Below are 144,179 nucleotides of genomic sequence, written 5' to 3' on the forward strand. Positions count from 1 at the left end.
CGAAAAGCCCTGCAGGATGATGTTCTATTTCTCCCTCCATTTCTCAGTGTCACTCAGTCTTTCTCTTTCAGCCTTGGTTCTCATGTTTTGTGCACTTTCACTGTCTCTCAGAGCGACAGTCCAAATGAATGGACTCACTACTTTGTGAAAGTCAAATAGGAAACAATTTATCTTTGCATGCCCAAAAAAAAAAGGTTCAAACATGACCCAGAATCATCTTTGCCAGGAGGTCATTACTTCTCAACACAACATTTTTCTTTTTAAACATGTTCTCATGTCCTAGATTAATAACAACCTAGGCTCATTGGAAAAAATATGTCAACAACAAAACGAAAGTACTCATCTTGCCCTGTCGTCACTCCTCCTTTTATCCTTCCGGATCTCCTTCCGTGAGACTCGAGACCAGTGTGGCGCGCAAGTGACGTTCATTAGCAATCGCGCCATCGGCCTCGCTCCGTTCCCACGGCTCTCGGCCCCGCCCTGCTTGCCATACGTATGGCTTTTCTGACGCTCTAAACTCACCTGGTACAGCATTGTGAAGAGCTCGGATGAAATACGAATCACGATAAAAGAGTTCAATATCGTTTATAATGGGGTAGGGTTTAGTGGAGGTGGTACAGTTTTTTCAAATGCCACTCACCGGATATATAATTTCCAAACTACCGCGATATACAACAACCAATGTAATAAAATGTTGCCAGATTCATGTTCACTTGTTTCTGATAAACCTGAACGTGCTTAGCTCCAATCACAGAACCTTTCACTTTAAATGTTGCAAAACGTCCAAGAAGTAACATAATATCCTTTTCCCCAAAATGTCATAACAGTCATGTTTTTTCGATGAGCATGGTTTGCTTAACATGCAGAAACAACTCGTGTTCTCTTCATCAGTAAGACATTCGAAGCTCTTTTTGGAAATATATAAAGAAAGTAAGCACTTTCATATTCAGTAAAGTAGCTTGAAGTACATGTCCACACTCCCTGCCCCATGCTTCAGTGCCTTTTCTGTGGTGCTTCAGAGCGAAGCCTGCCAAAGCAAAGAAAGCTGAAAGAAAAACTACAGACAGATGCTGCAGATAATCCCCATTCAGACACACATAAACGCAGTTCAAAAATCTAAGCCATCAAAGAGTGAAACACTCTTTCACTCAGGCGGAGCTTGCCACGAGAGGCATTTTTTCTCTCCATTCTATAGAACCCACTCATGTGGCTTCTGAAGAGCATACTATTTAATTTGCCATTGCTTTCAGAGAGCGTGTATAAAGAGAGAAAGAAAGAGATCAGGGCTGCGTTTTTCTGAAACCTTCTTAACGCTACGTCTTTCTTAAGTTACACCTAAAGCTGCCTTGTTGTTAATACGTGTTTCCCGAAACGTTCTTAGTTAAGTATACCTTCTGTAAGTCATACGTTCGGATCGTTGGTCTGGACCACTCTTTACCTTATCATTGTTGTTGCAGGTCTACTAAAATAATTCTAAATTTTTAATACACCCAGACAGTGTTCAATTAGGCTAATTCAAGTGTTTTCATGCAAAGAATAAAATTGTCATTACACTGATTGTTGTTATATTTTTAATTATAATATTATAATTTAATTAATTACGGTATATTATCCAAAGGTACATCAGCTGGAAAACCATTGAAGGCTTAATAGTCTATTTAAAGGGAATGATTGTGGTGGGGAGTTTGCTCAAACTACCGTACGTAAGATGTACACTTTTATTACTGAAATGCTGGAAAGTATTTACAAGAACAATATTTAATCGCAGCTCCACCTCAGCGAACAAAAAATGGGAAAGAGAATAAAGCACGTAAAAAATTGAAATGGTTATTGTGCCAGCAATATAGATACAATTTAAAAATATGTAGGATATAAGCTATTATAGTTTGGATTATTTTTTATAATATCCCACGAGTCCTAATAAATACAATTTCAACTATTTCTGAATTGCTTCCTTTATAAAGAACACATCTTTCTCACATAATGCGAATTAGCCCCTGCATGAGAGAATAATTGATTCTCGAGCCATCGATATATCAACCAATTCAGCACCATCGACACGGACAGCACCGGGTAACGTCGCACCATAAGAGTCTTCGTAGCGCGCTAAGAGACAACGTTATCGGGAAACGCAGCCCAGGACAGGAAGACATCAGGGGGGTTACTCAGCATGTGCAGTTTTTAACAATTTCTGCTCTTCCGTCCGTGTCAGATCTTGAAGCTGTTCACGTTGTAAACACATGCAGTGCCTTTGGGTTCTACGCGCTCTCAGTATTGGCCAGCTCCTACGTCAGCATCACACACATGCGTCATGGTGCTCACTTGAACAGCGTCAGAGACTGACACAGAAGAGAAGAAATTGTTGAATAAAGTTGTTATTTTTGTGTTTTTTTGTGCACAAAAAGTATTTTCGTATATTCACAAACAAAAAACGGAAAGGTTTTTTTCTTTGTTCAGATGGTTATCAAAACGATCCCCGTTGACACGGATCTGCGAAAACAACTAAAAACGCTGTAGGCCTACTATGCATGTCAGGTCAGTAGGCTACGCTAGCCTACGTCAGTCCGCCTGGGCACATACACATTGTATTACAGAGCACTCGCGGCAAACACGCATGCATAAACACATATAACACGTGCATACCGTCACCGTCTTCACATATTCGTGTTTTAGTAGTTTACACAGAGACGATAACAGTATAATTTTCAAAAACTTGCACTTTGAAACCTGTCTTCAAAAGTTTGCGTTTTCAGGGCCCGAAAAACGCTGTTGTCGTGTAAAAGAACGGTCAAAATGCATAAAAAGTTTTAAGATTTTAATTGAAAATAGGCTGTAAACGGCCCTAAAACTAGACAAATGAGAGCCAGATAAGAATGTGACAGTATAAAAATACCACTTGTGAAAGCTTCAGTTTAACATATTTTTGTCCTTACAAACTGTTTCATCAATGCGTATATTTATTTATTTATTAACATATCTTTATTGCGAGGATTAATGAATATTTAGGATATAGGATTAATGAGTATATGAATTATTTGAAAATGAAAATGGCAGAATCTTTTGAAAATAATCTTCTTTATTTTAGGTCATAACTTTGTTTTTATTTTATTGACTTTGTTTTAAATTCTTGTATTTTAGATTAATTCATGAAATAACATGCTCTCTGTGTTGATTCACAGCTATTAGTGTGTGTGATATCTAAATGTACATTTCATCCCTTTCCTTTTGTTTATGTGTTACGTATATAGTCACAGATAGGAAATATTGAAGGGTGTTATTTTTCAGCTCAGTGTGATATTCTTGCTTTCTCCATGTGTCTTGCTGGGCCTAACCTGAGGTGTGACTGTTTTTGGAAGTGTCTGGCAGACATTGGGCTGAGACAGTGTCTGGGACTCATGCGGGGCCGGGTGCTGGTAGGGAAGCTGCATTCAGTCACCCCACAGCGAAGAGAGACAAACAGCCCAGCACAACATACTCATCATTCACACATCCCATAATCCATCACTGCGCTGTGTTTAAGAGGACAAGAGGACTGTGTTTTAGTCCTCTAATACCTGGGTATGCACACACACCGAAGAAACACACACATAAACACACACCCACTCATTCACAATGCAGAGTCAGCAGCAATAGAAAGCAGTAAGCTGAAAAGATATTCAAACTCCACAGTAATTACAGTGAATATACCTGACTGTGGGCTTTTCAAGTAATCTGGGGTTTATTTCTTCTCTTTAACTTTTATAATATTTTCCAAGAAGTGATTATCTTTACTTTTTAGCAGTTTTCTTTTCTCGTAAGTGCAGACTTGTGCGCAAACTGAATATAAACCTGGGTGAAATATTTTGGAGTAATATTTAGTATGTAATGACATCCAAACAGATCAGTTTTGCATATAATACATATTCTGATGCACTGGGACATTTAAAATGCTAATCAAAAACTAATCTATTTTGTATGTTCTACAATAATTAATGTAAATTAGTTGATGTTCATTGACTTCAGAACTCGAGTCATTTGAATTGATGTAAATGTCAAGTCTGTTTTCTTTGTCAAAATAAACCAGTTGTGTTTGTCACAACAAAACAGTGTCTCTCAAGAACATTATGACTGTTTCAAAACTGTTACGACAGGAACATGTAAAAAATAGACCTTTTAATGATTAAAAACCTCAGCACAGATTGCACATGGAGAGAAAATCTGCAGGGAGTCGAGAAGATGAAAAACAATTAAAAGCCAGATGAAGATAAATACTGAACAGAACAGTCTAGAAAACCTCACAGGTATTGAAATATTTGTTTAGCAAGATTCATTATAAGAGGAATTTACACTGTTTTTTTCCCCAAAGCAATTTGATCTAGTTTGTCAATAAGACGTAATAAATTGGTTGAGTGAAGCACAATGAAGGTCAGTCGGTTGAAGGAAACTGGAGGGAAATGAAGAAAAGGCATTGTATTATAACATAGAGGAACCTGAGAGATCACAAACTAACAATTACATTTAATGGGACAGTTAATCCAAAAAAGAACCATTTGTCTTTAAAAAATTCACTTTCATTTTGTTTCAAACCTTTCTGGCAGATTTTTTTCCATTGAAGATTTTTGAAGAACATCCTAGAAACAAACAAGTTCAATGAATGGGTACTGAAGCTTTCAGACTTCAAAAAGACACAATGGCATCATACAACTATTTTAAATATGGTCCTTACGACTTTTAACTATACAAATCTTCTGAAATCATATACTGTAGGTTCGAGTGAGATAGAGACTAAAATTTTTGTCGTTATTCAGTGAAACGGATCTGTTGGACCAGTATGATTCTTATTCAACTCATTATGAACTGAATGAACTTTAAATGACTTAAACCATGATCCCAAAACTTAAATTTAACCCTCATCCGTTTGACCCGAAACTCATTTTTTAAACATTTTAAAAAAATGAGTGTTCATCAGAGGGGTCCAAGACCCTAGGACTTTGGTCGCACTTGAACAATGAATACAAAAAAAGATATACACATAGAAAAACTTAAAAATGCTCAAGATTCAAACTAAAAATGCTAAAACTTTCCCAAAACTTTATTTTATAATGTCTACATGTGTAATTTTTTTAAATAATTTTAGGGTCATAGCTTTGTGTCATTTTGACCCGCGAGGGAAAGATCTGTACAAACTGCGAGGGAAGGATGAGGGTCTGGACATCACAATTATATGATTTTTCAAAGCACATGACTCATGGCTACTTTTATTGTCCTTTAGGCCCTTTTATAGCTTGAAAGTTCCTATTCACTGTGCACAGCAAAACATTAGTCACTTTAGTATTTTTGTCCTGATTTTCAGTAGAAGCATTCTATCATTCTATTCTGTCAAGAAAGCAACGCAAAATGGCATAAGTCTTGTTTTCTGAAACATTTATCAAAAAAAATGTTTTTATCAAAAGAGTATAAACAAATCTGCCAATTCAAGGGGAAAATAAAATGAAGCGGGAAACCAAAGGATGTTGCCCAACAGTGACACCTTCCACCAGCACATGCTCAGCGGCAATTGTCGCCACATAGACTTTAAAAGTGGCTGGTTGGTCCCACTGAAAAACAGCTCTGCAGAAACTCGAGCACTGAAACCACACGGCAGTGAACTGGATCCAACCCATGCTTCATAAACCAACAGACAAATAGTTGCCACTTAAAAGCATACAGCCTCCTCAAAGAGGGAACTCTAGAGCTTAAAATTGTGTCAGTTATCAAAGCAGAAACCGGAACTCATTCTCCGTGCCTCAGCCCCTGGCTCGAGAGTAGATTCACCCCTTGGTTCAGACATTTGGGAGACAGGTGTGCCCGCAATGCGCAAGAATTCGGGTCCACTCCCAGAATCTGCTGTCTCGGCAGCAACATGCTCAGCCCTGGACTCCTCAAGCGATCAAGTACCATGTCCCGATGACTTATCTCTAACTCACATAATTGAGCCACAATTTTTAAATCGTCCAGGTAGTTTAAGATACGCACGCCCTAGAGCTGCAACGGGGCCATAGCCATGTTCATACACTTTGTATGGAGCCACCGCTCGTGTGAACAGAGTAACCCGAAATTGGTAAGCCTTGCCCCTGGAAGCGAAGCTGAGGAACTTATGCATTTGCAAAATACGCTTACGCAAACTTCAACATCAACATCTTGAACCTGCACGTCTTAACATGAGATTCAGACGACATAAGTCCAGAATCAGACGTAAACCTCCATCCTTTTTTGGTACCAGAAACTAACCCCTGTAAAACCCAGACCCGACCTGTGAGGGGGTACTTCTTCTTTAGCCCCTTTCAGAACCTCCCCAAAGAACACTGTCATGGGAAGAACCCCACCAAAACGAGACGGCCCTCATCAAAACTGGATGGTGTACACAGCGAGAGACTTCTGACAGACTTTCCCACACTGCCAAATAATCCAGCAGGGTGTCGCCCACTCTTCGCTTGGACCACAATCTGCGAGACTGTCCCTCAAGCACTTTTCGCCTGGCTCTGCAGGTGCCAAGACAACCTACGACCGCAGAAAGCCAACAGCGTCTGCAGAAGCAGGAAGCACACATGTGTTGAGCTCATAGTCATTACCCCAAGCATCCAGACTCAAGCGAGTGGAGTAAACGGGCATCTGTATACTGTATCCAGTGTAGGCAGCATCAGTATATGGGTTCCATATTATAATGGGTTCAGTTTGCTTTTGATCCAATGCTCGAATCCGTTGTAGGCAAGTGTCAGCCTTTAAGTGACTGAACACCAGTGGGTGGGGCCTATGGTGCGATCATGTATTTGCCTGTGTGATGTCACAAGTCCCCCTGTATCCAAATAAGCTGTTTTTGGAGCTTGATTAAATAAATGCTTTGTTTATTATAAAGAGGACTGAGCTCTGAAACTTGCAGAATGTTTTAAGACCTCTTAAATGTTAAAAGATCAATGCAAATTTGATTACTCATGTCATGACCCCTTTTAATATCGTATTTTTAATATCATATGCTTCTTAAGAAAATGTGTCTTGATTTAATGATGTTTACTTTCGATATTTGTAAGAAAACAAGACGTTTTTGCAGTGCAATTGCATGTAATAGGGCAACCAGTATATTCTCCTAAATGTTTCTATTTCTTTTAAGAAGAAAGAAAGTCATGCCAGTTAGAATGACATGATGAGAGTAAATGATGACACAATTTTCCTTTTTTGTCCGAATGATCCCTTTAACTGTAAATAACATCCACACTAGGGCTCCCAGGGGATTTGTTTATGGTATCAGAAGACCTTTTACTTTGACAGTATTAGTATTTATAGTCCCATTGATCCTCAGGCTCACAGAGTCTCATGTTTGAAGATTCATAATGTTTAAAAAGCCCTGCAACTTGTGACAAAGGACTCTCAGCATGGATTTATGAGGACTGGCCTGTCTCTAAGGGTCTATAGTGATCAGGCAGGACCAGGGCTTGGTCCAGGGCAAGACTGATTTAGTGAGGGAGAAGGAGATGTTGGCCCCAGGCCTCCTGGTCTCTCATGTCCACTGATCCAGGATAACTATGAGGATTTATGTGCACAGCCTCCTGACTAGTGCAACTCAGTGTAATAATGAGATCACCTTCAGGGGCTGCAGCTAGCACTCTTCTCTTTACACACATCTCCCCTTTATGTGTTTGGCTTGAGTAGTCCTCGAAATAGATGCTCTCACAAACTCTTGACAAATTAGCATGTTTATTGCCTAAAGCCAATCCTCTGATATGCACTCACTTCATTCTGTCAGCCAATGCCCTCCAAGTTTATGCATTTTTATGTTTATTTCTCATTTTATCAATAGGAAATGTCATATTGGCTGAGATTCTTACAATTTAATAAGTATGCGCAGCTTTGAGGAAATATAAACTGCAATTTAATAAATTGTGATTTATTGAATTTATTTGGTCCTTGTATAATGATGTTGTAGACGCCTGCAAAGCGGTGGCACTTCCTTAAGTATCTTTATCAATTTTCATTTGTGTACAATAATTGGGGCGCATTGATCCGAGACAGTTAACATAGCTAAGTGTTTTCCAATGTAAACCCTCAGTTTGTCACATCTTGCTGCTTGACGTAGTGAGGTTAGACATTGTAGCCTGAGGAAAAAGTTTTCTTTCCTTGTGCATTTTAATCATGGCAATACAATTGGTGAAAGAAAAAAATCAATGCATTTTTTCTTGGTAAAAATAATATATATATATATAGCTGGTGTTTTTTTGTATAATATACATTTTTCACAGCATCTTACACAGCACTACACCAACACAAATCTATGCATCTCTCTGGAAAAAGCCATGAATTATTGTAAAAATGGCACAAAAAACACCATATGTGCATCATTACTTGATTAAAATGTGTAATTACTATTCAAATGCATGACGTGCAAGTTTCAATAGAAATGACACTATGTTTTAGTTTACCATAAATGCTTGTCAGTATTCAACTGACTTTATTTCAAAGACAACATAGTAATTATGAAATTATATAAGATGTAGGCTACTGTACTGTCCTACTTTAAACTATAATACATTTTAATTTAATTGCAACATTCAATTAAGTTATATATATTATATTATATTCGGTTCACATAAGAATATTCTTTTAAATTAGAGCATAAGTATTCTTATGCTAAAGTGTACTTATTTGATTGGGAGTGCTTGACAGACATGGTCACTATATGAACTGTCCTTATATGGAAAAGCGTGCAGGATTATTCAAAATGTATTGAGTTTCATGGAAACAAAATAACAACATGGTTTACTGAACTTTCATTTTTGGGTGAACTATCCCTTTAAATTGATGTCATGGAGTTCATCTATTCTAAAACACCCAATTATAGTATCAAAGTCTGCCACTCAAAATGACGGCTCACGTTATCTGGGTGACTGGTGGTTGTGACACCCATAACCAGCAATACTAGCACCATGCTTTTGTGATATCTAGCACAGCTGGACCATCTCTCGCTCTGTCAAATTTCTCAACTATACGCTTACAGTGTGCTATCTCTTGTGCCACCTTGCTGGCTCCACATGAAGGGAGACAGATAAAGAGGAAGGTGGGGAGTGAGGAGCGATGTGAATTTAATTTTATGGTTTATTAATAAAGACATATCACTTTCTCTGTGCCCACACACCTCTGTTCAGTAGCTGCACCTCCCTCTTCTGCTATCTGGATCTCTCTTTATTAGGGAGACACAAAGCCCTGCTTGCATGGGATCCAAAGATAGAAGTCTGTGTGACAAGCAGTCAACTCTCATTCTAGAGTACCTTAGAGGCTGGTCATTAGCATATGCTGTATAATTGAATCAGCAAATTAGAAACCGCATTCACTGACGTTCCTTCCAAAGTGCTTTCGATGGTTATCTTGTTATTTTGCAAATGATACATTGAAGGCTTGATTAGCCAAAATTAACAAGCAAACTGCGTGGTATACAAGGTTGCTTTTCATCAGCAAACATGCATATACAATAGAATATGAGAACAGCCGGCATGGTATAATTAAATGAAGTCTAAAGGGAACTTAATCTTTATTTAATCTTAATTATTAGTTGGCTCTATAATGCTCAAAGCCACAGTAGTACTATCAAGTGTAAATACGTGCATACAGCGCGGCTTATTGAGTATGTACGAGAGCGCTGACAGGCTTAAATAAATATGCAGGAGAACAATTCATATTTCTATAAATATTCTTAAAGCCTTCCTTCCTTACTTTGTCTGCCTTTATGGCTGTGAGAATACACTATTATGGCAGAAATGCAAATGTACCCAGAATACAAGACTTAAAAAAATCAAAATGTTAATGTCTTTCTGGCAAATGCAGGGTCCAAGAAATACAGTAATACTTATTTTTTTAATACTCCATAAGGACTTTATTGCCATTATTGGCCATTATTACACAGCTTTACTGAAACATAGCTTATGCCAGATTTCTTATGCCGGAATTTCTTTCTACTTGGGGTAGAACAACTCACCTTTTGAAACCTGGCACTGATAAATTAACCTGTTTTATTTCCCCATTCGTTTAAACTGCCTAGCTACACAAGATCAGGTTTGATGGTCCTTACATTAGGAATTGGTGGAAAACTGTAAACCACTGCAGGAAAACTGACATATACAGTTGCAGATTTGAAGACCTTACCTTTCATTATTTCACATCACACATGTAAATGTGAATCCACAGTGTCTCTGGAACATGATCTCTCTGCATGGCGAGTCCCCTTTGGGGCCCTCACTGAGTTAATCCAATGTTGCCCCCAAGTGTTCATTGAACGCAATGTCATCAGGGGCCTAACCACAGGAGTTGGACTATAATTTATCGCTACCTGCTCGCAGAGAATTGAGTGCAGGTGCGACACACTCTGTTATTGCGTCACATTCAATTTGTGCCGAGCTGACTGCATTAATGGAGTCACAAGGCCGCAAAGACAATCCACTGTGGGTTCACATTCAAGACAAGATCGATTTATGGGTCTTTGGTCTGAATCAGGTAGAAAGAAAAAAGGAATGAGAAATAAAGAAAGACTAATATAAATTCTAATATGTCTATATCAAGAAATACTGCATTTTCCACTCATTTTGTTTTTTTACATTTATTAAATTAATTTATCGACAAAGTATGACAAATAATATCATTTTATTAGATACTTTGTTTGGAAAATGGTGTGAAACAAATCAAATAAATTATGTTTCAAGTTAAATCAAAACATGTGGAATGCTTCAATATAGTTTTTAATATAAATTACATATAGATTTATTACAGATTTTGTTTACATAAATGCAGTTTTGTAGTTGGTTGGAAGTAATTATGTTTCAATGGCCATGATAATTATTCACAGGCCTAATTATTATTAATGGGGAAGTTCCATTTACATAAAATGAGAGGATTTTGTTCACGAAACAGTACTGAAAAAATGTGTTGTATAAATGTAACAATGTAAAATAATATTATTGAATATCATACTGACATGTAGCCTATGTTATTTTATTATTATTCGTATTATGATTATAGGCTTCCTTATGGACCCGTGTTATGTTAAACTTTTTTTAGTAGAACTGAACATATTGCATGTCTTGGCATTGTTTGTGTAAATATGCACAAAATAATAAAACAATATTTTCTTCACCATATTTGCTTCACCATATTCAATACACAGTGTTTGTGTATTGTGTATTGGCAAGCTAATAGGCATAGCCAATAGAAAACTAGTTCTTGACTATAAATATTAGACTATTTAGCTATCATTGATTAGCCTATATTTTCATAACCTGTAATTGTGTTGTAAATCGATAAATAATAAATTACATAATATAAATATTATATATTCAATATATAAAATATTTATTGAATATATGTCTAAGTATATTTTTAACAGACTACTGCTGTCGCATTTTGCTCGGCGTTTCGTAGGACACAAATTGAAAACGCTGTCATTAAGTTTGTCTCCTTCGGCTCTCCGTAGATCGCCGACATATTGTTTGTGAAAAGCAAATTCTGGAAGACAAGGAGAGTGTTAAGATTACAGCGTTGATATTACCAATCATCAAGGCGTATATCAGTTAAGAAAGTACGATGGGTAAGTATTCAAACTATACTGTTTTTTAATGAGTAGGTTCTGTTTGCGGTTTTTAGGGAGCAAATCTGTAGCAGCTAGCTGAAAATCCGAGAGAAGCTACACCATGTCAGTTAAAGCATGAGTGTAAACGGCCAGTTAGCTTAGCACATTGCTGTACTCGACCTATTAGGTTTATCAGTGAATCTGAAAGCAAATATATGAATCTTTAACGCTTTTCAAACTGGCACTTGTGAGATTTATCTAGGGTTGACAGAAGTGGAAGGCAATTTTGAATCTTTGCCGGTGTAAATGCTTGGTCACGTTCAGCATGTTCAGTTCTGTTCAGTCATGTTGTGAAATCGTCTCATGTTTGTCAAATCATCTCCAACATTATACGTTGTAGAATAACCCAGTGAACTGTCATTGTTCACATAAAAATGATGCCTATAAATGCTGTCTAGGTAGGTAGACAGCTGACGGGGTTAAACAGACTAAACGACTGATCTACAATGTCAGCGAGTTCACCAGTCAACTGTAACATGTGACCAGCCCTGATAGCTGATAGTTTCTGTTTTAAATCTGTTTATCAGGTGTTTATTCATAGTTCACATACTTGCATACCATACCATACCATACACCGAATGGAAGTAAATCGGATGTTTCTTGTAGTAACTCCTTGGCTAGGTTGTCAGGACGATAAAACATCACTCATGATGCATGCCTGTTAAATATTATCTGGACCCCAGCTTTAGAGAATACTGTTGCACTGGGGGAAGATGTTGGGACAGGAATGATACAGATAGGATGTCAGAAACTACCTGCTGACTGTTGCTGACTTGCTTTGTCCGGTCTTATAGGCTACTATTTCAGAGAATCATCACATTGGAAATTAATGTGATATTTGGCAGCTTTTCCATGGCAATTTAGATATTTTCACACACTGTGGCATTTCAGTTTGAAATTTGATATGCTGAAACCAGCAGTTCAGTTTATGCTGCACTTTAGCAGATATTTCTTCAAATTGGTTCAAAGTTTTTTATGCCATCCACATGTGAATAAAAGCCTAAACTCAGTCTCTTCATTATATAAAGCGATCGTGTCTCTTCAGAAAATTTGGACTTAACTGTTTATTCATATTGATTAGTTTTACGATCGATTTCATCAAAAAGATTTTCTTTTGTGTTCCGAAGATGAGCAAAATTCTTACGGGATTTGAATGGTGTGAGGGTGAGTAATCAATGACAGAATTTTTATTTTTGGGTGAATATCCCTTTAACCTTTAGATAGTCTATGTCCTGAGCCCGTCTGCTGTGTGTCCCTAGTGCTGCGTCTTTAAGCCATAGCAAACACACTCTTTTAAAATAGTTCTGCGATGGGCCCAGCCCACACTGCTATTTGTGAGGCCCATGTGATGGGCAACTATGTCATGGAGCACTTGAGTCGGGTTGAGCCACAGTCTGCTTGTCATCCCGTCTAAATTTGTTAGTCCAATGTTATGATGTTCTTTCTCTTTTTAAAGGAATAGTTCATCAAAAAAAGAACACCCTACTCATCCTCCTGTTGTTCCAGACCCATATGATCTATTTCCTCATGGGGCAGAAGAATATCCTGCCCACTTTACCCAATATAATGAAAGTGAATGGGGACTGGGGCTGTCAATTTTGTTTTTAAGTGGTCCGTCCATATGATTCGGACGCAAGTGTTTTGACCCTGCATATTAGCCTTTTTTGAGAAACAAACAAACAAGGAGTTATTCAAATCTTGACATTTGCCATTGCTCTCCTTAAGTTAATGAGAGAATTAGTGATTTATTAGTCTGATTTATGAACAAAACGTTCTTTAGTTCTTTTCAGTGATCTGTCCTGAATGATTCATTTGCTAATCTGGCTGATCAGGTTCTTAAGTTTTGCTCATGACTCAATGATCTGGTTATGATTTTGTGTTATCTTGAAAGCTGAAGTACTTAGTCCATTTATTTTAGTTTGATGGGTGGGGAAAGCAACCAGTTACACTACTGTTCAAAAATGTGGGATTACTTTAGTATGATTTTTTTTATTTTTTAATGAATGGATGAAATTAATACTTTTATTCTGCCAAGTACATACATCAAAAGTGACAGACATTTTTTATAAGAACAAATGTCTTTACTATTTCAAATAGGCCTAATTGCTGTTTTTTTTAACTTCCTATTCAAAGAATCCTGAAAAAGATATTTGGGTTTCCACAAAAAAAAAAAAATAAGCAGCACATTCAGCAATTGTTTTCAACATTGATAATAATAAGAAATGTTTCCTGAACACAAAATCAGCATAATTATAATGATTTGTGAAAGATCATGCGATGTTGAAGACATCAAGTAGGCTAATTTTGCTGAAAATTTCGCTTTGCTATCACAGAAATATATTTATAAATACATAAAAAAATATTCAAATAGAAATATAAAGATTTAGCCTATATATTATTATTATTTTTAAATCATTGTAGGCCTATATTCATATTTTTATTTTATTTTATTGAATTCAACCCTAAACTTTTTAACGGTTATGTAGATTATTCAAAAGTTCTTGCTCTCATATGAGTTTGGAACAACAGTGAATGATGACAAATGTCATGTTTGGGAACAGAAAGTATTCTTTTTAAGCTAAACTATGTTTGGGAAAAGAAACTAGCCTATTCTTTTTAAGCCATGGCCTATATTACTCCTGAGGATCTCAATTGAAATGCATCCTTCCATGTGTTGTGAAGAAGGCCTCACCCAAAACCTCACCCATCAGGGAGACTCATTTCTAACAACAGCAGTCAAGCTGATACTTGTGGTAGTTCTCTGTTCCAGAACTGCAGATTTACTGACTGAAGGTTATGGAGGTCTTCATGTGGTGCCAATGCTGATGTTTTGTTATTTTCCTCCTTTGAGACACTGTACAATAAGATCTTACAGAAAGGATGGGAGCAAATCCAAGATCAGCAACTGTACCCTCAGGCACTTTGTTTGTTAGCGCCCTGATGTGCATTCGGTAGCATTAGCCAGTCATCATTCGTAGCCTCCTCTGCTCTCAGTGCCACACAAATGCTGAGACAGGCTGCTTTAGCTGCTTGCTCATGCAAACAGTGTTTAGACACCCTCAATAAAAGTGGTTTTGCTCACTGACTCCGGGTGGCTCTGTTCAAGTGTGTTGTGCTCAGCACAAACAGACTAAAGTGAGTAATGAAGCTGGAGATAGGCTAGCTGCTGAGATTGCTGAACAATTTCTCCTGCAGTCATTGTAATATTTTGAAAGGAAGGGTTTAATAAGCTACGCACTTCCACATCCATTTTAGTCTCGTTATTGACGACATTTGTGCTCTTGCAGATGGCACACTAATTGAAATTGTCATAGCTGTTTTGTTTTTCCCGTCAAAATGCCCAAATACATGCATATCATCTCTGTCCACAGCAGACAGTTTGTGCAGGTCTTGCCTTCATACTTTCCTCATTAGCAAATCATTGACGGATCTAAAAGGTTGCAATTTTTTTCTCATAAAAACAGTGAAGGATTATGAAATATTACTATAGTTTAAAATAACTACTTTAATATATTTAAAAATGTCATCAATTTATTATAATATGCTGGTTTGGTGCTCAATAAATATTTATTACTTTTATCAATGTTACTATTTTTGTGAAAAGAACCACATTTATTTGATTTGGAAATCTTTTGTAACATTGTTTACTTTTACTAGTAAAAGTATTAATTTCTTTTATATTATTATTAATAATCAAATATTATTGACCCCAATGCAAGCTCATATGTGCAATAAAAAATATACTGAATGGCCAAATTATGTGGACAACCACTTCTAATTAAAAGGTTTGTGACGCCAGAAGGTTTGGACTTTATCTGAGTTTTCTTGGCCAAGAGGACATTGATTGACATGTAACGCAACCAATCACAGTTCGTTTTGTTTCCATGTCATGTTTAGGGGCGTGACAATGTAATGTCGATGTCACTACAATAACAGACCGGCGTGCATCTGATAAATTATTAATTCAAGGATGTTGTGCAAGTTTACTGCAACAATGGAGCTGCAAGCACTCATTGTCACTGTTGTAAACACAACTCTTTCTTCTTCCACGAGGGGTTTTGGCATCACGTCATTTGTTTTCAGGACCATTAACGAACACGACGACACACGTCTCCTGGACATCCTGTAGAATTCAACCAATCATATCGCGTCATACTTCAAAACTCCTGAAGTGTTTCCAGAAATGTGTGCCATATGCATCAGACGTTCAGCCTGAGGTCTGAGACTAATTTCAGCTACACTCTTCCTTCATGTGGTCTTGGGAAGCTCCTATATCTGAGCTGTGATGTCACATGTTCAAGTCAGAAACTAAATCCGGTAGAAGCCAAAGACAAATAAACAATTTTCTGTTTTACCAATGGATTATACTGCTTTTGTTTAATAGGTGGGACACTGAGATTTGGAAAGTGCTAATTCTGCTAATCTTGCATATTACTGGATGAATAGTTTCAAAGTCCCTTTCAAGTTTAGTCTTTTCACTTCAGCGGTCATATTAGCAACGCCTCTGGGCAGCTATTTCTGGCATCCAAGACCACTGTCAATTTGAATAGAGGAATCCTAAAATCTCAAAAACTTCCTGCCATACATTTAAATGACATATTTCAAATCAGCAAAAAAAGATCTGATGCCACTGTCCCATAAATGTTGTTTCTTATACGCAATAGCGTTATAAAAAAGCTTAGCCTACGTTTCAGACTGGACCAGCCAATGCACATGTGCAGTCCTAAGCCTGTGTCTCAGTCAGGACACTGACTGTTTCTATGGCAAGTTGGCAATCGGAGCTTCTAAAGGCAGCTGCAGTGACGCAATGACTTTACCAATTAGCCATTGGCTCTTTTATTTAGAAAGCGGGAGGTTGGTTATAATGATCTATCTTTGTTTGAAGCAGACTGTTGGGTTTTCACAAATAAATATGCGAAAAAACAATTATTTTCAACCATCATTCTGGCCCTTTGTGCTTTGTCTGAAATAATCCATTTTTAAGGGGCGGCTCCTATTAGGATTGGCTAACGTCATTGCATAGAAAACCGTATCACCCACTTGCTATTGCACATAAGCATTTTGAAAACATTATGTATGTCGTTTACACACAAAGCATTGACATGATTTGTGACAAAACAAAACTATCTGCAGTCAAATTATCTGAACAACAAATAACCCTCTGGCGCAATCCAGGATGCCATTAAAAATAAACAATCCAATTGTTCCTGGCGCTAGTATCCTGAAGTCTGTACAGAGACTCAAATAAGCCATTTTAAAACAGGACGAGTCAAAGCCTTTTTTTTCGGCACATGTAAAGTGAGCGGGCATATGTGTATCAATATCCAAACGAGCAGTTTTTGGAGCTTGCAGGGTGTTTTAATGGTGCGAAGACCTCTCGTATGTCAAAAGGTCAAGGGAAATTAGATTTCTCATGTCATGTTGTGTCTTTGGAGTTGCCTGTAACCTGTTTCTGACTCGTCTTGCCCTGCAGAGCCTTCAGGAAGTCCTGCGAAGGATAACTTCAGGATGAACCGCTATAAGAACAAAGCACTCAACCTGGATGAGATGCGTCGGAGAAGAGAGGAGGAAGGCATTCAGCTGAGGAAACAGAAACGAGAGCAACAGGTGATCATTCTTTCTTATTATTATCGATTATTGATTTTTCCGATTAGTTGGTGTTTTTTTCCCTCATTGACTATCCTGTTGCTTCCTGAAATGCATCACGTTACAGAATTTAAATGGGTTATGAATGCTGTCTCACGTTAACTTTTAACTGTCACATGAATTGATGCAATTTGCACCATTGATCCTCTCTATTTCTCTTGGCAGCTGTTTAAGAGGAGAAATGTGGAGCTGCTAGGTGAAGAAGGGGGAATGTTTGACAGTCCGCTCATGGATTCCTGTGTCTCCTCCACCACAGCCCCAGTGAGTTCAAACCCAAATGCACAGTTTGCTTTCTCCCATTATATCACTTAAAGGGTGAGGTAACTCTGGGATTGTTGTTAGTAGTGCATTATGACCCCTTAATTCAATAAGCACTATTGATTTAGACTTCTCAGAGGTGCAAGCCTGGACTGAAAACAAATTACCGTCATTGATCTAGACCGAGTTTGTCCTATGTGTTTTTTAGGATGGAGTAATTACAAGAGACATGGTTGAAATGCTCTTCTCAGACGATCCTGAACTACAGCTGGTCACAACACAGAGGTTCAGAAAACTACTTTCCAAAGGTATCTTACACAGTCCAGTCAACAACACATGTCTGGAGTTGGGTAAAAGCGTGCTGGAGGTTTAAAGCAACACTCCACTTTTTTTTTGGGAAATGGGCTCATTTTCCAACTCCCCTAGAGTTAAACAGTTGAGTTTAACCGTTTTCAAATCCATTCAGCCGATCTATTACTCTGTGTAATAATTAAAGGTGCTGTATGTAGTTTTCAGCGGCATCTAGCGGTGATGTTTCAGATTGCAACCAATACGTTTACAAGCGAGTGCTCGTGCGCGTGCTTTCTTTTGTTTTTTATTATTATGTGGAGTTTATGTTGGAGTCTGTGTTGTGCTAGTCGTTTCCTAGTATTAGCAGACTCCATGTCATAAAGTTGCAGTGTCGTCGCTGTTGAGTGCAAAGTCAGTAGACGAGGCGAGAGGCGAGACGCTCGGGAGAGCGCATGCAGGTCTCAGTCACGTCACTGGATTTCGCGGCAAATCCGACCCGGAGACCCGGTAATCGCAAAACCCGCCAAGTGGATCATTTTATTGTGAGATTACAACCCCTTCACACACAGGTAATAAAAAATGGATTCATTTTAGTAGAAAAACTCCATACAGCACCTTTAAGGAACTTTGCTGCCGTACCATTGGTTCCAAGCTTATCTATGCTAAAAGTGCTACCGCCAGACCCGGAGATCGGCTGAATGGATTAGAAAACGGTAAAACTCAACTGTTTAACTCTAGGGGAGTTGGAAAATGTTCCTTTAATAAATCCATCTTTGTGTTTTTCAGAACCAAACCCACCTATCGACGAGGTGATAAACACACAGGGAGTTGTGAATAGATTTGTTGAGTTCCTTCAGAAAAGTACAAATTGCACATTACAGGTGAGATTGAATGAAATATGTTTTTTTATTATTTATTTTTTATTCTAAAATCAGGTCCTTAAATATGTGTGTGTTTTTTTGTTTTTGTTTTCCTCTTAGTTTGAGGCTGCTTGGGCACTGACCAACATCGCATCTGGAACATCTCAGCAAACAAAGTTTGTGATAGAGGCCGGTGCCGTACCTGTCTTTATCGAGCTTCTCAACTCAGAGTTTGAAGACGTACAGGAGCAGGTACGAGTTATAAAGTTGCAATTGATAAGTCACCTTGTTTTGTTTGTGCTAAATGAGTACGAATCCCATGTGTGTAAATTGGTGAATATTTGTGTCACAGGCTGTTTGGGCTTTGGGGAACATTGCGGGAGACAGCGCTGTGTGCAGAGATTACGTGCTAAACTGTAATATCCTTCCACCTCTACTAATGTGAGTGTTAACATGAGATCACAATACTAGTGTTTATCTGTCAAAACAGTGAATTTAATTAACATCCTCTGCAGAAGAAACAAATGTTTGTGCTGAATATGAGGATTGATTGTTTTCTTGATGGTACTACTTTTCCCCAGGCTGCTGACCAAATCAACTCGTCTCACAATGACCAGAAATGCTGTGTGGGCCTTGTCCAACCTCTGCAGAGGCAAAAGTCCACCCCCAGACTTTGAGAAGGTCTGTACTGCTTCTCTGACCCTTTACAACTCTCTTATTTTCCTTGTTTAAGAAGATACTGGACACTTTACAGGCTGATAGAGGTGTCAGAAATACCAGGAAATGAGTACCATGGCAATACTAAAAGAAATTGTCAATACCATTGTTTCTATAGTTTCTTTAATATGTTCTAGAGCCAGGAAGCAACCGAGAACAGTGTCCTGGCAACTACCCAAAACACCTTAACTGACTCATTTTAATTTATACATTTATTTGTTTATACAGTACGGTTCAAATGTTTGGGGGTAAATTTTTTTTTAATTTTTTTTAAAGAAACTAACTTTTATTGAGTGAGGATTGATCAAAAGTGACAGTAAAGTAAAGGTGACAGTAAATATTTTCAAATAAATTGTTCTTTTGAACTTTCTATTCATCAAAGAAACCTGAAAAAAGGATTAGTTTCCACAAAAATATTTTTTCAACATTGATAATAATCAGAAATGTTTCTTGAGCAGCAAATCATTATATTGGAATGATTTCTGAAGGATCGTGTGACACTGAAGACTGGAGTAATGATTAATTGTATATTAAAATAGAAAACAGTTATTTTACTGTAATCTCACAAATACATTTTTACTATTATTTTTTTTTTTACTATTATTTTATACAATATTTACTACAGACCCCAAACTTTTGAATGGTAGTGTTAATTTTTATCTCAAATATTATATATTAAACACACACACACACACACACACACACACACACACACACACACACACACACACACACACACACACACACACTTACTTTAATGTCAGGGTGCATTTTTTCATAATTTCAGAGGCTAACTGGCATGTTTTCTCTTAATCTGTGGATTTCATATTGAAAGCTTTCTTTTGCTCCTGTAGGTGTCTCCATGCCTGCCTGTGCTGTCCCGTCTTTTGTTCAGCAGTGATTCGGATTTGCTGGCTGATGCCTGTTGGGCCCTCTCCTATCTCTCTGATGGGCCCAATGAGAAGATCCAGGCAGTTATTGATTCAGGGGTCTGCAGGAGGCTGGTGGAGCTGCTCATGTGAGTCAGCGGTTATGACTACATTGTCATTTCTAGATCATATTTAAAGTCAACATGAAACTACTACACTTGTAAGTAGGGCTGGGCGATATGACCAAAATCTCATATCACGATATAAGTCATCTCATATCCCGATAACGATATATATCACGATATAGTACCTTTTCTGTAAATTCAATCAATTAATAATTTATATATATAATTACTACATGGAAAATACTTTTAGCATACCGGTATATCAAATAAAAGAAAAGTTGATATATATATTGAGTATATATTAAGTATATCCTAAAAAATGTTTTTTATATATATATATTTTATATTCTCAAAAAAAAAAGGGCAAATGTTTGATTAAGAATGTAGAAATATAAAATATAAACGAAATATAAAACACTTTTCAAAAACAAATGATTACAGGCCCAACATAAAATATTCCTATATAAAATACCAAATGTAAAAATGCAATGGAAGATGTTTAAAATGTAGCAGAAATCAGGGCTCCGAACCTGTTCAATGAACGAAAACAAACAAACGAAATTTTGACAGGAGCATAACCAGAAACGGAAACCAAATTAAATGTAATCGTTCTGAACAGACACGCTTATTTGAAATGGCCATTAACCGGTTAACAACGTTATTTTATCGTTCTGTTAACTATTTTAATTTGCCAGTCAACCAATCATGTATTCAAATAGTACAGACTGAGCAAATGTGATATTGACGCGCATAGCCTATCCAACGTGAGTGAAATGCCCATGCTCAGCTGTCAGTCATCATTGATAAGTCGCAATGGGAAATGCGCTGGCGTTAGTTTTCCATACTGTATGTCACCAACTGTCAAAAAATTAGGCCTACATTTCAGTGAAAATGAATAGCAGGTAATTATGCAACTTTTTGTTTTTTGAAACCAGCGAAATTTGCAGGATAGTGTAGAACATGGATCCACACAACGTCACATCACGCACTTAAAGCGCTTCTGTGAACGGAGAAAACAGAATAAAGCTAAATATATAAAACTAATATATAGGCCTATATGCGAAATATAGGCTATTTACCTTAAATAATTACAGATTAACAAAACGAAAGGAAGCATTTTGCTGAGCTTCGGATCATGCGACAGGGTCCAAAGTTCACAAAAAGGAAACCGAGATGGTAGAAAAGGGAATCGAGCTTGTTTTCTGTATTTTACGGCTTTACAGTTTTGAATCATTTTTTGCTTCTATCCGTATGACCATAATTTACGGAGTAACGGATTCCTGTTCCTGTGATCGCGCCGACGCTTCACGGCGCACACGTTCTTGCATTGCTAACTTGACATAGCAGCATGTTCATTATCAAAATATAATAGTCAACCAAACATATAGAAATTTAACCAAATCATGTTCAGGCTACAGAGGTAGCCCCTCATTTAGGAACGATCGAGCTCCTCGGGTGTCCTGGCTGGTCCTGCTCGGAAACACCCGGTTCTATCACCCTTCACTCGCCATGTTATTCACGTTTCTGCCATTCTCATGGCGGCGTGTAAGATTGCAGTCCTCCAAATGATGAAAAAGTTTTGCCGTAAACAATGTTTTTTGCGACACCACGATATGAACGATAGAGCATAATATGAATCGATAGACTTTTTATATCGTCCATCCGATATATATCGTCATATCGCACAGCCCTACTTGTAAGTTTTATAAGGACATATTTCATAGTGAAACTGAATATTCAGCTGGACATAATGAAGGATGTCGAGTGAGGTCTTTAATAAATCCACTTAATTAGATTGTATAATTTAAAAAAAACAGGATAGTATAACAAAACATCATCTAGAAAAAAGTAGAAAATTGTTTATGCTAATATTTTTCCATACAACAATATCATTTTCACAACCAGTACCAGTCATGCTTGAGGGGGAAATAAACGAGAGAAAAAAGCATCATAAATGCTATATTGCAAGTCCAAAAAATTGGTAAAACAAACTAAGTAAAATCGGTTTTGATTTCACTTTTTTAAAGCTCAGTATTACAATTGCAGAATGTTTATTGGCAGATTTTATTTTTATTTATTTGAGCTTTGCATTAACCACTGGAATCTTTTAAGGAGATGCAGGATAAAAAGTTAAACCTGCAATCCGTAGTTTTTCCTCTTTGTCGCCATCTCTTTTCGAAATCTGCAATTGCAGTTATTCGCGGAATTATCAAATTTACGTGGGTTGAAATTTATGTGAATTATGAAGTTTACAGCACGGATGAATCCAATGATTTGAAAATGTGTCGCTGTCAGTCACCGTGCCGGTGTGGATACTGTCATTCGGAATCACAGATTCTACTTTTTGGAAGTATGACCAACATAAGAATTTTCTCTGGAAAATGTAATCTAAACAAGTAACATCCACTTTTGTTCTGACCAACTAAGGGGGAAAAAAGCATTGCAGTAAATCTCGCTGATTAAATCTAATAGGGGTGTAACGATACCTTCATTTCACGATTCGATATATATCACGATACTGAACTCACGATACGATATTATTGCGATACTCCCAAGACATATGATAAAAGGTTAACAAAAAATTTACTTTTGATTAAAAGGCTAACTTTGATATTACATTGTGGGTTTAAATGAACAGGTTTGGACTTGGTGCTTGTAATTCAAGGATAATGGTGACACCAGAATAAAAATATTCATGATTCTGAAGCTGACCATTGCATTATTATACATTATAATCAACATTATATAGTAGTTTAATGTAGTACTGACACAACTCTGAAAACATGATTTTTTTCTTATACAGTAATTTCTATTTTGGGTGAACTATCCACGATACATATTGTCACTATCCACGATACGTATTGTTGCATTTTTGTATTGCGATATATTGTGGCACGATATATTGTTACACCCCTAAAATCTAATGATCGCTTATCATATCACATTATACTTCGTTCTAAAATTGTTAATGTTAATATCAGCATTTCGTGACTACATTTAATGCCCTTCAGATATTATCCTTGTTTTCGCATGGGCCCATTTGCAGTCTCTTTTTTTCTGTAGCCACTCCGAAGTCCGAAGTCTTTTGCATTTTACAACGGGTGAATCTCCAGTTGTCGTTGTTGATTGTCGTTTGAACCTTTCTGGATCCGCCATCAAATTGATGTTTAATTTTATCAAGTGCTGTGAGAAAAGGCTATAAACCTCCACCTCCAACATCCTCACGCGCAATATAGCCTACTAGCCGAGACACCTTCTTTATGTGTACAGATGTGACGTAATGACGCAAAGACATGCTTGAATTTCCTGCGGAAATCCACCCGTACCGCTGGAATTAAAAACATTATTACAAGCTTACCGTTTTGAATCGAGCTTAGGCAAGCATATAGTTTTGAACACTGGTTGGTTATGTACTTGCTCAAATTTATTTTGGATAATTTTTAGCCCAAAAAAGTTACGGACTGCAGCTTTAAATTAATACTTTGTTTATAATAATAAAAAAAGATAAAATCAAGATGTGAACTCGAAACCATATTTCTTATTAAAGTTTTAATTGGAAAAACAAAGTTCTTGAAACTGCTAAAATCATAAAAGTGGTTCATTTATTTATCAATACTTTTGTCAATACAAAAAAAGTTTGAAAACCTCAGAAATACTGCAAATATCTTATATAAATCAAGGGGCCTTCGAATAAGTTCGAAGGAAGCCCACGAGCCAATAAAGTTGAGAATCACTGGTTTAAGCTGTTTGCTAAATTACCCATTTCCTCTTTTCTTGCAGGCACACCGATTACAAGGTGGCCTCTCCTTCTCTGAGGGCTGTTGGAAACATCGTTACAGGAGATGACATTCAGACGCAGGTGTGTTTGCGTGTGAACAGATGTGTTTATTCATCATCATGTATGATTATCTCTAGTTTCAGACTGGAGATGGATGGTCTCCTCATCCTCTCTTTTTCTCTGCCCTAGGTGGTGTTGAACTGCTCCGCTCTCCCCTGTCTCCTGCACCTGCTCAGTAGCGCCAAGGAATCCATCAGGAAGGAGGCGTGCTGGACCATCTCCAACATCACAGCGGGAAACCGAGCACAGATTCAGGTACACCCTGACCCACACTCCACATCTGCTACCCAGAGGGCTCAGCTTGTTTATCACGTGCGACAGGGTTACGGCTGCACCCTCAAACCTTCAAAGGAGTGAACTTGTTTGTAGTATCGACTTGGGATTTATTTTGGGATTCAAGGATGACTTTAATCCTCTGTTTCCTCTGTTTTTTTCTCTCACCGTCATCTTCGTCTACAGGCTGTAATAGATGCAAACATCTTCCCGGTCTTGATAGAAATCCTTCAGAAAGCAGAATTCCGCACCAGGAAGGAGGCGGCGTGGGCGATCACTAATGCCACGTCAGGTGGCACACCCGAGCAGATCAGGTGAGCTCTGAGTGTCCGCTTTCAAATGGCACGTCTTAAGCGTCTTAAGCATCTTAAGCATTTTGGCATCTGACAAACTTGTCGCCAAGACGGCCATACCATTTGACATCACAGTGTTAGTTTTTGGCGACCGACATGCCAAAACATTCAGATCAGATAGGATGTGATATCAGAAAGGAACACTGCAAACCCTTATGACTATGTCAAAATCAATAAGTCCCTTTAAATATCAGATAATTTGACCTTTTTATGACAAGGTAGAGTTAGTTCAGGTTGTAAAATAATATCATGTGGTGCAACTTCCCAAAAAAAAGTATACTTTTTGCCATGGAAATGTTTTTTTTTTTTAAATATATATATATATATATATATATATATATATATATATATATATATATATATATATATATATATATATATATATATATATATATAATTGAGGTGTACACTCGCATATATTCACTAAATAAAATGTTAACTTTTTCTTTCTTGATAGTTACACCACATGACATTTTAGAGTCATTCAGTTTAAATATTTGTTACACTCTTTGAAGAAAAGGTTCTATATAGAGGTTTTAGGTTTTATAGAGGTCAAATGTTTTCATCGTTGTCTGCAAAGAACAAAAATCGGTTATAGGGTATTGTTAACATGTGCTCTAAAATTATGGGTGTTCCCTTACGAAGCCTTGCATCTTATTACAAGGTGCTGAGGATGGCTCATAAAATAATAGGAGATAGTACACACCCGTTGCATTTGGACTTTGAGTGGACGCCCCTGGGACGACGTCTAAGGGCAATTAAATGTTCTACAAATCGCTATTAATTTACTTTCGTGCCTGAAGCAATACATCTATGTAATAATTTTAGAAGAAAAAAATATATACAGAGAGTCACAGGACCCGAAGGTCTCCCAGGCTGGGATTGAGGTGAGGACAGGGTGGAGATGGAGGGCAGCAGTGGATGTGGCTGAGTCGCGGCTATGGCACAGGGCACTGGTGGGAGCAGTGACTCATGGAAGCGCTGGCCTGGGTAGCGGCACAATATCTCGCTACAACAAGGCGCAGGGGATGGACAGGAGATCATTGGTGCAGCAAGAGGTGCGGGCAGCAGTAGAGGAGGAGTGGGCCAGCAGGATGTTAGAATGTGGCAGCAGGGAACCTGGACAAGATGGGAGCATGCAGTGGACCGCAGAGTCTCATGGGCAGAGCTGTGGAAAGCAGACCCCCATCGAATATGGTTCCTGGTCCAGTCTACGATGTACTACCGAGCCCATCCAACCTGTTCAGCTGGGGATTGGTGGGGTCACCAGCCTGCAACCTCTGCCTGAAGAGGGGGACCCTGGAGCACATCCTCAGCTGCTGTTCGAAGCCCTTGGGTGAGGGGCGCTACCGGTGGTGCCATGACCAAGTCCTAAAGGCCATAGCGAATACCCTCAGCTGTGGAATTGGCCACTTGGCCTCCGCCCAGTGAAGAACACCATTGCTTTTGTCCGGGCTGGGGAGAAGCCGCCACTAGCGGCCAGGGCCACCTCATCTGGCCTGCTAGCAACAGCACCAGACTGGGAATTGAAATTTGACCTGGGGAAGCAACTGAAATTCCCAGAAACTTTTGCCTGCATGCTACTTATCTCAGAGACTTTCTAAGCAGATTGTTCTCTTGGAACTCACCGTACCCTGGCAGGACCGTATCGAGGAGGCCAATGAGAGGAAGAGGGCAAAATAGGTTGAGCTAGTAGAGGAGTGCCGGAGCAATGGGTGGCGAGCACAGTGTGAGCCCATTGAGGTGGGATGCAGATGGTTTGCTGGCCAGTCTCTCTGCAGGACCTATAACATCCTGGGCATCATAGGGGCCAGTAAGCGAAGGGCCATTGCCCCACAGGGATTAATAAAGCTCTTAAAGGGTTCTGTCAGCCACTTCATAAAGAACCCGTTTAAGGGTTATATAGTTTAAATTTATTTATTTTTTATTTAGATTAAATTTTGTAAATACCTCATAAACGTACTTTATCACTAGAATAATTGAAATAACCTGTTAAACATGAACGTAATGTGCAGTCATTTAAGACATGGCATAAAGGATTCTTGAGCCCTAGGGTTCTATATTAAACCCCAGTGAACCTTTTTTCTAAGATTGTATAAATGTTTTTCAAAACCGTATGAGACCAACGTGAATACAGAGTATACAGAACGTGACGTGTTTTATAGTAATTTTTTTTACATTTTTAATTACTTTTCTTTGTTGACACTCTTATTTGTCATTGACCCAATTGCCAGCCTATAATTGGTGACTTTTATATCATATTTACCCTCTTTACTTGTCTGTCAGATATTCTCTTTTTGTGTAAGTGGGCAATTCTTGATCAAGATAAGCCACATTGCGCATATTTGTTGATTACCAGTATGTCTTGCTTTTCAAGACAGTCAAGTCACGTGACGGGTTGACGAGGATCATGCTCCAATCTCATCAATATATAGCTAATGGAGCTGACCTCAGAAATACATTCTCAGGACTCTTTAAGTTTAGAATGGGACCCCATTTTAAAGTGCTCCCACAATCTTCATCTGGCCAAGTTGGGCCTTCTCAGATGGCCATTAACATGGCACAGCGTAAGCGCTAATCTTAGAGAATCACTAGGGAGTATTTGTGATGTGTTTATCCAGATTGAATTGCAGTGTGGTTTTCATGATGTCTGGTGAGATCACATAGTCTGGAAGTAGCCGTGTGCTTAAAGTGTGTATTACTATGCACACTTACAACAAATGATTTCAGTTTGTATCAGACATACACTTAAAGCATTTTTTCCAGAGCCAGTACAGTGCTTCATTGAATATATGACTTACTGAGTGCTTCCTTTAGTATAAGTGTAGCACAAACAACTTACCCCATCCAAGATATCATCTAATCGTATTTATAATGTATGAGTCTTTGTTTTAAACTTCAGTGTTCAATTAGTGTGGTGTTATAACTTATGACTTGTGTCTCCTAAGGTCAGATGATTCCTTCTCAGATTACAGGGCATCAGACTCATAACCTGTTGATCTGTTTCTGTCTCACCTTTGCAAGCTGGAGACTCGGAACTTGTATCTGTTGCTGCATTCCCTGTAACGGTCTGGGGAATCAGTTTGTTGATCTGCTCGTCTCATCTTTGCAGACTGGAATCTGTATGTGTTAATGTCTCTGCTTTAGTAGTTTCTGTTGAAAGGGTACATTTATCTTTTTACGATGAGGAGGAGATTGCAATTTGCCTTGTGCTGTGATTGACTGCTGGCATCATGTTGCCCATCCTTATTTCCCATGTGGAACTCATTTGCATAAAACACAGTTAGAAGTATACAGATACAGAAGTCCAAACAAGATTGGGAAAAGAGTGAACTGTCATGCATGCATTCTTTTGAACATTAACGGCTTAATTTGTTTTAAAGTTTCCAAACATGGTAATGTATGGATTCTTTGTTTTAGCCACTGCTGCGGCATCCAAATGGTCCTTCAGGAATTTTCATGGCTTAAACTTATTAGTTGATTAGTCTCAAGATGGTTGCAGGGCAGTAACTGCCTGTGGAACAATGAGAAGTCCTGTCCTTTCTGCACTTGAGCTGTCTGTCATACTGTGTATGTGTGTATACATGTATATATATATATGCAGAAAAATTATTTAATTTCAACCCTCATTCTGACCCTCTGTCTGAAATAGTTTTTTTCTGTCATTGCATAGGAAAACAGAATATGTATAAAAACATTTATCCTTATAAAACCATTTACAGACAAAGCATAATTATGAAATAATTTACTTACGGTTTGTGGTGCAGCTGCTGTCAGATCTATTTATTTTTGTTGTCCACAGTCACAAGCGCGTGGAGTATGTCAGAATATCTGTATACTGTATCCAGTGTAGACCGTGTCAGTGATATAATGGGTTCTATTTGCTTTCGACACAATGCAACACTCACATCCAGTGTAGGCAAATGTCAGCTGTTAAGCGGCTTAAATATATGTGGACGGGGCCTATGGTGTGATGTATATCTTTATATTTGTTAATGTCTTTCTCTGGAGTCAGTCAAATGCAAATGTATTTGCCCATGTGATCTCACAAATCCCACAATATCCAAATGAGCCTCTTTTTGGAGCTTGATTAAATAAATGCTTGGTTGATAATGAGCCGGACTTTTTAAGCTATGAAACTTACAGGATGTTTTAAAGGTACAAAGACCTTTTATATGACAAAAGATCAAGGCATATTTGATTTCTCGTCATGGACCCTTTAATTCACTGGAGCCAGTCGCAGTCCTAATGTTGTTGTTCACTTGCTGACCTTGGGATGTTTGACTGTGTTTGAAGCATTTCCATCTCGGTTGCAGTGCATCATTGTGCGTCTAAATCTGAAATGCAAACTGTTTCACGCAGTGATTTGATGGGGACGGCTTGCCAAACATAAATTCCCTTTTTGTAATGTCATCTTCAGTTGTTTGTACTAAGGAAAATTAAATGATATTAATTTTATTATGAGAAAACAAGTACTGAAGAACAAATGTTGTCCCAGTTGTACTGGGGCATGTCTAGTTTTACAAATTGATTAATCTCACTAATTACACAAAGCAGCAGAGAGAAAATACATATTATGTGCCAAAAATAAATCAGTTGGATTTTATTTTTTTTATGACTGTGTTCCAAGCAGGAACATATTTAGATTTTACTGTTGTTTCCTATTGATTAGAAAATAAACCTATGGTGACACACATGCAGCTGCTTAATCATTCTCTTTTCTTTTCTATAGGTATCTGGTGAATTTGGGCTGCATTAAACCTCTCTGTGATCTGTTGACTGTGATGGACTCCAAGATAGTGCTGGTGGCTCTGAATGGTCTGGAGAACATTCTCAGACTGGGCGAGCAGGAGGCCAAACAGAACGGCAGCGGCATCAACCCTTACGGCAGTCTCATTGAGGAAGCCTACGGTAACATTACTTCACCAAATTGCCATTTACATCTAAATAATTGCATGTATTTTCAGGGAAATATAAGGCATTTGATGAAAAATAGCAAAGCAGAGTTTGTATAGATGGATATAGATAGACAGATCAATATAGACGTATAGGGCCTGTTTACACCTGGTCACTTCATGTGTTTTTTCTGATCAGATAGCTATTCGAGACCAAGTGTATAAAAGACCAGGGCCCGTATTCATAAAAAAAATCTTAATGCAAAGAGTAGCTCCTAATGACAAAATTCTAAGAAAATTATTTTAAATTTGGGCGTTTACTCTTAAAATTAAATAAAAAATCCTTGTAAAGAAAAAGTAATTCAGAAAGCATCTTAACCCTTAAAAGAGGTCTTACGGTCAAAATTGTTAGGAGTATGGACAAGATGATTTGGCACTGGGAAAATGCAACAATGCAGTGATGATTTGGGTCTGTCACAACCTTCTGTAAGCGGAGTGACGTCGAATTCTCCTACGTATTTTTAAGCTAAATTAGGTGTTTTCTGAGAGGATTCTTCAAATCTTTAAAGGGATACTCTACCGTTTTTTCATATTAAACTATGTTATTCCCTTAACTAAGATGAGTTGATAAATACCTCTCTCGTCTCAGTGCGTGCACTCAATCGCTGTGGCGCGCGGCGAAACTTAGTTCACTCAGTTCATTCAATATGGGCCAAGCAGAGAAGCTACCAAACACCTCCACGTTTTCCCTATTTAAATACAGTTACTCGCGTAGTGTAACTCGACCTAGGACGGTGACACAAAACAAAACGTTGCGCTTTTCTAAGCGTGTAAAATGGATAGCTATATTGTATGGCGGAATACCATAGCAAGTGCTTATGAGCACTTCGACTTGGCGCAGTAATATCTTCACTCGTGAAAAATCCTCTCACCGGCCCCCGCTCCCTCTCCCAGAAGATATTACTGCGCCAAGTCGAAGTGCTCCCAAGCACTTGCTATGGTATTCCGCCATACAATATAGTTATCCATTTTACACGCTTAGAAAGGCGCAACGTTTTGTTTTGCGTCACCGTCCTAGGTCGAGTTACACTACTCGAGTAACTGTATTTAAATATGGAAAACGTGGAGGTGTTTGGTAGCTTCTCTGCTTGGCCCCTATAGCTATTCGAGACCAAGTGTATAAAAGACCAGGCGCAGTATTGAATGAACTGTGCTATCAAAGTGTCGCGACGCGCCAGAGCGATTAAGTGCACGCACTGAGGCGAGAGAGGTATGCATCAACTCGTCTTAGTTAAGGGAATAACATAGTTTAATATGAAAAACCGGTAGAGTATCCCTTTAAGAATAGGGGCCGAGGTGTATAATTACCCTCTGAAACTACTTCAGGAGGTGGTTTGAGATGCAGTCCTAACCAAACTGGCCAAGTTTAAATGCAACTGGTTGTTTAAGCCATATACCTAAATTTTACTCCTCCCAAAATGGTTAAAAAAATATGTTCGGGTTAGAATTATATTTGTTTTGCGGAGACACATTTATGTGGCCAAGTGTAAATTGAACTCTTAGCTATCCGATTTGTAAAAATGCATGAAGTGACCAGATGTAAACAGGCGGATGGATGGATGGATGGATGGATGGATGGGTAGATGGATAGATCTCACCAAGGCTACATGTATTTGATAAATAATACAGTAAAACTGTAATATTGTGAAATATAAACTGTATATCTCTCTACCAGGGTTGGACAAAATCGAGTTCCTACAGAGTCATGAAAATCAGGAGATCTACCAGAAAGCCTTTGACCTCATCGAGCACTACTTTGGAGTAGAGGAAGAGGATGCCAGTCTGGCACCACAGGTGGATGAGAACCAGCAGCAGTTCCTTTTCCCCCAGCAGGAGGCTCCCATGGAGGGCTTCCAGCTATAACCAGCCTCCAGACCCTTCCTGGCCGGCCCCTGACCTTTACACCCCTCCCCGCACCCCATACCCTTACCGAAACGCACGTCGGAAACACTCAGAGCGCAACGATTGACATCTGAGTGAACCAAATTTCGACCTGCGACCCATGACCCAGACTGATTTATTTAGACAGGTGTGTTTTAAGCAGGGGAACCAATCCACCGCCCTGTCACACCCAAGAGAGAGCTGGATTTTAGTTTCTTTCATTTTGTCCCCCTCAATGATGCAGCTAAATAATCATCCCCTCAGGTAGAAATCGTGGCGCTGTGTCTTTTCTTTTTTTTAAGGCAAGGTATGCTTCAGTTTTCCCCTTTCACTGAAAGATGAGAGAATCGTTTACTCGTCTAATGAAAATCTGAAAATCCTGATCTTCATTCTTCTCTTTTTGATCCTGGTTTGATTTTCCTCAAAAGTGTTGCGTTGTAGAATTTCTTTCTTCTGTTCATTGCTCATATTCTGGTCATTTAAAAAAAGCCTGGCTATATTCGATATGACCATGCTTTAGACAAAACACCATAATATCTGCAGATGCGTTTCACGACAACTTAAGCACTCTTCAAAGGGCTTTCCGGAGCCGTTTCAATTTCTTAGTATTAGTATTCATAGACTTTATCATTTCAGACCATGCTGGGTGTGGAAACGACAGGAGTTTATGTAGAGTCTGTTTGACGTGGTGGTGGGTGGTGTTAAAGTAATCTCTGCATTTTAGTAAAGGAGTATCCTAATATAAAAAAGTCATTACTGTTAAAAAACAATGACTGGTGAAGTGCGGCCCAAAGAGCCCATTTAGTGAAGATAATGCCCATTTTTCTTTTTTTCTTTCTTTTTTTTTTTTCCAGTCAGAGGTGAAATATCTAGTTGTAGGGTATTCGTGGTGTGCAGTGTTATGAATAACTCTTCTTTTGATCAAAAGGCTTTAACTATGAAATGTGATCTGGGGTAAATCAGCACACATCTGAGGGCCGGGGGTAATGCACATGATGGAGTCTTAATTCTGCTCTTTTCTCGTTATTAACTGGAGCATAGTAATACTGGGTGGTCCTGATAACTTCAAGGTGTTTTGTTTCGTGCAGCCCTCGGTATGTGCATGTTGGGGTTTTGCATGGTGTTCTGTTGGTACCAACAACCATTTTGTATCCCTTGCCAGATCTTCATTCAACAATCAGCTCACACTCATTAGCTGGAGTTGTTCTGGGTTCTGGTTCTTGCAGGTGATTTGTAGATATGGCAAGGGATACTTATTTATATAAGGAATAATAATGAAATATATGGGCAAAAAATATATATATATATAGATATTGTTCTATTTGCACACACTTTGCACACATGCATACAAGACCAGCATACACTTAAACACGTACACATACAGATTAGCATAAAACCGAGGGGAAAATGACTTCCGTAATCTCCAAACATCTTTTCTTATGTTACCATTTGGCACTTTTTAGGTTGATGATGCACTAAAACACCGGAGTTTGTTGTTAGACTGCTGTGGATTTCAGACTGGAGACATGAAAAGTTGAATATTAACCTCCCGCACTGTACGAAACTAGTCGTTTGTTTACTTTAAAACTGCGAGTAAACATTCATGTCATTTATGGAAGCATTTTCCTCCACCTCCATAATACACTGACAGAAGGGCGCTTCTCTGAGTGAATGCTAGGGGTCGTTTGATTTAGTACGGGCCTGTATCTATGAATACATAGACGTTGACTGACGGATGATGTAGGGAGGGAAGGGATGCACAGTTCATATCAGCATCTGTTCTTAGTGGAGCAGCATCCCGTGTTTGGTGTTTTGGTTGACTAACATCTAGAAGTTATTTCCTTCTGTAAATGTCAATGTCCGATGCGATTCCTGATCAGAACTGATAAGCGAAAGGAGGTTTCCTTACTAATTCTGGTTCAAGAACCTTTTTGAATTTGAGACGCTTGCATTTACCTATTTGAAAATACCTCTTCACAATCTGATGTACTTTAACAGCGGTATCAAGGTGAATTTCAAACTTTGTATTGGTTTATCTTAGTTCTGTGAGACTTTTGCTGCATTTACAGGTCCATCTCCGAGCGAAGATGTTGCAGTCCAGATTTCTTTTTTTTACACAAAATGAGACTGAGATCATATGGGGGAAAGGAAGAAAAAAAACTATGCTTATAAAATATATCTAATGGTCTACAAGACCACTAGGTTGATTCATACATTGATCACATAAAAAAAGCAAAGAAATGATCTCTTAATGGAAATGCACTCCTATTCACAAAAGTGCCAATCAGACCAACAAAGACAAGAGGCTGAATGCTTATCAATCTGTCTTTGATTTTTTTTCTTTCTTTTTTTATTTACTTGAATGTGCACATGTTTGTGCAAATATTGCTGCTCTATTTTCTTATCTTACAAATTAGAGGTTGCATTGTCTGCCACAGTTTCATTAGAGATGCGATGGTCTGCTACTTGTACACCAAATTGGTAAACTCAAAGGTATAAAGAGAAAAATGCATAATTTATTGTGCTCGATAACTAATACTTTTAACCAAGGCCAATGCAATGTTCTCAGTGTGTACTGTTTGCTTAGCTTTGTGTTCATTTTGGGCGCTGTTCTATTGGCATAAAGGAAGTGAAGATACTAATTATCGAAGGAGAAACTCTGTAATATCTGTATTTTTTTTTTTTTTTGCCCTCATCGAGTATTTTTGTGTGTATATGTGTAGTTCTTTTCTTGTTTATAAGCGCACTAGCTGACCATGTAGACCCAACTATGTTGTTCTGAGTCTGACTTCCCTCTGTAACTTACTGTAGCACAATTACAGCAAATCCAAATCAGTTCAGGTCTCTTTCGCAGACATTGTTCTCATTTAAGGACATTGCTTTCAGAAGCCAAAAGATTTCGAAAACAAATCTGAGTGTCTCATGATATGTCTCTCTGTGAATTACACTTAAACCAGAGCTTTAACAATTATATTGTTATATTGGCACAATTTAAAGTTGAGCGCTGCTCTTTACTCCTTAAAATAACTTCTGAGAAGTGCAGAAAACAATAAAATATTTACAAAAGGCCACAAATAAGTGAAATTGGGTCTTTATGGTCTTCCGTCCTAGATCTTGTAGATGTTGACATTTTGAGACTTTTTGTCTCTTCCAAACCTGGAGCTGATGCATATGGTTGTGTAGTAATGCTGACTCACCTGTGTTTACAATGCTACATGTTTAAGTACTTTTCATACACACGATATTAAGACTCGCCCAGGTGGAGATTGTATCCTGGTTTGGTAATTTCTTTCCTTTTAAATGTATTTATATTTAAATCTTTTTTTTTTTTCCTCCTCTGCCTACAATTGCCCGTACTGTGACTGACTTTACCGACGATATGAATGAGTGACGGACACACAAACTGAACATGTCACACGAACATATACATGAACAATTCTGAACAAATGTTTGAGTTTTTTTCTTTTTGTCCAGATACAAATAAAACGATAAAACACCTGGTTTGTAAACTTGCTTCTGTAAAGTCAGTAAAGGAGTGATGCATACAGTGAACCAAGGAACACTTTTTTTTCAAGGTATCATTACTTTCAAGATGCATTTGCTGAAATATTTCTCAAAAATTATAAGCACAATATCCAAATGCATTTTCTGTGTTTTTCAGAGTTCATAGAAAGGGCTATTTAATGTCCCAAGGTTTTGGAACTGTGACCCTGGATCACAAAACCAGTCACAAGTAGCATGGCTATATTTGAGGCAATAGCCAACAATACATTGTATGGGTCAAAATTATAAATGTTTCTTTCATGTCAAAAATCATTAGGAAATTAAGTAAAGATCATGTTCCATAAATATATTTTGTAAATTTCTTACCGTAAATATATAAAACATTTGTTTTTGTGAGAATGCAGCACAATCCGGAATATAAATGGACAACTTTAAAGGCGATTTTTTCAATGGTTTGATTTTTTTGCACCGTTTCCAGATTTTCAAATAATTGTATCTCGGCCAAGCCATATCCTAACAAACCATACATCAATGGAAATGTATTTATTCAGCTTTCAGATGATGTATATATCCCAATTTAAAAAAAAAAAAAAAGACCCATGTGACTGGTTGTGTGGTCCAGGGTCACATACTGTATATAAATGTATGTTATATATAACATTAATTAGACCAGAATATTGTAATATTTATTCGAATAGATATTTATTTATACTTATCTATTCACAAATAATTTGAAAAACAAAAGTGAAATGCATGCAATGCACAAGATATAGCTTACAAATTGTCACAAATAAACTGCATTTGAGAAATTAACACACACATTAAAAAAAAAAGAGTCTTGACTCGGCAGGTGTTATCCTACCAAACCACTGCACTGGAACCACAGACATCAATATTACGTATACTTTACATATAAACATATCTAACATCATGTTGAGGCCAAGCCTAGCATCCACCGGTGTAAAACGAATCAGAATTTTGTCAAATTATAAAATAAGATAAAACATTGCGATAAATGTGCATGTGATAGGTCAAAAAAAGAAAGATTCTCTTAGTTGAATGCTTTTGGACCAGTGGACAGTTTTGTTTTGCACTCATGGCCCTTTTTTGGCAGGAGGTCAAATGAGAAGATTAGAAATTCAGTGAGCACAGACGAATCCTTAAATCCCCTTTGAAATAACCAGGAATTTGTAGACATGGAAACTGTGAACATGAGATGTACATAAAGTTCAATATTTGATTAAAGTTTCATTTTCCCCGAGTAGAAATTGAGCTTGTGTTCCAGCTCTTCATTTATGACGTTCTTTCCACTCAGATCCTCTAGAAGAGAAATGACGATGCTCTTTGCCCTTTGTTCTCGTTTCTTCACGTTCCTCATGTCCCTCTCCAGACTCTCCACTCTGGCCAAGGCTTCACTGAGTCTGGCCTTTAGACCAGTGGGATCTGCTGGCAATGCATAGGAGTGGTCCTAGAAGACAGGATGGAATTTTTTACATTAATGTTTATGGCACATCGCTCGGTCATAGCAGTTTGGTGCAAACTTAGTACAAAACTCACAACATTGGGCGGAGGTCTAGTCTCTTGGATCTGCAGAGAACAGTTCACTGACAGGCTCTCTTCAGCTCTCTTGGATGTTTTAGTTGTCCTCTCTGACACTGGCTAAAATGGAAGGAAAAAAAATTTATATATATAAATAAAAAGCCTAATGTCTAGCTATCAAATCCTTTAATCCAGAGGTAGACCTACCTTTTGTAGATGAGCTGGGAAATTGAAAACAGATGGTTTAGCTCCTTCCCTGATCCTTACGATCTGACCCGTCTTGTCCAAGTCTTGCTCCCTGAAGTGCTCACTGCAAAGCACAGAAGAATCGCTGGCGGAAAAACCTTCCCATCTTAGGGCAATTTCCCACTGCTTCCTCAACGCTTTAGGTTTAGGAAACCTTCAAAGTGTGAGATAAGTTAGATAGCCAGATAACAACAGTCAGATTCACAATAATATTATGTCAGGCACTCAGTGAAACAAGGAGCTTGTAATAAAAGTCAGCTTAGAAGAAAAACCATCCAATATAGATGATTATGACAATAAATCTTGATTATGTGCATTTTTTTTTTATGATTTAAACCAAGAGCAGTCCATTATTGTTCCAAGAGGTCCAGTTAATTTTTTTCTTTCTTTCTACCAAATGTCCGGTATGTTTGGAATATTTATTAAACATCTCAGCAAGTCATAGTTAGTCCTAGGCCAAAAAAATCTATAAACCAGAAGCATAGGTCTGTCAAATTTCCGTCCTTTTTCAAGCCACAAATATTTATTAGTAATCATCATAAATTATGTATCATTCAAAAGTTTAAATACTCTAAATTCATCCTTTGAACATTGTTCTGAAAACATATTGTTGGAGATGTAGTAGACTCAAGGTTCCATATTTAGCCACTGTGATATTGTCACAGAAATGTATTCATGTATGACAGGAGAACGCATCAAAAAATTAATTGAAGTTAGCATTGAAGGTCCCAATGGCTACTTTTAGTATAGCGACTAAACAAAATCTCTCAGGAACCTCAATACAAAATACAAATAAAATCTGTGCACATGAATGGCCTGGCTTTTAAATAATTAAAAACATTTGTTCTCATAAGCAGAAAACTCTGCTAACTGAAAATTGAAATGTAAAAAAAAAAAAAGTTTATTCTACTTTGTTATTGTTTAGGCTAAATGCTAAAGAGAAAGTGTCGAGAATAAAAGACTCCACATGAATTTGCCCTTTTATGAATTTTATTTTTTATTATTATTTAAACAATTTTAACTGAAACGTTGGAGTCATATCAGTTAAGTGCACGGAGTTCTACGTTGCTTGTTCTCGTTTTCTGTCATTTATTTTAGCAAAAGATTTTAGCACACAGCTTGGTTGTTTGGTGGCGCTGCTCGAAACAGTGAGATGGAGTTTAAAATGTCGTGATGAGTCGAGCTGCTTATGTTTTAGCCTAATCCACAAATCAACCCGACCCTTTTTAAGAAAGCATATAAACTTTGATAAAACCTTTATAAAACCTTTATAATTTTGTTATACAGTATCAGCATTCATAGCTAGCTTGTTTTTGCTAGCTTTAGTCTGTTAGCTGGCTCTGTTGACATAACGTTATAATGACCAAATACAACCAGAAACAATTGTTCAATCTTACTTGTGAAAGGTAATTCCCCGGGATTTTGTCTGGATTGTGCGACGGTTTTTACAGCCCCAAGCAACACATGAATCAGGCATTTTTTTTCCAAGAGAGAGTGTGAGTTGCCCGCTCCAATATGGCGACGACGGTGACGTTTGCGAATGCGAAACATGAGGCTTCGAAACATTTATGAATCTCCTGTGTCGATTCAGTGGTTTGGAGCTTGTATTGAACTCGCCACGTCACGTGATTTAGCGTTGTTAGCTTGGTTTCGAAACATTTCAAAATACTGCTGTTCAAGAAATATTTATATTTAAATAAAAAAAGTTGTAAAACTTATATTTACATTTAATCATTTAGCAGACGCTTTACATGTGAAGAGAGCAATAGACTTATTTTAATGTATTCTAACCTCTATAGAATATTTTGTTTATTGTGTTTTCGCCTTTAAATGTTTTGTTCTTCATCAGCTTGTGGTGTTTCGAGTGCTTCGAGTTCAAAACAGTGAATCATTTTGCGAATCATTTGGTTCAATTGATTCAAATGGTCTAAAAGGGTGACGCTGCTCCCATCACTGGCGGCAAAAATTAAATTAAATAAGACATATTAATTCGAAGCTAATAAAAAATAATAAAATAATAATAATAATAAATCACTGCCAGAGTACACTACAATAATAATAAAACAATAATAATACGCCTAATAATACACCGGAAGTTTGCCACAGTTCGACCAATCATCATCGAGTGTTTCCCTGGCATTTCCCGTGTCAGTTAGAAGCAGCAGTGGGAAGGGTAAAGAGTGGTGACAAACATCAGAAGGGGCTTCTAGGACCAAACTGAGACGCTGGTATTATTTTAAACACAATTATCTGACAGCACAGATACGTTCGGTGTGTCTGTTGTGTAAAATTGTAGAGCGCGCCAAGTCAGTTAGCAGATATTTAACTGTGCGTTTTGTTAGCAATGACTGCTAAACTAACGTTAGTCGAGCGAGATGTTAACGTTACACATAACAGCTCTCAATTATACTTGTATGTTTATTTACAGTTACAAACCGTCAGATAAACGTAACACTTGTTTTTTTTAGGCACGTCTGTTGGTTGTTGTTGACTAAAGTTTACAAGAAGCATTTAACGTTAATGTTTGACTGTCCTAAATGTGATCTCAAATCGGATTGTAGTGATTAGCGCGTTTTAATGTTATGTAGTGAGTTACGTAGTCAACAAGTGGTATCCTCGTTTGTTTTGTCAGTCTCTTATACGTCATATTCGTTTTAATTGAGCAACTGAATTGTAACGTTAACTGTAGTGCTAACTGTTCAAGCTGTTATATAGTGAAGTGTGTCTTATTGTAGTCGTTAACCTGTGTACTGTGGTGTTTTTTTTTAATATTTGTACATAGATCAGAAATGCAGAGAAGAGAGATGGATGATCCAGTTGCTGATAGCAGTGCAGATGATACTGAGGAGAGCACCGCGGCATCTGAGATGACCAATAGCCCTAAAGAAACCGAAACGCAGTCGGACGGCACACCGACCAACAATGCTCAGACTGATGAAGGTAAGTGAGCTGACACGTTGTTGTTGTTTTTTTTCTTCTGTTTTTTTAAACTAACCCAAAACCTTAGTATATTCACATCTTCATTATGGTAAAGTCATTTCCATTGCCGTATGTCTTCTCTAATGTTTCTTTGTGTGTAGTGGCAGAGGCCGGTGCGATTTCTGCTTCCTGTGACATGGCTGAGGAACTGTGCAGACAGCTGGAGGACATCCTCAGCACCTATTGTCATGAGCATGGTGGCAGCGATGATGTGGCAGTGACCAATGGCCAGCCTGACGGCGTGGAAGTGAACGGGCTGTCTGAGAGAGAGGACGGCAAACCGGTGGAGGCCAAACTGAATGGCAATGGATGTGTGGAGAAGGACCAGAAGAAGCTGCAAGACAAGAAGAAAGTGAAGGGACTGGGTGAGTCAGTGCGTTTGCTTAAGTGTGTAACGACACCAACTGTTGACTTTCTATTAATGCTCTTTACATTATCTAACGTGTTTTGATCAAAAGTGATAGTAAATACAGACATAAAGGTATAAATTATATATAATATAATTATAAACGGAAACGCATATATTACTAAAGATTTATACATAAATGCTGTTCATTTAAATTTACTATTCATCAAAGAATCCTGAAAAAAGTATCACAGTTTTCATTATTGAAAATGGTAAGAAATGTTTCATGAGCAGCAAAGCAGCATATTAGAATGATTTCTGAAGGGTCATGTGACACTGAAGACTTGATGTAATCCCAGATAGACTCGATGGTGAGATCAGATTTCCGTGTGGAGCATATACCGGCTGTTGTTAGACTGCTTGTGCATTCAAAAATCTCACTGGATTATTACAATTAATGGCAAAAGGAATATTTAGAAAATGTAAACTAAAATTTCCTACTGACACTACAGCAAAATATATAAATAATGGGCTCAAAACCTTTTTTTTTTTTTAAGGGGGAGATTAGAAAATTAGTATTTGTGAAAATACTAACGTGCCTAAGATTTTTGCACAGTACTGTGTCTCTGTACAATCCCAATATACGCCTCCACATCACTGTTACCTTCACACATATGCAAGTCACCCAAAGATGACGGATGTTTGCTTTTGCACCTGTCACTGATGACTTTGGGACAAGGTCTCCTGCCTTGCCCTACATGAACTGAGATTTCTCTAGATTCCCTCAATCTTTTTACAATATTATGTATGGTATTTGGAGAAAGACCTACGGTAAATACTTTGCAATCTTGCATTGAGAAATGTGGTATTTGCATTGTTTGACAATTCTCTCATGAAATCTGGCACAAAGTGTTGAGCGAAGACCCATCTTTGCTTGCAAAGAGTCTTTGGTGGATTCTCCTTTTATACCCAAACACGATACCCTCACCTATTACCAGTTCACCTGCTAATTATGGACCGTTTGAAAACAGGTTAACTTGGATATTCTATAGTCTTTTCAGTTTTATTTTGCCTCTGTCTCAACTCTTTTGGAATGCGTTGCAGCCTTAAAAATCTAAATTTGTTTATATTTACAAAATACAATTAATTTGTCCAGAGAAAACGTTGGACATTTTTTTTCTTTGTATTTTTCTCAGTTAAATAAAGGTTAAGGAGAATTAACAAATCACAGATTCTTGATTTTATTACATTTCACAAAATATCCCAACTTTTCTTGATTTCGGGTTGTATAATAAATATGGTGAGACGTGCATTCTTTTGTATTTGTCCTTTCTAACTAACAAAAGCACAATTCAGGCTCATTGTTTGTGATTCCTGTACAATTCAAAGTGAACCCACTCACTTGGATCTGAATGCAGTTGGGCATTCAGAATGTGTTCTTCAATGGCGTCTTTCACCATTAGTACTTGCATACCTCCATTCATAATGGAGTTTATGCTTTAGTGTTGTTAATCTGTTATTACACTTTGACTTGATCTTCTGGGTTGAAAATATCCCGGTTTCTATATTCATTTTAATATCCAAAATCGGTTCTTGAAACCTAAAGGTCAATTTTATATAGTCTTTGCTGTGAACACATTTCAACAATGAATTGGAGGGGAAACATTATTATATCACTAATAGAAAGTTCGAATCACAAATGTAAATGTTTAAATGTTAACTTTTTAATTTGTGTGCTGATTATTATATCTAAAAATAAATAGCAATTGAATTTGGACTCTGTTGATTTTATTCATTAATATTGTTGTAGTGTACCAAGTGAGATGGTTCCCTGTATAGTTTACATAATTTAGAATTTTTTTCTTATGCTTAAGCTTAGAGCTTATGAATCAAAATCGAATCAAGACGTAAAATATGTGTCAATAACCAGAACTATTCTTAACCTAAATTCTATTCTCTGCTTTTGCATTGTAGGCAAAGAGATAACCCTTCTAATGCAGACTCTCAACACACTGAGTACTCCAGAGGAGAAGCTGGGTGGTCTCTGTAAGAAGTATGCTGAGCTGGTAAGACTTGATGATGATGATCAAGAAATGTCAACATCTCAGAGCATTTGTTGTATAGAGAAAAGATCACTCTTAGAGAGCGAGATAGAAGGTAGAAAATAGTCAAGAAAAAAATGTTTTGTTGCAAAAAACCTTTACTAACATTATAAGTGGAGAGAAAAAAACAAACATATTAAGTTATTTGAAAATAGTTTCATGTAGTAATAGACGAATTGCTGGTGGTCCGAATACCATTTTTTGAGCTTTGGTAGTGATCAACACCGAATATTCGAAGCTTCGGAGGGAAATAAAAAAATAATAATAAACGAGGCTCAAACATCCATTTCGTAACGTACATGCGTGTTTTTTGAGCACTTCAATCGCAATTAGAGTGAAATGGCTTCTCGAAAAAGAAAAAATGTAGGGCAGGGCTTGATTTTGTCCATCGGGTTAGATCGGTGTTGTTTGCTTTTGCTGTGATCTCATGTGAGTGACAGGTTGTCCTGTCCTCACACCAGTAAACGCATTATTAGAGAAGAGAAGAGATGTCGCTGCAAGAGGGAGAGGAAGTTATTTTGATTAAAGATCACGAGTGAATTTATTAAAAATAATGATGTGCACAGATAAATCATTTATTTGGCAGACCGTGTGTTGCCATTTCAGCTGACTGGGCTTCAGCTTGTCGACATGAATACAATACTAGGAAATGCAGGGCATTTTCAGCCCACATTACCACATTAAGAAGAGCTTTCTTTAATGATAAATTTTCACATCTCAGTGCTATTACCACTGTAATTTCTCAATGCATATGCTATCGACTACTGATATTTTGGTCCTGCTGTGTTTCTTTTAGCTAGAGGAGCACCGTAACGCTCAGAAACAGATGCGATCCCTGCAGAAGAAGCAGACGCAGCTAATCCAGGAGAAGGACCACTTAAGAAATGAGCACAGCAAGGCCATCCTGGCGCGCAGCAAGCTGGAGAGTCTCTGTCGAGAACTGCAGAGACACAACCGCACACTTAAGGTACGCTAACTTGATATGAATGCAAATAACAAGATATCTGTCATTTATGCAGAGAGGGTATGTTGCAATCATCATGTCTGTGGTGCCTGCCACATGCAAAATCTAAATTCAAAGGTGTTCAAAAGTGTCCTGCCTCAGCAGTTTCCCCTCCCTGCTCAAAGTATTGTTTAATCAGTGCTCCAACTCTACTTTAAACTTAACCAGAAGCTCGTTGCATTGTACTTTCTTTAATGAGATTAATGGATTAATGTTTGCTTTACTTGGCAGGAGGATGGTGTGCAACGTGCCCGATTGGAGGAGGAGAAAAGGAAGGAAGTGACCTCACATTTCCAGGTGACACTGAATGACATCCAAGCACAGATGGAGCAGCACAACGAGCGTAATGCAAACCTAAGACAGGAGAACATGGAGCTGGCTGACAAACTAAAGAAACTTATTGAGCAGTACGAGCTCCGAGAGGAGGTGAGAGATATGGAAATAAAAGATGAAATGTGAAGAGAAAATACTTTTGTAATGCCTTTTAACTGAAGATAAATGGGAAAACATCTGTGCTAGTGTTTGTTAAACAATACAGTTTAATACGGTTTATGATGCCATTATATTGAACTCATTATTTGTGATTCTGTACAATTCAAAGGTTATTTATTTATTACAGTGACATTCATACTTTTTTATGTATTACTTGAGTTGTGGTTTGGAGCCGGTGTCCTTAAGGACATAGTTTTCTCTCTCAGCATATTGACAAGGTGTTCAAGCACAAAGATCTGCAACAGCAGCTGGTAGATGCAAAGCTTAATCAGGCACAGGCACTGCTCAAGGACTCAGAGGGCCGTCATCAGAAGGAGAAAGACTTTGTGAGTTTCTACATCCTTTGCCCAGTACTTCAAACATGTGGTCAGCTGAAGTTACAGAAACAAACTTATTCTCTATTTTTGTTGGGATGAATGTACTGTAAATTTACTGTGAAACTGCCTTTATATGTGCACAGGTGTGGTTATGCCCTCTAAACAGGGCTGCCAGTCACTGATTAAAATTCTTATGGTCTCTCATTTCTTTCTTTTCCAGCTCCTGAAAGAGGCAGCTGAGTCTCAGAGGATGTATGAGCTCATGAAACAGCAGGAGGTTCATCTGAAACAGCAGGTGAGGGACATAAGACCGATCTGACCTGACTCTCACACTTATAGGACAACCAGAATTATTAGTGTTTATTGGAAAGAAAGTTTCCACAAAATTGTTAAATGTTAGCAAAAACTGTTTTCAACATGTATAATAATCAGAACTGTTTCTTGAGCACCAAAATCAGCATATTAGAATGATTTCTGAAGGAATACGTGACACTGAAGACTGGAGTAATGGATTCTGAAAATTCACAGGACTAATTACATTTTAAAATACATTAAAATAGAAAACAGTTATGTGAGTTAAATGCCTTCGTGAGCACAAGAGACTTCTGAAATCTAACAGACCCTAAACGTTTGAATGGTGGTATATACCACTCAGCAGAAAATCGCATAGCAACTACCCAGAACGCCATAGCATTGTGATGGTTATTTACATGGTTATGCTAACACTAAAATGTATTTATTGTCTTTTTTTTTCAGCTCTCATTGTACACCGAGAAGTTTGAAGAGTTTCAAACCACACTTTCCAAAAGCAACGAGGTGTTCACAACTTTCAAACAAGAGATGGAAAAGGTAAATGTCTGTTAAATAGTGATAAGTGGATGTTATTGACTACACACTCCTACAAAGACACTGTTAGGGCTCGTTCACACAGAACACGTTTTTCAAAGCAAGGGGAGTGGAATGTGGGAGACCCGTTCTTTTAAAATTTAACTGATTTTAACTTGAGCACCGCGTTTTTAGAACGCAGATTCATGCGTGAGACGCTGCAAAAGATGCGAGCGCAATGGTTACACACGCCCATCTAGCCCATTGGAATGGAAAAGCGCATTCTGCATTCTTAGTCCGCAAGGCCTGCATTCATGCGTAGAATCTAGGTCGTCTTGGGCGTTGTCACACATTTCACAAATCAAAATATAAATCTTTAAAGGCTGTGTTTATGTGAAAGGTGCTTTAATCTGTTTTGTATCATGCTGCAGATGACCAAAAAGATTAAGAAGCTGGAGAAGGAAACTACCATGTACAGATCGCGATGGGAGAGCAGTAACAAAGCTCTGCTGGAGATGGCAGAGGAGGTGATTGTTGTACTCGGATCTTTGCCAGTTCTGTTCTCTGTCGTATTTGACAGTTTAAGGCCCTGATAGACTCGCGCTTAAGTTCTTTTTCGTTCTCCACCTGGGGGTAAAAAGACATTCAAAATTGCTTTTCAGCAGTATATTCTCAGCGAACATCTCGATGCCACCCGCGCTGCTGAGAGCGGCGTATAGATCTGAACGTGCTACACGCTCTGCTCTGTTAGCTCTGAAATTCAGCAGTCAAGTCACGTCACATTTATTTATTTAGCACTTTATAAAATAGATTGCTTTAAAGCAAGCAGCTTGACATTGTTAAACATGAAAAAAGGTGTCAGTTTCACTTGGTATTAGAATTACAGCTTTGTTTTTAATGGAGGACATTTGACCTTGACGGACTGAACCGAAGACTCCCACAGCAAAGAAGGTGGTCACAGTCACTCACACTTACCTATTACATAATCGCCACAGACCAATAGTAGTTCAAAGAGGTTTACCAGCCAGAGCAAACGTTTCTGGCAATTTCGCTTTGGCAAACCAATACGAAATATTGTTACAGTAGTTTATTCAAGAATTTTACGAAGTATATCAGGGCCTTTAAAGCTAAAAGTTAAAATTTTCTTGCACTGTAAACTGTAGCTGTTTAAAAGCTGTACATTTTATGTTTTCTCTCTGTTGTCCACTGCAGAAAACACTACGAGACAAGGAGTTTGAAAGCCTGCAGGTGAAGGTGCAGCGACTGGAAAAGCTCTGTCGTGCGCTACAGATAGAGCGCAATGAGCTGAGTAAGAAGGTTCAGGGTGTTTCCACAGGCATTGAGAATAGGCCAGAAACAGAGACGGGGTCACCACCAGAAGCGATAGACTCGGAAGAGGGCAGCCCAGTCCATCAAAACAGCCCAGACAGTCCACAAACGGCTTGTAGCCCGGCGTGCCACTGCGGGCCAGATCTGGAGGCCGAGAGTCACAGAGAGGCGTGCTCAACCCAGGATTGAGTCTAGCTGTCTCTGGGGGGCCAGGACACACACACACAATCCTTCCCAGCACTACCAGACCCACAACCCTCCATCAGCAGTCGGCGTCTTTAGTTTTCTGCGTCTGTGATAGAACTGCTGACTCGTCCGCTTTTGAGGGTTTTCATTGTGTCAGGGAAGATTGTGCCTTCAACATGATTCCTATGCTGCGTTTATACTCTTTGGTTTTTATGTGGCTTGCTTTATCCAACTTTATTCCCGAGAAAATTCCATATTTACATTTAGAGGGGCATGGATGTTGCTACTGTCTTGGAATGCTTAGTGTTTGTCCACTAAATGCTTGTCTCTTTTCAGTTTGGCTGGGGGGGGGGGGAACCCCGTAAAGAATCTTAACGGATGGATTTCTGTAATTGAGGGAAAGTTCTTTGCCATGAAACAGCAGTTGTAATGTGACACGTTTTTTTCTTTGGGTGTTTTTATTTAATTTCTCGCCTTAAGTTGTTGTATTAGGTAAAATCTGCTTGTCCACTTCCCAACCACTCTTTTTTTATTATTTCAAGCACCAAACAAAGAATGTATGATTTATTATTCATCTCTTTTCAGAGTTCAGAAATGTAGACGTACAGTTAAGACTAACATTGTTTTGAGTTTAAGGTTCATCTAATCTGACCCCAGATTTCTTTATGCTTTTGCACACTTGAATTTATCACATTTATTTTTAACTGAAGTTTACACCATCTTTAAACACCACTAATTTCTTTCAGATAATATATCCAGCATTGTAGATGCATTCCTTTAACCCATTCCGTTAACTTATAGTTAGGTATGTGCACTTAAATGATGTCATGACCACTGAGGGATTCAATTCAGTGTGTGTGATTTCAGTTTGGACGGTTTTCATATTAAGTTGTTTCAGATACTGATCACATGGCTGTTTGCATTAGTGGCTTAATGTGTTTAACATTATAAACAAAAACATTTGAGTCCCCTGCCCAATTTCATCAGGTTAAACAAGTAGATTCAAGAACACTATGCAATTCTAGCTCTGTTTATGTCATCTCTGTGTTTAGCATGTGAGCAAAGCACTGACATGCTGAGTAATGAATGTATGTTTGACACAAAGTGACTTAGTTCTGAGATGTCAGTAAATTTCAGCACTCTTGGGTTTTTGATTTAAAATATTTTTATGTGTTCAGTGCAGTTACATCATATAGTTTTTGTGCCCTTTCAGTACCATTCTGAGTGGAGTAAAAAAGTGCTGGTATAGTGTTGAGCCTGAAGTGCACCAAGTTATCAGTCAGCCATGTAAACTCTTCCATATTTCATTCCAGTCAAGGTTACTGAACCGGTTTAGATTTTCTGTTTCAAAAAGTTTGTCAATGATGATTGTGTGAAAATCATAATTTTACCCTATTTGCTGGTCATTCATTTGCCAGTCATTCTTTCAATTTGACATTCCCATTATAGAAGGTACCAAAGATCTGTTGTTGTTTTCTCACACCCTGTATACATTTATTTGCAAATTAAAATACTAAGAAAATTAAAATTTGATTTTTGTATTCATTGTTGATAAACTGATATGTTGCACTGGATAATAACATCAGCCTGTTTGACTGAAATTAAAAATTTTAACTTAAATAGTTCTAATTTCAAATATTTAACATTAAGTAAAACATTTTATTAGTGTGTGTGTGTGTTATTTAAATCGTATTACTAGTCTCTGTTCTTGTCCAATTTTAGTTAATGTTCGCTAATAATAATAATAGAAAAACGAAACATCTTTTAAGTTGCCCGTTTATTATCATCTATGGTTATTATTGTGAAACCAGCGCTAACAAATGTATCATTTTCTATTCGTGTATAATGTTACCGGACCGTAAGAATGGTTTATTGTTCAATGGGGACTTATTTTTGTCTGTACAGGAAGTGAAGTCCGTCTTTTCCGTTTTTACCGGGCGCAGTTGAGCACGCGTACCGCGTACTGTGTTTTTCTACGGCAGATTGAAATATTATTTCGATCATATTCTGCCCATACGAACCCGGCGATTATGGTAAGCATTGGTCTACGTATTACTTGAGCTATTAAATGTAATGTAGACGCACTGGAAGTATGTTGACCGTTGGTTCTTCATTAGCTAACAGATGCTAAGCTTTACATTTGGCCAACTATTCTTCATATGAGTTTAAAGTGAAGCTGATGGCTGTATTATTACTGTAGCTTTAGCTGTATTTAGACATTATGGGGAAGAGCAAGAACACTTACAGCAAGGCATACAATCGTGTGTAACTACAGTTACTCGGCTGTCATGTATTAAATCATGAACACTAAACACTCATGCTTTATATTTCCTATAGAAACCCATTCTTCTGCAGGGCCATGAGAGGTCCATCACTCAGATCAAATACAACAGAGAGGGAGATCTCTTGTTCTCAGTAGCCAAGGATCCGGTAAGTGATAAACTACAACATCACAATTTTTTCAATGCATTTTTGGGATTGTTTTTACTCATATACATTGTCGTTTTAGATTGCGAATGTTTGGTACTCTGTCAATGGAGAAAGGCTCGGCACTTATAATGGACACACTGGTGCCGTCTGGTGTGTGGATGCTGACTGTATCCTTCCTAAAAGATCATCTGTGTTGAGGAAATGCTAAATGAATTTCTTTTTAATATATTGTTTTCCTGAGACTTTTGGGTGTATTTGAATATTTCACCTGCAACATTCTTTACTACTTGTCATTTGTTCTTGGATAAATGTTTCTTAACGCGTTTCAAAGGGGACACTAAGAACGTCTTGACTGGATCTGCTGATAACAGCTGCAGGCTCTGGGACTGCGAAACAGGTTGGCAGTTTATTACAATATAAAATACTCAAATACTGTTTTGTGCTTTTCTTCACGCATAACAACAAAAGGATGCATGTTTTTTTGTTTAAAATCACAATTGCTACTTTTTAGTATATAAAAAAAAAAAAGCTAAACTTTGGCAAGAATTTTAGCCTTTCAATGTTTTTTTCCTTTTAATAGTTTTTTGAATCGTAATATTTTTGTAAACATTTATATTGTAAAATTAATTTGCGGTAGCTTACTTCTATTACTGTATTATTTGCAAACAAACAATACAAAATTAAAATAAAAAAACTTCAGACAGTCAAACCACCTATAATATTAATATTTTAAAACAAAATTACCGTTTATTATTATTAAAAAAGTTCTACATTTTGTCAATGTCAGGCTTTTGAGTTTTTTTTCCCGCCACATTTTTTTAAATCGTTGGACAGTCCCCAATATTAATATTTTAAAATCAAATTGCATTGGCTTGTAATTATTGTTATTATTACTAAACTATTAACTATTCTCAATTTCAGCATTTTAATGTTTGTATTTTACAATCTCCAGTCACATTACCTGCATATTGTTTTAAAAATATTAACAATTTAAAATCAAATCACTTACAAATTATTATTACGGTAACCAATTCAAAATGTTCATAATTTCTGCCTTTTTTTACAGTCTCGTCACCAACTACACATTCAAATTTAAGCCCCCATTGAGAATAATTTTTTTTAAATTAATTCAGAAATTGAAATGTTCATCAAAGGTGTTTTTTTTTTTTTTTTCGTATGAAATTTAACATCATGTCTTCTTTACTGTATTTGTCCAGTGTTGTAAGTCGAGCTTCTTTTCACAAACCATGGCAAGAAAACGAATATGAAATGTAAATGCTATGTTAACCAGCAGTGTCTTGAATGATGTTTGTGTGTTGACTCCCTCAGGAAAGCAGCTGGCTCTGCTGGAGACCAGCTCGGCGGTGAGGACGTGTGGCTTTGACTTCAGTGGGAACATCATAATGTTTTCCACAGACAAGCAGATGGGCTACCAGTGCTTTCTCAACTTTTTCGACCTCCGAGACCCTCAGCAAATCGGTCAGTATTTCGACCATTGGTGATTAAAGCAGTTCTGGTGATGCTTCCTGTCAGAGGTCTTGATATTTAGTTTCTCTCCCGCAGAGGACAACCAGCCGTACATGTCTGTGCCCTGCAATGAATCAAAGATCACCAGTGCTGTGTGGGGTCCGCTGGGAGAGTTTGTGATCGCTGGCCATGAAAATGGAGAAATTAACCAGTTCAGTGCTAAGGTTTGTGTCTATGGTATTCTTTAACACTACAGTTTAAAAGTTAGGGGTCAGTAAGATATTTAATTTTTTTTTATATATATATATAAATAAATGACTACTTTTATTCAGCAAATATACATTAAATTGATTTAAAAGTAACAGTAAAGACATTTATAATGTTACAAAATATTTCAAATAAATGCTGTTTTTTAACTTCGTTCATCCAAGAATCCTGAAAAAAAGTGCATCACAAATGTATCAATGTATTTGAATTAGACATGTGCCGGTATTCGGTAATGCGATAAATCGCGGTAATGAATATGCATGGTATTGTTATTGCGGGCACTTCAAAATACCGTGAATAATAATAGATCCGAATTTAGATTTTTAGAAGGCGCATTAGCTTATATTTCATCAACCGCTTAAAAAAAACACTGCGTATATGCGCAAAACACGCATGCGCACTCTGATGTACACAATCCCCACATTTAGAAACATGGTCTATAAATGCAGCCTTGGTGAGCATAAAAGACTTCAAAAACACACCAAAAATTACCAACCTCAGACTTTTCAGCATATGTATAACTCTGTGAACGTGTATGTTCCGTCACATTCATCATAATGCCCGTTAAGAGATGATAGTTGTCTAATGTATGTGATTCTTTAGTCAGGAGAGGTTCTGAAGAAGGCAAAGGAACACACCAAACAAATCAATGACATCCAGTCATCTGTGGATCTCACGATGGTCATCACTGCCTCCAAAGACTGTACCGCCAAGGTTTGTGTTGGAAACCGAATCATAAACTCTGGCTGAAATGAATCCTGGTTAGTTTGACTCACATGCCGCTTCCTTCATTCAGTTGTTTGACTCCGCAACCCTCGATCACATCAAAACCTTCAAAACAGAGCGACCTGTTAACTCCTCAGCCATCTCGCCCATCATGGATCACGTAAGTCTCTGATATGCACTGTATTTTCTCTCGCACTGAACTTGTGTGTTATTCGTGTAAATGTTTCTCATGTTGTTAATAGCAGAGATGTTATGTGTTGCTCAGGTGGTGATGGGAGGTGGTCAGGAGGCCATGGAAGTCACAACCACCTCCACTAGGATCGGCAAATTCGAGGCCAGGTTAGTGTGTTTAATTTGAATGTGATGTCCAGGGTTGGTGTAAAAAACACACAAAAAACCCTATCCTTATCCAGTACTGCCACTCTCTTCTAGGTTTTTCCATGCGGCTTATGAAGAGGAGTTTGGGCGTGTGAAGGGACACTTCGGCCCCATCAACTGTGTGGCATTCCACCCAGATGGCAAAAGGTTCATACTCAACTTTTCCACGTGTGCATTTCAAGTGCCCCTATCATGCGTTTTGAGATATTACCTTTCATGTAGTGATTTATACAGCTGTTTGTAAATGGAAAGGGTCTGCAAAGTTTTAACATCAAACAAATGGAGTTATTGTCTCCCAAAAGAAAGAACCGATTCTGAACTCCCTGAAACGAGCCGTCAGTAACTCCAGACTCACTTCCTGCACAAACCTCCGTAGGTTTGTAACAGATTTGCATAATGTGTGTGGTCTTTATTGGCTGTCCTTGAACGACGTTTACTTTGACCCGCCCTCAAACACTGTAGTTGTAGCTGAGGCCTGGGAGAGATTGATTCGTGTTGTAGACATGTCGCCATTTTCTGCGCTGCGAGAACAAATCCACTGCATGCACTTCCAGAGGATGAGGACTCGGGTTGGAAAAAAAACAGAGTTGAGGAAGCCTCTGAAGCTGGAGTTCAGATATGCTAATGAGCATTTTGTTTCAAAACACGCTATCGGTAAACCAATCACAACAGACTGGGCCGTCTGACCAATCGGAGTAGAGTAGGCTCTCAGAAAGGATGGGTTTATAGATGCCTAATCCTTTATCAAACGGTTTAAGAAAAAAAAGTGATGCTGCAAAGTATATTATGAGAAAATGTAAGTTTTGTTTTTTACTTTGGTGCAAGTAAACAAATTTAGAAAGCTTTAAAATAGCATAATAGGGGCACTTTAAAGTTTTGAGATCACTTTACAATAAAGCTTAATTTGTTAACGTTAGTAGCAATATTTTTTTACAGCATTTATTCATCTTAGTTTAATTGTATTTTTGTTACAAAGATTAATAAATGCTGTAAAAATATATTGCTCCTAGTTAATGATACCTCATTAAACTATTTTTTTTGTCATAATGTTTTGCCTTTTTTATCCTTAATTACTTGATTCTACAAGTTAAAGATTTCACTGCCTTCTTCCACCCACAGTTATAGCAGTGGAGGAGAGGATGGTTACGTCAGAATTCATTACTTCGATCCCCACTATTTTGATTTTGAGCTTGAGGCGTAATAACCAGTGATCGCCAGCATTCCCAACATCCAAGACAGACCACCATTTGGACACACTGGTAACACCTGATCAACTACACAAGGCCAAACATGGAGTTTTATACGGCCACCTTCATACAAATATTGCATTTAAAGCATTTGATGCAATGTGTATTTAAAGAATTTACCATTCTGAATAAAGGTTTGAGATATAAAGTGGCCTGTTTTGTTATTGCATCACTGTAGAAACACTGATATTGGCATGTTTGGTTAGCAATAAAATATATTGGGTATCATGAATTAACAAAATGTTTGTGTTAATTGTACTATTGTTTATTGCACACATGAACAGGGTTAGGGGTGTATGTTAAAGTGGCCAAACCATTTCATTTAAGAAATTGAGTCTTACTGTTTTGAAACCTTACGCCTCTAAGGGGTGTTGATCTCAAGAGAGAAATGTCATCAGTATCTAATAGTTTTGAATGATCTTGGTTCATTTTGTTAGCAGATAGCAGTAGATGTGTGGCCTGAGTTCATGACAGGAAGCTTTAAGGCCATAGCGGTTTCAGAAGTGACAGAATGATTGAAGCGATGTATGATTTGCTGGAGCCTCTAGGATGGTTATGTCAGGGGAATGTTCTATGAAACCAAATGCAATATGAATATACATTTAATATAAATATAACTTAATTATACATTTTATAGAACATTTTCTTTTGTTATAAATCTCCTCAACCACCACCAGTGTGCAGTGACGGCAGATATTGCACCAGAATGCTCAGCTTATTGTTGGGAGGAGACAAAGTGATGAAGCCAATCAGTATATATATATACCGTGTATACTAAGAGGCCAGGATGCCGGGGTTACATCCCTACTCTTTTTCTTTTTCCATCCTGGGATTTTTAATGACCACAGTCAGGACCTCGGTTCAACGTCTCAATATTAATTGCACTCAGACAGGAATGTTAAATTCTGTTGATACAAATAATGTTGAAATGTATGTACTAGAAATGTATAATTTTTTTTATATACTTCAGAAAATGTTCGACCATTAAAAATGTGTATCAGTTTACTCATGGAGCCACACTGAGATCCATGCATCTCTGGAAATTAACCATATTGGGTGTTAAATTAAAAGAAAAGTTTAAGAATTAGAATCTAGAGGGATATTACGATATCTTTAATATGAGTTAAGGCATGCAAACTTTGGGCAAAAATAACTGCTTTTTCCCATTTTTGAACGGTCATCATTGGCATATAATGCAACAAAGATGACTAAAGTCAAGTAATAGACCTACCAATCTCGGTAGGTCTATTTTTTTTTTTACTAAATAAATTTGAGCCCGGCAAGTTTCTGAAATGAGCGGAATGTGTTCATGTCCGAGAATCTTTTATACACGCTTAACTGTAGCCACTGAAATGACACTTTGTGGTACAAATATTTTGTGTCCCTTATTTTCCTTTCCAGAAATTGACAACCCTAGAAATGATTGACAGGACTGAATGATTACACTCTTCAAAACTACAAAAATTCATTAAAATTTACACAAAAAATAGATGTACAAGACTATCAAAATCAAAAATATTGTTATACTTTGTGTCAGTTATTTTTGGATTTTGCTAGTTAAGGTGATGAACAGTCAGTTTAAATGCCAAAATGTACAATGATAAAATATTGATTAAAATGCAAAACATTTTCACCTATAGAGAAATTGTGATTTTCTTTTTTTACATCCATCCTTTTATATTTACATACTACAAATAAATTGTTTATTGAAAATATTGATTAGTGCAGTGCTTCATGAACAATTTGGATGAAAACAAGCTGTGAACAACAGTGTTTGTGCAAGATTAATAAACTCCACAAATGTCAGAGAGTTTCTCTTTATTTATCAAAGTCATTGTTATAATAAGGACATTTCACAACCACTGAACTCTGGAACTCCAAACGGCTATTTGTGGTCAGCCGTGTGACTGACCTGCTAGCGTAACCACAACAGAAAAGAATCTGAAATCTAACAGCAATACAGCAAGTCTTTGCCAAGCCCCACCAGACAGGGGGAAAAAGTTCAATAGAGCCATCCAAGACAGACACCTTAATAAAAACAAACATTTAACGCTTAAAAACGAGGTAAAGGACACCGTACTCAAACAGCATCTGCAGGGAAAACTAATTAAGAGCGGCCAATAAGTGTGTCAATCCATGATTTAAAAGAAATTCAAGGGGAGAGCTTCCCATGATGGGAGAGAAAGATGTGCTATCTCTGGTCCTGTTTGAGGTGCTATTGTTGGTAAACAGTAACATAAGGATTAAGGTGGGAGGCAAACAAACATGGTTCCAAAGCACAAAAAAAGAAAAGAAACATCTGTCATTTCACACTTGTAAATGTAAAAACTTTTATACCGCTTCATTAGATTACAAATAGTAAAACGAGTCTTACAAAATAATTTACAGTCCTTAGCTCAGGACTAGAGCTAACATCTAATGTGTGTATGTGGGTTTGTCGTTTGAGAAGATGAGGGTGTATGACAAATTTATGTTCATGCATCCATGAGGACCAAATGTCCATTTCTCAGACGGTTTTTAATTCTTCTTTTGGCCTGTAAAAAAAATAATATATATATATATATTAATTCAAGCAATTATCTTTGCAAATATAAGTTGTAATATACACTATAGTATACCAACGATACATTTGTTTGACCAACAATAGTAAAAACTGTAATATTGTGAAATATTACTACAATTTAAAAAAGCTTTTCTATTTTAATATATTTTTGTAGAATTCTTTCAATAGAACAGCATTTATTTGAAATGGAAATCTTCTGTAACATTATAAATGTCTTCACTGTCACTATATCAATTGAATGTGTCCTTGCTGAATACATTTCTTTAAAGAAAAAAAAGAACAAAGCAAGCTTATAAAATCATTCAAACCTACCGAGTGCAGGCTTTATACGTTAAAACTAGAAAACCTGGGCACATATTTCAAAAACCACATTGTGAGAACTTACCCCTTTGTGTCCATTTTTTCTTCTGAAGCCTTCTCCTCCTCTTTAACATCTGGTATCAAATGGGAAGGACAGCGTGTCAATTTCACACTTTCTTTAATTTATCTTAAAGGGATACTTCACCGATTAGCATTAAGCTTTGCATTATTAGAAACCCGGTAGTAATTTCAAATGACCGTGCTCCCATTTCACATTTCTACTACATAAATGACCCAATTTATATACACATTCATCTTTCCAGCAGTGAAATATCCCTTTAACTACAATGCAAAGCTTTTTTATATAAAGTACACAAATGCATTAAAGTAAGTTTGAGCTAATTATTGCAATATCACAGAAGTTTAACTTGTTCATGGTAATATGAAATAAAAGAAAGCAGCTGTACCTGTTGGCTCACCTTTCTTCTCTTCTCCATCCTTCTCTTCTTCGGTCTTCACTCGTTTAGGCTTCTTGTAATTGGCTGCATTTCTCCGGCCGCCCTGTCCTTCGTCCTCGGAGTCTGAGAACTCCTCATCGCAGGCTATCCGCTTGTCATGGGCACGGACTGGAGACAAGAAAAACCACATGCATTCATTTCGAACTCTGCCTTTATAGAAACACTCAGATAAAAGCATCAGTGCGCATGAAACCAATCCACAACGACAAGTCAAGATGTTCCATGTTTGACAGTCAGTGATATAAGAGAATAAAGCTGGCACTCACTGGAGATGCGTTTGTCAGGGTCGTCCTCCTCATCTCCACTGTCTTCCTGAACAGCATCCTCCGGGATCGCCTGCATCTGAACCCCTGGGGCGTGAGGCAACATCCGCAGATTCTCAAACAACCGCTGTCTGTAGAGAAGACAAAAAATATATAATCAAACCATCTCAATGTACAACCTGCAGATATGTAATGGATATTTCATTTTTAATTAAGTTTAAATTAGCATATCAGACTCAAATCAGTTTTTTGCAACATGAGCAAAACGAAAGCACAAACACAAGCACTTTAACAGGGTTTCTGCAGGTATCTTCAAATTAAATGTATGGCATTAAGCATTTAAAAAAAAAAGGCATTAAAAAGCATTACATGATCCACTTCTGCTGGAATTTGTACTTTCCTGTTTTTCTTGTCTAGTTATTCTTGTCCACCGCTATACCCACGTCACGGCAATTTTGCTCCAGCCGTTTCGTGTTTTTATCACACTAACATACATATTTTGCCATAGCAAATATAAATTATTAATTATGAAGGCTATATTCAAATAAATTGATAGAATACAAATTTATTCAAAACTACAGAATTTTGAATGCCTGTAGGACTAAAATGTTATGCTTCTTAATGCTATTTAAGGAATTCATTTTCTCAAAATCCATTTAATGCCCCGTGGATACCCCGTTTAATGAGTAATTGTTTCTGCCAAAATTAATACATGTTAGCAAACTGCATGATTTGTATCATTTTAGAACTGTACCTGATAAAATAAAATGTAATGTAGATACAAGCATTTTTGGTAAAGCTGCTTTGAAACGATATGCATAGAGAAAAGTGCAATACAAATAAGTGAGAATTGAACGGAGCATGTGTAGCTAATCATTCCACTCACTTGATCTTTTCCAGATAGTCATTTGTATTCTGATTGGTCATGTTGGAGGGGCTGATGTGGAGCTTGAAATCGGGTCCAAAATACTCAAAGTAGTCATTGTACGGGAGCTCTGATGTAACGAAAGAAGAAGTTAAAGGGTGTTCACCATCGAAAGAACAAAACATGACAATCTAACAAAACAATCAGAGAGCGTCACCGTTGGGAATAGTGCTGTCCAGCGCTACAGCCGTCTCATAGGTCCAGCAGCGGGCCACGTTCCTGATGGTGTAGCCTCCACCTCCCAGCATGAGCAGGGGCAGGTTAAAGCTCTTCATGTACTCCACACACTTAGCGTGACCTGAAAAAAACCCACATGGGGTTTGGTTAGACAAATATCAGTGGCTTTAAGGCAAGCTCACAAGGATCACAAGCCAAATCAGTGCTTGTAGAGATGTAGCAGTGCTTGATACTTGCCAAGTATAGTTCATTCAGCTAGTCTTACAGCCCTGTAGTGTGAGCTTGCCCTTAGAGACTTATCTGGGGGTTTGATTGAGTTTGATACCTTTGATGGTGAGGTTAAAGCAGCCCAACCGATCTCCAGACAGAGAGTCAGCGCCGCACTGGAGCACCACAGCACTGGGCTGGTACATCTCCATCACTTTGGCCATGATCTGCAGGACATTCAGAAACACTCATTCATTTCACTGCAATTTAAGACAAGCACATTTTGGTAATGAGACTTGTGGGATTTTACAAACGTACAGGTTTGAATATGGCTTCGTAGGATTCATCATCGATACCATCCCTGAGCGGGTAATTTACAGCGTAGTATTTTCCCTTCCCTGCACCAATATCCTACAAAAAGAAAATACGGATATTTAGTTACATGCCCACTTCATCAAAAGTCATTTAACTTGCAGGGACTTACTCTGAGGTCTCCGGTACCAGGGAAATACTCTCCGTATTTGTGGAAGGACACAGTCATGACACGGTCAGTTGTGTAGAAGGCTTCCTCAACTCCATCACCATGATGAATGTCAATGTCGATGTAAAGCACTCTTTGATGGTACCTGGAAAGATTACAGAAGGCTTTGCTTAATGTCTAAATAAGTTTAAGCAATTTAAAAAAAAGATTCTTTGTACGAGAGCTCAAACTTAAATTCTATGAAATTTGTACACTGCCAGTCTTTTTAAAAAACTAGATGTTTTTGAAAAGGAGTCATATGCTCACCAAGGCTGCATTTATTTGATCAAAAATACAGAAAATGGTTCTAAAATATGAATACTTTCAAAAATATTTAAAGCTGAATTTTCAGCAGCCATGTTCAGAGATTTTTCTAATATGCCAATTTGTTGCCCGTTTTCCTTTATCGGAATAAGGTCATAAACAGTTTAGAATAAACCGATCGTCACAGCTAGATTTTTGCCCCTTGATTTCACCCGGCACGTAAACGCATTAACCTGCTCTGTCAACTTATTGAAGTGCACGTGTGATACGTGGCAGGAACGCGCACTTACTGTGGATTTAAGTGCATCCAGACAGAGCGAGCGTTTTGCAGTAAGGAAGAGGAAATTTCAAAAACTTAAATTCTTTCTTGACCCAAAAATTAAGTGTTCTCTCGTGCAGCAGCAGCGGTACAGTCAAAATGCTGCACCTGTAACTGCATGGGAGGATAATATATGACGAGCTGACATGTTGCAATACTCTTTCAGTTTTTAATGCTTTATTTAAAATTACAACAACCGAATAGGAATGGGGTAAACGATTATTAATAGAACTATTATTTTTCTGTTGCTCGATTAATAAAAACCCTGGCCTGGACATTGCTTGGCTCCATTAATTTACAAACTAGCGTACTGAATCATGATACTATAAGCTGGCTAACGTTAGTCTAACGTTATGTATTTGACTCGTAAACGACCACAGCATGAATTAACGCTAACTAACGTTAAGTCGTGACTCGTGAGTTAGCTAACGTTAGACAGATAACGTTAAAAGCTACTGCAATCTGCTTGCTACCGTTAGCTAGATCTAGCAGCTGTGCACTTTGGTGGTGCTGGGCTAACCAAGGCATCTTAGCTCTGTGCAGTTTGTTCGTGCTAGGTTAGTAGCTACCGTTCACATTAGTTCAAAATCTGTTGGAACTATTTTTCTATTTTATTTAACTATTTTAATTTTTTTTTCCAATTTAATTACTTTATTTATGACAGTAATCATAAGTAAATAATACATACAAGCATTGAAGGCTACATGCTGTAAAACACAAATATTGAGAAATCTTGCTTAAAAATAAGCAACTTTCTATATGTATGCACACATTATTATTATTATTAGTAGTATTTTTAATACATGGAGATGTAGCTAAATCTATTGTACAGTAGACTAATATCATTATTTCTGTAAATTTTTTCAAAGTTAAAACGAACTTTTATTTTGACGGGTTGCCGTGAAGACCTTAGAGTTTCTGTGCGTGTATGATATGATAGTTTTTCTCAAAACGGTAAAATGCTCATGAAGTGACTCAGAGTGGCTCTGGAGATGAATTTCATCATATCATGAGACAGCAGAGACTAAAAAAATCGTGAGTGTCACTCGTTCTTCAGTGTGTGCGTGTGTGTGTGCGGTGAATGAAACCGCGCGTCTGCGCCATTCATTCACACAGAGACAAGCAGAACATGCAGGGTCAATATTTAAATATCTTAAAATTAAAAATCTTTTTGCAGTTTAATATACACAGACACTATATATCGGCTACAGTGCGCGCTCTTAGTAAAAAAAGTTAGTCTGAAGCCCCGCGCTTAGATAAACACTGGAGCGACTGAAAGCAGTGCCTATTAGTGGGTACCGAATATACCCGGTAACCTTGACGTCGAATCGTCGACACGCCGCTACAGCACTACAAATAAATTAAATACTCTGAGGCTGATACGCAGATTATTACGTTATGACATCACTGCCGGGTAATAACCTGATTAATTCATGAAGTGCAGTAAACACGGTTTACTTGCGTTGTCGGCTTATTGGTTTACATGTAAACCCGAACAATAGGTTATTTAAATAAGCTGATTTTTGGGAGTTATACTGGTTAGTACTGGTGTGCATGTAAACGTGCTCACTGACGACTAAAGTAATGGAACTTTGCCATCACAGGAATTAGATTTTTAACATTACTGATTTTACTGAACTTTTGATCATAAAGACAGCCGTGGCGAGCATAAGAGACTTCTTTCCAAAAAAAAAAATTTAAGTGAAGAGCATACTTGAGCAGTTCCAGAATGGCCAGTACGATGTCGTTGACATAGCAGAATCCAGACGCCTCAGATTTCTTGGCATGATGAAGGCCTCCTGCCCAATTAATGGCAATGTCTGTCTGCTGTTTGTTGAGTTTCACAGCCCCAGCTGAGAATTATTAGAGAAAAGAAAACAAACCATTTAACTGTGCCAGACATAAGCAAACCTTAAGCAGACTCTTAAAATAAAACCACTTACCAACAGATCCACCTGTTGAGAGCTGACAAAACTCAAATAAGCCGTCAAATACAGGACAGTCCTCCCCTACGTTAACTGCAAAGAGAATAAAACACCTTCACTGTACATCCAAAACATGAACAGTTCAAAGTAAAGTAACTTGTATGACAGTTAAATTTACTGCAGTTTTTTAAGACTTTACATTATCTTGAGTAAAGAAAAAAACATCAACTCACATCTCTGCATCTGCTTGCTGTACTCAGACATGTTGTCTGGGCGGATGGAACGAAGGAACTTGATGTAGTCGTCACTGTGGTACTTGGTCATTTCTTCGGCATTGGCCTTATGAGGCCGCTAAATGTGCAAACAAATTAAGATATTAGCTCAGCAAAAAACCTGGGGGGAAAAATCCTAAAATATAGAAAGTAGTGATGCATTTCTTACATAAATTTCCATTTTCCTATACAGCCCATAGTTGAGCAGGAGGTTGTGGGTCATTCGGATTCTGTGGGGTTTCATCGGATGTCCCTGGCCATAGTAGTAATTCCCAACATCTCCTGTAGAAAAAAAAATCATCATAATCAGAATATAGCTTGGTACTCTGGGTTTATATAGAAGACTAAAAGTGTTCTTTGAAAAAAAAAATCTGATTGTTCTATAAAGTCAGCAATAATTTAATGTTTCAAACAGGCCTTGAACTAGACACAAAGCCAACTGCAAGATTCAACCTGATTATTAATATTATCACCATCCACGACACAATACGTGACTACAAGGGAAGAAAAGGGCAAACAGCATGAAAAAAATAAAAGACAAAACAGCTCCCGTTACAAACGAGAGCATCATTCACAAACGCTTGGAGTGATGCTACTACTAGCACTAGTGAAGACATCAATGAAAGCAACGAGCTCATTTCATATGAACTCCTACGGCCCGTAATGTGAAGCTAATTTTATCGACGCTATTTGCGGGAGATAAAGAATTCACGTGGAAAAGTGTATGCAACATATCGCACTTACAAAGAATGTGTGAATTTTGCTGGTGTTAGCTCCATGCTGTAGACTTACTGCTAACAGTTGAATAAGAACAACAGGATGAAGAGCAGATAGCACGCTAAGCTAACACTAGCATGAGCACCGTGCGGCTAAACCCGGCTAACAATTAAGCAGCACTCAAAGGAACTTAAGCGTTGTGCAGAATTTATCCAGACCAGGCACCGGGTTTCATTTCTCTGAGAATAAAAGCTCGATATTTCACCCGTAAAAATGCAATTCTTACCGTCATAATAATAGCAAACTTTCTTCTTTGTTCCTTGAGAACTCAGCGCCATTTTACCCTCCAATTACAGCCTGCGCCTGCCGGGCTTTCTGCGCACTGAGGAACTTCAATAGCAACTTGTCTCGGGTAGCTTTCAGCCAATCACAGTTCAAATTCCATCACGGAGGGCGTGAGTCTTGAATTTCTCCGCCAATCATTTCACTTGCTGTCTTAATCAAGTATTTAGGTCTAGTTTCATTTACTCTACAGCTGTTTAAACGTCTGCAAATTGAAAATATAACAATCAGGGAATAATTGTAATAGTTTATTTATGACGATCAGTTCTAATTGGTTTATTCACGACCTTTTCTTCTTGTTAACTCATAAACGATAGCAATAAGCATGCAAGTAGCTAGCCTACTCAAAACCTTTTTCCTCAGCAATGATAGAGGGGAAATAATCTACCAGCAGTTCTCAATAGATTACTTAGGCCTACAAATTATAGTCCATTACCGATTACAAATTACGTAATGAAAATTGTAGTTAGCAACATTTACATGAGGGCCTAGTCTGACAACTTAGTCTTAGTCTGATTACTTTTGACCTAACTTGTTTGTCACAGATTTGGATGAAATTATTTTGTACCATATTGATATAAAGAGAAAATATATTCCATTTTTAGTTATCAACAACATGAAGCGCACTAAATATTACTTAAGTCAGGGTTTCCCAAATTGGGGTTTGTGAAGGACTCCAGGGGGATCATGAAAAAGTCATACTGAATTAAAACACAAAAATGAACAAAAAATATAAATAAAACACCTGACGTCCTGACCACCTACAAAAATAGTATTGTAGTCTGTGTGTGTGTGTGTGTGTGTGTGTGTGTGTGTGTGTGTGTGTGTGTGTGTGTGTGTGATCAATATCAGAGAGCTGTGAACATCCAAATGTGTTGATCATTTATTGAAATTTTAACTTCAGACACACTTCAAGTAAATATTTTAGGCAAAATATTTGGCCTTCAAAAAAAGTTTAGGAATTTTGCATCACATGAATAATAATTATAAACACAAGAGGGGAAAAACAGTGACATTACACAGCCAAAGTTTTCCAGGTTTTAAATGTTTTCACAAAGACTTCCTGAATCAATAATTTGATGAAGACAAAATGTTTAACAGCTATTCGTCAGCAGTGTTTACTGGCATTATATGGTACAATTGATTGAATTGTGCTTTTGTCCCCAAATTAAAAAGCATGGATTGAAAATGTATACATGGTATAAAACAATATGAAGGGCATTTTCTAGTGATGCAGAATTGCAGATGAAGATCTATGGCAGCCACAGACACGATGTTTGCATTTATGGGGTAGTTTCTAAAATTAGGAACAGGCCATTTTGACAAATGCTGTCCCTCTGTGGTAACATATCAGACAGTTATATTTCTGTAAACAGTTTAAAAGATATCCCACAAATTAATTTGTGCACATTTTTAAAGAAATTCAAAAAACAAAATCTACCTTTGCAACACTAATGCAGTTGGGTTGGCATGCATGATTACACCGTAGGCCTAAATTATGTTTTGTGTCATTTTGTGCATTTGTGTTTTTGAAAGACAAAAGCCTTCCAAAGACATAGTAAAAGATAATTAAATGACTCACTAATAATTAATAAAATAAAATCAATACATTTGTGTGAATAATATGCAATCATGTAATAAATAAAAAAGTAAGTGTACACTAAAAAATGCTGGGTTGTTTTAACCCAACTGTGGGTCAAATATGGACAAACTCCGCCATTGGGTTACATTTTATAATTACATTTTTAACCCAACATTTTTTAGAGTGTAAGCTTTTGAACATTTAAAGGGATAGTTCACCCAGAAATGTTGGTAACCAAATTGATGGGCCCCATTGACTTCCATGGACCCAACCATAAGTCAATGGGGTACCTCAACTGTTTGGCTATACCATATTCTTCTAAATATCTTTTTCTGTGTTCAGCAGAAGAAATAAATTCATACAGGTTTGAAACAACTTGAGGGTGAGTAAATGATGACAGAATTTTAATTTTTAGGTGAACTATCCCTTTGAAATGAAGGCTAATATAATCATATCAGACCACATAATCCCTTCTTTCGTCAAAATTCATGCAGCATAGTCAGCGCATATTCTCTATTATGCCAGATGGTGCATATGCCTATAAACATATTAACTTATTAACATAGACGAGGGTGATAAAGAGAAAAAGTGCCAAAAAGAAATAAGAGTGTTACATTTTTTAATCCAATGCTTACATTTGACTGTTTGTTTAATTAGAATGGATATGCAAGAAAACAAAACAGCCTCTTTCAGAAACCCGACACTAAGTGCACTAAATATTTCTAAACATTTTCTCTTAGTCCACAAGTCCCTATATGAAACTACCGGTAGTTGATTGTTGCAAATGTGACTGCAATACTGCAATCCGACACACGATGGCGCCATAAGATTACATTTGATTCCCTAATCCTCAGCGATAAATCTGTTGCCATTACCAGAGACAGACGAGAAAAATAAATAAATAATACGGATATGTATATATATATTAATTACAATGTGATGGTTACTCAGCCAAAGACGGTAAATGAGAAAAATAGAACAGCAAGCAATGTTTTTCAGTTTTAGTATCCCTTGAACTTACGTCTATTTTAGTAAACGGCCTATTATCATCCTCAGCGAAATCTCTGCTAATTAGAAAAAAAGTTTAACAATTAGCCTAATTATTGAAAACTGTGATTTTTTGTCTCGCAAAATCGTCTGAGGTTGAATGAACCATGAATGAAATGTGAAGCATAACCATGTAACGAAATACAAATGACTATTGATTATTTAATTATATCATTTTACTTAACTGTGAGATGTGCTCATTTTTAGGGGAATTAGGCTTTTACAATGGTACCTCAGTCTTATATCAAGATACTTAAATTTGAAGTAAAGTAAATTGATTTCACATATAAACTGCATTTAAACATGGCCACATTACTATTAGGTTTTTGGCTAGTCGTATGGATCTATATGGAACGGTCAGTATGAGGTTTTCTATTCATTTTACATGTCTGAATGTATAAAGTGGCTCATGAGTGACTTCTGTAAAAACATAGCCACTGTGAAGAAGGACAAACAAAGTGAACATCTGTAGGTAACCAACATTTATTTACCATTATCAACTTTACAATAAAACCAGTAACATCTTTAAACATTAGCAAAATAAAGAACAAAATTGGTCAAATGTATTTACAGAGACCAAAAAGCAGATCAAGGCTCACATTTAACACATAACAACTCTGCTTCTTTTAAAACTTCAAATGTGAACATAGCAAGCTCAAATGTGTTTTTATTTTGTTTTTTTGTTTTTTTTTAAAGCCAAGATGAAAATTAAAATGCGATTTCAAACAAACGAGACAAAGCCTTCTGGATATTTAAAATGGTTCTCTATACACCACAAAATACTTAAATTTGGGTTAAAATATAGGAATGTAGAAAGTTGGCAAGTCTTTTTCGTTTTCCTTTTTTTTTAACAGTCATTATATGTGGTGATGTTTATCTTGCACAATTCATCAGTATAGTCGCATCTATTCGGTGGTGGGCTTGAAAGATGCTCCTCCTTGATTCCATCCTCAACTCACTCTTGCACAGACATCCTGCCTCCAAAAGGTTTCGGCTTTCGCTCGGAATTCCAGATCTTTGAGCCATAATCAGGGAAGTGAACTAGTGAATCTAGTCTGTCATTTGTTATTAATCTTGAAGAAAGTGGCACGAGGAGTCTTTTTTTTCACATACATGTGTATATATACATATACATATATCCATGTATATATACATATGTATACATATACACATATATATAAATATATATTTTTTCTTGGAAAAACAGTTCACAAAGTCCTTTGTGAGTACAATCACTCCTTCTGTTCGGATGGTGCAGGTGTTGAGCTGGTCTCCTCTGTTGGTTTTGTGGGCTCTGCAGCAGGTGCAGCAGCCTCTTCCTTAGGGGCAGCAGGCTCCTCAGCCTTGGCTGCGGTTTCCTCGGCCTTGGGGGTCTCGGCGGGGGCGGGTGTCTCCTCGGCCTTGGCCTCCTCCTCCTTCTTCTCCTCAGTGGCCGCCCCGTTCTCCTCTGGCTTCTCTTCGGCGGCCGGAGCAGCATCAGCAGCAGCCTCTTCCTTCACCTCAGCGCTCTTCTTGGTCTTCTTCAGCGAGATGCCCTTGAATTTGAAGGAGTTCTTCAGGGAGAACTTCTTCTTCTTCTTCTTGGGGGTCTCCTTGGTGGCCTCGCCCTCTGGTTTGGCGGGCTCTCCCTCGGCGGCGGGCGCGGGCTCGATGGCATCGACGGCTCCAGCCTCAGATTCCTTGGCTGCCTCCGCAGAACCGTTAGTGGTGGCGGCGTCTCCCTCTGCCTTGGCAGAGACATCACCATTGGTCTTAACGTGGCCATTCTCCTGAGAAAACGAAAAACAAAATTGACATTAAAAATTAATGCAACAGAAACTAATATGTTTGAATATTCACTATGGGTCTACAATGTACACATATGTAGCAGGGCATTCCCTCAATCGTCGACGGACACATCAGTGACCCGTCACGTAAATAATGCATGTCTTCGAGGTGACGCCTTGCAGTACCGCACAACACCGAGCGAGGGCGATAGAGCCATACCGAACACACACAATGCGAAACGAGACGGCAGCTTTGGAACAAAAGACTGAGATCGAGCGAAGCACGATGGAGAATTTCATTGAGTTTCATTCACCATTTATCCATCGACGGTAGAATAACTACAAACGTCGGTTTAAAAAAGTAACGTAAAATAGAAGTACACTCATTGATAAGAAAGACGTTTTGTCACATAAAACCTCAAAAGCTTGACCAAGTGTGGACTCTCGTCTCAATGTCTAGACTTTAAAGCTCGTGCGTCTGCAAATTATGACTCCACGCGCTTCATTGAAAAAAAGAAAAGAAAAAAGCAAGCAGAACCCGACATAACCTCACGAGATATATATATTTTTTTTAATGAAATAAATAAAAAAGGACAAATGATAAACTAACACAAAAATGTATCGAATAGACTGTATACAATACTGAAATAAAAAGAATTTAAAAAACAAAACTATATTCTCAAATACCAATTACAACCACATTTTCCAGATTGATCGCAACCCCCTGCTGTTAACCCATGCATAGTGAATACGTGCAGCATCCTCCTACACTGGCATTAATGGAGATCGCATGGCAACAACACCGACCGTCTCCAAGCGATGGAAACGGACTTTAACGGCAGAAATAAATCATGAACACGTAAAAAAAAAAAAAAAAGCTTTCAGCTCAAGACAGGAAACCGTTTAAATAGCCTAATGTGATTCTCTCGAAAGAAACAGTTCGGTTTTCCCGCCTGCCACTGCCACGAGACATGAAATGATAAATAAGACAATGCATAAATGGTATACTTCTTCTATTTCGTTGTTTTCCCATTAAAATCACCGTCTTTTTCGTCACACTCAGAGTGATGCTTAAATGGCTGACGGTGGTTTTGCAACTCTCGCCGAAGCACTTGTTGGTCAGATGTGGGTGTGTCGCAGATGGGGAGATGAATTACCTGTCCGTTAGTCTTGACGGCAGCCGGGTCAGCAGCGGCGGCTTTCCCCTCCACAGCCACTCCTCCCTTTGATGCCTGGGATCCCATTATGCTTAATGTGGTTTTAAAGTAAATTAAAAAGAACTCAAATTCAGGTAGGTGGAAGAATAATCCAGACCAAATGGCGTAACGTGCATCCAAAGGCGCGAGGAAAGTTGGTGGTTTTTTTCCTTTATAAGGAAAACTTGAGATGATCCACTGTCTTCCACCCGTGAGCGTCGAAGGCGACCTACTACTACCAGTTCTAGTTCCACAGCGCTTCAAGATAACCCAAAGCCCCGCCCATGGGCGTGCCTCGGGAACTCGAACCAATCTGAGGCACGGCCCCGCCCACTTATAGAACCCTCCATGTCCCACCTCTTTGATTCCACTTTACGTCCATGGAAATAGAAAATGGCATCAAACTAGAAAGAAGAGGGAACCAACAGGGTGACTTGTTGAATTCTCTGCTTACTGAAAGCAATGGGGTTTCAGTTTAATTGAACCCATTCACCCTCACACTAGAACTAAAGCATTTATGACATGTCCGTGGTGAATGTAGTCTACTCTGTAGTCCAATATACTCAACTCACTGTCCTCAAAACAACAGTACCATTCAGTGATTAATATAAGTGCATACTCTTTCCCACTTCTCTGATAAACAACCTGTACGCTTCATTAAACTGTTCATGGTAAATAGCTAATGCGTGTGTACTCTAGAAATGAATTAACAGTAAGATTACTATATTGTCTATTTTACATTCTGCTAATATGTGTATAATAGCAATATGAACACAACATTCGGTGGTACTAAAAAATGTACACATTACAGTGTTGAATCAGAAATCAATGAATGACAAAAATTATTTTTGCTTGAAACATTGACATTTATTTATATATATATTTATTTGCATAACAATAAACAATATATTAATATGACATAGCACATAGGTATAAGTGTACATAAACAACAGCAAAAGTGTGATTTACCAGCCTGGTAAACATGGAGCAAAGGCCAAACTATGTTTTATTATTAGCCACATTAATAAGTGACGTATGAATCTGCACCAAACTACCATAAAGTTTGATAGGACTTAACCTTTGGCATTACGAACAGATATGGCAAGAAATGTCTCATCCCTTTGAACATTTGATAAGCCGATTTATTTTACGATCCTATCTATATACGATTTTATGGTTAGTTGCATTTTATTATGTGCATTTAGCATGAGAACAGACCTGTGACCCATTCGGGCTGCAATCTGTCAGTTGAGGAACGCTGTTTTATTGGTTCTCGGTTTTCTATTGATAATCAGATCTTCTCAAAGTGCCACCAAGGATTCCCTGAGATATAATACACAACATAAAAATCTTTTTCCTTTTTTTTTTCCATTCTCCTTTTCCTTCTTCACGTAGCCCTCATTTTTTTTCTCTTCGGCCTTGTCAAATGACATAAAGTCTAAACTGTTTGTGGAGGAATGCAAGGCATGCAATCGCTCATGAAGAATGTTTCACCGCATATGCATCTCGCCACTTTCTCAGAACCCCAGGGAGGGGGAACGGGGCAGAATACGTTTTTTGTGTGTCAGATGAGAGAATGTAATGAATAAGCTCATATATTGAAACAGTCTCCTCTTTTTCTCCAGGGAGAGAGTTGGGGGATGGGTGTGATGGAGAGGAGGGGGAGTTTTCTTGTGCCCGGAGCTTTTGTGATGTGGTTCATTTTCTTGATGACGGGTCAGGACACATCACCTCATCATCCATGCGTCAGACTCTCGCTTTCCCCTTTCCCAATGGCTGAATGGCCTTTATTGTCGCCAGATCATTCGAAAGTTATAGGGAAGAGTAAATGGCCAGCGTCCTCCACAGTGAGGCCTACAGTTCACACCTTCCATCCAGCAGAGAGTCTTCTTTGGCTTGGTGTTTTAATCCCTGTGGAGCTGCATGGCCAGACAACAGATAGCTCGTGCAGGAGCAACATCTCGCACATGAATGTCAATGGGAGTGCTGATATGCCAATGATAGGGACATCAGACCGGGCAGGGCAGGTGAGAACTAGTCTCAGTCACTGTTCAGTTCTGTGACTGTTTCGGGCACAGCAGGGAGCGAGAGAGGAGGATGGTGATGGTGTGAATGTGGGGGTTGATCGCCCTACAGCATTATGGACTCAACTGAAACTAGATGCTGACTTTACAGAGTCCAGCGCAGTGAAAGCTGGGGGAAATCTGCCAAGGAAAGAATAAATGACACATTCAAGTCTCTTAGAATTGTTCCCAACTAAAGCAGAGTTTTCTGGTAGGCTCAGTGGTTGCCACTGTGACCTTAAGGTCAAGTGAGCAGAGTTCACATTCCTCTGAGTTTTCCAGATCCCCCTTGGTGCCTTTAAAAGGCTTCTGAGCTGATTTGCTGCCCATCTCAGTGGCAATATCTCAATCTTTGGTTTCATGTTTCATGTAAGAACTAAAACACAGTTATGGCATGTTTATTGTCTTTCAGTAAAGGAAACCCACAGGGAAACATTTTATTTAATTATTTTAATTTATATGCACCAACATAGCAATACATAGTAATGAAAAGCAATTAATCTCTATTACCATTCAAAAGTTTGGGGTGTAAGATTTATGCTCACCAAGGCTACGCAGCCTTGGTTGAAATCTTACACCCCAAACTTTATTGGGTTAAAAATCCAGTTAAAACAGTAATATTGTGAAATATTATTACAAATTAAAATAAGTGTTTTCTGTTTTAATTTATTTTAGAATGTAATTTACTGTTGGCAAAGCTGAATTTTCAGCATCATTACTCCAGTCTTCAGCATTACATGATCTTTCAGAAATCATTCTAACATGCTGATTTGGTGCTCAAGAAACATTTCTTATTTTTATCAATGTCAAAAAGTTGTGCTGCTTAATATTTTTTATGGGAACCGTGATATTATAATTTTTTTAAATCTTTGATGAACAGAAAGTAAAGTTCAAAAGAGCCGCATTTATTTGAAAGAGAAAACTTTTGTAACATTATCAATGCCTTAACTCTCACTCTCATTAATTTGATTGAAATTAAAAACTCACTGACCATACACTTTTGAATGTACATAACATTTTATTTATATATATATATATTTAAAAAAAAAAGAACAGTGGCACAGGATGATGTTAAATTCTTGAGTGATGACAATTTGTCGTTCTATCCAAGTTTTGAATCAATTAATTCATAGAAACGAATCAAACTTTAACACAGTTTTTGCTTCTAAAGTTTCATTCTGAGATGCTACAGAAACATCTGAACGCCCTCTCACTCTTGGGAGTCACAAGGAAGGATGGACCTTGAAACTCTTTAGGAAACTTAATAGCTAAATAAAAACATTCAAATATTTAAAATTTTGTTAGATTAGGAGCTTAACATTTTTGGGATTTGTGAAAGAGATGCCACTAGATGGTCAGATAAACATGTCTGTGTGTGCCATGCATTGACAGCGGCTAAACAACAGCGTGCTCTCAGGAGCATGTGAGCTCTAGCGTGTGATCGATTCGAGCCATGATAATTATATAGGTTTTATGTTATTTTGTGTAGGACCACCGACAGGACTCCATGACTCAGCAGAAGACACCGGTCTCCTCAGGGTGTGAGAGGCGAGAACTTTGAGACGGAGTGCACTTTTAAACTTTAAACTCAGCTGTCTGGAAGAGATGTTATTGCTCCGGTGTCCTCTGAGCAAACTTCGCCCCTGATGGAAGTGAGAGCACGGGGGAGGACATGAAGGGGAGGTGCGTGACCCACTCCAAACTCTGTCTATTTCTGATTCTTAATAGCATATCTCTCTCTCTAAGATACGGCCTAGGGGCAGTTGACTGGTTTCTGCTATACTCAACGTGGGGCATCTTATCTCTTTCTTGTTTTTTTCTTCGCAACACTCAATGGCCCTTTTTGTTTGGTTGCCCAGATTTCATGCCTGAACACAGAGTGAGATTTATATCCTCAAAAGGCCCTATTGTTCTCCATTCAGAAGGCAACTGATGAGCATCACAAGCTGGGATGAGGGGAGGGTAGGGAGAGAGAGAGAGTGAGAGAGCCAGAAGAAGAGAGATGTTATATTGTATTGCTTTATAAATCGATGTATCACAAATTACTCACTCAATACAGTTTCACACATCGGCAACTTTACACAAACATTCCTTTTTCCTCTTCCTATTAACCGAAAGCTTTGACTAAACAGTATTGCCGGCTGTAAAATTTCTGTGTTACAAAAGACCTGCATGTGCCATTATAGTATTTTCTAGTTTTCCGTGAGTTTCTACACTAGAGGTGACTTTTAGCTCATTAAACGCACACTGCTATTACCCAAAACATGCCTGCTGCTTTAATCTGGCCGGCCTCATCGATCAGTAAGACGAGATAAGAATCTCCCGAGACAATGGCAGCATATGGCATTGCTTTTTAAGAGACAGATGTTCGACTCGGGCAAAGATGAAGGCAAGAAAATAATCTTGACTTTAGCTTTGAGCCTTAGTGTGCTGGAGGGTCAATAGGCCAGAAGGTCACTCAGCTCGGGGACGTTTTCTTAGATGTTTCGCATAAAGGCCTGACTGGCATGTCACAATAATAAACTATCTGGTCTGCAAACAAAGTTTAGAGAACTGCAATGCGTGCTGCCCTATGTGCAGTTTCTCTCTCTCCAAGTCTTGATGCAGTTAAAACATCCTTTTAGTTAAAGAGTCTCATTGACTATTGATTTTCAGTCAATCAGTTTGAATATTTCATTCCTATTTTTGTTTTCATACAATGAAAGTCAGTTAGGTCCAATGTTGTTTTGGACCCCATTGACTTACATTGTATGCACACAAGCATTCTTCAAAATTGTTTGTTCTACAGAAGATACTCATACAGGTTTGAAACGACATGAGAGTGAATAAATGATGATGGCTTTTTCTTTTACGTTTTGTTGTGGTTCTTACTCAAAACTATAGTATGACTACAGAATTTGGTATTTATGCTTTCTAAACTATCTTTATTAAACTTTTTAGTTAAGCTTAACAGCCTGTTGTCACTATATACTTTTGTGATCGGTAAAGATCAGTCATTCTTTCTTTCACATCTCATTTTGTATTCAACATACGAAAGAAAATTTCCTAATACATATTTTTTGGTGAACTATCCCTTTAAGCCAGAATTTTTCACCAACACCAACGGTAAAGTCCCTAAACATGGGACTTTAATCCGTCAAACATTCCCTTTACTTCCCTTCAGAGGAACACAGTTGTGTTTCAGTGTACCAGCATTTGGCCACTGTGAGTTCTGCATTGACATTGACCCTGGAAAGCACCTGCTATCCCCATGCACACATAGTCGTGATGCTACGGCAGATACTGTACGTGCCCCACCTGTGTTTGCAAACCAACTATAGCACATGGTAAAAACCTAAATGTTTTTTTTTGTGCCATGACATTCACTGGGAATCCCTCGAATGAGTTCATTATTTCAACATTACTCTCAGATCGTGGCTTTCACTTTCGCTTTGTCACATCACCCCTTCTGCTTTTACTTTCCCTTTTTGTGTAACCACCCCACAACAGTCTGCATCAGCAGTATCTGGGAAATTCCAGAGGGCAAATTCCAGCAAATATGCCAATTAGCCATTAAACAGAGTGAGATCAAATTTACACGGGCATTTCTGCCTCAGTAAGTACCTAGCTATTCATTGAGCGGAAGGTCCTATATTACATTAGAGGCGACTGTTTACCATCTAATAGTGTTTAATTCGTATTTGCGCGCTCATTCCGCGAGGGCCGACCCCTCCTCAGCTGTTTAAATTACAAAAAAAAGGTGGATTTGTTATTTAAATGTTATTATCTACCACCTATCACACATTCTCCTGACCACTAACAAGTCACAGAATGGTCCTCATGTCCTTTTGCGTGGAGACATACTGGAGCATCTGTCTTACTGCAATCTCCAAATAAGAAAAATGGTTTGTTTACTGCATGGAGGAGAGATACTGTGAATTGAATTACGACACCGCTCAAGCTGTCTGTGTATTGTGAACAGATGCATGTATTTCGCATGCTGCTGCTCTTTGGCCCCCTTCACACCTGGTTTTTGGTGATTGGATCATAATCGGATTTAACTACATTAAAAGCTAAATCACAACGCATCGTGATCGAATCACTGAAAGTACATTCAGAGGTGGTCAGGGATGGATTCTGACCTTATTACGCAAAATAAGCTAAAGGAAATACATTTTGTTGTGCATGTCACTAGACCAGTAAGATGAGGTTGTGCTACTAATAATCATTATCTGCCAGACTGTGTTGTCATGTTTTTTTTTAGACCTTTTTATTCTTATCTTCCATTGTGAAAAAGACAACATAAGCGTATAGGTCCTGCAGTCTGATCACGTGATTTGATAAACATATCCAATTAATTATCCCACCTGGAATCTGCAATTTCTCAAATTTTCTCTATTTTTGTTGGGGCCTTTTCCCACTACACAGTTCTATCTTTATGGGAATGAATAGGGAAACACAATAGTCTATATATATATATATATATTTAATCCATCTTAAAAAAAAGCTAAATTATTATTTTGAAATATCCTTCAATATTTTTTAAGATTCATTAAATTATTATTTCGAATGATATGTCAATGTTTTTACATATTATACACAAGATATATTTTTTAAATTATCTGTCATTGGTTTTAATATTCAATAAAAAAGTTTTTTTTATATATTATTTAGAATATTATTTCAATGTTTTAATATTCTTATTACTTATTACTTATAGTATTGTTTTACATTTTGTTGAGCAAGTCAAGTCACCTTTATATAGTTCTTTTTACAATACAGATTGTTTTAAAGCAGCTTTACAGTTATAGGAACAGGAAAATAATAAAACAAAGTTTGTTTCTGCTGTACAGCAGATAGAAGAAAATAATGTCAGTCCAGCTTAAGAACATTTTGTGATGGTTTATTTTTGTTGTAAAAAAGTTATTAATTTAGTTCATATATATAGCCGCTCTGGAGAAAACAGTGATATCATCGTCCAGCTCAGTTCAGTTCTCATAATGGTGCCAATGCAGGCAGATCATTAATATTGTTGAATATTAAGTGTCCCCATAAGCAAGCCAAAAGCCAAAGGCGACAAAGGCGAAAATGTCAAGGAACCAAAACTCCATCAGGGGACAGAATGGAGAAGAAAAGGTTTCTCCTTGGGAGAAACCAAGCAAGTAAGTTTGTATCTTGGAATGCAACCGTGCAAAAGAATAACAATACTATCCAGATATGAAATGCATGTAAAGCATAACCTGATTTCACCAAGTGCAACATGTTCCTGGATAAACATCTGTGTTGATCCTGGAACAACATTCCAATCAACCAATCAGATTTGTTATTCACCTATCATTTCCCTCTGTAACTTTTTTATTTTATTTATCCTTTATTTTACCAGGTGTTGTCCCATTGAGATATTCAAATCTCTTTTACAAGGGAGCCCTGAGAGCCCTCTTTTATAAGGGGGCCCTTGTAAACTTATGGGTAGGGTTAGGTTTAGGGATACATTTTCGAACAGGAATGTTGTTCAAGGATCAACAAAATATGTTGACTAAGGAACATGTCTAACTTTGCAAAATCAGGATGTGCTGCATGTTAATGTCAGGTGTTTTACAGTTCCTTTAAGGGACTCCCCCCCCCCCCCCCCCCCTCTCTCTCTCTCTCTCTATATATATATATATATATATATATATATATAAACATATATACAGAAACCTCTACACATCTGGTTTCACCCATCACATGAAGCCACTGTATTAACAGTGCAATTCTGAGAACTGTGACTCTCAATGTGTGCAGACGCTGCCATGAATAGCCCGAGGCTAGAGATTGACACAAGGAGCACAATGCAGACACAGGTGAGTCGGGAGATAACATGCAGGCCAGCCACTCTGCTACAGCCACTGCCATTTTGATGGACAGTGAGCTGAATGGATTTATGTGCATGGGCCAACCACCTTCCAAATCCCCTTTCCTTTATAAAACAGAACCTATGTCCATATTTTGCCATATGTCCATATCTCCATTCTTCTTTCCACAAGTTTACACTTACAAATAATCATAAAGAGTAAAAGAGTATGCGTATTTGGCGTGCTTGGAATGTGGCCCGAACCCAGAGTACTACCCCCGTACACATGGCTGGGATAGGATGGCTGGTGGAGTCAGGGTGGTGGAGGGATGCAGAAAAAAGGAGGAACTAGGTGAGCTAGTTATATAGGCCTCCTCTCACACAGATTGGGAAGATCATTTGAACGTGTTCCTCCAAAACTTTTTAAATAAAACATCATATTTTAATGGCTTTGCTCCCTCTCCCCCATTTTCATTCTGTTTCTCCTCTCCACTACTCAGTTTACACTAGATTTGGGAGAGGAATAGAGAAACGTGAGGATGTGGGCTAAATCTACTCACATGTATCTAAAGGTTATTTTTATTTTTCTGTGTAGGGCAGAGCTCCTCCCACACACACACACACACACACACACACACACACACACACACACACACACACACACGCGAGGAGGAAGTGAATGAGCCATTATAGGAAACACATCAGCAACCAGTAGACACATCTGAGGAGAGACAGTTTGCATAACAAATGTTTCTTTTTTTAACTTTACAAATATAAGCAAAATGTCCAGTTAAATGAATTCAGATGGATATGATTGATTATTATTGTTTATTCATATTTTTTTTAACATGGTTACACTTCATTTTGACGATCCACTTTAGACATTCTGTTGACTATACGAAAAGTTACACCTATGTCAACTAACTCTCATTAAAGTATTAGTTAAGTATTAGTAGACTGTTAGGGGTAGGGTTAACAGAATATGGGGTAAGGGTTAGTAGAATAAGTTGACATACTTGCAAAGTTACTAATCAGTAGAACTAGAATGTCTGTTGGAAGACCATCAAAATAAAGTGTTAACAGATAAGGAAGAGAGTTCACTAATACTCTAATGAGAGTTAGGCTATAGGTGACATGTAGGTGCAATGTTACTTATAGTCAACACACTGTCAAAAAAGTTGCTGCCTTACATTTTTAAGTACAATCTACTTGGATGTTTAAATCATTTCAACTTAAATTACATTAAACTCGCTTAAACCTTGAGTTGAATCTTGTATAACATAATTTATTTACTTAACTTATTTTAAAGAGTTAACATAGTGTCGGCCCAGATCTGGCCCGCATCTGGTACAAGTGGATTCCACACGTTAGCAACCACCCAGAACACCCTAGCGATTCTCTAGCAACCACCCAAAACAAACTACTAACGCCGTACCAACTATACCCACAAAAACCTATAGAATCACCCTGGTCATGCCTGCTCTAGCAACCACCCAGAACACCAGACTTAAAGGATTAGTTCACTTTTAAAATGAAAATTCTGCCATCATATACTCACCCTTAAGTTGTTTCAAACCTGTATGAATTTCTTTCCTCTGCTGAACACAAAGGAAGATATTTAGAAGAATGTCAGTAACCAGACAGTTTTTGGTTCCCAATGACTGCCATAGTAGGAAAAAAATATACTATGGCAGTCATTGGGAACCAAAAACTGTCTGGTTACCGACATTCTTCTAAATATCTTCCTTTGTGTTCAGCAGAGGAAAGAAATTCATACAGGTTTGAAACAACTTAAGGATGAGTATATGATGACAGATTTTTCATTTTAAAAGTGAACTAATCCTTTAATGCCTTAGTAACTCCTAGAAACATCCTAGTAATGCCCTAGCAACCACCCAAAACACTGCCATTATAGCCTTAGCAGCTACCCAGGAATAGTTAATGCCCTAGCAACCACCGAGAATGCCCTCGTAATTCCTTAGCAACCACCCAGACAATCATAGCAACACCACAGCAACAATCCTAGCAACTACTTAGCAACACCCAGACCACCTTAGCAACCGCATCATAATGCCCCAAGCAACCACCCACAATCAATCACTACTCACATTTTCTCACTGGTGATCATGTATAAAATTATGCTTTATTTTTTTTGTTTGTAAGATAATCTCGGTTGCAAAACTGATTCATTTTAAACATGTCAACCTGTTGTTTAAGTTTAGATTACCCGGTGTGTTTTGGGTACCTGCATTTGAGCAGCTCACACAAACAAGCCTGTTTACAGCTGTTGTCGTAGTATTAGTAATAAGGTCAGTGGCGCTCTCACGTGTCAAAAAGGCTTTGCACTAGCACTTCATCTTTTAACAGGGCTGTAAACAGAATTGTGTAACCCAATTTGTGAGTTTGTGATCTTATGTGTGGGCGTGTGTGGAGCACTAACACTTACACCATATAGAGGCTACTCGTTCTGTTATCACTGGATCTCACAGAACGACGGATTGAATGACATTTATAAGCATGTTCTTTAAAGTAAACATGAAACAGACGTTTTAATAGTCTTTTCTTCCCTATTGTGACGTAGCCTAACGGCTTCTCGAATGAGGACGGGACTTGATTTTGCCCATCCATTGATTGGATCGTTGTGGTTTGTTATGGAGCGCATTAGCACCCTCTCAGCGGCGCTAGTTCCGAAAGTATTTTTTTAATTAATTTTTCCCAGGTATTTAAAAAAAAGTCTTTGTTAAAGAGTTATAAGCCATGAACCAAGCCGAATCCGCAACGAGGTGAATCACAACACTTCAAACTTTAATTTGAAGCAAAAACTTGTTTTTTTTTATCGTACAAAAAGACAAAGGTACATGACTGTGTACTTAACGGCTTTAATGAGGGAAATAACTACAATCTAAAGAGTTTTAGAACGTCTGAGGATAACCAGCTATGGCTGAACTCATAAGCATACAACATATCATTTCGAGTGAAAAAACTTCCATGGCAACGCTCTGTTTTTCACGGACCTTCGCAGGGTTTAACCAGACAGTTACACGACTTCCATCAATCAGATGCATCACTGTGGGATTGTGGGATTGTTCAGGATTGTGGGTAATGAAGTTCTTATCCAAGACATCGGGAATAAAAGGCATTTATCTCAAAACAAGGTTAGTGCCCCATGAACTTTTGGCGTTTATATGAGCATATACAATCGCTTAGTACAGCCGTAGCTGGTTTTAAGTCTACTATGGTTAAGTTTTTATGGCGTATACACCAACTGTCAATGGAGAAATTGTATTGAATTCTTACTTCCGGCACCGGCTGTGGGCGGGACTGTGATGCTCTATTTAGGAGCGTTTAGCTTTTTTCGGCTCTCTGATTGGTGTAATTTTCTGTACAGCATTATGGGTAATGTAATTTTCACTTGGAATTCTACTGTTAAACACGATTATTTTCTAAAATAAGCTGAAATGATGCGGACTGGCGGCTTTAGCAGAAGCAAATACCATGGATTAACAACCTTGTAGCTTACACCATGTCTACACTGGACGCGACCTTATCCGCTCATGTCGAAGCGCCCCTTGCAAAGCATTTGTCCTTCATGTCAGTATGTCAAAAATTAAACGAGGCATCAGTTTACTGTCGGACGTTTGTCGCTCGCATCGCGCCGCATCCAGTGTAGACAGAATAACAGTTTATAATAAGTTTTATTGTTTTTAGTTGCATCGCTTTGCGCCACTCGCGTCCGGTGTAAACAAGGTATTACGGTAGGTCTGACTTTAAAGGTTTATAAGTTATCGGTCAAAATCAATTTCCTAATAGACAAAATGAATCTGACTGTTGCACTCTATTGCTATGATCTCATGTGAGTGACAGGTTGTCCCGCCCTCACGGCAGTAAACACATCATCAGAAAAGAGATGTTGTTGCAAGAGGGAGGGTCAATTATTTTGATTAAAGGTCATGAGGGCACATGGATCAAAAAAATGAAATAAATATGTGCACGAATTAATCATTTATAATAAACACTGCAATATTCCATAAAAAATTATAATTTTACATTTTCAATGGTGAATTAAATATTACTGTAAGAGCATGCAATAATCAAACCAGCCTGTTCTCTCTAACCTCACCATTAAACGCTGGGGGTTACAGACACCTTCACGGACAGAAAAGAAGAAAGCACTCCCGCTGACCACAGCGCGCAGTGCTTGACTGCCTGGCACAGTTTGGCATTTTTAAGGGTGATGTCCAACATGAAAGCACGAGGGAACGAGGGAGGGAGGGAGGGAGGGAGGGTGAGAGAGAGAGAGAGAGAGAGAGAGAGAGAGAGAGAGAGAGAGAGAGAGAGAGAGAGAGTGTGATGCCGAATAACACGATGGCACACTGACCCAGTAATGCTGCAGCTGCACTGCCAGTGGGCTTGCTCTGCCCTACTGAACCGCACTGATTCTCCCCCCATACTAAACCCATGCGCACACATCCACACCCAGCTGTCGCTTATTTTGTCTGCTCATAATAACACCCTATTAGATGCACAATGATGAAGATATTGTAAAGAATAGACAGAGAGGAATTTATGAGAGGAAAACAGTGCTGACACACTGCTTTAACACAGCCCGGGGTGCGCATGAAACACAGCCTCCCTTTCCATCCGAAGCACAAAGAAACAAAATGGAGGGGCGACGGACAGAAAAGGCAAGCATTTAAATGATGGAGCCGTGGTTTTTGAGCCCGAACGCTCTGGAAAAAAAAAAAACAGTGTGCTTTGGCGACCGCGCTGTGGACTTTCTGGGCAGGGAGATAAGCTCGATTTTGGTTGACAAAGGCTAAATCTAATTAATGGCAAATGAACAGAGCAGTAACCCTCACTTGTATATGGCGGTGTGTGTGTGTGTGTGTGTGTGTGTGTGTGTGTGTGTGAGAGAGAGAGAGAGAGAGAGAGAGAGAGAGAGAGAGAGAGAGAGAGAGAGAGAGAGAGAAAGAGAGAGAGAGAGAGTGAAAGGACATGTGTTTGAAATATTCAAAGAGCATTGTCTCTCACGCCAAAAGAGCAAGTAATAAGTAATGAGAGATAATGAGAGATAAGTAATGAGAGATACCTTCATTTCCATTCTCTGCCTTATTTTCATCATTCAGAAGTGGTTATTGTGTCATTCTCATTGTTTATTTCAACACTCCAATTTTCTCTTTTTCATTCCCATTTGGAATCCCATTCATTAAATTATGCCTTTAGTGTGTGTGTGTGTGTGTGTGTGTGCGTGTGTAATTAGGAATTACACTTTAAATCAATTAAATGCATGCTTGATACACCACCACATGATACATTCACCAGGTTCCTAAGGTTCCTAACATTTTCCTAGTTGTTTTTAATAAAACCTTATTTGTAGTCTCCCAAAATATATTTACAGATGGAAAAAGAACAGTATAGCCTTTGGCAACTTTAGTTTCCCGTGGGCTAGAAAAGGTTAATCCTGCGGGCAACTGAAGTTTCCAAAGAGATTTTCTCCCAATCTATCATACCCCTTGTCCACCATCATGGTGCCGAAGACTGATCTAATGCCCAATTTAATGCATTTTTAGTGTAGAAGCTGGAAAAACTGGTTCCACACCGGCTCCATTTCATCAGTGGCCGGGGTTTGCAGAACAATAACAAACTTTACTTGTTTCCTAAGTCAGGCTGAAAGGTTCTAAGAACGGCAAGGAATAGTTCCAGTTATGTTTCCACTTACGGCACGACAATTACAAACCATTCCCGGCCCAGAATTCTCCGCGCGTTTGGCCAAAGAGCTCCGTTATAAATGGAAAATGAAACCATATTCGCACCGGTTGGGCCGGATCGGCACAGAATGGCACGGTTAAGCAACGAGAATGGATTGGACTGACGGTGGAAAAGCAGCTAAAGATTGTCATGTGACTTCCTTGTTTGTGGGCAGATTATGTAGTAAGTTTTATCATTGTTTGACAATCAAATCAGTAAAAAAAACACCTTGGTTCTGAAGGTTGCTTGCCCGTTTACTCATGCTCCTACATTCACCCTGACCACACGCAGTTCACTTTCATTTTGCTTTCACAATCCGTTTTTTTTTTTTTGTGTGCTGTAAAGTTCCACATCAGCAGAGTTCAGTTTTAGGATGAGTGGCACCATTACCTCTTTTTTGCTTTCCTTAAAGAAGTGCAGAACAACCAAAGCAGTGGGGGTGAGCCATTATTCGCTCTTTTGTGCAGATGAAAACTATGTCAAAGGTTCTCTCGCTGCTTGATGTGAATGGCAGCAAAACTAGGTCACCAACCAAAATTTGTGGGAGAGCAACCCTCATGGCAAAGCAACTCAAGAGATGAGCCAGGAGTTGTCTGGAAAGCCGCCCCGTCCCTCCGCGTTGGAAGACATCTCAAACCGTGGCCGCATATTAACCCCGAAATGACACTGAAGCCTTTGGGATGATTTCCTCTCGCTTATCGCGTATGCTGCGATAACAAAACAGCTGTTATCACTCGGAATGGCGCGGTGCCATCACCAAAATAGTCAGCGCAGAAGAGGAAGTGGCTACATGGAGGATCTGAGGAAGTAGCCCTGTTGGGGACTGTCACAACAGCTTACTATTTTCATGATGGTTGTAGCCCTGCTGTATTTGCGGATGCAAATGCTGCTTCAAAGTGACCGCCTGCTGGCTCCCTCTAAAATCTGTCCTCATTAACCCTGCTCTTCACAGGGGTGCGAGACTGAGCCCCACCAGCCAGTGCGTTCGTTAGCACAGGTTGCGGCAGATCAGAAGTGACCCGGGCGAATATGAGAATTGGATGAATGCTTATGTGGCAATGGCCGTTTTGGCCGATCCGCACTTGCCCCCACTCTGCCAGCACTCGGGTTTGACCTCTCTAAAAGCCATGGTCATAGACTCATTGTCAATACAGTCTCCTATTAGACAACAGCTCAATCCAAATGACTGTTTACCAAAGCTTATAGATTTAATTAAACGTTCAAGCCCTTTTCAATGACAATGATTGTGCGGGGCTGGTACAACAGTATGCTTTGTGAGACAGTCATTAAAACTCTCTTTATGGGACAGCGAGTGGAGGGGGGGACGCAAAAGCAGTTGAGCTCTCCGACTTCGGGAGCGAGCTTTAAACAAGCCGGGCTTTGTGAAGTTGCCGTCTTTGAAGTGAGCGAGATGCACTGCCAGTCCCGAACAGGAAGGCTGCCGCAAGCTCATCCCTGTTTTGCCCCTCCCACAATCCTTTGCTTCTCTGATAAGATTGCCTGATGCCAGATATTGTCAAAACGCCCTGTCAGAATCTTCACTGGGGTTGCTAATAATGTCTGTGGATTGTGTTCAGGCTTATCAAATGCAGGCGTGTTGAACCCTGTTGAAATGCAGAAAAAAGAGTATAGAAATTGCAATAGTTCTGTCATCTTGTGAAACTGGTGCTCGAGTAAATTTCTGTATTAAACATTAAACACGTCCCAAGTTAATTGGAAATATTGGTATATAATAAGTATTCTCACGAAGAAAGAAAAAACATACAGATTTACAGATTTTTTATTGATGCACTATACTGTTGAAAAGTTTAGGGTCATTAATATTTTTTTATTTAAATAAATTAATACTTTTATTCAGCAAGGACACAATCAATTAATTAAAAGTGACAGTGAAGGCTTCAAGTTCTGTTCGTCAAAGAATCCTGAAACAAAATTATCAATGGTTTCCACAAAAATGATTAAGCAGCACAACTGTTTTCAACATTGATTATAATAAGAAATGTTTCTTGAGCAGCAAACCAGCATGTTAGAATGATTTCTGAAGGATCGTGCGACACTGAAGACTGTTGAAAATTCAGCTTTGCTATCACAAGAATATATTACGTTTTAAAATAGATTAAAATAGACAACATTTATTTAAAATTGTAATAAAATTTCACAATATTACTGTTTTTACTGTATTTCTGATCAAATAAATGCATTGGTGAGCAGAAGAGACTTTCAAAAACATCATAAAACAATCTTACCAACCCCAAACTTTTGAAGTTAATGGTGTATACTTAAAAAAATGCTTACAACAATTTTATGTTTACTTATATATGCAAAAAATTGGGAAGATTTACCTTTAATAGGTCTACAGTAATCAAAAACTGTAAGGGGGTCAAAAAGGAAACAGCACAGCAGGACATGAGCCTGAGATCAAAGAGCGCAGATACAGTATGTGTTGACACAGTGAACCACTATATTCGCCTCTCGAAGAAATACAGGACTGATGGACATTTAGTCTTGCTTCGTTAGCACTCTATACGATTTAAAGTAGGCCATGTTTGCTTTTGATAGGCTGATAAGAATATAAAAAGCTCATGAATTCCTTCAGTCCTAGTCATAAATAAATGGCAAGGACCGTATACCATTCAACAGCTCAACAAAAGGGCTTGAATGACTAAACAGCTCTATTAGCTATTTGCATAATTAGCCATTGACAGACCCTCATTGTGCTGTTTCTCTGTTACAGTTTAAGTCATGAGTTTGTATTTGCCTATCCATTGGAGAGAATCTTTTTGGATTGCTTGATCAATATCTCTCTGCAAGAAAGGATTTCTTGCCAGAGTTTGTTTGTGATACTCCAGGATTAAGTACGGTAACTGTAATGTCAATAAAACTCCTACTTGCACACAATCAGCTGTGTTTGGCAATACGTGAGTTTTACAAGACAGTGTTGGCATGTAAACGCTCGAGTCGTGTGTTCAGAACATGCAGTGGAACCCTTTGATGGAGCCTAGGGAATTTCTGGAATCCTCTTGGAATGCCTGGCATTTTGAGGGAGGAGAGAATGATACCCAGAGGAAAATGTCACAGCTCTCTAGACATAACGGAGCTCTCGTGTTCCATTGTATGAACCTTAGACGTTTCTCCTAAAATTCCTTCAGAGTAAAAAAAAAAAAACTAACAAAACAAAAAAACTATTGTTGACCGACAGTAAAGAGTAGTTTATATGAGCAGCATAGCTTGAAATATTTGGTCTCGATGAGAAATGCTTGACCTCATACCGAAACCTCTGAATTCTGCCCGAAGAGAAGACTCTGGTATGGAACAAATCTAAGCTAAGTGTGATACATTGTTGAGATCTGTAACTCTTTTCGAAATTCTAGAGGACACATATCTACAAGATATCTACAAGAAACTATTTTTACAGAGATCTCATTTGTGAGTTTTCATTCCATGGGTTAAACACAGGCGATTTATCTGAAGAAATGGAGTGAAAGAATCTTTGTGAATGAAATCTATCGCAATACTAATGATAGTGAATGTGGATAATCTATAGTTCAAATTTAGAGGACATAATTCATAAATTTGATCGATTTAATGAATAAAACATTTTTAATTGAGTTATTTGTCCAGTTGTATCAACGTTCTCGATTTGCAATTAGTTTTTTTTTTTGCAACAGTTTGCAGCATTGTAACCAATCACAGTCACTGTTCATTATACACATGAATGCAACGGCCAACCAGAGGCATTTAAATTAATCTACAGACCTATCAGAGCATTACAGAGATATAATGCGAAAATTCATTAAATCAATAATCATGGTGAAAATATAACTCATAATGTAGGTATTAAGATGCGTTTTCATCTGTCCGATCACAAGTGAATGACACACAGCTACGAAATTTTATTACATTTCAAACTTAACAAAAATACAACATTTGGTGTAGATGCTGTTATTTTGGGCCAGAAAAGAAGATCAAATTCAAATCAATGCAAATCAAATCAATGCGCTTTTAATGCAAATCAATGAGATCTTTAACAGTATGTCAGACTACACTTAAATATAAATATCACATACTTGCATATAAACATCAGTTGTCACTATCTCACAGTAATACGTTTTAAGATTATATTTAAATGCTTAGTTTTATGATCAAAGCTCTGCAGTTTTGTTATTGTGGGGGGCAAAACATATAAAGCAATGCAAAAGAATAATGATTGAGAGATGTATAACAACAAATAAACATTCCTCAAAATCTTTACACGTTAACATAGATTTTCTAAAAAATAAAATAAAAATGATGTAAACCTCCAGTCCAGTATGTTTTCATCTTAAAATATTACTCACAGTATAAAAGTTGTTCTTATAAGTTTGCTTTAAAACATTAAAGATTTCAGCGCAAAAAGACATGTTGGCCACAACCTGAAGTAGGGGGTGGGGCGTTTTTAGAATGATACTAAAAGGCCTTTTAATCAGATGCCAGGAGGCTTGTAGATTGTGTCCAACAGGTTTTTCAGCCATGTTGTTTATACATTTGCATATCAAATATAATACAGTAGGCTGTAAAGAGTTAAACAACAATCAACAAAGCCCCCCAAAATGATTGAATCTAAAATCTCCTAAAGAGCAGCCCCTCCCTGGTTCCCTCTGGCTCAGTGGTGCGTCTCTGTGGTGGGGTGGTGTCCATGGGAGACATGCGGGGGGCTTTGTCTGACTTCTCATTAGTCACGATCCCCCGCTCACAGAGCGGCCATTAGAGCCCCTTCACCCAGCACACACTAATCACTCAGTCCAGTCACCGCTTACACACTGTTCCTCTCACTTTCTCTCCCTCCGTCTCGTCGAAATCTCATCAATTCTCTTCCATTTTCTTATCTCGCAGTCATCATCTCATTTGGCAGACAGTTATATAGCCTATTTACTCGTCTGACTGACAATCCGCAATTATTCGGATGCTTGGTAATATCGAACGCTCTCTCTATTCTGTCCTTGATATCTCCGCTCTCCTTTTCACTCCGTACTCTCACCCTTGGGCATCCGTCCCTCCCCCTCCATGTGCCAGTTGGTGGTGGGGTGTGTGTGTGTGTGGAGAGGGAAGAGGGGAATGGCGGACAGTGTTAGTGGGGTGTGTTGTTGATGGTGGTATTGAAGCGAGGCCAGGCAGTGGTCAGTGTGTGTGCTGAGTCAATAACACTGGTCCCTGTGTTCAATAGGAACAATAGGAGGGGTAAGTGTGTGTGTGTGTGTGGGATGGCGAGTGGGGGTAGGGGTTGGGTAACAAGCCGACAGCTGGGATCGAGGTTTGGGTGTTGCAGACATACTAGCGCACACACATTTTGGGTGCCGGTTTTTGCAGATAAACAGGAACGTGTTTGTGAAACATTTAATACCACAGAAATTACATGGTGGAAAATGAATCAATTCCTTGTTCCTCTATTGAATTATCTTCCCATGACTGATCAACGAGGGGTTTTGGCTGCTAAATGCCACCGGCCCAATGTGCCTGCCACACTGACGTATACCCCACTGTCTGAGATACAATGGGAAAGCCCAGACACGGCTGAGCTCACCCAATCAGGAACTGTCAAGTCAGTAAATGCTTATCGCCCATTGATGTGTCGGCCAATCAGAGATGGTCCAGCTAGTAAATGCTGAGCAACCAAAGACAGCAGAGCTGCTGGGGGCAAGACTGCTTCACACACCCTCTGCTGGAACACATCTCACCTTCAAAGCAGTCTGCCTACTGGTTTTAACTTCACAAAATGAATCTTTGGCATGAGGAAATCACAATTATAAACATGTTTCTTCAAAAATGCCTACTTTCAGCCCTGTGTATCAATGTCCAACAGTTTATATATACATACATTGCAGAAGACTTCTATTTTGTTTAAAATAAAATAAAATAATAAAAAAGTTTCTTTCACATGTCTGATTTTGCATCTCAATCATGCTCTTCACTGCCATGTTATTGCTTCACTGCCATGTTATTGCCTGGTTGGGGCTAAATTATTTGGAGTTGTAGATTTAAATCAAAAATTTATATTAAAATGGATTTAATTCAAATGTATACATAAGAGTATATAAAAGTGTTTTGAAAAGTTTTAAATATAAATGATGAAGGCACAATAAAACAAATCCATGATGGTTCATATAACAACAACAAACAAAAAAAATATGTTGAAATATGTTAGTATTAATAATCATCTCATGGAACATAAAAGTGTTTTAAGTTAAGGAAATACCCATAAATGATTTTACGGAATATTTCAGATTAATTGCAATTAAGCCCTATAGCCAGTTTCTGTGAAATTGTGCAAATTGCCACAAAAAATATTTTCAAATACCTCAAATTGTCAAAAAAAAAAAAAAAAAAAATTTTTTTTTTTTTATGCAGATGTGATTTGAAATTATTTTTCATGGCAAGTCACAGATGCTGTCAACAGAGCTTGACTCTTAAAAAAAAAGAAGTTTTTTTAAATAAAAGCATTATTCCTATAAAAATAAATAGGCCTATGTTATGATCATTTTACCATTGATTGTACAAAAGTATTTTGATAATATAGAGAACGAGAACGGTGCATGGTTTCCTTCATTAATAAACCTCATGGTGGTAGACCTATGCTAATATACAGTTAGCTGCGAAATCTACACACTATAGCCTCTAAGGAGCAAGAACGGACAGCTTTGACCTACATTAGCATCCGAGTTAGCATCTGAAAACAGCGTGGGCTGAGTAGGCGTTCGTTTTTAACTGGAAAGCTTCCCATGTCCCACATTTCCACCTCACTACTCCAAACATTTCCACCCAGGAATCCCCAGTGAACAGGATGTTTAAGATGAAACAGCCAGGTGAGATATTCTCCAGTGCCAAAGAGAATAAAAGCAGAGCCAGTATTAGTTACTAGTGCTGCTGGCTCAGGCAAAAATCACTATTGCTATTACTCATACTCTTCCCCCACTATTTGTGCTACAGCATGAATGATGCCTCAAATGTTGTGGTTTATTGAGGAAAGGTGTGCTATTTTCTTAAAGAAATAGTTCACAAAAAAATGAAAATCATCCCAAATTTCCTCAGGTGTATGACTTTCTTCTTCTTCAAACACAAGAGTTTTTTAAAATAATATCCTTGCTCTTTCCAATTTTGTATTGGCATCGAATAGTGTTTTTGAAGCACTATTTTTGAAGTACAATTCAATGCTATTACAAAACTGGGAAGAGCCAGGATATCATTTAAAATAACTCAGATTGTGTTGAACTTAAAGAAGAAAGTCATATACACCTAGGATGACTTGAGGGTGAGTAAATTATGGGATGATTTTCATTTTTGTGTGAAGGATTCCTTTAATGGCAATGCCCTAAAATCACCTACAACAACCAATGCCCTAGCAGCCACCCATAATGCTCTAGCAAACACACACAGTAACACCCTTGCAGCTACACAGGACACCTTACCAACCGCCATCTAATGCCCTAACAACCACCCAGAACACCCAAAGCACATAGCACTTCAAATACCTTAGAAACCACACAGAAACCCCATGGCAACCACATATAACACACTAGAATCATGCTGGCTAAGTTTTGCACGGGCATAGGAAATTAATACAAAATCTAGTTTGCAAACCTGCAATCCCGTGTTATGTAAAATAATACATTTATGTGTATAATGTAATAGTCACAGCATTATTGCACAGATAAAGGATGGGAAGCCATCATTACCATTTTCTCTCTCACTCTCACCCTTTCTGTCTTTCTCTTTCCTAATAGTCGAGAAGAACCCACACTGTGATGTGAGATACAAAGGCCTGATGTGATGTGTGATAAAATAGACACATGAATAAAAGACTGAATGCCACATAACTGATTATAAATACCTTTTGATGCATATTGCAACAAAAAAGGCATCAGTGTGATCGACAGAAAGGGGGTTGTGCTTGATAGGGTCTTATTTTAGCTCCCAATCCAATAACAGAATTATGCAAATCTTGCAACAGCATAAGCATGCTCACAAAAAGCATCCTGCAAGGTGCAATTCTCATGTTGTGGGCGATTCTAGTATGCAGTAGACTAGCACAATCTGGCGTACTACATTGGGACTGTGAATCCCAATCCAGAATCAGCTCTTTAAAATTCAGAAAGTGCACTTGGCTGCACAGTGCGTCTGGATATATGCCCGGTTATAAAGCTCTTCTCCATCATTTGATCATCATTTAGTGAATTACTGCTGCCACGGTGAACAGAAAATGTATGTAAACATCGCTTTAATACAATTCTGTGTACTCAGTGTTTGTCCCAGTGGCTGACCCTTTCTAAACACTGTTTTAACCTGGTGTTTCAGTCCATCTCTCCTGTATGGCAGGAAGACAGTGAGAAGGAGAGGGGGGAGAAGAGAGGAAAACAGAGGGACTGAGATGACAGATCGCCCAAGACTGCACTCAGCTGTGCCAGCTCTCATAAATCATACATGCCTCTCAGACACGGCGCCATCTTATACTCTAATGATCAGCACAGGCCTCTTTATTCACTCAACTCCTTCTCCCATGATTCCCTTGTTTAAAGGTTTCACCGCTCTCAAAGCTCCAATGCATTCTGAAAGTACAGTATATTTCAGTATTTCTTTTTTTTGTGCCGGGTTTACAGCAGATATTCCACGAGCCTCAGGCGTTAAGATACTCTTTTGCTCTGAAGGTTGATTTATTGTTTTGTTGCGAATGTAACAAATATGACCTGAGATGATAACGGGCCAACGCTGTTCCAGCGAGATGTTGACATAATTCAGCGATTTGCCAATAAGGGTTTACAAAACAGCAATTCAAAAGTAAGTAACCACTCACGTTTCTTACTTGCAATTTCTCTGGTGGCTTTTTCTTTTCGCCCAGCATGCACCTGCTTTTGTGCCCACTGTGCTGATGGCGAGCGGCAGGGTTAGTGAGAGACTCTCTCCTCCATGCATTAAAGACACTATAGCAGCTCACACGTGAGGGAGATAGACTTGAGGGGTTGTATTCTGCTGTTCTCTCTCCCACTCCACTGCCAGCTGCTCTTATGATGTGAAAGAGAATATATAATCGGGTGGCTGAGGAGAAGAGATGAGCAGAGAGAAGCGGGAGAGAGAGAGAGAGAGAGAGAGAGAGGGAGGGGAAGGAGTGGAGGAGAAAGTGTTGACCTAATTCTGTGCAAATGGCGGCTATGCTCTGCTGTGGTAGGCAGCTCTCTCTCCCTTTCTTTATCTCTCTCTCTCTCCTTTGTAAATTTAATGCCTGAAAGTAGACTTCAGAAGGCATGGAGCTTCTGCCTAGTCTTTCTCTTGGGTCTTCTCCTAACAGTGTTGCTTGAAGGCTTTAAGCTTCTCTGCTGCCTTTACATTTCTGCATGCTAAGCGTGTGAGGATTCTTCATACAACACAAACACGAAAACACACAATGTATGCCATAAAGTAGGCCACTGTTAAAATTCGAAAAGCTAGATGTGCATTTTCAAGAATGCTTGAATACTGGAAGAAAAGAAATTCACTGAGAAAAAGAGACAACATAACCCTATAGGCATTTTGGTCAGAACAGATTGACAACGATGATTATACAACAACATCGAAAACGAGGTCGAAAGCGGGTATTTGAGTGGTCTCTAGGGGTAACAGAGGAAAAAGTTTAAATAATGAAGAAGATTACACAGCACAGCGGAGAGTGAAAATGAAGGTCAAGGCATGAACTCTCAATACAAGGAGTCTTTGGAGCACAAAGCATTTGTAAACACACCGGAATGAGCCATTCACTTCCCACGGTCCCATTTCCACATGTAACCCCATGGAGACAGACAGATGAGTATATAAAGAGACAGACAGACAGACAAATTGATGAGTATTTAGACAGACAGACAGACAGGCAGGCAGGCAGGCAGATAGACAGACAGACAGACAGACAGACAGACAGACAGACAGACAGACAGACAGACAGACAGATAGATAGATAGATAGATAGATAGATAGATAGATAGATAGATAGATAGATAGATAGATAGATAGATAGATAGACAGACACACATACAGACAGACAGACAGACAGACAGATGAGTATATAGATAGACAGACACATGGGTAGAAAGAAAGAAAGAAAGAAAGAAAGAAAGAAAGAAAGAAAGAAAGAAAGAAAGAAAGACAGACAGACAGACAGACAGACAGACAGATAGACAGACAGACAGATAGATGATAGATAGACAGACAGACAGACAGACAGATGATAGATAGATAGAGATAGATAGATAGATAGATAGATAGATAGATAGATAGATAGATAGATAGATGGATGAACGAATGGATAAATAAATAAATAGATAGACAGTCAGACACACACACAGACAGATGAGTAGCCTATATAGACAGACACACAGGTAGACGAACGAAAGAAAGAAAGAAAGAAAGAAAGAAAGAAAGAAAGAAAGAAAGAAAGAAAGAAAGAAAGAAAGAAAGAAAGAAAGAAAGAAAGAAAGAAAGAAAGAAAGAAAGAAAGAAAGCATGTAAAGCAGTGATTTTCAGACCGCTCTGCACATTTTGTATGTCTGTCTTAAGGCCGATTATGAATGTAATTTGATATTACAACTGATAATTCCCAAACGAGCCGAGTCACAGACAGCTGCGTTCAGTCGGTGTTTAAAATCTGCTCCAGTCATTGGAAACTGTGAGTGTGTTCAGTTCAGTCTTAGAATGTTTCAGCTGGACGTGAAGTGTGTCCCCAACTGACACTCAGCTCAGTTCATTGAACTCTCACCTAAGGAGCTGAATTAGGTGTGTTAAATAATGGAGACGGAGGGTCCCCAGGACCAGCATTGAAAACCACTGATGTAAAGGGCTACTTTGGGTCCTTACATTAGTTGAATGAAGTAGATGTGTTACTCTTTTGATGTGTACTATGTGACCCTTAAAGGATAAAGAGCATGAGGCAGCAGGAGTCTAGCTCCTGTTGTGTGTGGGGTGTAAAGGTGAGTATCTGCCTCATCTGCGTCCCCTCTCCCCGTGTGTTGACAGGTGCTGTCTGGGGGTAATTGGTTCCCATCAAAGTGCTACTCGGCACAGGGTCAAGCACTGGAATGGGAAACACCACTTACCCCTCTGTCACAGTCTGTCACCGATACCACAGCAGGATGAGTACGGGATGACAACAACACTTATTTCTAAAAGGACAAAGATTATTGAATTAAGGTACTAACATTAAGAGCAGACAGACTGACATATTGGTGGGTATCATGGTCACCTTGAGTTTTTTTGTATTTTTAGTTTTAGTTTTTTATATTAATGTTCTAGGTGTTATTTTTGGGATTTTCTGGTACTTGCTAAACTATAACTCATAATTATTTTAGGATGCTGCTATAATATGCTAAGTTCTATGTCCCTAGATGTGTGTGTGGAGCCTTTTTAATGTAGGTTTATGGGATTTTTTTTGCCAGTATGCAAAATTTAATACTTAAAGTTACGGGTTTGTTCAAATCCCTAACTCCAAGTGTAAGCTATAATAATAGAGATGCTTGCCTTAGCAAACACCACTAATTACAAAAGCTCACTGCTACTAAAAGTCCAGTTGCGTTTTACTGTAGATGGCCTTTGCATTCCTGAGTTGAGGGAGAAGTGTCACCACAAATAAAGGAACAGAAATAAACAAATAGGCCTAGTGATGAAGAGACTTTCTCAGCCATGTGTTTGTTATCAAGCACCAATTAGGCTCCTTATTGCGCTTTGTGATGCAAATCACACTGGATCAATAGAATTGTACTTATCCTATCAGAACCCCCCTGACACACATAATTACTGCCTCTGGGACCAATCAAATGTAGACGGGACTCTCCGGTCTCCACAAACATCCCATTCAAACACACACAATTGGAAAAACATTTACATTGAAGGCACTTAGCCGACACACTTATGCAGAGAGACAGCGAAAAGTGCTTTTGCATCACATGTAAGACTGCAATCAAAAACTATTTAGATTTAGCGTCGTCGGCTCATGCCGAAACAGCATTTGACGCTGGAGTAAGACAGCTGAGTGAGCATGCTGGGAAGTCTCCAACTCCAAACAAACACAGACACATTGGCAATAAAGCCGGCTAATCAGAAACAAACAGCGCTGACCGAAGATGGGGGGTTTGGATTACTGAGAGGCCTTTCAGCGGTGGGTGGTCACATCTCATCAGTATAGGGTCAGAGAACCGTGATGAGTGACAGGCAACCTGTGTGGGGCAAATAAAAGGGGAGGATACGGGGAGATGGCCGCCATACGGCCAAATTAGCAAAAGTAAGCATTGCTCCTAAATCAAAGCCACAGGGGACTGATAGCAGGCCATTCACCTCAAGGGTTATATGATAAACTGCTGCCTGACTCTCCCTGAAGGTGTTTCTGCATGGGACATGGGGGATGTGAAAACTGCATACTCAAAGCAGAGTAAAATTGTACAAAATGTCAAAAGGCCTGTACAGGGATTTTACCACTGCAGGTAAAACCACAGGTTCTTCTTCAGAGGTTAAACGGGGCCTGAACACTCGACACATACTGGAAGTAAGCAGAAGGAAATAATCTGAATAAACAGAAGGTTTTGACAAATGAATGAAACAATAAAATGAACAAGACATATCAGGGATTCATCAGGTATTACGCATACTTTTGTAGTTCACGCAGCACGCTTACACACTACTGTACAACATTTTAGTTTTTCAACAGCAAGGATGCTTTAAAATGATCAAAAGTGACAGTAAAGATAATATTACAATAATATTATTTCAAATAAGTGAGCTGTCAAGTCAATATTAAACAGCACAGCTGTTTTCAACACTGAATGTAATAATATGACATTTTTCTTGAGCAGCAAATCAGCATATTAGAATGATTTCTGAAGGATCATGTGACACTGACGGCACATGATTTCACAAATAACTTTCATTTTAAAATATATGAAAATAGAAATCAGTTATTTTAAATTGCAATAAAAAAAATTTTTTGGTCTCGTTTTGATCAAATAAAAGCATAAGAGACTTCAAAAACATTTGACTTTTCTAAAGGTCTTTATATGAATGTCATTGAATTAGATTTATATCTCGCAATTCTGACATTTTATCTCGCAATTCTGACTTTAAAACATGCGATTGCGACTTAATATCATGCAATTCTACCTTTATATCTCCCAATTGCATTATAAAGTCCGAATTGCGAGATATACACATGCAATTCTGAAAAAATTAATTTATATCTCACAATTCTGACTTTATAACTCGCAATTGCGACTTTATATCACGCCATTCTGAGATGAAATTGCAATGTAAACACGCAATTGTGAGAAAAAAAGTTTTTAATTTTTAATTCTGTGGCGGAAACAAGCTTCCATATGAATTGCCTGATATTAATATAAAAGGCATTCACATGATCAATGTCACAAATTTGCTGATTTATACATTTGCTTATTAGTGACGTAGAAATAGGGCAAAATCATTAATATTCCATATTTATTTCTCTTCATAATGTTTATTTGTTTTAAATTAATATAAAATGGTGATGATGATTTTTTTACTAATACTTACTAGTAGTAGCGGAAATGTATTACTGTTATTACATTACATTAATTATTATTACCACATTCAATGAATGCATAATAAGCATTTCCCATGCCAGTGAGCCAGAAAAAAGTAGATAGCTGAGGTTGAGTAGGGCCTCATTAACTTCACAGCAACAAATGTAGTGTGTGTGTGTGAGAGAGAGAGAGAGAGAGAGAGAGAGAGAGAGGGAGGGGGGGGGGGGCGGATATGGCACAGTGTGTATTAGTTGCTGCATGGCTTGTCTCTAAACGGCGCCTCACCTACACACACTTCCCAATAATGTGATCTGATGTGACAGCTGACACTGACGGCGGCAGGAAAACGAGAGATTAAGGCAGTGCGGGCGAAGAGGATGAGGAAAAAAGACTAAGATACACTGGGGAGGAAAGAGAGGAAGGGGGGGGGGGGGGGTCAAAAAAGCTTCAGCATCATTCTCCCATCTGCCTGCCTGCATAAATATTTCATACACAAACACACACACATGCGCACGCTCACACATGGCAGGAGCTGGTACACATCAGGAGGTGGTATAGGCTGACATGTGCTTACGTCAATATCTGCTTTTTGTGTTTCGTTTATAGCAGTTTTTAGGAACAAACCTACGTGGATGTGTTTTTTGTGTATGTTGTTCCTCATTACAACACACAAAATACATTATGCTAACCCTTAATGTAAAATGTACTCAATATTTTAAGTGTAGATTAGCTACATCATGTGGAATTAGAGCTACACAATAAATAATTTCCCCTAACCAACTGCCACACACATATATCGCAATAAATCATATAAGAGACAATAAAAACAGCTCAAAACTTTCAAAAAGAAAGTTTATTTTCTGCAAACATTTAGCTAACCACAAAACACGACATCTACATATTTAAACATGATTAGCATGCTAGTACGAGATTACTTTTAAGGCACCAATAAATAATTTGCCAATAAACTGGCTTTAAACACTCATCCACTCTGTACTTTGCAGTTGCAGATGAGTTTTAGAAACCATATTGTTAGCCTAGACGGCTAGTTCTGTGATAACTCCTCCAATATGGCTATTAGCATAATTTTTTTTTTTTTAAAACAAAGTTTTAATCTCACATATATGCATGTGCGCAATTAGAAGAGGTCTTAATTACATGCACACCCATCCCGTCCCAGCCCCTATCTCCCCCTGCAGGCAGCTCTCCTCCGGGCGGACCGGCGCGTGTAACGGCCATGATTAGAATGTAATGATCAGTCTAGACAGTGTTCATCTGGATTAGGTGGCTTGCAGAGGTCACTTGAGCCGGTGTAGCATTAGCAGAGCCATGCTGTTCTGCTAGCTGGGCATGGAGATTTTTGGGACAGAGGCTGGACAGGGTAAAAAAAAAAAAGGAGGTCGGGGAGCTTCTAAATCTTGTGGTGGATTGTAAGAGGGGGTGATTAAGATGTTTGGTAAGGGGCCTGACATTTGGACAAAGTGGAGGGAGGAGGAGTGTTGCAGCTGACATTTGGACTACAACTCCCAACAGCGCATTCCCTCATAAACTACAAACACACAGATTTCAGCACATCTTTTGACTGTGAATGAGCATGCATGTGCACACTGTGCACACATGATATGGAAGGAAAAAACATATTGTGGTCACAAAAATAAGAAATAGTTTCTACGACTTATTCATTTGAGGCTACGTTTTATTCATCTGTTCCCTCAATGTTCCCATGTTGCACTAATTTGTGCCGGTTTGATTGTTGCACTAATTTGTGGGATGTCAACATTGTGACATCCTCATTAACATGTAAAATTGGAGATGGTACCACACATCCAAGTACCAGTTTGGCAATGTTTTGTCTGGGGGGAAAAAACAACAAAAAAGGCTGCTATCTGGAGTGTGTCGTGACAATTTGTGGACTGCTCATTCTTCACAACTTCATTTGGACCACAACGTAAAGGGAACGCTAAATAATACGACTTTTATGTTGCATGTTAAATAGATAAGCTAGCATCACCTTTTTAAAATAAATGTCTCTTTCAGAGACTGTCGATTTCGTCCTACAACCAAATAAAGCTTTCAAGGTTCACACAATTTGTGACAGAAAAATCATGTTGATATGTATCACTCTTTGAACACTCAAATTTTCCGTGTTTCTCCATAAAAAAAGCTGCTTAATTTGGAAGTGATGTCAGAGAAGCGTCCATCCACTATTGATAATTGAAACGGTTTCAGAGTTGCAAAGGCTACATTTCTAATTTTCGTTCAGATTAAGTTTTTCATAATTGTATTTTATCTTATATCAGCTTAATTTAATTAACAAAAAAGATAGATTTTAATAGTTTTAGTTAACAACAATAACCCTGGATCGCACAGTGTGCGGAAAGCCAAAATGTGTATTGTTTGGTATTTTTGTGAAATCTTTTTATGTGTAAGTTTTAAGCATTCTCACGTTTTGAGGTGTGGCGTAATTGACCCGACTTTTTGGGTCCACTGTACATGTACACACACATTGACAGATGCATGGTGAGAGAGGAACCCCAGTTTTGTTTGCTTTGAAAGGGACAGGGGTGGATTCAGAATGACCTTTGACCTTTCTGGCACGGGAAGAGGAAGTGACCCGTAGTGGTCACAAACGGAGGTTGGGTGAATGTGTGTGAGCAGAAAGTCAGAGACGGCGAGATAGAATGTGTGCTCCCATAATAAGCTGTATCCGGTGCTGGTTGGGCTGAGGCCCAGTATACAAGGTACGTTCCCTAAAACAACATCCCAACGAGAGGGAATGGCTGAACGTCAGCCACTGATCAGATAGTATCAGTGTCATCTGTGTTTACCCATATTACCCTTACACTCAATAAATCAATAAATGACAAACAAAGTGGCAGAGATAGGATTTCAGAGCATTTAGAAGCTTATGGCGCGATGTCATGGAAAATTCTAGCTCAAGTCCTGCACTGATTCTTGAGGAGATGAATAAAATATTCCAGAACACAGTTACATGAAGAGCGCTCAAGTGCCGTCTTCAAGTGTGACAGATCTGTGGTGACATCACAGAGAACCAGGCGTCTGATTGGCTAAGGGTGCTTTATCGCTGCTATTTCTCATCAGCTTTTTCATCAGCTTGCATCATACACTAACTGAAACTCATCCATACACACGCACACATAAAAGTACACACGCACAGATTGTTTTATCGCAATCTTCTTCTATCATCCCACATCAACAGACTTTTAGTTAAACTAATGCGATAACCTAAATGATGTTGTGTTTTCGCTTCTTTCTTGAAGATGCTCTGCGTAACACACACACACACACACACACACACACACACACACACACACACACACACACACACACACACACACACACACACACACACACACACACACATATTTAGAAACATACAGTACTACACAGTCTGGTGGGACCAGACTGAGGGAGGGGTGGGCGCATGCAGAGCGATTTGAAACAATCTGAAATATTCATGTTTATGTGCCAACCTCTCAGTGTGACAGAATGTGCACGTGGACCAAGTGTGTGCTTCTTTTGAGAACCACAGAAGAAACAATAACATTTGCTAAAGATACGTGCACATATAAAAATAAGCATGTATCGGTTAATCTCATGATATTTCTGTGGGTAATTTTCACCCTAAAATCAAAAGAAACAAAAATATATTTTGTAAAATGAACAAAATTAAGTCTGTTATTGGGATGGATATATTTTGTTCCCTTCATTTTTACAATTTCATCTTTCATGACAATTAAGCACATCCCCTTAGTGTTATTATCATCATCACTGTACAGAGAAATACAAAATATTGTCATTACTATAATAGAAAATGTAATAAAATTGATGAATATACTTGCAAATGCAAAAAAAAAAAGATTATATAGCCTATAATATGTCCAGGTCACTACTATATTCTGCATATTTCATGACAATTAAACACATTTTCCACCAAAATTCCAATGTTTTACTGTTTTTTTCTTCCGTCATAATGGTGATTACATAATGCAATTATTATTATTTTTTTTTACTTACTGTAATAAAAAGTGTTTTGTTTTTTTTAAAGAAAAAAAGTATTACATTATTGCGTTATGATATGAATTACCATTATGAATAAACAAATTATATATATATTAAAAAAAGATTCAGTGAAAACTTGTCATGATAATACGATGAAATAAATAAAATTATTTGAAAAATATAATTTCTGTTTCTTTTGTGACCTGGACATATTTTCATGAGATTCACAATGCATGTATGTGAATTAAGAACAATGTTGCCTGCTCAGGCGTAAAGTTCTGTCGCTTTATGTACATACTATAATAAGAAGTCTACTTATGAATTAAACATGGAGCTAGCAGGCCAGTGCTGCTCTGTCTCTGATTGGCCCCAGCGGATTGGCTAAGGGATTGGTTATTTACAGTTGGCTCCCGGGACGGAGTCTCGCTTAGATTAATTCGCAGAAAGGCATGATGGGGGTCCAGAGATTGTGGAGTCAACTTGTGTGTGCCTTCCCAGAACGGATGCCATTCACATCGGCCTCATTCTCTTCATCTGACTGCACCCATTCAGTCTCGAAATCATAGTCAGCTTCCTGTCCACACAATATGGAGGAGATGAGACCAGGGGTGGTTCATTCGCCACCCCTCGCTCCCCCAACGTTATTTGCATGACACGCAGACAAGCTTTAAAACAGCTGTCAGTCACTTGTATACTCCTATTGTTACTGTGACCCATTTTTCATCTTCTTCTATCCCATAATCTAGTGCTTTGAACCCTTCCGAGTCACGGTCACCCCTCCTTCACACCCCCCCCCCCCCCCCCCCTCTCACCCCAAAACGCTTACAAAAGGTAACTGGAGGCAACAGCAACTGAACTGGTTGCTATGCGGATGCCATGGCAACCACCGCGGATTCCATATGGGGCTCACGTATCGAATGGCTGTAATGGATTGAACTTTGGGGGGAGAATGAGGCATTGGGAGCTAGTGTTCATCTTCTCCGCTTCTTCTAGACTGGAAGGATGGCGACGCTGCATGGGGAGGGTCTGCGATATTTGCCCCAGTGGGTCAGAGTGAAATGCCAGCTATTTCTAGCTTGTGAAGACCCACGTCATAGCCAGGCACAACAGCCAATATCACAAGTGCTCAATTAACTGGCTCACGGATGAGATGCTACATCCATTTAGTGTGGTGCGAAGTCACAAAATTTACGCAGTTATGTTGAGTTTGCTCTCTGAGAGTGACTGACTTTGTAAATAAGAGTAGTGCCTTGCAATTTAATTTACTGTAGTCCAGTTAATGTTTGTATGTAAACAGTGTGTGTATTATAGTGAAAGTTATCATTTGCATTGCACTATTGCAAGCACATGTATGAAAATTTGTTTCCAGCTTGTAATTGAAATAAATAAATAAACAGACTTTATTTAATAGTTCTGACATCATTGCTCAAAATTTCAGGTTTATATCTTGTAATTTTGAGTTAACATCTGTAATTTTTACAATTCCAAACACAATTTTGGGTAACAGTGTCCTTCTTACATGTTACGTGTAGTTACTATAGTAATAACTGTATAATAACTGTGTAATAACTATATACATACTAACCCTAAACCAAACCTAATAGTATGTACATATAATTAATATTACTCTGTACTTAAATGTATAACTATACTGTAACAAAGACACTTTACAATAAAGTGTATACCAATGTTGATTTTATTTCTTGCAATTTCAAAGTTTATATCTCGCAATTTTGAGTATTTTGAGCAATTTTTTTTTTAATAATTACAGATATTTTCATTAACAGTTAAAATTTGGTAACACTTTGTTTTACAGTGTCCTAGTTACATTATGTTACATGTACTTACCATAGCACTTACAGTAAATTATGCATAATTACATGCAACTAACACTCAACCAAATTCTAATCCAACCCTAACCATATAGTAAGTACATGTAGTTAATTAATATTACTCAGTACTTAAATATATAGTTACACTGTTATATAGTTACTTAAAATAAAGTGTAACCTAAAATTTAATATTTCAATATGTTGATATTTACTTGTAATGTGAGCATGTTGTAATATACTGAGTGCGGCTATAAAGTAAAATTCAGTTTAGAGTTTTTTTTTTTTTACATACTGTGATACAATGCAGATATTTGCTTGTTATGAAGCTATAAACCAGTTGAGAAGGACTACCTAAAAATAAACCTGATCTGTGTATGTGTGTGAATGGGCCCAAAAAATGGAAAAGGCCCATTTCCAAACTGTAAAAAACGTAGATAATTAATGTGGTTCAGATAACACAATATATTGAGTTAGACAAAATTTTAAGGCGGCCAGGTGACTTGAGTTAAACCAACAATATTTGTTTACAATGTGGAACAGACTGAAGTAAATCACTATTTAAGCAATCACTGCAAAGACAAGAAATGATAAACCACGAAAGTGAATGGAAATACTAACAGACTTATCCATACTGTAAAAAGTCATAACACATGGACAAAGCAAACAGGTCAAAGTGACGGGTCAGATGACAGTGAGGAGGCAGAGCATGAGAATGAGTGAGAGGGAAAGATGGAGGACGTGACAGAGGGACTGCAGGAGGTCTGTCGTCTCCCAGCATTCTTGAAGAGAATCTTGGCAGGGAGTGTGGGAGGACGGATCTGAGCCTGTCCTTTGGAGTGGGAAATGACAGTGGAAGATGTTACAAACTAGAGCCTTCAAGAGATACAGATTCACACTAGCAGCAATCTATCAATCCATATTGGCGGAGTTGCAGATTGCCGGAGACAGTATCGTTTTATCACTGTTTGAATGTGTAAATAAAAAAGCAGACAAAGCTATTCGGCTTCAGAAGACTCTAAATATAACTCACTATGGTACATTTATTTTGCTTTTTCAGAATTTTGGCAGCTGCAGTTCTGGTTTTAGAATTTTTTTTTTTTTTTAAGTCCTTGAGATTTAAAATCATGTGCATTTCTGTAATATTTTCCTATCAGTTGATGAGTTTCTATTTCTGGTAACACCAGATGTCTAGTCGTAGAGAAAAAGGGCATCCATAGAAAAAAACCTTCTTCCTCCTCTTTTAAATTACCCACAAATTTTAGCCTTAAGACGGAGTGTCCTCTGCTTTTGTTTCCGCCGGTCCATCCTTCTCTCCCGCCCTCTTTCTCCTCAGTCCTCAGAGGAATGTGTGGAAAAGAGGCAGGATGCCTGACTTGCAGAGACAAATCAATTGACGTCTCTGTCCCATTGGCTTTCAGGGGTTACTGTCATGGGAATATAATCTCTTAGAACTGCCAGACAGGTCATTTAAAGAGCAGGTTGCTAATTGCTGTGAACTGTGTTCATTAGTAAGTGGTAATGGTCTGATATGTTGAATTGTTGCTGGAAATAACTATAAATAAATATGATACATGTAAATACATGTAATCTTTTGAGTCCAACGATGAACAGATTGCATTCAAAGAGCAGCATAAGTTAGAAATCAGTCATAAAAGAGAGAAAAAAGAAAAGAGTGCCTTAAAGGGATAGTTCATCCAAAAATGAAAGTTCTGTCATCATTTACTCACCCTCGTGTTTTAAACCTGTATCACTTTCTTTATTCCATAAAAAAAGAACCATAAAAGCATCGTAAACCTAGTCCAAATGACGCACTATAGTGCAAGTTTTATGAAGTCATATGATAGTTCTGTGTGGGAAACAGCTTCAGAGAACTGAATGTGAACTTTATGAACTGATTCAATGAAAAGATCTGATTTGTTTCAACAATTCATACATACATTCAAACATGATTGCATGTGAAGATTTTCAGTGACTAACATCATCAACTATGTGCAGTTGACACTTTTATAGGACATTTTTATACTTCTCTGGTGCATTCATACAGATTTAGAACGACACAATGGCGAGTAAATGATAAGAGAATTTTCATTTTTGATTGAACTATACTTTTATTATGGCACAGCATTGGTTCTCCTTAAGTAATTGACTAAATGTCGATGTAACTGATGAAACATGAAGCACATACTCTGAAATGTGAGTGAGTGCCAGTGTTTTTGCAGCATAACGACTGATCATTACAATCTCTGAGGCTCTTAAATGGCACAACATCATCTTAAGACTCTTTGCCGAGGACAACAACCGCAAAGCTTGAGATGTCTCTCTTAGCCAAGTTGGTACAGCATTGCCCGCTGTAATCCACCTAGAGGCTGGTCCTGCCAAGATGAGTGCTTTAAATAATTCCACCCATAGTCTCATGCCCAACAAGTAGGTCTGTCTGGGATTACCCTTATGTTCCCTGCAGAATAAGGGTCCTTTCTGAATTCATAAATGACCAGCCTTTGGATGATCAAAATCCCCTGGTGTTCTGGCCCGTGGCTGCAAAGTCCACAGACGTTAGACCTCTGGCAGCTAAAAATACATCAAAAATCTCCTGGACTGATGGGAATTATATAACAATCATTGCACAAACCCAACATGAAGTGCACGGACACACATGAAGCGTGACTGGCCTGGAAAAAGGGAAACGTGTTGGGTAATATGACGCAAAATGTGCTGTGTTTTCAAACTGATGCGATTTCAGTCCTCGTGTGGGAGGAAAAAAAGGATTCCTTTGGGGATGGCAGTGTCACTTGGTGTGGACGCGGACTGTCACGGCGAGCTTCACTGGGCACGGATGTCAAAGCACACTCCTCTCTCTCTGGATATCTCTCTCTCTCCTTTCCATCTGTGCTCCAACTGACCTCTAGTGCGCTTATCTGTCTTTCTCTATTTTCTTTTCTCTCTCCTTCTCTCTCCTTCTCTCTCGCCCCCTATAATTTTGTGAGTCCTCTGTCCGTTCTCTCTGGTTTTCTCCACCCCTTCCACTTCTTTCTGGGTTGGGGAGGGTCATGGACTCTGTTTATCCTACTTAAACTTTCATTTCCCCAAAGAATGTGTCAGACACGCACACTCATGCACAGGGACGTGCAGAGAGTTCCTCAGGGGCAGGGGCTCAAATATAAAAAGGGGCATATATATATATATATATATATATATATATATATATATATGTGTGTATGTGTGTGTGTGTGTGCTTTGCATCACAGAAATAAATTATATTTTTAAAGTATATTAAAATAGAAAACCATTATTTTAAATTGTAGGTTTTTCTGTATTTTTGATCAAATAAATGCAGGCTTAAAGCGCATAAGGGACTTCTTTAAAAAAAAAATAGTATGTGTGTGTGTAAAAATAAAGTCACCATTTCGCGTGTTGTTGTCAGGCACTGCAGCCTACACTTCACATAATAGGCCTGCAGTAGGCCTGGGCTTCATATAACAAACTATGATAGTTTCATTACTGCTACTTTTGGTGCTGGTTTGTAGTCAATTAACATCCATTAGGTCAACGACGGAGATTCAGATCACTTCAATGTAAATTCGTCTGTCCATGTAATTTTCAAATTATTTATTTATAAATGACCGTCCAATGATATTGAACTTCTTGTGCCAGATGACGATTGGTCGGTGTATTATGCATGACAAACAGGCTTCAGCGAATTAAGTAATATTTTAAAATATGTGTTATGCGGATTTTTAATTGAATCGACACGCAACCTTTTATTATAAAAAAGAATAATAATAAATAAATAAAAAGCTTTTTTTTTTCTTCTGCCGTCGAGCCATACTCACTGAAAGACGCTCGAGAGCATCGGTTCCCAAGCAGACTGTGTGGGATACCTACGTGTACACTAGTACATTTTCATTTTAAAACGCATAACTTTTGCTACGGTTATGCCCGCCGCCCACACACTACTCCGGAGTTTTAGACCATAGACAGTATATAAACTGGACACAGCGACCCCATAGGTTTCAACGGAGAGCAGTGAAGTCAATTAGAAGCACTCACTTCCTGATCGCAAGGCGAACTGCGCAGGCTCAAACTGAGCTTGACGACGTAGATGTGACGTGAGCAACCTGTAGGTCTTCTAGTAGCTGTGCCGAGAGAAATCTGAATCATTCCCTTCCGAATCTCGCAGAGACGGAGAGCGTGGGTATTAGCTGTCCATGAGCTAGCAACGGGAGCAACTTTATCACTCTCTATGGGCTTCTCCCTTGACTTTATGCCTCCACGTCCTCCCGATTGCTTGCGGGCTTCTCTGCCTGTCCATACGGTAATTTTTCGACTTGTGCGACAGAGTCGCGCGGGTATGACGCAATCGTTAGCCTGTTTTTACAAAAACTGCTTCTACGGGGCCATAACGTAAGATACAAGGTAATGGAGCCTTTTATACATTTTCGTGTTTCTTTAGAAATAAAAAATGGACAAACGGTGTCTTTAAACGCCTCAGATGTAAAGTTATTCGCTGTCAAAGTGACGCCAAAATGAATGGGAGTCAATGGAATGCTAACAGCAGGTGGGGGTCCGCTAGCCAATGGCGGCGCCCAGGTCGGCTTCAATATCTTTCGGAACACTGCCCCCCTGTTTTAGACCCTCGAAAACGGAGACCGCCAGTCAAGACCGAAGCAAGACACGCACAACTTGACGCAAGTGACGCAACCCATAGCAACGCGTTATAGCAACGACACCTCAGACTGACAGAAACGTACAAATAAACGTGAATTTAGGCTACTTTAGTCTTGTACACATTGTCATATAAATTATAAGCAAATGCATTTTGTTTTATTGACCACAATATTATCAATGATATTTGTTTGAGAAGGGCACTTTTGATTAATTTTGAAAAAGGGCAGGGGCTCGAGCACCCAAAGCCCCCCCCCTCTGCACGTGCCTGCTCATGCACACACACACACATGCAAATGCACACACTCTCATACAGAAAGCTGAACTTTTGTCATGCACAGATCATGAAAAAAAAAAAAAAAAAGATCTGCTGAGGCTGACAGCTTTATCCTTCCAGTTTAAAAAAGTTGATGCCATGGCAAAGTCACAATACCGTTCAACAGTTAGGTGTCAGTAAGTTTTATTGATTTATTTAAAGGAATGAATACCTTTATTTAGCAAGGACGCGTTAAATGGATCTAAAGTGACAGTAATGTAATTCATAATGTTACAAACAATTTTTATTTCAAATAAATTATGTTCTTTTAAACTGTCTATTCATCAGGAGTCCTGATAAAAAGTATTACAGTTTCCAGGAAAAATATTAAGCAGCTATTTTTTTAACTTTGATAATAATGAGAAATGTTTCTTTAGCAGCAAATCAGCATTGATTTCTGAAGGATCATGTGACACTGAAATCTAATGATGCTGAATGGCAGCTTTGCCATCACAGGAAGAAATTACATTATGAAATATATTAAAATAGAAAACGTTATCTTAAATTGTAATAATATTTCTAAATATTACTGCTGTTACTGTATTTGTGATCAAATATGCAGCATTGGTAAGCATAAGAGACCAACATCTAATTGACCCCAAACTTTTTTTTAAAAATTGTGAAAAGCATGGTCGTTGTTAAAGATCTTGTATAAGCCCAAAAAAGAAGGTGGAGGGCAGTGATTTGATGTAACTTTACTCTCTCAGCCTCTGGGTATCTTCTCTCAGACCTGTGACATCTGTCCACTCTCTCCCATATGCCACTTAAATATAATGCATCCTGCTGTCTGTCTCTCTCTCCAGCTGAGGCGGGACCTGTCCATGTCACCACGTCAGTTTCACGGCCCTCATGATCCCATCATCCCTCACAACACACAATGAAAAGCTGATGCTGAGATGCACATTTAAAGCTGAACTAGGTATGATTTTAATGTTTGACATTTTTAGATAATGAGCTGTAGAAAAAGCTGATTTATTCACTCTCGGAAAACAAAATATGCACAAAGTGTATCTTTAAAAGTACATACGTGATCCTGGACCACAAAACCATGGGTACATTTTTTTAAATTAATATTTATACATAATCTGAAAGGTGAATAAATAAGCTTTCCATTGGTTTGTTAGGATAGGACTATATTTGTCCGAGATCCATTTATTAGAAAATCTGAGGGTGTAAAACAAATGAAACATTGAGAAAAGTGCCTTTAAAGTTGTCCATTTATGTTTGCGATTCTGCTGCATTCACTCACAAAAATAAATGTTTTATATATTTACGGTAGGACATTTACAAAATATCTTTTTGGAACATGATCTTTACTTAATATCCTAAAGATTTTTGGCATGAAAAAAAAATCTGTCATTTTGACCCATACAATATATTGTTGGCTATTGCCAGAAATATACCAGAGCGACTTGTGACTGGTTTTGTGATCCAGGGTCACATATATGCCGGGGTCTAAAACATTAAGTTGAATTTTATTTCAATCTATTTTTTTTCTTGTTTTTTTCTTTTGAATTCTGCAGAAGAAAGACAGTCATGCAGGTTGGGATATTATATATTAGTATATGGGTGACAAATACGCATGTGAATAGGGTGAGGCAATGGTAACGGAAAACTTTTGCGTGACACTGCATCCATGTTAATAAGTGTCAGTCCAAGACAATCACAAGACAAAGCACCTTTAAATAGCTCAGCTGTTGAATTTACCTTGGTGGAAGGTATAGTGTTTTATGCTATTCGATACAGGGGTAGAAAGTTAGGTTGAATGAATGTGGCTGTCAGAGAAAGCAGATGTAGATAATGATAACGCAGATCTCTTTGCACCAGTCACACTGGGGCTGGAGGGCTTTTTTTTCTTAGAGTAATCAGATCCTACGATTGCACTCAGCAGAGTGCTCATAAAACACACACATACACACACTCAAACACATGACACTTCAGTCTTGTCAACGTGTCTCATCTACTCCGATTTATCCTCGACATCTCTCTGTATCATTGCCAGTCACTCACACACACACACCGTTACATTGGGAATGAATGGATGGCTGGATAGAGGAACAAGGAAAGAAAGGAGAAAGAAAGCCATAAATACATCGGTCACCAGTAAAATCAGAGATGCCACACTTTATAAGTGCCAATACTACTAGAAATAGGAATAATAAAGTAATTAGGGTCAGGATCAGAGCTAGTCAATATTTGCTTACTTGTAAGTGGTGTTTTCTAAGGCATCACTATTACTCCTACAAACTAGAACAAACCCTTAGTATTAAACTTCATCACATAACTCACAATAGCTATATTAATGGAAACAAGTACATTTTGGCATACTTTAGATTAAGAATACTTTGGTGAAAATGTAAATGTAATGTTTTCAGACACTTAACTGCATGAGATGAAAATGTATTATAGTTTTAAATGATATTAAATGCAATTAGTTGAGCTTAAGAGCGATTGACCCACTTAAATAGGACTTAAGTACATTTCATATGTAATTTCATTATTTCCTCTAATGTCTTTGAAATATGGTACTTTTGTGTTTACATGTGATTTCAATGCAATTTAGTACATTTTTACTTTAAATCAAATAAACCAATAAAGTTAAGTATAAGCATGTACTTTACATGTGTTTTGTTATGTTAGTCAAAATATCAAGTGTATTGATTCTTTAAAGCATGACAAGATGAATAAAACATAATTAAATTTTTTTTTTTTTTTTAATATTTGTTTGTTAAACTTTTAGTTTGACTCTATAACAAAGCACACTTTTTAAAAGTGTGTTGAGAAACAGTCATGAAAGTGTACTAAGTGTATGTGGCATTTTATTTCTTTAATATTATATTTTCTGCAAGTATATATTTTTACTTTTAAGATTTTAAGTACACCACAAGTGCACGTCAGTACAATAAGGGCACTTCTTTTTCACAAGAGCGAAAGCAGTTGGTGTTAATTTAATGAGATATTAGTAAATGTTACATCTTGGTGTGAACAGATTTAAGTTTAATATATCTAAAATTAATATATAATGTTTTGTCTTTTTTTTAAACTACAAAAAACAATTATTTTTTTCAAGATTAATGTTTTAAGCAAAGAATGTTCTCCCCGTTGGTATGTAAAAATAAACTCAATTTAAGATACATTCTCTGAAAACAATTCTTTACACACTTTATCGTCTCAAGCGAATTCAGTTTCAAGGATGTTTATTCGACTGGAAAACATGACAAAAATACTGATTAAAGGGGTGGTAAAATGCCATTTTTTCACAAGATGTAAAATAAATATCTGATGTCCCTAGAGTGTGTGTGTGTTTGAAGTTTTAGCACAAAATACCCCAGAGATATTTTTATATAGCATGTTAAAGTTGTCAATTTTTGAGGGTTTGCAAAAACGCACCGTTTTGTGCCTGGCCCTTTAAATGCAAATGAGCTGCTGCAGAGGGCGGGGTTTCAAGAGCTTGTGTGTGTTAGCAGCTGCGATTACCTCATGCAGACACACTAAAATGACAGAAACTGTACTGCCTTTAATGTTAAGATGGAGAGACTCAAGAAGAAGTGACAACATGTAGAATGCAACAGGACGTTTCTGAATGGTTAGTTGATGAATTTATGTTGCTGATACATGGACACGGGAACTAGGGGTGCTGCAGGTGCTGCAGCACCCCCTTTGGCAAACTGTGATGACAATAAAATGATAGCTTATAAATATTTCTGGTTGTTGTTTCTGTTCCACGACATTTTGTATGTCACGTTTGGTGTGTGGGATGAAGAGATGGATCATTTTAGTTATTATTTAATAAAAAATTATTTAATTTATCTTCAGTGTGTAGTATTAGCCAATCAGATGTGCCTTGACGCGCCTACGCAGCACGCACACTCAGGGCCCACACACAAGTTGCGCAACTACTACGAGCAGGACAAGCTACTGTAGTTCCCGCCGGCGAACTTCCCGGTACCTTTGGTGTACCGAAATCATCGTAAGGTAGAGACACGGTGTCTTACATCTCTGCGTCTTTTTCCTGCCGCCATGCAGGCCCAGATTTATATAAAGGATCGTTAAGCGTTTAAGAATGTCCCTCGGATAAGACAGATTTGCATAGTCTGTTACTTTGTGGCACTTAGGCCTTTTTTTGTTTTTTTGTGAACACTTAATCTACTTGTGGTTGTTTTAAAATAAACATTCCTGCGCGACAGAAATCCATGTCCGCGCGCGTCTGTGCATGTTTCCTAGCGACTGCAGCGCGCGCACATCTGAGCACACCGAAACGCTATTGAGCTATGAAAACATGACGAAACAAAAGTTTGTACATAATACAAATAAACGTATTTTTATTCATTATTTGCTTCTATTGTATTCCAATTTGTTGGCCTTCAAACACCTTAAAATGCACATATGTAGGTCCGAGAAATCCAAAATTTCTCGGGGGAGCATGCCCCCGAACCCCCCTAAGCTGCCTAACGACCCACCCTGTTTTATAAACAAACGCCCCAGCCTGCAGAACTGTATAGCACGGGGAATAAACAATAAACTGTACTGTCTTTGATTGTGTGTCAGTATCCCCACCCCGCCGCCGCCGCCAGCACCCCCTGTCGAAAATGACTTCCCGCGCGCCTGTGCTGATGTGGAGTTAACTTTCTTCATTTAGGATATTCTGTCATGGTAATCTATAAATCGCTCGTATAGGAACTGTTGTGAGATGCACACAGAGTGACTTTCTATTGCATGTGAAAAGATGGATGAAAAGTTTGAGCTGACTCACAAATGTGCTCTTATACAACAACTTTTCCTCTTCTCAACATGGACTGCGTGTTCCCGGGGGCGGGGTTTATGTACATTTTAGGGTTGGTGATGTCACTAACCCGGGAGGAATGTCGTGTAGTCCCTACCAGCCGTTTGTTGTAGTCCTTTTCTTTAAAAGCAAATATCTTCCTTTGCTTTGAACTTTGAGCGTTGTAACTTTGCAGATATTGTTTATGCTCAAACAGCAACATTACACACTAACTAAAGTTAGAAAAGTGAAATCATGCTCAACCACCCATTTAAGAAACTACTTTTTGCTGGTGAAAAAAACCATACTCTAATAGTCCACCATTACCAAAACAGTGCCAATCCACATAAACCAGCATGAACCAGCAGAGAAATTCATGTTCTGTCTAAGCTGATCTTTTCAGCAGGGTAACATGAGTTTGTTTGAATACACGGACAATAGTGCAGATTCAGTGTGGCTCTCTGGTCCAGGACTGGATTTGAATCACAAGCACTATTGTCTGAACTCTGGTTCCTGTATTGGTTCTTGTTTGTTTGTCTGCACTGGTGCATTGTGATTAGGTGAATTGGAGGGCGGCAGCCAGAATGCCATCTGTTAAAAAAAAGTGCGCCCCGCTGCCTGACTGGATAAATGGCATGCATCCGTGTCATGAGTCTTGCACAAACAAAGCTCTGTCTTGCACAATGCAAACTTATGCATGCACACAAACATGATTAGCTTCCATCACCATTAAACCTTCACTGTGCGTGTGAACACGTCTTTTTCTTTCTTCCAAATAACCACATAAATAATATTTTATTCACAGCCACATTTATGACTAGAGCTCAACAGAGTACTCTTGGGTTTCTGGGAGCTTTCCTTGTTTTCACTGTGTTCAGTGCGAGACCTTGTACTATGCTGATACAGCTGGGCTGAATTCCATGAATGAAAAGAACTGAAAGTATGTGAACTAAATGTCAATCCATTCCTCAGACTGCACTCTCCACTGTGCTTTTGTTCATTTATTTATTCATTCAGTCAGTCAGTCAGTCAGTCAGTCAGTCGGTGGCCTGCTTTTCGATTGGCACAGGACCGGCATATTGTAAAAAAGGAAACTCCGAGATTTCTATACTCACTTTCAGTTGACACCTTGCTACTAGTGCAAATAAAGGGATGCCTCCACTTAAGATGTCAGTGCACTTAACAAGTGAGATAGCACTATCGCAACTACGCACAATGAATAATCACCCGGGTGTCCCGCCGGGCTCAGCTGCGAATCTAACAGGAAGTGATGCATTTCCAAACAGGAAGGCGGATTTTCCCCTAAATAGCTCTTTAGCGTCTTACTCTTTCATTCATAAATCTGACACAGACACAACGAAGAAAGGTTTGCTCATAAATCTTCCTAGGAGACAGCGATTGAGATAGCGAATGAAACACTGGAAGAAACAAGAGATTTTCATTTCTGATCGAGTCTTTGACGTATTGTGCTCCAGTGGTGAATACAGGTCTTTTGTTCCTCAAACATGCCAATTTTGTCTTTGAGGAATGAGCGGTTTTACTGTCCAATATTATCTCCACGCGATGCATTGCTGGATCTACTCGCATAAGCAGACAACAGTGTTTTAAGCAAATGCTTCCTGAAGGATGCATTCTGTTATTTATTCACTTATACACTTCTTTTTTATGTTTACTTTAAGACTATTTAACTTATATTGTTTTACGGAGAGTTCTATACAAAGTGATTTACAATGAATACAAAGTCTACAAACCCATGATTTGTGTATTTTTTGGCCATGCTGTACCAGTTGAGCTGCGGGTTAGTCTGAGAACCTGTCACTCTACAATTTTCCAATACACAACGAGCTACTATTGAAAATTCTTCTCTTGTGTATTTTTCTAATTCAATCTAGTTTTTTTTTTTTTTTTTTTATATAATGTTATCATATAACACATAACATATTCATTTGACAAAAAATGCTTTGTATTTGTGAAAAAAAAAAAAAAAATTCCAGCATCGTAGACATTTGGATCAGAACTTATGGTAATTAAATTACATTTTTATTTTTTATTTTTTTGGTATTTGAGGTTTTTTTAAGTAGCCTATACATTCTCATTCACATGACTTTCATTTTTGAAAGAAATTAGTACTTTTATTCAGGAAGAATGGATTAAATTGATAAAAAGCGACAGTAAAGCTATTAAAAAGTTACAACATATTTTTATATTAATTAATGCTGTTATTTTACACTTTCCATTCATCACAAAATCCTAAAAAAAATATTTCCATAAAAATATCAAGCAGCACAACAATATAAGAAATGTCTCTTAAGCAGCAAATCAGAATGATTTCTGAAGGATCATGTGACACTGAAGACTGGAGTAATGATTCTGAAAATTCAGCTTTGCCATAACAGGAATAAATTACATATTTAATTGTAATAATATTTCACAATATTACAATATTTTACTGCATTTTACGGTGAGCATAAGACGCTTCTTTCAAAAACATGAATGCTAGTGAGACATGATCTCATAAAACTGACCCATTTGTGAACATGTCCTGAATCAAGCATGCCTTGCTCTTGAACTAAGATTGTTTATCTTGATGCTCAACCAACCATAACTATGTCACTGCAAGTCAAATTCCTCTGTAGTATATTTTCTTTTTTTTCATGTGTTTTCATATCGTCATTATTTTTCTTTTTTGAAAACAAGACGAATACAGCTTTGCGAATATGATGAGCTGTAGAAATGGAGCAGTTAAGTGAGGACAGAGTTAAACTCAAGTGTCTCTTTGACCTGGGCAAAGACCCAGAACATCCTGACCCTGTATCAACCTCTCTCTCTCTCTCTCTCTCTCTCTCTCTCTCTCTCTCAAAGTGGGAAGTGGAATATAGCGGATGTGTGTAGAGAGAAAGGAAAGCAAGGGAGCAGGGTCAGGAATGCAGCAGCATGGGAGGCTGGGAAAGGGGGAGGCGGCTTCCAAGCACTTCCTGTGTTAGGAGGGAAGAATCCATCAACTGTGAGACAGGAATCAGGGTCAGTGAGATTATAAACATACATTCATATACATGCACACACATGCATACCAACACACACATCTGACTCAGCCTTGAACGGCTGGAATGTCCAGGACGGGTGTCATTTTGAAACTGGAAGGCACAGGAAGAGACAGATGCTCATTATGAGATCTGGGTTCATAGAATGTCAAAGCTGATCTCACACACTCACTTACACGTATAGAATTTTGCCTTATACTGTATTTGAACACTTCAAATGAACCCTGACTCCTTTAACAGAACTGGGGTGCGCATAGCACTATCAAAATATTTGTTATCGCTATATTTTTCCATGCAAAGATGATAACACTGAACAACACAAGAGTCTCACTCAAAGACACATATTCTATAATGGACATAGCATTTATATTTATGCATTTAGCAGATGCTTTTATCAAAAATATCGTACAATAGATATTACAAAGATATAACAAATAAAAATAAAAGATCAAATAAATATTAAATACGAGATAAAAATTACTTCTGAATAAAAATATTCTATTATTTAGTATTATTATTCTTACAAAAACTATTTATTATAAAACATATTATTATAAAAACATTATTATTATATGTATTTTAAAATAATAATAATATTATTATAAAATGAATAAACATCATTTATTTTAATATGATAGTGGTTCCACAAACAATAGCTAATGGTTATAAACTTTTACAATACGATAAATATTCAATTTATTATTATTATTATTACAAAAACTATATTATTTTAGAACATTTTTATAAAATGTATTATAAGGAACACATAATAATAATAATAATAAAAATAATACATATTTAAAAAAGTAATAAACTTATAATTAATAATATAATATTCAGGTGGCTCCAAAAACAATAGTTTGTATGAAAGTAACCTTTTACAATTAAGATGAACTGAAATGTGACCTGATTCCACCGACTGAATGCACAGTTAACTCTTTTATCATCTTTTTCAGTAGGGGGTGGTTGTTTTAAAGTCTTTACTGGTGTCAAGACTCTATTTGACAACATACATTACTGACTTTATAAAGCAGAGGACATATTTTTACAAGCATTCAAAGCAAAGATTGACCCCTGTGGTTCATGTAGTCCCTCAGCTATTCCTCTGTGTTTTTCTTTCTCGCTTCAGGGAAGTCCTCCTACTTTTGGCTCAGCTGCAGGACCCTGTGGGAATACCCAAATACCCACACTCCCTGACCAGCCAGACCAGTGTTGCCAGCTGCCAGTGGCTCATGTAACACACACACACACACACACACACACACACACACACACACACACACACACACACACACACACACACACACACACACACACACACACACACACACACACACACACACACACACACACAGTATCTGCCAGCATGAGACAGACAGAATGTGAAATATACACAAAATATGACTGTAAAAGGGCAACCCTAGATTGTTCATTCAAAGTATGAACAAAGCTGATGGAGATGCCCGCCTTATAAGCTCCACTAATTAAAGATTTTAATGCTTTACAGTAAAACAAACAAAAAAAAAAACTAGACACTAAAAGACAAAGTGGTACTTGAGGCCCAGTCAATGAAACCATTCACTCTAATCTTCATACCAAGTCTGCAAAACTACAAGCACATTATGCTTTAAATTCAGTTTGCTATTATAAAACAAACATTTAGCAAAACTCTAAACACAGTTTCTACGTTACACACGTCATTATACAAAACTAACAACTTTTTGGTTTCATTTGGGAAACACTGCCATTTAAATGCCACACTAATATACTGGTTACCTACACCCAATGATCATGTGTGAAAACACTTATTGATACACTTAAATACATATTGATCACTTAGAAATCAAAAAGAAAGAAAGAAAGAAATAACTTTTACCCCCTTGCATTTCTGTTTATAGTGTAAATATGAAACATGTGTACACACACACACACACACACACACACACACACACACACACACACACACACACACACACACAATAGTAATAAATTCAAATTCTGCTGTGAAGCAGCTCTAACAAGCCAATAGTGCCGTCATTCAGCTCAAGTCAGTTCAATATGGATTCAGTTCAGTTCCATAACTGTGTACAATTAATCATTTGTGCATATATACTGTATATAGTGTATTTGTGCACATTTACATGTATGTGCACACACTGCACTCTGAACAAGCAAATACACAAGATTGTAGTGTTTTACATTTTTCTGTGTGTAGTTTGGCGTGTATATGGCTAATCAACATCATTATGTGTTACCACACAAAAACAGCATTTTTAGAAGAGTAAAAAATAGTTTAAAAAAATTTGCTTACGAAAGATATGTGTGACGTTTTGCATGTTTTGTGGTTTGAGTTTTGAGAAATCGAGCCATAGTTTCAAGAACTGTGTAAGCATAAAAAAAAATAAAAAAAAAGCTAATACAGCTACATGATGTAAGCTCTACAGATGTAAACCAGGAAGTGTAACATTAATAAGAAGCTTTTGTGTGCTTGAGCGTTTGACTCCAGGTTGCTCCATAAGATCTGATGATTATGGTTTTGAGGAGCACTTTGAAAAAAAGCATTTTATTATAGTTATTATTATAGTTACAGGGTTATTATAGTTCACTAAAACTTAAACCACAAAATATGAATAAAACCTATAGTATCTCAATGATACTAAAATAACACTGGTTGTCACCCTCTGAATAGACCACCTGAGTATAGCATGAGCCAGTTCAAGCTGGTCTATGCTGGTAAGTGCTGGTTTGGGTTTTTTTTCCGGTCACTTATTGGCTGGATAAGCTAAGCGACCAGCATCCAAAATATAATATAAGCTGGTGACCGCGGCGCCAGCAATCACAGGTAAGCATCCGGAACAAAAAGCACCAATCGATTGCACACCTATCAAACTCTTTATAGTGTATTGTTACTAGCGAATTGATGCTGCAGAATGTATATCACAGCAATTATATCTCTGCGATATATTTCCAGCCTATAATCTTCATTCCCCTCAGGAAAAGGAAGGGCGTCTGTCTATCACTCGCTAATATGAACCAGACTTCTCGTGTTGACCAGTCCAGGAGAAAATTGGGTTTCTCGATTATAGATCAAAGTTTAGTGAATAAAGGCGATTTAATTCGGTTAATGCTGTTGCAAGTCATATTGAATAGGAGCTTTATTCTGGTCCATTAAGCTGCTTGTGGCATGCCTGTGGACAGCTGTAACCTTGCGTAAATGCCCTCGAAAACTCCACAACAGAGCAGCCGAAAGAGTTCAGAATATTCATTATATCACAGTCGTGACACAATTTACCGCTTCCTGCTGGGTACGACTATTTATAGTTCAATGAAGAGGACAGAGGCATTATAGATGCACACAGACGCACAAATCATATACCTACACAGAAAGGTCACGGAGAGGGTCTCAAGAGATGTGGTATTATGATGTGTGTACCATGAAATTCCTGCTAGAATCAATAAATAATAACACCCCACCACACACGGCACACAACAACACAGGGTGATTACAAATACACTACATATATTTTATACAGTTGTGCTCATAAGTTCACATATCCCTTCCAGAATCTGTAAATTGTGTTTATGTATTATTTATATTGTACTGGGTTTAATAAGATGGTAAATATGGAAGGAAGCTTTTACATGAGAGTAAAAAATAAAATGCAAATTCTAAATATTAAAAATAACAAGAAAAGACACATATTGTGACAAACTGTTGTGAAATACGAATTCGTGATAAATATGAAAAATAAAGTTGCAATTACGTGAAGTTCTCTTAAATTCTCTTATGCTCACCAAGGCTGCATTACATTGTGAATTATTATTACAATTTATTGATTTGAAATATATTAAAATGTAATTAATTCATGTGATGGCCAAGCTGAATTTTCAGCATCATTACTCCGGTCTTCAGTGTCACATGATCATTCAAAAATCATTCTAATATGCTGACTTGGAAACATTTATTATTATTATCAATGTTGAAAACAGAAACTGGTACATTTTGTTCAAAATTGTTTGCTATAGACAGCTCAAAAGAACAGCAATTTAATTTCAATATAAATATTTCGTATCATTATGTATTTACTGTCACTTTTGAAACACAAAAGTCAATAATAATAAATGTAATAATCAATAATGTCACAAACAAATCTTACTGACCCCAAACTTTTGAGTGGTAGCGTATACAGCCAAAATGATGGGAAATAAAATTGCATGTTAAATAAATCACAACTGAAATACAACGACACAAGTGTCATATAATGTTGTAATTGTGAGAAAGTAAAACATATATAAAATGACAAATTGCAATGGTACATTCTATTAGATATTAATATTGTCGGTTGCTTCCTCAAACATGTGTAGTTGTGTACATGTAACCAAATATTCACGATTGGGGGGCTCAAATGTGAAAGCTGAAGAACTGGTCATTGAAAAGCCCATATTGTCTGAATACTAGACTGCATGTCTATGGTGGTTACGGCCCTGAGTCCCTGAAGTGTCCTGAATGGCAGAGCTGGATCTAAACATTATTGAGCAACAGTTTGGGAGACTTCAAAAGTGCAGAGCATTCTGGGAAACCAACGAAAGTACAGGAAGGATTCTAGGGAGTCATGACTTTCACAAACAGTCATTGATGACACAATAAACTAAACACAATACTTTGTGTAAATTCAGTTATTATTTCGTCAGACATTCCAATATGCGTTATGAAAAATAGCTTAATCGGAACAGTACTGCATTTCAATGATGTGTACATTTATGAACACATCTGTATAGGCTCTATATGCACAGGACACACAGTTTTCGCTTGGTTTCTGTCCTTGTCTCTCGTCTGGACGTGAACGCACACGCGCATGTGGCGATTAGATTCAGAGACAGTGTCAGAGACCCTGAGTTTGATAAATGAGGAACACAGTTCTCAGTTCCTGTAGGGTAAACAGGATAGAAAACTACAGGTTCAGTCATCTCAGCTGGGGAACAGTCAGGGTCATCTAGAGCCTGACCTCACACACACACACACACACACACACACACACACACACACACACACACACACACACACACACACACACACACACACACACACAACGGGCCTCTCACATCTGCAAATGTTAAATAATGTCTGACAGGCCTTCATCTGCGCTTCTTAAGTGCACGAGTGAATTATTAAAGGCTTTATTTTTACGGTTTGATCTGCTGCATGTGCTTGGTGCTGAGACCGTTCTCTCTCTCTGTCACTCTCTCGTTTTTTCACTCTCTCTGCTACAGAACAGGATTGGGTTTCCTAATTACATTTCATCAGAATTGTTCCTCTGGCCACTCAAATAGAGCAGGTTTTTTTCTTTCACACCTTTTTGAATGCACACACACGCACGCACGCGCGTGCGCGGTTGGTTTTCCGTACTTTATAGGGACCTTCCATTGATATAATGATTTTATATGCTGTACAAACTGTATATGTATCCCTTAAACATACCCCTAAACCAACCTATTACAGAAAAAGTTCTGCATTTATACACTTTCAAACTCAAAACCTACACTTTCAGACACTTAAGTCATACTTTAAAATGTCTGAATGTCATTGTATTAGGCCGCATTTACACTGTAGGTCTTAATGCCTAATTCAGATTTGTTGATAAGCTGTTTTCCTCATGGGGACCAAAAAATGTCCCCAACGAGGACTTCGGATATTGCCATTTTGTGGGGACATTCTATCTCCATAATGTGGGGTTTACCTGACCCAGGTAATTTTTTCTATTTATCAAGTAATCCTGAAACAATATCACTGTTCACAAAAATATTAAGCAGCACAACGGTTTCCATCGTTGATATGGAATAAGATACGTTTTTTGAGCAGCAAATCCGCATATTAGAATGATTTCTGAATGATCATTGAAGACTGAAGTAATGGTAATTCACAAAGTTATTTCACAATATTACTCTTTGTTTTGTTTTTTTGATCAAATGTACACTGTAAAAAAATTTTTACCTCTCCAAGTCAAAATATTCTAATGACTGGTCACATCTAAATTTTTAAATTGGCCCAAGTGAAATTCTGTAAAATAAATTGAATTAATTGTTGCAATAGTCTGTTCACATTGGCTCAATGAGAAATAATATGTCAGACTAAGTGAAACATTTTAATGTTATCAGTCACTAGAAAATTTTGACTTGGGGATGTATTTTTTTTTACAGTGTAGCCATGGTGAGAGACTTATTTTAAGTTTTTTTTTTTTTTTTGGTTTTTGGAATGTATGCAGAGTATAAGCAATAGAAATGCAATATATGAAGATTTGAATAATCTTGAATTCTGCTGCTCTTGTATATAGAATAGATAACATAAACATACTCATACAGTAGTAGCTTCTGTCACTTTGCGGCTGTGTTCCAAAAGCCAGCGTGAAACATTATTTTCCGGCTGTGCAAGATTCCCAAGATCTCAAACACACTAGCCTTTTGTTAGACATTAAAACACATGTACAGTATGTTACGTGTGTGTGTGTGTGTGTGTGTGTGTGTGTGTGTGTGTGTGTGTGTGTGTGTGTGTGTGTGTGTGTGTGTGTGTGTGTGTGTGTGTGTGTGTGTGTGTGTGTGTGTGTGTGTGTGTATGTGTATGTGTGTGTGTGTGTGTGTGTGTGTGTGTGTGTTCAAACAAAAGTGATAATTGATAGTGGCACAGGAAGAAAGCAAATGCTTTTCGGTATTTCGTAGAGTGTCTTTGTTTATACAAAGTTTGTGTGTGTGTGTGTGTGTGTGTGTGTGTGTGTGTGTGTGTGTGTGTGTGTGTGTGTGTGTGTGTGTGTGTGTGTGTGTGTGTGTGTGTTAGACAGACTTGGACAGATGGGGCCAGTGCAGCTGTCGGCTGGTCAGTGCAGGAAGAAATTTAACAAAAGAGAACCTGTAGTAGTTACAACCAAGCCAAGCATGCAGCCATTTAATGTTTTAGATACAAAAATCTGAAAGATGTTAATGTCCTCAACCATGTGTCCTCAGCAAAACCACAGTTATTCTGTCCTTTCCACATTACACCACCCAAGTTCACCACTCATTGCTCAACCAAACAAACAACCCAAGTTTTCAATAAAGTTTACAATGAAACATGACAACACACATAAACTTATGAACAGAGACTTTTGGAGCAATATATGTGGATATGCATATGTGTGTGTGTGTGTGTGTGTGTGTGTGTGTGTGTGTGTGTGTGTGTGTGTGTGTGTGTGTGTGTGTGTGTGTGTGTGTGCTCTTTTGGCAAAGCGAGTGATTAGTTTACAGTGGCTGGAGCAGAGGAGAAGGTCATCCATCATTCCCCAGACAAAAGTGTCAAGTACGCTGCACAACAAGAGAAAGAGAGAGCGAGGGAGAGAGAGAATGAACGAGAGAGAGAGAGAGTAATAAAGGATTATGAAACATAAGGGCAGACAGATGGAAATGTGAATGATGGATGCAGAGAAAACAAGAGATATTCCTGAGTTGGCAAAGAAATATATATGAACAAGGAAAGAGAGTGAAAGAGAGAGAAGGCAGAGAGGAGGAATACTCTCAGCTGAGTCTCGGAGGATATGAGTGAGAGAGGGCCGGACGAATCATTTAAATGATAATGACATGAAGTTGGGTAAAGTAGGGAAATGTGGAGAAAAAAAAAAAAGAAGGGTGTCACTGAAAAGCTTGAGATAAACTATGAGACATGTGAGGTGTGTAAATATATTTGTAAATATACAAGAATTTGGAGGCCAATCCATTCCTGATCAATGTGTGCAATGGGTCAATATTCATTATCTTGCTGGAAGAGGCCACTTCTACCAAGGAACACCATTTTCATGAAGAGGTGTACCTGGTCTGCAACAATGTTTAGGTAGGTGGCACATGTCCAATTTACTTCCACATGAAGGGCCGGACCCAGTGTTTCCCAGCAGAACATTGCTCAGAGCATCACACACCCTCCACCGGATTGTCATCATCCCACAGTGCATCCTGGTGCGCACACGTACATGGCCGTCCACATGATGTAAAAGAAAACGGGACTCATCAGACCAGGCGATCTTCTTCCACTGCTCCAAGGTCCAGTTACGACCCTCGTGTGCCCATTGTAGACGCTTTCGATGGCGGACAGGGGTCGCACAGTGTGTTGTGACACATTCCTCCCATAACCATTATTAAAATATTGTGTGACTTATTTCACAGTAGATCTTATGTTGGCTCAGGCAAGATGTGATAGCCTTCATTGCCCTCGTGCATCGATGAGACTTGAGCTCCCAACACCCTGTCACAGGTTTGTGGTTTGTTCCTCCTCGGACCACTGTTGATAAATTCTCACCACTGCTGACTGGTAGCAACACACATATACTCTTGGGATACTCTGACCCAATCGTCTTGCCATAACAATTTAGCTCTTTCCTGCCTATTTCTCCTGCATCCAACATGTTGATGACGAGAACTGATTGTTTGCTTACCATCTAATCTACCCAGACCTTACTATGTAGCCTTGTGAGGAGATGATCAACGATATTCACTTTACCTGAGACTAGTCATAATGTTTTGGCTCATAAAGTCAAGCTACATATCACTGTGAACAGAAAATTAGTTTTTGCATCATTTCCAATCAAGCAATAATTTTGTCAGATTATGCAAAAAGCATAAAAAGTATTATTTCAAGTTTGTGTAAACAAAAAGAATTGGTTGTGACTTCTGAGTGGAGATTTCTGAGTAAAAAGAAATATTGAATGAGAAAAAAAAAATAGAGGACGGGACATGATTTTTACGTTCATAACAGTTCAGAAAAAAAAGATGCATGTGATGCATATATGTCCACTGTTGGACGTTGAAAAATGTTTTCTAAAGGATTATATTTTCTAAAACTCAACTGGGCCGAGTGTCCATACTAGAATAAAAGACAGAAAGAAAGAAAAAAGAGGGGGAGTTGATTGGAGGAAGGCTGGGCTGGCCAGCAGCGGGTGGTCGGATAGTGGGGCATTAACCCGGCAGAACCGGCCTGCCAACCAAACCCTTCATCACAGCTGTCCTGCCTGGCACCATGCCACTGAGGGGAGGAGACAGAAACAAGGGAAAGAGCGTGAAAACAAGAGAACAAGAAGAACAAGAGTGGGAGAAACATTATGCTATTGTTGTTCATTGTATCACGAGGGGCAAGGCACCGGAGAAAGAACAGCAGCTAATCTTTCCAAGCATATGGATGCTAGCAGGACAGACAGAGGGACACAGATAGAATAAAAGAGAGCATGATAGAGAAAAAGAGAGATGAGAGAGAGAGAGAAAACAACAGATAGCTTGAAATCTGGGCAGCTGGTCAGTGAGTCTGGGGGTGAATATGTTTACTCCAATACAAAATGGGCTTTTAGGACGATGACAATAGGCCTGGAGTCTATAGCCATTAAACACTCTGGGATTATCCGTATTGACTGAACACTACCAGAGAAACCTAACTGAGTGGCACAAGGCGCTTGCACGTTTAATGGGTGATCTTATTACACACACACACAAAAAGGCAGGAAGGGAGGATGTCGGGGGACTTTGACCCTAAACACACGTCGAACTGTGTATGCAAACATGACTGTTACTATTTCTCAAACTTAGGGTTAGGGATTAGAACAAACCCCAAACCCGAAATATAAAACTTTGTGCTGTGCTAAACTATTAGCTCCAATCGTACATCTTATTGAGGTGCCGTGTGCTATAGCTCTTCAAAGCAATCAGACTTATGATTATTTTTAGCTGGATAAATGATAAAATAGGGAAAAATAACTACTTAGCAACACTGTAGTAACCACCAAGAACAACTTGAACTGCACAGCAACATTATAAAAACGCCTTAAAATTGAATGCTTATCTAAAAAGTGTCCCCTGAAAACCACAGACCACATTAGAATCATCCTAGAACATTTGTTGATCCTGGAACAACATTCCTGTCCAACAATGTGATACTAACCATATCCCTACCCCCATAAGTTATCCCTAAAATCAGAGGGAAATAGATGAATAACTGATGTAGAAGCACCTGGTTGCTTGTAAGCCTAAACTTTACATTAACTATAAACTTGTCTCTCAAATCTGATTGGTTGATTGGAATGTTGTTCCAGGATCAACAAATATGTTGATCTTGGAACATGTTGCACTTGGTAAAATCAGGTTCTGCACTCAAAACACCGTAGAAACCACACTGCAACATGTTAAAATCTCCCACGACACCCTAGAAACCACATAACAATATGCTAAAACTAGGATCGGAATTGAAACAATCCTGGCAGCAACCCACAACACCCATAGCAAATCATATTGGGGGCTAAAACAACGTTAGAACCAACCACAACACCCTAAAAACACCATTGCAACGCCCTAGCATCCACCTACCCACAACCCACTAGCAACCAATATTCTAAATCCATCACAGAACTAGCATCTTCATAGCAACACCCTGGCAACCACCCACAACCCCCTAGCAACAGCATAGCAACGCCCACAAGTATTCCCCCCTTTGATCTACCATACATCAGCTATACCACAATGCATCAGTAAATCACTTCCAGTGCTCAGAGCTCTGAAGTGACTCTTGACTTTTCCTGATTAATATGCGTCTGGAGTAACAAAAGCATAAACACGCGTGCATGCTCACCGTGACCGGTCTGACTCCCTGTTGTTTGTCTGTTGTCACTGTTTGTTTGTCTCTTTTTACTCCTTTAGTTTTTGCAAACCAAAGCCCCATCTGCTGGATCATCAACACGCTTGAGTATTTTAATTCACATCTTCAGATACCATCTGCCTGCCACCCTCTTCCCCTCACACACACATACACGAAAACACACACACACACACCCTAAACATGATCTCACCCCAGCGTACATCACCTGTCTCCTCTGTTTAGGGTTGGATACTTGTTACACTCGAACATCTGCCACTCTCTAAACTGCAGCTCTCAATGCAACCCTCTGACGTCAAACCACCCAGTCCTGAAATCAGCAAAAACTTCTTTAGGAACTCTTCATCATACATTACTTTTTCAGCCAGTTGTTTTGTAAATGTCTTTCTCTCTTTGCTTCTAGCTCTTGTCTAAATTTGCTTATTGGTATTTTAGCAATGCACCAGCTTGTTTTATACCCAATTTTTTTTTTAAGTAAAGGCCAATGGTTAACCTGATTTCAGTACATAGTACATGTTACTCCTGGATCAACAACCTTGTTGATCCTGGAACAACATTCCAATCAACCAATCAGATTTGAGGGATAGTTTTTTAGTAAATGTCAAGATTACAACAAGGGTTAGGGGCTTCTACACCATTCTTATTCACCAATAATTTCCCTCTGATTTTAGGGATAAATTATAGATAGGGTTAGGTTTAGGGGTAATGATAGAAATAGGGTTACCATGTTACAATTTTTTGCAGCATTTTTCTAATGGTTGTTACCAGTATTATTATAGTATTAATTAGCTATAATTATATATTAGCTTTTATTTCAGTTTCATTTTATTAAATTTTTTTTAGGTATATTTGATAATATATTAGCTAGATGTATATATATCAGTATATATAGAATACATTTTTAAAAGGAACACGCCGACTTTTTGGGACATTAATTATATTCTCATAAGGCGAAGCACTGCTGTGAGTGATTAGCACATCACTCTGAGTGAACTCTCTGCTCCTCACCACGGGGCTTCTCAGGTGCTACGAGCAAATTACTCCACAGAAGTAGCAGTGCTTCGCCTTCTGAGAATATAGTTCCCAGTATGTATACGGTTAGAAGATGGCTGTCTCATGTGACCTTGTTATTTGTACACGCTGTGACTACACTGTTAGACTTTGCCGTAATTTTACAGTTACTTACCGCAAAAAAGCCCAGTAAAATACCACTTATATTATTTACGGTTAACTACTGTAATATGCACTGCATTGTGGGTATTTTGTGTGAAATTTACAGTAACTTACTGTATATGGTAATTTACAGTACTTTACTGTTTACGCAAAAGCAGTAGTGCTACTGTAAATGAAGAAGACAGATTTCTTGAAGTGTGTAGGCTTCTTTTGACAAGGCCTGCCTCTCTGCAGTATATATGAATTGGCATATATGCAAAGCACTATACAGGAAAGAAAAAATAAATAAATAATAATAAAAAAATATATATGAAAAAAAAAAAAAATATCAATACATTAATAAATTAAAAAAGGATTTTAAATACAGAAATGTTGGCCCTCTGAAAAGTATAATCATGCATAGTTATATACTAAATATATTAGTTTCACCTTTTAATTTGAATTACTATTCAAATACTATTCTATTTATTTTTTTATATATAGTTGCCTAACTTGCCTAATCATTGCCTTATAATTCACGGGATGACTGCACTTGTGTTCATTGTGTACACAACGTGTATTAGGCTACTAGGGCTATATGCATATTGTATTAATGTGTTAGGCCTATTAAAATGTCATATAAAAATGTTTTATAGTTTTTTCCCCTGTGTTCTGCAGATGAAAATCATGAATCTGCATTCTCAATAAGCAATGCACACGCTGGATGTTTAAAAGTTAAATAAAAAACACGTGGATGGAAGGATTTATTTTAATCCTATATAAATAAGTCATTTTTATATTAGCATTTTCTCCAAAAACTGGTTCCCATACATAGACATTAGACCTTATTTTTTTATAATTTTATAAAATTACTATTTTAATTGTTGCTCGCGTGCAAAGCCCGCGCAACAGCCTCGCAGAATGTAAACAGAGGTTTGTGTGTCAAGCGCGCGCTTATCAGACGTCCCTGCTGAGAGTGGATCGCCACAGACGCCAGCTGTGAGTTTTTCTGAGGTAAGTAGGCTACTTTAACTGAACAAATTTCTTTTATGTTACTTTTACAGCGTAAACTATTACCAATATCAATTAAATATAGCTAAATGTATGAAGAAAGTAAATAATACAATCTAATAGGCTGTTATTACTAAAAGGACAGTCTGAAGGAACTTAGTTTTCCTCAAAAACTGCCGCTTTCATATTTCATATCCCATTATGTCTGACTGCCTTTTCCAGTCGATGGACCCAATCTAGTATTTACACAAACAATGGTTTTCCGTAATTTTTACGACCAGTTAAGGCATATTTTACTCGTCATTTAAAAAAATACCGTTAATGTGTGTGACGTTAGGCTATTTTGAAGTTACCTAGCGCGTTTTTTTCAAAGGCACTCTCTCGCGCTCTCGCTCCTGGCCGATTCTATGGGTGTGCTATCTATGCACCCTCAAACGCAAGCAAGAGCACCCTCAATTGATACTGTAATAATATTTTGGCGCAACAGATTTGCCAAACGCCCCAGTGTATATTTGTGCTTATTTGTGTTCACGCTCTGGAGAACGGAAAATTAATCCATTTACAACGCGTTTTGCAGCGGTGAGCAGCAATGTAGCCAATCACAGATTACCGGTAGTTGTTGGTCTCTTGAACGCAATGGCCAAACAAAGGTGTTCAAGTTAGTTAGTCAGAATCTACTCACCGCCCATAACGCCATTTAAATTCAGTGTCGATTTATGCAGGCTCGCGAATTTCGGGCTCGCGAACAAATGTCCTCTATTGAGGACAATAAAGAATGAATATGAATGTGAAATGAATATGAATCCTCTCATTAACAAAGTGTAAACACGATGTAAGAGATGTATTGGACCGACAGCTGCAAACTATTTATGAAGTGACAGCTAAATTTACATAATAGTATCATACGTGCTGGATTCACTCTGCACAGGACAGACATGCTTAAAATAGTAACGCTTTTTAACGCAATATAAAGGCAGGCTAATAGATTAATTGATACATTTTCATTGCAAAATATTTTAGAAATTCTATGCTAATTATTGGTAAAACGCCCCCCCCCCCCATCCCTTCCTCCTCTCCCTCCTGCATGTTGTAGGCTAAAAAGTTATATTCTCTTCTCTCTTTTTTTTCAGTGTCGATTGTCATCTGATTGTGTAAGTGATCAATCTAGCAGTCATAGATCTGTGATTAATCATGTTCATAACATATAGTCATTAGCCAATAATTATCGATGAAAAAAATAATGTTTCTTCTTTTTCTCTTTTGTCTGTGTCAACAGGAGCTAACTACAGCCCAAAGGCTCTTTTAAGAGCCACAGCACTGAGGGTCTTTGGCTTTGTAAGTATATGTTTTGAGTAACTATCAGATGCATTATGTGATAATGGAGCCTTGCAGGCCCTACGCTTTCTTTCATTTATTCATTTAACCATATTAAATGTGTCATATTTTGGGCCCTGGTTTAACGATCTAAACGTATGATAGGGCCCTTTATGTCAAATTTATAAATTAATATAAATTGAGTTATAATAATACAACACAATCAGGAAGAATAAGTTATCAATCAAATTAAATCAGAATCAACAAAATTCATACTTCACAACACTGGAAAAAAGTTGTTTGCAACTTCCGGTTCACTGGGACTTTAATGAGCCTCAGAAGTGGCAGGAATGCATTTAAATTCTTGATAATTTCAGTCTGAAATGGCGTTCTTTTTCTGATGTTGTAGGCTTGACGGCTTGGGTTGGAAAACGCTTAACCACTCCCCTCAAACCGTTAGTCTGCTTTGAGCGAGAGATGGAGAGGAGGAGCGCTAAAGTAAAACCCTGCCTCCTGTTTAATATTCCGTTTCACTTGGAAATACGTCACAACACTGGAGACAAGTCATTTGCAACTTCCGGTTCACGCGTACTTTAATGTTTTAAATAGAAGGTTTTGATTATAAAAATATAAAATGATTTAAATAATACTTTAAAGGGTTAGTTCATCCAAAATTGATAATTCTGTCAGTAATTAATCACCCTCATGTTGTTCCAACCATGTAAGTCTTTCGTTCATCTTCCGAACACAATTTAGGATATTTTTTATGAGAGCTGTCTCACTCCACCATAGGCTTTCAGAGGGAATGAATCTTGCTGGCCCAGAAAAGTTATTAAAGAGATCGTTAATATATTCCAAGTGACTACAGTGGCTCAATCTTAAGTTTATCAAGCAACGAGAATATTTTTTGTTTGCAAAAAAAACACAAAAATAACAACTTTATTCCACTATTAATTTCCTTCTCTCTGGACCTCGAGTGAGTTCACTAGTATAACTGTGCAGCGCGTCTGTGTTAGAGGGCCGCTTTTAAAGATGACTACTGTATGTGTTAATATGAAAATGTAAGACCTGTGTTTGTTTTAAGATTCTTTTTAAGGATCAACACTGAAGAAGTTGTGCACGGCCAAAGTTGGCACAGGTCGAAAGACAGGAGGTGTTGTAAAGAGAAAGGTGACTGCCATCAACTCCCGGGTAGCAACGTTTCTGCAGAGGCTCACCGAATTTGAGTGGAGAACATCAAATTAGGTAAGTTTCTTATGCAGGGCTGGACTGGTACAAAAAATTGGCCCGGACAGGCCACCACAATCAGTCAGACACCAACACCAGTACACAATTTTTGCAGTTCCATTAAATATTTGTCCCTGCTGTTCTCAGGGTGTCCGTGAATCCTTTAAAGGACAACTCCAGTGAAAAATGAACCTAGGGGTAATTAACACATGGTTACCGAGTAGATCGTTCTCTGGGATGCGTTTTCATGATAATCGAATGTAAAGAGTTTTATCTCTAAATACAGATTAGCTTATAAAGCTAGTATATGGGGCAGAGAGTAAGTTAAAGTAAATCGCTAGTTAATACCACTAACAAGGCTCAAAATAGCCTCACACTAACACGGTAGCATAATGAGGGTCCCTACATGCAAATCGAAGCATTGAGAACTTTGTACGTGTACAAACAGTTTAATAAGAAGATACTTTATAAAGACAGTACATTACGCGTATTCAGACACAGCCATCTTGGAAAACAGTCTCGACAAGTCGAGCAACGATTGCCATGCTAAGTGATTTGAACTGTGACTTGGAATCTTCTGTTGTTTCCGGAAGAAAGCACTGAACGCAACAGAGAAAATAAATAAATACAAATAATAATACAAAAATGAACAAGTCACAGTTCATATCACTTAGCACAGCGTTCGTTGCTCGACTTGTCGAGACTGTTTTCCAAGATGGCTGCTGTCTGTATACGCGTAATGTACTGTCTTTATTAAGTATCTTCTTATTAAACTGTTTGTACACGTACAAAGTTCTCAATGCTTCGGTTTGCATGTAAGGACCCTCATTATGCTACCGTGGTAGTGTGAGGCTATTTTGAGCCTTGTTAGTGGTATTAACTAGCGATTTACTTTAACTTACTCTCTGCCCCATATACTAGCGTTATAAGCTAATCTGTTTTTAGAGATAAAACTCTTTACATTCGATTATCATTAAAACGCATTCCAGAGAACGATCTACTCTGTAACCATGTGCTAATTACCCCTAGGTTTATTTTTCACCGTAGTTTTCTTTTATAGGAACACTCCACCGTTTTTTAAAATAGGGCTTATTCACCGTCTTTCGTACATTTAGATAGGTGGGCTAATGCATTTGTCTCAGTGCATGCATTGTTTTAGTTTGACAGGGTCGGCGCTTGCTTAGCTTAGCATAATGAATGGAATCATTTGTTGCCAGCTAGCATGTACTGAGTAAAAGTGATAAAAAATAAAACACCTAATTACTACTGCGTATTGACAAGTACAAATAGCGATGCAGATTAAGACTAGGTGATTTCCAAGGCAGATATTGACTTGGGACTATATCATGGTGAAGCACAGGCGAAGCACTGCTACTTGGGCGCAGAGATATCACGCAACACATGAAATCTGTCAACTTACCGGCGTGACCTGCACCGAGTATCTTCGCTTTTGGATTGTGTTGAGTTTATTTCAGTCGGCATAGGTTGGCATATTCCCCCACACTCACACCACCAGTTTGTGTTGGCTCTCATCCTCATGTCCTCAGGTTGTTGAGCGATCGCAACCTCCTCCTCCTGTTGTTCTATTTCCAAAGCAAGCAGCTCCTCTTCTGAAAACTCTGGTTCATAGAGGTATGGTTCTGGATCTTGACTGTCTGAGAAGTCACCCTCTTCGTCTCTCACAAAATCAGCCATGTTCATCGCCATTTACTATGTCTACTGTAGGAAAAATAGCCAGCTACTATTATGTTGACTGGGATTTCATGTGTTGCGTGATATCTCTGCACTCAAGTAGCAGTGCTTCGCCTGTGCTTCACCCTAATATAGTCCCAAGTCAAAATCTGTCTAGGAAATCGCCTAGTCTTAATCTGCATCGCTATTTGTACTCGTTGTGAATATGCAGGCCACAAGAAGTAATTAGGTGTTTTTTTTATATCACTTTTACTCAGAACATGCTAGCTGGCAACAAAAGATTCCATTCATTATGCTAAGCTAAGCTAGTGGCGACCCTGCCAAACTAAAACAACGCATGCACTGAGACAAAAGTCTAAATGTAAGAAAGACGGTGATTAAGCTCATATTACATGTGCGGTGCTACCAAATCTGGTGCTGGTGCTACAATCTGTAGAACTTGCTGTTTGAGTGTGTTATGTCCAAGGATGTATTTGTTTTGTTTTTTTATTTATTTTCCCCTTTCTCCCTGTTTCTCTCTCTCTACTTCCCATAAGCAGAAAGGAATTGCTGCCACCTGACGCCAATGATCGGGTGTAAATCTGCTGTGATTGGAGGAGAGGAAGCACCATTCCTCAGATCAGTTATTTATTTGTAAACTTTTGTTGTATTGTTCTTTATCATACAAATGTATATTGTTATTTATTTGGGATTAGTAGAGAGGTGGGTGCCATTTCCTTTTGATTTAATTTCCTCTTGTTTTAGCTGAGAACTGTTAGTGTATTTTGTACTTGATTTTAAAAAAAAATTGTTTTTTGCGTATTGTCATGATCTGCTTTTATTTGTTATGCATGAATTTCTCTTTTAAATGTTGCATCACAATAAGTAAATTGAATGTAATTAATTGTGATAGTAAATAATAAATATGCTGATGTACATGAACTCAAGTAACTTTTTTGGAATTTATTATAGCATTAATAGTGTAAAATAAATGAAAAATAAGCTGCAGTAAGGGTATTGTACTGTAAAATGAAACTGCGGTAAGGGCATCATACTGTAAAATTAAATTGCAGTAAGGTATCTTACTGTAAAATGAAATTGCAGTAAGGAAATCATACTGTAAAATGAAATTGCGGTAAGGGTATCTTACTGTAAAATGAAATAGCAGTAAGGGTATCTTACTGTAAAATGAAATTGCGGTAAGGGTATCTTACTGTAAAATGAAATTGCGGTAAGGGTATCTTACTGTAAAATAAAATTGCAGTAAGGGCATCATACCGTAAAACACATTTACAGGTAAGCTACTGTAAAGTGGAACTTACAGTAACTTACTGGCAATAGTGCTGCCAGTAAGTTACCGCAAAAATACAATAAAATGTCTAACAGTGTATACAAATCACAACATGTAAACAGGAAAAAGTTGGCGTTATTTTGTCACTTATTGGGAGCAGTATGCTAGCTGGAGCTGTTTACCTCCAGTCTTTGTGCTAAGCTAGGCTAGCGGTGGGTGCGTCAGACAGAGTTACGGCATGCACGGAGATGAGAAGGGTATGTATGGACTTATCTAACTCGGGGGGTACAGTTAATAAGCTAAAGTCCCAAAAAGTCAGCGTGTTCCTTTAACAAGGATGTGCAGTCTGGGACATAATAACCCGTAAAACACAAACCCAAAGTTATCTTGGTTAAATGTCAAGAAATACAATTATGCCCCTGAAAACAAATTGACTGGGATGGAATTTTGACCTGTCGATTAGCGTAGCATGCTAGTTCTTCACAGACTCAATTAGCCATCTCTTGCCCAGCCGCTACCCTCAGGTACCATAATCATATCAGCCTGACAGGATTTCATTAAGAATCAATCTACTCTATAACATGGGACAAAAACACCCTAAACCGCATCCAGCGAGCTCTCACAGGCACTGTCTGAAACGGCTTACGCTAGCAGTGCTACAGACACTACAACCCTCCACTGACTGCCTGTCAGAGCGGATACGAGGGTATAAAGGTTGGTCGTACTTGGGGAGAAGGCAACGCGGGTTTATGCGGCGCAACGTGCTGTTATTACTGCTGATTTTATAGCAGTCATTATGCGACACTCTCTTTCTCGCTCGGTCCTGGCTAATAATGAGAGTCATTACAGTTCAGCTACATCACTCCATTTGGATAACTGCTAAAGTCCCTGATTATACAGAGCAACACATAATGAAAGAGAGGAAAGAGGGGCATTTTTGAGGATGAGCTCTTGTCAAAGCCTTGTGAATGTAACCTGAGGCTCAGGGCCTGAAGCACTTGGCTTTTGAAGAGGAGAGAAATCACACACACACACACGCACGCACACACGTCTCTTAGCCATCTGGAGCATGAGCTGTGACCCAGCTTTCCCTCAACAAGGAGGCCACTACACACAGTCACACATGCACATATGTGCCACCACTTTCTTTGCTTTTCTTCTGTTTCTATATCTTCCTTTTTCCATTTCCTTTCCCATCTATCACACTCCCTCATTTGTCCGCCCCTCTCCCCATCTCCTCCTCTCTCAGAGATAGACTGATCAGGACCCGGGGCGGGGAGACGGAGAAGGGGGGAGCGAGACAGAGGGATGGAGAAGGTGATCTTGCGTATCGCTTACATCTGGGAGCAGAACAATGACAGCTGCTGATGTCAAACAGGTGCTGAGCTTCAGGCCTGCAGGGAGGGAGAGGAGGGTGTGTCCGCAACCCACACACACTTGCACTCAGAGACACTCTAATACAAGTCAAATGTTTGGCACTTACAAAATTGGAGGACAAAATCCAACAGGGAAACCAAATTATGCTGTGGCCCAATAAAGAGTTAAGCTGGAGAAAGACAACGATGAGAAAGTTGTTTGGGTTTGTGGCTTTAATCGGGAACTAAGCTGACTAAATCAGGTCGGCAAAGGTTCAGCGGTGGCAAGGAAGCGCAATTAAACTGCAATGAGGAAAGTGTGTTTTAGAGGGATTGATTCTAAATGGCAATGTTTAGAGGATCCAGAGAAAAGTTTGATTGCTCAAAGGTTTCTCTTTCATAGCTAAAGAGAGTTAATGGAGTTCTCAGTTATGTTTTATTTATGTATCAACCTTCTCTGATTTTCCAAAAATGCATGTAAATGAGACAATTGTTGACATACGGTAAGTATATATAATAATGAAATGAATGAGGATAGTGTAGCTCCGATTATTTTTAAGTATTGGACTAGCCTACTTTAAAAAAAAAAGTTAACAAATATTGAATTCTACAGTTAAAACATTTTTTAAATAAAAACAATTAAAAATATGACTTTTATATAAACAATTTTAAAATAAGAGTAATTTAAAATTACCATAAAAAAGCAATTTAAAAATAAACAAATCTCACTTTATGTAAAACAGTTTTAAGGAAATAAAAAGGTTTTAAAGAAGAAATCTCTTACATTCAGATAAAAAAAAAAGTAAAAAAAAAGTAAAAAATATTTTTATTTTCACTGAAAAAATTTGTTTAAAACTAAAAATTGTTTAAAAAAAAAACGATTCTCTAAATTTGTGCTGTAAAAAGCACTGTAAAACAACTGTCATTTTTTTTATTAGTAAACAAATATAAAAAATAAAAAAAGACTTCTGTAGACATAGTATGTAAAAATAAAAATAAAAAAAAGTACTGTTAAGGCCCCGAATACATCAAACGAAATGTGATGTGACGTCATTTCGACCAAAATCCGGCCAAACCGTTCGAAACAGCTTGACAAAGCAAGCTTTCCAGAATTTTCACTTCAGCTGGTAAACACCTTCAAACTATCAGTGGAGTCTATATATATAGTATATAGAATATATGGTCTATTTCTCAGGAGAAAAATCTGTTAATCATGAGGCTTACTGTACATTTACATGTATTCATTTAGCAGCTAATTTTCCGCTAAGGTCTTCATTTTATCTTATTGCTCTCTAAGGAGAAACGATTGAGATGTTACAGAGATCGCACATGTGATTTTTCCTCCTGCAGGACCAGCCTTGAGCAGTGCAGCAGACACACACTTTCTTAAAGGGGATGTCTAATGCTATTTCATGCGTTTTGACTTATTTATTTACACTAATAAAGAGTTGGATTCTCATGCTAAACATGGCCAACGTTTCAAAACATGAGTTGGACGTATGACAGAGTATTTCTGTGCCAAATACACTCCTTCAGGATTCGTATGAGTTTCGGAATTTTTTTTTTCCGAGTATGTCCCTGTATGACGTCATATAGGAGCTTGACTGTTTTCGGAAAGAATCGGTACAGCGTATCTGTCTTTTATAAATCTGATAAAACTAAAGACTCTTCAGAGATATGAAGGATGAAATATTACTCTGTGTGTGTTATGTGCCCTTTTACTGACCAGCTATTATTTAGAAAACAGCAAAGACTGCAGTGACAGTAACAACTGAGCCACATGCCAAAACACAGTTTCTGTCTCCCGTTCAAATATGTCTGTCAGCTCTGCCAAATGACTGGAGTGAAAGGCACAGTTGTTTACGCTGCAGTTGTTGTAGACGGAGATGTGAGAGTGATTTTCAGGTTACTACAAGAGAAGTGGTGAATGAATCTGAGAACATTCACACACACGTGCTATTGCATGTCTGGCAGATCAGATAACACCTTCATAATAGTTGCAGTCTAGCGGCAGCGTAACGTTAATGCAGTCACAGTTCATCAGGGTCGTTTGCCTCATACAATTAACACTGGTTATAAAACTCCACTCATTCACACCTGGCTTTATCAGCCCTGTGAGCACAGGAACTTAATTGGATGTTCTGATTTGCACCTCTAAAGCCCTACATGCATTCCATCCCTGTCTAATCACTGTGAATTATTCAGGCATTTTTAGGTACTTCATCAATGTTTTAGAGCTCACGACAACTTGTTGGGCTTAAATCCAACACTGTTATCACTTTCTCCAGATATATCACTCCTTAGGGCTGAAATGCAGACTGCAGAGCTGCATTGCAGTGAAGACAAACTTTAGACAATGCAAGGGTGTCAGGCTGTAATCGTAAACAGTAACATTTCATAGCCCCACCACACAATCTATGCAAGCCTGTGACTGTGAGTGCAATTATAATAAGACCCTATTTACATGTGTCAGACTGTAATTCAGTGTGGGTCGGTATGTTGTACTAGTATGTTCAACGGGACTGTGGCCTAATTTTAAACGTTTCTAGCCATAGTCTAATAAAGCATGAAACATAAATTTTGCAAAGCAACTCAATTTGAACATAATCTAGCTAGCATTTATAATTAATGCATGGCTGAAATGTTACAAGTATAGGCCTAATAATCAAAATGTATCGTAATGTACGTTAATGTAGATTAAAAAAAGAAAGTCAGAAAAATATCAGTTCTGCTGTCATTCATAAATCACAGCAGTAACGTTGTACAACGAGGACATTGTCATGTCACCATCATTGTCCCAATGTGAGCCAGGGTCCTTACTAGTGCCCAAAATTGTGTCTGCAGCAAAAAAAGAATGTTGTCAGGATCTAAATGCAGCAGCTACTTTATTTGGAAATAAACTTAAATCTTCACAAACATACAGGAAATCACAGAAAAAAGAACAGAACAACCAACTTAGTAATGACAATAGCAGACAACTAGACAGGACTAACCAGATAGCTTAAAGGAACACTTCACCTCTGGAAAGATGAATGTGTATTTCAAATGGGTCATTTATGTAGAAGAAATGTGAAATTATTTTTGAATTTGGAGCCTTCTAGACTGAGAAAAGCCAGAAAATGTATTTTTGGCTTATGGGGATGAAAGACAACAACTCCCAGAATGCACTTGCTTCGCTGCCCTAGGAGGCCACGCCTACCGGTAAGAGATCGCAGTAAACAACATACAACAAGGCTATGCTACTAGTGAGTCTCCGTGAGTCTGCCCAGTATTTTGATGTCGCCCAAAATGTCCAGGATTCGGCTTTTGCGTTCTACAGTCGCCATTCCTCATGTTTACTGTGACGAGCAGGAACGAGACTGACGGCCGCGGGTGAACGATGCGAGCCCGGTGGCGTGATTACTGATGAGTGGCGCCGGCGCCTGTGAGACGCACCGGTCTCGTATCTCTCACGGAGGAGCGGGAATTTTCCTAGCAATGTTAAAACGCACATCAAACGATCACTTGTTTAGCGTTCATGTAAACACTACATTCAGATTCACCAATCGGAATGAATTCAGTTAACGTTAGATTGAAACAAAAGGTGTGCATGTAAACTATGAATGCGACTGCAGAAAGCAAAAGCCGAATCCCGGACATCTCGACGGCCGGACATGTCCGGGAAAAAGAGGATGGTCACCGCTACTACTCAGCTTTCTCCACAGAATAAGAATATGTTAGCTTAGCTTCCAAATAAAGAATGGCTGACACTATATGTACATTCTGTGAGTGAGATCCCTCTATGGGCGGGTTGAAAACATGCGGAACAGCGCCTTCTACTGGATAAATGATGAGCTAGTGTTTGTAGTCTTACCCTTATTCAAATAAATTTGACTTCCTGCTTTTTATGACGCAAAATGACGATTTTTGCGTCATAAAAAGCAGGAAGTGGAACACTTAAATCCTTATTTCTCCCATCTCAGGGGAAAATAAGGGAATAAACCATGACCATTCGAAAATGTGACTGGGTTTCTAAAGATACAAAGTCTAATGCAAATGGGTGAAGTGTTCCTTTAAATACACAGCAGAGGAACTAATTAATGACACACCTGTAACTGTGGTGACAGGCAGGGAAACATGAGGAGGACAGAACCAATTAATACACTGACAAAACACTAGACCAGAAATACAAACATGAATGAAAACAAACTCAAAACATTATAGTAGCCCTCTCACTGGAACGGACTCGGGAACTTCTCTCACCGGAACGGACTCGGGAACTTCTCACTGGAACGGACTCGGGAACTTCTCTCACCAGAACGGCTCTCACTGGAACGGCTCTCACTGGAACGGACTCGGGAACTTCTCTCACCGGAACTTCTCTCACGGGAACGGCTCTCACTGGAACGGCTCTCACTAGAACGGACTCGGGTACTTCACTCACTGGAACGGACTCGGGTACTTCACTCACTGGAACGGCTCTCACTAGAACGGACTCGGGTACTTCACTCACTGGAACGGACTCGGGTACTTCACTCACTGGAACGGCTCTCACTGGAACGGACTCGGGAACTTCTCTCACTGGAACGGCTCTCACTGGAACGGACTCAGGTACTTCACTCACTGGAATGGCTCTCACCGGAACGGACTCGAGGACTTCTCTCACTAGAACGGACTCGGGTACTTCACTCACTGGAACGGCTCTCACCGGAACGGACTCGGGTACTTCACTCACTGGAATGGGTACTTCTCTCACTGGAACGGCTCTCACTAGAACGGACTCGGGTACGTCACTCACTGCAATGGACTCGGGTACTTCTCTCACTGGAACGGCTCTCACCGGAACGGACTCGGGAACTTCACTCACTGGAACGGCTCTCACTGCAACGGACTCGGGTACTTCTCTCACTGGAACGGACTCGGGTACTTCACTCACTGGAATGGGTACTTCTCTCACTGGAACGGCTCTCACTAGAACGGACTCGGGTACGTCACTCACTGCAATGGACTCGGGTACTTCTCTCACTGGAACGGCTCTCACCGGAACGGACTCGGGAACTTCTCTCACTGGAACGGCTCTCACTGCAACGGACTCGGGTACTTCTCTCACTGGAACGGCTCTCACTAGAACGGACTCGGGTACTTCACTCACTGCAATGGACTCGGGTACTTCTCTCACTGGAACGGCTCTCACTGGAACGGACTCGGGTACTTCACTCACTGGAACGGACTCGGGTACTTCACTCACTGGAACGGCTCTCACTGCAACAGACTCGGGTACTTCACTCACTGGAACGGCTCTCACTGCAACGGACTCGGGTACTTCTCTCACTGGAACAGCTCTCACCAGAACGGACTCGGGTACTTCACTCACTGCAATGGACTCGGGTACTTCTCTCACTGGAACGGCTCTCCCCGGAACGGACTCGGGTACTTCACTCACTGGAACAGCTCTCACCGGAACGGACTCGGGTACTGCTCTCACTAGAACGGACTCGGGTACTTCACTCACTGCAATGGACTCGGGTACTTCTCTCACTGGAACGGCTCTCCCCGGAACGGACTCGGGTACTTCTCTCACTGGAACGGCTCTCCCCGGAACGGACTCGGGTACTTCTCTCACTGGAATGGCTCTCACTGGAATGGCTCTCACTGGAACGGCTCTCACTGGAACGTCTCTCACTAGAACGGACTCGGGTACTTCACTCACTGGAACGGACTCGGGTACTTCACTCACTGGAACGGCTCTCACCGCAACGGACTCGGGTACTTCTCTCACTGGAACAGCTCTCACTGCAACGGACTCGGGTACTGCTCTCACTAGAACGGACTCGGGTACTTCTCTCACTGGAACAGCTCTCACTGCAACGGACTCGGGTACTTCTCTCACTGGAACAGCTCTCACCGGAACGGACTTGGGTACTGCTCTCACTAGAACGGACTCGGGTACTTCACTCACTGCAATGGACTCGGGTACTTCACTCACTGCAATGGACTCGGGTACTTCACTCACTGGAACGGCTCTCCCCGGAACGGACTCGGGTACTTCTCTCACTGGAATGGCTCTGACTCAGGAATCCGAATCCCTTGGCTGGTGGCTGGCACACTGCTTTACGCCTTGCTCTTACAGATGGTGAATGGGGAACCGTTGTTGAGGTGTACCCACCCCACATTAAAGGTTAATTTCTGGGCAAGCGCGCCCTTGTCTCCAAATTGAGGCTTGTCGGGAAAAGCACACATGCAGTTGTCATCATAAGGGACGAGATGGCAAAGGTCCAGAAATACCTGTGTGTGCCTCTCTAGGGACTGGTTCCCCTGCGAGAGGATTCTTTTAGCTGTTGCTAGATCCATGTTATGGTTTTCAATTCTGTCACAGTCGCTGGTTGCAGCAAAAAAAAAAAAGTTGTCAGGATCTAAATGCAGCAGCTACTTTAATTAGAAATAAACTCAAATCTTCACAAACATACAGGAATCTCAGAAGATAGAACAGAATAACCAACTGAGAAATGACAATAGTAGACAACTAGACAGGACTAAACAGATAGCTTACATACACAGCAAACAGAATAACTAATGAGACTAATTAACGAGACACACCTGAACTAAAACTCAAATCAATCTGTAACTAGTGACAGGCAGGGAAACAGGAGGAGGACAGAACCAATTAACACACTGACAGCAGAACACTGGACCAGAAATACAAACATAAATGAAAACAAACTCAAAACATGACATACACGATATACTGATTCACGACCTAGGGAGCTTGGAAGTTGACTGAGATGCACCCCTAGGATATTTTGCAATTTTATTGAAAGAGGAAGTTGAGCTGACAGTTAATGATGGAGGAGGAGGAGGAGGAGGAGGAGGAGGAGGAGGGGGGTTTTGATGGTTTTCCATGTAAGTTTTCGGTCAGGTCGTCACATTTTGATTGGAATAAGCTATCACATGTTTTAAATTTGATACATTAAAAAACAATATATTAATGATAATATATGGTCTGAAAAATAGCGATAACTGTTATAACTGTTGTTGGCTTATAGTGATATAGTGTGACAGTACAGACGGGGATGCATTACATTGTCAAACATGACAAAGACATTTATAATGTTTAAAGAATTTTATTTCAAATAAATTCTGTTCTTCTAACCTTTATATTTATAAAATATATATATATATACAAACTTCTAAATGGTAGTACATAACTACACAACTAGCCCCCAATATCTTATATCCTAACAGTACACAAGTCATATGGACTTTATTTTTTACTTGACAGCAGTGAGTAAAAGATGACAGATTTGTCATATTTGGGTGAACTATTTCTTTAAAGTTCTTTGGTAAATATATGGTTCAGTTGAGAGGACCAGAGTTGAACTGAATGACCATGAGGAACACTGACCACAGAAAGCAGAGTCAAACCCTACAACTGCACACAGACACAACCCAAACAATACAGCAACCATTCCACGAGTGCTAGTGGTCACACAACACCTCCTTCCTGACTCATGAGACTTCACCTCTAAACACCCAGGTCAAACATTCTTAGCATGTTTTGATAGTATAGGGAAAAGCAAGTTTACGGTGAATTTAGGAATGTCCAGAAACATCAGACCTCAAGCATGTGGGCGAGGTGCATGCCGGCTAAGATATCTCTCGTTCTCCCCTTGTCTCCTGCTCATCTCTGGTGGGTTTTGTTGTATGACCACAGGGACAGTGCTGCTTCCCTGACAGGGCTGGGAAAAATGTCAAGAATCCACTCCGCGATAACCCTCCAAACTGTTTACGTTTTGTAAAGACAAGAGAAAAACAGAGAGAAATGGCAGAGGGGGGAGAAGAGGAAGGAGGGAGGCACAGGATAGAAGGATCGGAGGCTTTGGGTGGGATTGCGTTCCAGGCCCTGACACACGTAATGCTACATAAAGCACAGAAAACATGGGTAACATTCACTGCATGCTGAGGTATCAAGTGGTAAAGCATGTGACAGTCTGCTGGTCGTGTTCCAGTAGTTGATTTGGAAATAAATACTCTGCTAAATGCGCTAACACTAATGCAAAACCATGAAAGTGTGCACTACACAGGAATGCTATATTTCAGAGATGAACACTCTTATCAGTGGTGTTTGCTACAAGAAAGCATCGCTATTGCTCCTACTTTCAACTCATCCTGCTATTGACATGAATGAAATGTAAAAAAATTTTGGCTTGTGTAGGAAAGTTTTTCTAAGCAATCAAAATTATATGTTTTATTTATCTGCTACATGATAAACCGTGGCAAAAAATTCTGTAAACTTACTTTGAAGGAGGAACACAAGCCATATCATATAGACTTGGGAGTGAGAGCTTTTGACTTGATCCAGTAAGAAAGACCCTAGCAACCACTAAACAACACCTTAGTAATTACACAGCAATATGCAAAAAACAACTCAGAATATATTTGCATTCACATAGCAGCGCCCTGGCAACCACCCACAACAAAGCAACAAACTACAATTACTTTAGAGCACCACAGTATTTTCATAGCAACACTCTAGCAACCACCCACAACGCCCAAGTAACTACATAGCAACATGCTATAACTGCCTCACAATACTATAACATTCACATAGCAACGCCCTGGCAACCACCCACAACATAGCAACATACCACTATTACCTTAGAACACCATAGTATGTTCACTTCACAGCAACACTCTAGCAACCAACCACAATATCCAAGTTACTGCATAGCAACATGCTAAAACTGCCTCACAATTCTATAACATTCACATAGCAGCACCCTGGCAACCACCCACAACATAGCAACATACTACAGTTAGGCCTACCTTAGTTAGAACACCATGATATGTTCATAGCAACACTCTAGCAACCACCCACAACACCAAAGTAACTGCATAGCTATGCAGAAACTGCCTCACAATACTATAACATTCACAGAGCCACAATCCTAACAACAACTAGCAACTATAATAGTTAGTTGCTATTATAGAACAACTATCTCCTAGTAACCTACTAAAACCACCATAGAACTCCATAGCAACCACCCACAACACTTAAATAACTTTATAGCAACATGCCAAAACCAGCTTACAATACCACAGTATTCACAGAACAACATCCTGGCAACCACCCAAGTAAACATGCATAGCAACATGCTAGAATTAGCTACCATAGTATATGGCTGATTAGCAACACTAACAACCAAAAAGCAATGCACTAAAACCACTAAGAACACATTGGCAACCATATAGAAACACCCTTGCAGCTATACCAAGCATGTAAATCTGCTCTTATTCACGCTTTTAGCGTTTATAAGACGTTCAAACACAATCTTTAGCATGCAATGCTTTAAAGACGAAGCCTTCTACACCTTTGAGATTTACATGTGTGGGATATGACCATGAAAACGTTGCGCGCACACAATAAAAATAAGCATTATGGCCACAGAACTACAGACAGCTTAGTAAACAAACAGTATTTTGCAGAGTTAGGGCTAGTTCATGGGAACATTTGAGCATTTACAGTACTAATTACCGTGACCCTTGAATTTCCACAGGGATGGTCTGTTTCTGTTGTTTTCATTTCACACATGTTGATTCTAAAATCCCTGACTTCATTAATAACATCTCATTTCACCTAACAGACTTGATCCTGATCTTATCTAAGCCATATCTCTCCGTCTCCTGGCGTTTGTAATCTCTTTATGCAAATCCGGGCACACAAACACACACAAACACAAACAGCAGCTACAGTACCTCGCTGGCTTTCTTCCGGATGTGGAAGGTGCTTATTATACAGGTTTGGGAGGCTCTAGTGCTTGTGCAATGCGCTAGATCCAACAACTGTTTGTTTTGGGTTATGAGATTGACATTCTTTGGAATTTGCTGGAAAAACAAAAACATCTTTTGTGTACTGGAGAGGGCTCGGAAAGGATTTGTGGAGTTGTTTTCTGACTTTGGTTGTAGACATCAGAATTCCAGTCGAGCTCACAGAGAGCCGAGCGTCTCCTCTAAACAAAAATAAACTCTGTCAAAAGAATCTCAGAAGAATATATCCTCATTTTAATTTGAGAAAAAAAAGCACAAATAATAACTAGAATGTTATCTTAGTAAAGTAAGTGGATTATCGGTGCAAAACTCGCTGACATGGTGTCAAATGAGCCGCAGATTGCAATGTGCCTTGATAAAATATAACCATTTATTAGACACTCTTCAATATTTGCAATACCAATTAGGTGTAGGACTGACTATATGTGGTTAATCTTGAGATACATTAAAACTAGACAGACGGTCTTGAACCAGACCTGGTCCGGGATAATGAGCCTCAGCTGTCTGAAGGACAGTGGAACACCTTGAAGACCAAACCCAAATTAAAGCCATTACTCTTCATTTCCTTTGAATTTATAGTTTATCGCCAACCTTCACAAAAGGACATATTGTGTGTCTGTATGTGTTCTGGTATAGTTATCTTTGTGAGGAGTTATCTCGAGTTTTTTAGACCATCAGAGCGAGGACCTTTTGGCCGGGGTTCTCACTTTCTGAAACCCCTATAAAGGGCTGTTTGAGGGCTAAGACTTGGTTGTAGGCAGTGGTGGACTTTGTTATGTCGGATTTTTTTTTATACTGTACTAAAGCATAAAAATACCATATGTGTTCAGATATTTAGGAAACATGCTAAGTTCACATCCTTCTCTGAATCACAACTCTCTCCAATATTTTTTAATTTGGTATGCAGTACCCATTTCTACCACTA

General features: G+C 38.4%; 6 protein-coding genes across 7 annotated transcripts; 3 read left to right on the forward strand and 3 right to left on the reverse strand.

Moving 5' to 3' along the window:
• Positions 1–11,450: 11,450 nt before the first annotated feature.
• Positions 11,451–35,189, forward strand: kpna6 (karyopherin alpha 6 (importin alpha 7)). Its single transcript, XM_079591293.1, has 14 exons — positions 11,451–11,584; positions 17,100–17,233; positions 17,438–17,533; positions 17,739–17,838; positions 18,608–18,702; positions 18,802–18,933; positions 19,034–19,122; positions 19,263–19,362; positions 20,253–20,416; positions 24,173–24,251; positions 24,360–24,485; positions 24,690–24,817; positions 29,589–29,767; positions 31,487–35,189. Exons 1-14 carry the CDS (start codon positions 11,581–11,583, stop codon positions 31,672–31,674), a joined length of 1,614 nt encoding a protein of 537 aa, XP_079447419.1. The 5' UTR covers positions 11,451–11,580; the 3' UTR covers positions 31,675–35,189.
• On the reverse strand, positions 35,123–38,557 carry LOC306987212 (THAP domain-containing protein 6). Its single transcript, XM_079591294.1, has 4 exons — positions 38,379–38,557; positions 36,943–37,135; positions 36,754–36,855; positions 35,123–36,664 (listed from the first exon to the last, which is right to left on the reverse strand). Exons 1-4 carry the CDS (start codon positions 38,456–38,458, stop codon positions 36,437–36,439), a joined length of 603 nt encoding a protein of 200 aa, XP_079447420.1. The 5' UTR covers positions 38,459–38,557; the 3' UTR covers positions 35,123–36,436.
• Positions 38,558–39,080: 523 nt separating this feature from the next.
• On the forward strand, positions 39,081–48,177 carry txlna (taxilin alpha). The gene is made up of 11 exons (XM_079591438.1): positions 39,081–39,209; positions 39,764–39,921; positions 40,062–40,325; positions 42,281–42,372; positions 43,205–43,375; positions 43,643–43,837; positions 44,110–44,229; positions 44,441–44,515; positions 44,977–45,069; positions 45,477–45,572; positions 46,258–48,177. Exons 2-11 carry the CDS (start codon positions 39,771–39,773, stop codon positions 46,561–46,563), a joined length of 1,563 nt encoding a protein of 520 aa, XP_079447564.1. The 5' UTR covers positions 39,081–39,209; positions 39,764–39,770; the 3' UTR covers positions 46,564–48,177.
• Positions 48,178–48,413: 236 nt separating this feature from the next.
• On the forward strand, positions 48,414–53,307 carry eif3i (eukaryotic translation initiation factor 3, subunit I). The gene is made up of 11 exons (XM_079590863.1): positions 48,414–48,593; positions 48,898–48,990; positions 49,070–49,157; positions 49,322–49,387; positions 50,320–50,469; positions 50,554–50,681; positions 51,328–51,438; positions 51,521–51,610; positions 51,716–51,789; positions 51,883–51,975; positions 52,948–53,307. Exons 1-11 carry the CDS (start codon positions 48,591–48,593, stop codon positions 53,027–53,029), a joined length of 978 nt encoding a protein of 325 aa, XP_079446989.1. The 5' UTR covers positions 48,414–48,590; the 3' UTR covers positions 53,030–53,307.
• A 1,569-nt stretch (positions 53,308–54,876) lies between these two features.
• On the reverse strand, positions 54,877–62,786 carry hdac1 (histone deacetylase 1). 2 transcript variants are annotated; one of them, XM_079590862.1, is made up of 14 exons: positions 62,332–62,786; positions 61,498–61,610; positions 61,290–61,407; positions 61,075–61,149; positions 60,846–60,984; positions 58,513–58,654; positions 58,347–58,439; positions 58,147–58,255; positions 57,802–57,942; positions 57,606–57,714; positions 56,723–56,850; positions 56,418–56,564; positions 56,024–56,072; positions 54,877–55,609 (listed from the first exon to the last, which is right to left on the reverse strand). In XM_079590862.1, exons 1-14 carry the CDS (start codon positions 62,381–62,383, stop codon positions 55,582–55,584), a joined length of 1,443 nt encoding a protein of 480 aa, XP_079446988.1. In that variant the 5' UTR covers positions 62,384–62,786; the 3' UTR covers positions 54,877–55,581. The 2 variants fall into 2 exon arrangements, with proteins under 2 accessions (XP_079446988.1, XP_079446987.1); XM_079590861.1 differs by having other exon boundaries at positions 56,406–56,564; positions 62,332–62,784.
• Positions 62,787–65,480: 2,694 nt separating this feature from the next.
• On the reverse strand, positions 65,481–68,209 carry marcksl1b (MARCKS-like 1b). The gene is made up of 2 exons (XM_079591766.1): positions 67,940–68,209; positions 65,481–66,785 (listed from the first exon to the last, which is right to left on the reverse strand). Exons 1-2 carry the CDS (start codon positions 68,024–68,026, stop codon positions 66,249–66,251), a joined length of 624 nt encoding a protein of 207 aa, XP_079447892.1. The 5' UTR covers positions 68,027–68,209; the 3' UTR covers positions 65,481–66,248.
• Positions 68,210–144,179: the final 75,970 nt, after the last annotated feature.

This window comes from Phoxinus phoxinus (genome assembly GCF_949152265.1).
Source record: "Phoxinus phoxinus genome assembly, chromosome: 19".
Lineage (NCBI taxonomy): Eukaryota > Metazoa > Chordata > Actinopteri > Cypriniformes > Leuciscidae > Phoxinus > Phoxinus phoxinus.

Excerpts from the sequence above, each read along its gene's own strand:
- txlna (XM_079591438.1), top strand. The coding sequence starts at position 39,771 with ATGCAGAGAAGAGAGATGGATGATCCAGTTGCTGATAGCAGTGCAGAT. Across the intron at positions 40,326-42,280 it reads GAAGAAAGTGAAGGGACTGG|GCAAAGAGATAACCCTTCTA; the intron begins GTGAGTCAGTGC and ends TTTGCATTGTAG. Across the intron at positions 45,070-45,476 it reads TCAAACAAGAGATGGAAAAG|ATGACCAAAAAGATTAAGAA; the intron begins GTAAATGTCTGT and ends ATCATGCTGCAG.
- LOC306987212 (XM_079591294.1), bottom strand. The coding sequence starts at position 38,458 with ATGCCTGATTCATGTGTTGCTTGGGGCTGTAAAAACCGTCGCACAATC. Across the intron at positions 37,136-38,378 it reads CGGGGAATTACCTTTCACAA|GTTTCCTAAACCTAAAGCGT; the intron begins GTAAGATTGAAC and ends CACACTTTGAAG. Across the intron at positions 36,856-36,942 it reads TCCCAGCTCATCTACAAAAG|CCAGTGTCAGAGAGGACAAC; the intron begins GTAGGTCTACCT and ends CTTCCATTTTAG.
- eif3i (XM_079590863.1), top strand. Across the intron at positions 50,682-51,327 it reads TTAACCAGTTCAGTGCTAAG|TCAGGAGAGGTTCTGAAGAA; the intron begins GTTTGTGTCTAT and ends GTGATTCTTTAG. Across the intron at positions 51,611-51,715 it reads TCTCGCCCATCATGGATCAC|GTGGTGATGGGAGGTGGTCA; the intron begins GTAAGTCTCTGA and ends TGTGTTGCTCAG.
- hdac1 (XM_079590861.1), bottom strand. The coding sequence starts at position 62,383 with ATGGCGCTGAGTTCTCAAGGAACAAAGAAGAAAGTTTGCTATTATTAT. Across the intron at positions 61,611-62,331 it reads AGTTTGCTATTATTATGACG|GAGATGTTGGGAATTACTAC; the intron begins GTAAGAATTGCA and ends TTTTTTCTACAG. Across the intron at positions 57,715-57,801 it reads GGACAGCACTATTCCCAACG|AGCTCCCGTACAATGACTAC; the intron begins GTGACGCTCTCT and ends TCGTTACATCAG.
- kpna6 (XM_079591293.1), top strand. Across the intron at positions 17,234-17,437 it reads AACAGAAACGAGAGCAACAG|CTGTTTAAGAGGAGAAATGT; the intron begins GTGATCATTCTT and ends TTCTCTTGGCAG. Across the intron at positions 18,703-18,801 it reads GTACAAATTGCACATTACAG|TTTGAGGCTGCTTGGGCACT; the intron begins GTGAGATTGAAT and ends TTTTCCTCTTAG.
- marcksl1b (XM_079591766.1), bottom strand. The coding sequence starts at position 68,026 with ATGGGATCCCAGGCATCAAAGGGAGGAGTGGCTGTGGAGGGGAAAGCC. Across the intron at positions 66,786-67,939 it reads CCGTCAAGACTAACGGACAG|GAGAATGGCCACGTTAAGAC; the intron begins GTAATTCATCTC and ends TCGTTTTCTCAG.